Source organism: Notolabrus celidotus, chromosome 3, assembly GCF_009762535.1.
Source record: "Notolabrus celidotus isolate fNotCel1 chromosome 3, fNotCel1.pri, whole genome shotgun sequence".
NCBI lineage: Eukaryota > Metazoa > Chordata > Actinopteri > Labriformes > Labridae > Notolabrus > Notolabrus celidotus.
Window position 1 is genome coordinate 12,161,914 of NC_048274.1, and position 121,896 is coordinate 12,283,809.

A 121,896-nucleotide genomic window follows, 5' to 3' on the forward strand; every position below is an offset into this window, starting at 1 on the left:
AAATGCATCAGCCAGCATGATTTACTTTTACTTAAAGTTGGTTGTAAGGTTATTTCATTGATACATCCATCCGTACCTATGCTACTGGACATATCAAATAAGTTTCATGTTCTAATGTATCTCTATAAATTTGATAACTTCCCAGCACTTCTTCCCATTTTTCTGTTTCCATAATTGCCTGGAAGCACAGCAGTGACCTTTGAACTCGAGGTGTCCTCCCCTTCCTCACTTGGCTGTCTGACCTTTCAATGATGTGCACTACTCTGGAAAGTTAGCAACCATTTTCACATCTCGCTACTAACGTTAGACAAACAGACAGATGAATAAATAATCATAGCTGACCTCGCACAACCAGGGACAGCGGTCTAACACCTCCAGTGACAAGGGTTCACTGAAATGCCACTCTCCTGCCATTACAGAAGAAAGAAAAAAGAGAAAGAAAAACAACAGGAAGAAGGGATGAGAACCCACAAGAGGTGGACAGTGACAAATGGTGTGGAAAAAACAACACAGGCAGCCATCTGAAGGGAAGACAAGAGTAATACTCACAAATAATTAACTGGGTAAATATTGGAGAGCAGACTGACTAATTACTTCACACGTCTCACTGCGCTCTCATTATTGTAGCTGTTGCAGTTAACCCTTTCCCACAAGGCGTGGCTGTGCAATGAGCTCCACTCTTTACAGGAGTGTGGATGAATCACTTACTCCTTCGTATTTTAATTTATTAATGCAGTTGGAAAACGGGGAAAAACACACGAGAGAGACATTACTTGGGTTATTTAAGCAGAAACCAGTTAAGAGGACCGTGAAAGGGAATCTTTCAGTTTATCTTTAAACCTCTTACAATGCCATAACCATATAAAATGATGTCTAAGTGTGCTTGCTGGGGTGTAAGGGAAACAAATTTACAAAAAATCTGAACCTTTCTTTTTAACAGAGACGCACTCTGTTCATTTAGAAAGACTGCTTTTTGGAAGAAACCAATTAAACCATAAAAAATGTATCTAAAGGTCAACTTTCAATTCTTTGGAAACCTTTTAAAGGTGCAGTGTGTGATAATTAGCAACATTTAGCAGAACACACTTGACTTAATATTGATAAGCATGTTTAAATTAGTGTATAATCACCTCAGTGCAAAAATCATTAAGCTTTTTTAACTTTAGAATGAGCCTTTACATCCACTACCATTTCTACCATAAATCAGAATGAACAAACTACTAACATACATGTTTTGTTTTTAATGAGCGGCCATGGGAAATGCACCTGTCAGAAGATGAAGAAGGATAGAGGTGCTGTTGTGCAAAAAAAACAATGTGTACTGATAGAAGTTTTGATGGTTAAAACATGACAAATGAAGGATAACACATATCATGCATTACTTCCTGCATCACTTCCTGTCCTTTCAGGCCATTGTTGCTTCACTGACCAAAGAGGTGAGCATATCAGTCCAGAATCTGACCACCAGATACCACAACATATTACCATTTCTATACACTGTACCTTTAATGATTCTTCTGTTGAGTATGGATTTTGCTTTGTTCTCAGAGACACGCTATATAATTCCCCATATACAGCCCCACTGTCCCAATTCTGTCATTATCTTGAAAACCTCCACCGAAAACAGAGCTGACTAGTCACATACCGCAACATATAAATGTTGCCAACTTATTGGTGATAGTTTGGTCTCAAGCTCTTGGCCAAGGTCCTGATGTTGAGACTGGCCTGTGAGGTTGTTCTGATGACGCCTGAAGTGTAAAGCTGTAGTGTTTAATAACCTGCAATCTTCTGCTTCTTAAAATGTAGAGCTCAAAACACATCAACGCACTTCTTCCCAGATGCACCAGTAGGGTGGCTCTGTTGGGTTTTGTTTGCTACTGTTCTTCATTTTTTATTAACTAAGTGTACTCGTGAAAAAGGAATGAAACTGACTCCATTTAGCTGCAGTGTGTGTAAGATCATTCAGGGAATCAAAACAGTCGTAGTTAAATAACTTATATAAACGAGGAGAAAAGAAACAAGTCATTCTGGTTCAACAGAAGAAGGGACAATCCTCACTATTAGACAACATTGTCCCTGTACTGTCAAGTTTCATCTTTAGAAACTGTAGCCCCTCCCTTTTCTGAGGCCTGAGTGAAACTTGACCGACCAGGTTTCTTTGTATCCTAGTTTTGGAATTTAGTGTGTTGGTTTCAGGTACTCTAACAACATCTTTTCAGTATCATCAAAAAACAGTCTTCTATATCTAGATATGAAAGAAAAGGGAAACTGAGGTTATGTCGCTCCCAAATGGACCCAATGGGATAGGGAAGTCTGTAATCACCTCCTGCTGGACCCAAAGGCAAACTACTACCAATGTTTTCTGTGCTTTAAGAGATCCAGCTTTCCATTAGCTTTTACAACTCAATGTAGTCTCTCATTCAGCATTTCTTTCATTGAAATTTGGAAAAAAATTGGACATGACATTTACTGTCTATATTCTACCAGCTATCATCCAAAACCCAGTTATTGAGAGACACTAGAACTGTCTTAACAGCATCACAACAGTCCTCTCTCTCCTGCTGTAAGCACACTCATGTCTGATAAAGTAGCAACATCATGTCTTGCTCATGGACTCATCTCTTCTGGTATACTAAAATGTGAATTTGAAAAGATTTCCTTGATAATGCATCATTTGAGCCTCATGACATGCCACTGAGAACTTTATGTTTGATTTTGTTGCAGTATTTACAAAGGTTAATACAATTTTCTGAAGCTTTCAAACTTCTGGTTCTGGTTTCATTGGCTTCTCATCAATGGGGAATTCAAAATGTAGATAATTACAGTTTGAATATCTTTTCCACTTTTCAAATATTCTCACATTTTTTGTAAAAAGTAGCAGCTCCGGCAGAGCAGTCAGGCCAGAGATGATCTCAGTGACTCCTGACCTGTTCAAGAACATGTCAATTTCAAGGACAATAGGTCAGACAGTGATAAAAGTAAACTACTGTATCTGAACAGCCAGCTAATCACAAGTTAGCACATCAAACAAGGGCTCTAAAGCAATGTTTACTCTTTTCACTTCTTCTTCACTTCTTCACTTACCCCAGATACGAGTCAACCCTGGCTGTTTTTGGTCCAGGTACTCATTTAACGGTAGAAATGCTGTTTTACTGATAAGATATTTGACATAAAAGCCAATCAAAAAAAGGGAAAACAGTAAGAGTTCGGAATGATAGAGCACTTCTGACCAATGACAGTTTAGAGCCCTTTAACATGCCCCAAGCATGTGAACCTATTTGGATGCTCAACCGGGTAAAGTGTGCAGAATGAGATGAAGTTAACCCATAACTAAATTAAATAATTCAGTTTAAAACAACATGAACGAACAGATAAAAACACTACAGATAGATTAGATTGCAGATGTATTTTGAGGAAAATGTTCTCCTGTAAACTGCGCACTTTGGACACATATGGTAAATCTGCAAACCGATGGCAGCTGCTTTGAAAGTGTCTCGATATTAAGCTCATGTTGCTTTAAGATTGCGGTGATGGGTGTTGCCATGTGGATTTGCTGTTTGTACTTGATCTTCCATGTGAGTTGTAACCAACAGTCCTCAGGTAAACTGGTGAATCTGCTCACACAAGGACGTTTCTCCAATAATGTGCGAGGCGGTGGTTAATGACAGCAGCTGTGAGGCAGGCATGCACCACTTCCAAGCTGATTTAAGTTTAACGAGCCACTCCAGAGTGCTATTGATTCAAATCTATATTTGACAGGATACACTGTGAGCATATATTAAAAGGATAAGAACACCTCTTGGACACTCAGAGAGCTTTGCCAAATGGAAGAGAAAGCATTAGGCAAATAGTGTGTCTTTTGTCGAGTGATCAGAGCTATGTTAGTGTGGAACAGGCGCCATCGTATTCCTCGTTTTTGACATTTTCTTCAGCAAGATGATAAAGTAAACACATTTAATCAGCATTATAATTCCCCTCTCTCTCACCTGCTGGCAGCATGTGTTGAAAGGATTAAAAATCAGTTTTGATTTTAATTATACCTGCTATTACAGAGAGTGATGAGATTTATAATTACTACATTACAGCCTGCATGTTTCTTTTTCACTGGCTTACAGAGGCAGGTCTCAGGGATAACAATCATTCTGCAAAACGCAGAAACATAGAAAAAACGTAATGTATCACCTTGATGTTTTATTTAGACATTACTGTGTGAGACTGGCAAAGGCAAACATCAAAACTTATCAAATAACGTTGAAATTGTTGGTTCCAATAGCACTGCAAACCCTATCTTACCCAAGGAGGAAGCTGCTGTGTTCAAAAGTGAAGCTAATGCAGAAGTTCAAGAAAGCTGCAGTTCCTCAAGTGTCCACTTGAGGCTGGCTTCAAAAGTCAGGGAATCAACGATAAAACCCAAATTCAAAAGATGATCATTACCGCAGAATTAAGCATGTTTACAGCAAGGTACAAAAGCAGGTTTGCTCTCTATACCTCATGTCTTTATCCGTAACAACACAGGGGGTGACATTTTTTCACAACACATCCTTGTAATTTTCTTAAGGCCAGCAGTTGGACATAATTGGGGACGTGGCTGATTTGGCTGGCAGGTAGGCATAGTGTAGATGTTTACCAGGCAGCAAGGTTCTAGCCTTAACTCCATTTTATTTTGTGGTTTCTAGGTTAGCCTGAAATCTATCCCATCAATCCCCAGACGTATGGAGATGGTGTCACGATTCAGCCAAAGGCAAAAAGTGCAGGACCCAAAATGCAGATTCAAAACTTAAAGGATTTGATTAACAAAACTTACTATTGAACAAAAAAACTGGAAACACTTGGAACATACGGGTGAGGTAGACAATGATCTGACACAGAAGGGAGGAAACACAGAGGCTGTTTTTGAAACGGCCTGCTACATACTACCTACTAATGTAGTAGGCAGTACTACATTAGTAGGCTTTTGAATTTAGTATGTAGTATGACTGTTCTGTTCGATCTGTGTTGCAGTAGGCTGGGCCAAACGTCACTGAATTTCCGGTTTCGGAAAGCGGACGTAAACAACGGCCAAGTTGATAGAGAAACTACTTCTTTAGCATCACTAATGATTTAAAAAGTTAGGAAGTGGTTTATATGGAATGCAATAATTTTCACAGCACCTAAAAACTTAGTTCTCCCCGTCAAAAAAAGAAGAGACAAGAAAAAGCAGAATGAGCGCTGTGCATTGTGGGAAACAGTACGCGAGGGAGACTGGTCCAATGCATACTGAGAAATTTTCCTGAATCAGTACGACATCCAGGGAGTTTTGGCTTACTGTAGATTTTGCTCTTGTTCACATACTACATACTGAATTTTGGCCAAATCAGTACGTGCTGCTAGTATAGTAGGCGGTTTCGAAAACAGACAGAGACTATAGACATACTGGGTAATGAGTTACAGGACACAGGTGAGACCGATGGGGTGAGGACGATCAACAAGGAGGGAAAAACACAAGAAGTAAAACTAGACTTAACATACTGGGAGACTATTTCTACAAAATAAAAACAGGAAACACGATAGACAAGAAACACACACAAGGATCAGTAGGAAACACACACACAAGACAAAGATCACATATAAACAATACAGAATATAAAAGAAACACAAGGACCATCTATAGAATAAAACCAGCAATCAGACAGAATACAGCAAAGAAATACAAAACAAAAGTAACTCATGACAGATGGATCATCATGATGCATATCAACAAAACTTTAGATAATTTCTCAGTTTTAGTCCTTGATTCTTCCAGTAGTAGCCTGTTTGCATGCACATATGTGCATACAGAATGTGGATTACAAATATAAACAGTAAAACAGTATTTTTGTCTGAAAAAAAATCAATCATGTTTGACCTCTGGTTCGTACTGTGTGCCCTTATCCCCTAATGAAAGTGGTATATGAGAGACAGCTCCATCAAATTAAGCTATCTGTTTATTTATTTCGTTTTCTGCTTTACAGTTGACAAGGAATGCTTTAGTGTAATTAGTAGTCACCAGGAGTAGCACTAATTCTAAGTAGCACTTAGAGAAATTACATATATTGGTCAATAATGTGTAGACCAAAACATGTGCTGCATTATAACCCGAGTCAAAGAAGAGAAACTCTCCCCCTGCTGCATTGCTGTATGACAAGAGCCCCCTGATCCCCATGACTGAGCAGGGCAGCAGAGGGTTTGAGAGCAGAGCAGAGCAGAGGGAAGCATGGTAATTTTCTGTTTGTATACTCTCTTTTATGATCTTAAAACCTGTTTTTTTTCTTCACGGTAAGCTGTGTGAAATGAAATTAAAAATGCCTGCTTGATTATATGCATTTTGCTGGCATTCTCTGAAGTGACGATAACAAATGTTTTCCAAATTCCACGATGAGTTGGAATCTGTTTTCCCCACCAACCCAACTGACAGCTTCCTAATGCTGCCACATTAAAGTGGTTTTCCAGCGCGTGTGATGCAGCTTTAACTAGCTCCCGGGGGCATTGTTAGTTATCATTGCCTACTGCTGGAGTGAGCCCCGGTGAAAGCAATTTTAGCTTTCCTCCCAATCAGTGGTGCAACATGAGAGATGGCCAACGAGAACAAACGGCCCGGCTCACCACTTCCCGCCGCTGATCTTATCTGAAATGCTGCTCCTGTCCCGAAAGGGCCTCCTAACGCAACAGCACACCCCCTCCCCTAAAAAGACATGAGATGGTTGGCCCCAGGCCCTCCCAATTCATGCAGATATCCGTAAATTAGACTCATAGAGACAGTCCAAAACGTCCTCTGAGGGTATTAGACATGAGCACTTATGCCACCGAACATGTGAGGGGCTTTCCGGGAGTGCAGAGGGTATGATCAAAATACATGAAAACGCCATCATGAAGTCCCACCACAGCCAAGGGTTTACATGTTTCTATTTGGGCCTGTTGTGCCTGCTCTGCTACGGCATCAATACCTACAGGCAAGGTAAATTCAAATAAAAAATAATGATTTTTCACCTGCTGCCTGTGATGTATTTATTTCTTGCGATGGGAGAAAATATATTTCAGAAGGACAGCGCTGCTCTTTGCATGATCGAAGTGATTTAAAAAGCACAAATAATGTTTCGAGAGCTGATGTGTTGTGAAGATGCCTCTGCAGATGGATGGCCCTGCTGGTTACTCATAATCATTATCTTCATGGCAATTGACTCTGCTAATTCTAACGCTAATGTACCAAAACATCTGAAGAAGAAAGCAAAGTTTTAGAACTATCCATGTCCATACCGTCCGTGTTTGAGTGTTCTTGTGTGCTTTTGGACGTGAGTGAGTGGGTGAGAGCCGCGTCATTGTCAAAACAACCAATTTCTCTGCTTCTCTGAACTGAATCCAAATGTGAAGGAATCAATTAATCTTACTGCGGACAGTCCTTTATGTGTTCTATCCAGCAGCAGGCAGGCAGGCAGCAAATGGACAATCGCCAATGTCCTTCACACCACTAGAGCGAACACACATATAAATAAATAATATCAAGGCCCATACCTTTGTTTTTCAACCTTTTACCATGGATTGTAATTAACCACATCACGAGGGTTTGAATGGACTGGTGACAACTGTCTCTGGGTTAGTTGATGTGAAGTGCTTATTTAGACATGTCTGTACACAGTTATGTACTGTACCTCCTTTATGCAAGACAATATATAGTTGAAAAAATTATAATACATTTTTCTCCTTGTGTATCTTCTCTATAATATTGCTTAAAATGAACCGGTGACCTCTGTGACGAGGACTGTAGCCTCTGTATGTGGGGTGCTTAGACCGCTAGGCCACCAGCGCCCCAAAATGTGTTATTTTTGCAAGGATTCATCAACCCTGACAAAATTTGTTCACAAATAGTTGGTCAAGTCATCACATGTGTAATTCATACTGTACTCTAAGAGGACTTAAGTTTGTTTTCTGGACTTGAATCGTTGAGGAGTGAGACATCTTGTATCCAAATTATCTCTGCTCAGAGTTGCACGTGTGAAACAGTGGCTGGGGAGTGACAGGTAAACAAAACAAAGCAAAATAGATTGCCTAGGAGTGAGACATCTCACATCCTCACTATCTCTGCTCTGAGGGTTGCATGTTAAACAAGGATTGGGGAGCGACAGGTAAACAAATCAAAGCAACATGGCGGTGGCCGATGAAACACTATCGCATCCTGAAACTTCTTAAGGCCAAGATAATTTCTCTCTCCACCCTGCAGAAAAAAGGATCGACAGGAAAACTTGTAAAGAGACCTTCTGTATCACGGGGGCACGTTTATGATGTTTCATTGTTTGAGAAGAAGGCATGTTGGACGTCTGTCTTAAAAAAGGAACTGTGACATTCATCTAAACAGTCCAAAGTTATGACCTTTACATTTTCAGTCCCTCACCTTTAAACCTTCCCTGTAACACTCAATCTTTTCTCTCTTTCTTATCTCTCTTTCCTTCTCCTCCTCCCCCTAAACAGTAGAGCTATCTTTTCACAAGTTTCTATGGAGTCATCCCTATGTTCCCACATTTCTAGGACATTTTCAAAATTAGGTCTTATGTTCCTACATTTCCCTTCAATGTAAGCCCTATCCTCCTACAAGATTTTTTGAAGCACTTTATAGTAAATGAATGAATGAATGAATGAATGAGTCATTTTATTTAGATCAGCAGCAGCTGAAATCGACACAATCACAATCATTACAAGACAAAATAAATTAGGCTGATCGAAAAGGGCTTCAGCTGAAGCAGAGCTTATAGATGCCGAACCCTTGTTTTAATTTCCTTAAGACAGACAAACAAAACCAGATAAGTACAAATATGCATACGGTATATACTGTATGTGGGAACATAGGCACGCTCCCGTTTCTATAACCAGCTAAACATGAAAACTAATCATTAGTCTTACATTAACAAGAGTTATGTTTAAAGCCAAAATATGGCTTGCATCGAGATCGAGATTTTGAGCAGCATTCTTTGAGTTTAAGGAAGTAATGTTCAATTTTAAAAATGATTGAAAGCTATTAAGTAATTGTGCAATTCAATATCTGATTAGTCGATTGATCAATGACTCGTCGACTATCAAAATACTTGGTGGTTGCAGTCAGAATGCTCAAATATTGAACATTATAATAAAACATATATGAGAGGGGAGAATGTGGAAAGAAACTTCAAAGAGGGAAGTAGAGAGGCTGCACTGTGAATGACATACAGGACTATAAATAGTTTCAAGATGGAAGCTATATTTTCTCATTAAATAGATGGGAAAAGTTAATATAAGAGAGAGAAAGAATCAGTCTTGAGTAAGATAAGATCCTATTGGCTCCTCCTTCATGCTGTTCAATCTTTCACGTTTGGTTGGTCCCCAGCAGCAGTGAACACACGCAAGATTTTAAAGATAGTTATAAAATTTGAACCAAAAAAAGGGAAAATAACTTTCTTAAACTAGGTTTTAAGTCACTGCAGTAGAATTTTGAAAACACTATCAAGTGCACATAACCTAATGACTGTAGGGTTGTAAGGGTAAGTGTGCAAACATGTAGCCTGTGCATGTTTACTACAGTAGAAACAGAACTAGTTTGGTGCCTTCATGGTGAATAAAGCTCTCATTACTTCTCCTTCAGTAACCGTAGCTGAAACAGGCCTCACAGGTCTTCTTCTTCTCTCCTTTATTCCTCCTCTTCCTCCATCCAGAGTGGGTGATTTGGCTAATATCAGATGTCAGATGGGCCAGGTGAAGGAAAAAGAGAGTGGTCTTAGAGACAGGCTGAGTTATGTGGCTGTCTGAGGTCTTATTACCAGAGCACTGCCTACAGGCAGCTTACCCATTAGGGAATACATCGAGCATCGCTCATACATTAACTCAATTTAAACAGATGATCAATACTGGATATTTGGTGAGTTCTCCCAAACAGGAATCACTCCACTACACTTCCCATGTGATACATCCTGTTCCCTCTCCCATGGCAATGATTTTCATGTCTTTTGTTTAGGTCAGTGGTGTCCTCTGTGTTTTTATTTTAACACTTTTATGTGTTATTTGGAACGAAACAGCTGGAGACACTCTCATAGCTGTCAATTTCATTAGGCTTGAGTATAAATTGCTGATTTTATGCAACAGAAAATAATCATTTCTTGGCACAGCGGGTCACAATTGGGTTTGTGGAGGTTGATGATTAAGATAAAACCTCATTGTGTTGCATTGAGGTAAGTGACCTGCCGCTCTGTTCAGATAAGACTCCAATTAATTCGGGCTGAATTGCAGTAATGTAAAATAAAGATAATTACTAAATCACCAGGCTACATTGCTTTGATAGATTTTTGTTACTCAATGTTATTGCTGCAAGGAATAAGAAATTAAATGGATTATATCACAGCATTTTCAGATGGATTACAACTGCTTTTAAATAACGGCAAGAGCAATTTCATCAGTGCTGCAATTCGAGAAGCCACTGACAGGCACTGCATGATTCAAATTGAACTTGCTCTCATCATTTTAATAAAGCGCTTCAGTCTTCACCCCCAGCAGGCACACACACACAAATGCATGCACACAGAAACACATTCATAGACTATACAAATTGCGCAGAACATACTGTAGGCTCTGTTTAATCTGGAAAAATAGACACACAGTTATCAAAATCTACAAAGAGCTGCTTTTGATGTTAAAACTGTTAAATATTTGAATGATTCCATAAAACAGTGCACGAATAAGATACTCCATAAACAATCCAGCACTTTGTTTACATTTTTTGTGCTTCCAAAAAGTCTTACTTGAGACAACACAACATTTGGACAATTTGCCGAAATGCCTCCTCCATAAACATGGCCCTGTGAGGAAGGAGATGTCACAGGAATTGTGTTTTATTTGCTGTGTTTGAAGTTCAGGGTTTAAAAAACAGTAAATAGTGGACAAGTAATCAAAGGCATGTGATGAGAGATTTCACAGCTGGTTATCTCCAGGTCCTTGCTGCCATTTTCTGTGTGTGCCTGGAGATTGTGGAGAACTCGGCGTGCCAAGCGCCCAGGGCTGCTGCAGTGACTGCTCTGCTTTAAAACCACGCTGGCACAGAGCCCCCTATCGAAGCCAAGGCCTGACTCCGTAAGCATTCATTATGGCATCCATTAGAATAAACATCTCAACCTCCCCCAAGACCGGCTTCCTTGCTTTTAAGTGCTGTTTGACAAGGCTGCATCCAGGCAGCAAAATGAGAACAGTGCCCGCATTTTATTGTATTTATTTATTCATTTCCGTATTTAGACTTTTTTCAGACAGAGTTCTCCTACTGTTTTAACACGAAGAGCTTTTAAACCCGTGTCTCTGAGGGTTTCTGTCTCTTTGGAAAGCTGACAGTAGTGCCAACAAAGGATGGAAGAGAGCCTAATTGCTAATCTATAATAGTACAAGATGAATTTGTGTCAGCACTTAACCAACTCATATAAAATATGTAAATAAGCATATTAAAGCCAGGTTTGTGTACGGCTTTGGAAATGTGTGAGCACAAAATTCAAGCAAACTCAGATTATAGTTCTTATGTGAGGACACAAGATTTAATAATGATGGACTACAGGATGCCATTTACTTATTGATGTGATCAATACATGCAGGCTGACGGTAAATATTCCTCAAACCTTCATGAAAGAGGCTGCCAGTTCAGAAAAATCATAAATAATGCAGAGATGGGGGATCCATCAATGTCTGGTATTTGATGCACTAAAGAGCAGAATGCTCAGAATGAGTCGTTCTGCTTAGATACAAGAGTCAGATGTAAATACACACAAAACTTTCTGCTCCAGGTCTGGATTATGTAACACAGCTCTCTTGTTTACCACATTGTTAAAGCCAGATGAACTTTGGATCTCCATTTTTCATCTGAAGTTTAAAAAATTTAAAAAAGCGAGCATCACAATAACAAAGGGCAGAGCTCAACGTGAGAAATTTGCTCTTTCCAGCTGCAGCAGCTCTTGTGCCAACAAAACCCTGTTTGGATAGAACAACAAAAAGACAACAAAAGAGAGCAGTGCAACAAAACACCAGGCATTATCATCACCATTATTGACAATAACAACAGCAGCTATAACAGCAACAACAGAGGGCATCCTGGGATATCAAGTCACATTTGTTTCCCCATTTGCTGTATGAAACGTACTGTCGTAATAAGGCTGCCTTTCTGCTTTCATTTGGAGTGCCGTGGCTGTCAGAGGGACCATGGACAGGAGGGTTTCATCAGCTCGCCAACTTCACTCTCAACCTAAGTAGGCCAGCTGGCTTGACACTTTTGCGTCGGAGTACCGAGGCTTACATAAATGAAATGCAGATGATTGGTAAAATGATACGATACACAAAAGCAAGTGTCATCAGGCTGTCATGTCTGCCATGTTCGCCCCCCCCCCCCCGTTGGTGTGTACTGGCATGCCTTGGGCCACGTCGACTTTTCTCCTCCACCCCCCTTTTTTTCCTTACACATGCGGTCCAGGGACACTGGCCGTCTCGCTGACTGACAGGCAGAGGGAGAGATGAGCCGGATTGGGCTTCATATACCCCTTAATGCAGACGGAGGAATAAAGAGAGACCAGCAGTCAACAACTCATTCCTAAAGCTCTGTAAAAGTGAAACAGAGGCAACAAAAATGACTGTAAAAATAACTCAGGTAGAGAGAGAGAGAGAGCGAGGATATATAACACTCTTTCCTCTCATTGGAGTGTTGGAGTCTCAGATAAGGTCACTTAGTTTACATTTTAAAGATCTGAAGCTTCAGCATCAGCAAATCATCAGTGTGCGTGTCTGAGGGGCCGGTTCCTGTCGGGAAGCTGATGCATTATGCTTTGCTCCACTTATAAATAAATGTCATTTTCCAATTTAGTAAACAACTCTGCAGCGCTGAAGGATAGTCGTCACATTAGATCAAAGCTCCATCTTCTGCCTGCTTTGGGTATTCTTTACAATGACACCACTTCATTTGAATACAAGCTGATTTCAGTCAGACTTGTGGCCTGCATCACAGTCACACATATGTGATGAAACTCTTACTGCTCATTGCTCTGACCCTAAATTTACCGATACTTTTTGTTTGTATAGACACATATTTAAATCCTCCTAAATCCTAAATTATTTTCAGATATTGATAAAGTAAAGCAACATCCAAACACCCACCTTTGACATCTTGTTATGTTCTCCCTTTCATTCCCTCTGCCTAACAATAGGGGGAGCAGTGAGGGGAAAAACAGACTGCTGGTGTTTCTTGGAAATTAAGCAAATTGGATCATTTGCTGCTTGGATGCAGTAGAATGATGTTCCTCCTCTTCAAATTTACAAGTAAAGTACCTAATAATGCAAAGCAATTAGGAAGGACTGCCACTACACAACAGGGACCAGAGTGATTGCTAATGTGGATTAGGCTGCATTATCCTGCCGGTGGAAGGAGCGGGGTCGACACTGAAAGGTGGTGTTATACGAGCACCAAGGACAATGCCTTAAATGCCACACTTCAGTAGTGAGAAAGGATTTGTCTCTAATTAATTTTCCAAAGATTTCTGTTGTCCATGTTTCTGAAGGCCAGCCTGGTGGGAAACTTCAGCGTGGAGTGCCCTCCAGTAGTTAAAGCCCTGAACAAATGTTCAGCATCATTAAAAATATCAAGTATCTCTTGCTTCCTCCTCTCTCCCACTACATTATCTGCAGTGGCTCTACTTTTTCTGTCATTGATAGAACACTTCACTGTTAAAAGTTTTAGAGCCACAGTAAAAAGACATTAACCATTTTATTGGCTGCACATGAGCAGGCAAACTCTTTAGTTTTAGAACTTTTAAAACAGGTTAATGCTTTGTTTCATTCCATTTTGATCATTTCTTTTTCAGCTTTTTAGAATGTGATAGTTAATAAACACATTTCTGATTTACTTGGCACAATGAGCACATCTAAAGAACATTTGAGAGATTATCTTAGGTGTCTTCTCTGTTTCCTAAATTCTGCAACACAAACGTGCCATTCTTTCATCAGAGAAATAACTGCAGGGCCGTTTATCTGAGCTCTGCCATCTGACGAAAGGGTTTAGTGGCGACGAGGGATGTGGTTCTGGATGACAGATTTTAATTACAGGAACACAGGCGAGTGACACTCGAATGACCAGTTGCAGCTTACCATCAGCCAATCACTGCTGATAACCAGATGATGAGCACACAGCGACCAATTAGCTGTGAAAGGGCAGCCGAGCCACATCAGCTTCGGTGCTGCTATGCTGCATGGTCTTCGTTTTAGGTGCAAAACTCTGATGACAGACTTCATAACTTGTGTCAGAGTGGCTAAAGTGTGGAAGTTAAAGTCTGAACAGAGGACAAAGAGTTTTAAAGGCCTCTGTAACGGGTCTGAAATATGTTCTGCAGCTATACAGACTCATGTTTTGATTTAAAGATGCAGTGTGAAGTAATAAGCAGTATTTACAAGAACAGACTCAGGAGAATTGAAATTAAAATTAGGAAGAATGTTTGAATTATTGTGTAATCACCTAAATATTGAAGTCATTTTGTTTCGATAGTTTCTACAGGAGCACAGAACGGACAAACTAGCAGCGTACATGTTTTTCTATTTAGTGACTGCCAAAATGCGACATCTGGAAGACAAAGAAAAAGAGAGTTGCTGATGTGCACAAAATCATTTGTATTCATGTATAATTTTGATAGTAAAAACTTCAGACTTACCATCCATCAAAGGAGCTTCTTGTCCTCCAAGGCCACCATCTTTTTACAAACAGGAGGGGTGAGCAGGGGAGCGTTTCAGTCTAGACACGTAGCTTTACGTTTTTTCTTTCTTATGATGTTGCTGTTAGATTCACCCTTTCCTTTATTATTATTTTTTATCATACAATTATTGTACTTGATAGTATTTTCTAAATCAATGATTGTCATTTCTTCTCACCTGATGAATCAGATTTTAAACAGGTTGGATTGACTAGCTGACAGTCCCTGGGGCATAAATTTGCTGTTTTGCCTTCACTGCATCTCACCAACATCATCACCTACTACTACGTGCAAAATTTAATCTAAACAGATTTTATTAGTATTTTTTTATTTCTAAACAAAATGATAATACTGATGACTAACAGTGATGGTCGTTCAAAAGTGATAATGAATGATCCAGATTAGTTCAAATTCCCCTGCAGATCTGCAGTTAATCAAATTAACAAAACTAATCGAGCACCAAACCAAAGGCTTCTTGGTCTCCCTATTGGCCCTTTTCCACCGGCCCGTCTTATGGTGCGCTCACACCAAACGCGAACGATCACGCTAGACGCGCGAATGATTTGTGTTTACTCGCGCGAATGACTCACTCAATCCGCGTGTAAAAATCGCGTGTAAACGAGTGCCAAGACGCGAATATACGTGAGAGGGAGGGGGGCTCCCACGCCACAGCTGTCTGTTGTCATCAAACAGAATACAGTGGAGGCTGGCTTGACTTTCGTTTCAGAAGTGGAGGCTGGCTTGACCGCAGTAACAAGGTTGAGCTCGCGGACATTGAATGGGGAAGCCGGTTATACTAAAGTAGGCAGAGATAACTTCCTACTACTACAACCGATAGCTGACAGACAAGGTTCTTCACAACTCACCACATAATCCTCCTCCCTCTCTGTCCTCACAGTGAGCTCCTGTTTATTCCTCATCCCATAAGAACAGGTAGAATCACAGAGTTTGGGGAAGCTGCACGGTGATAGAATCAAAGTGTCCCATGTATTCCAGATGAGGGAATCCCTGTTGGAATCTCGGCTGGTCCATACGTCACACGACACACGTCACCGGGGGATCTGCACGCTGATTGGCTATCGCGCCGCGATTCATTCGCTTGAGTTCAGATATTTCAACTCTCGCGAATCGTTCGCGCGAATGAATTCGCCCTGTACACGCGAATTGCGCCATTCGCATCGCTGAATACGCGCGATACGCGCCGCCATACCTCTACTCGCGCCTCTGCATTGATTGTACATGTACTTCATTCGCGCGAATGATTCTATTCGTGTTTGGTGTGAACGCACCATTAGCCCTACTTTACTCGACTTGACTCGACTCTACACGGTTTGTGTTGCATTTCCACGGGCGCGGTACCTTGTGTCAGATACCAGTTTTCATACCTGCTCTGCTCTGGTTCCAAGCGAGCTGAACCGATACTAAAAGGTGACGTTGACGGACTGCCGGCCACTGATTGGTCAGAGAATGTCGTCACCGAAGAGTCATGAGCGCGACGCCCAACACAGGAATCAAACCCGCCATTTTTTTAAAAACGACATCAGTACTGTACAATGTCTGTACGCAAAGTTTCTCTGTGGTCCGTTGACCAGGTCCAGACTTTTTTGGGTCTAGTGACCGACGAACCATTGCCTCCATGTCCTCCATTGTTTGTGATTGCTGTGTTTGTGTCGCGTTCAAAATGATGTGAACGCAGTTTCGCACAGCAGTTTTGTGCAGCTGTGTTATGACGACCCCGCCCACCGTGAGTCGGTACTCAGGCTGGTGGAAAAGGTACCCAAACCGAGTAGAGTTGAGTCGAGTAGGGCTGGAACTGTGTAGTGGAAAAGGGCCATATGAGTATGGGTTCCAAGTTTGGTGCAAGTTTAATCGTTGAAGATATAGTAACTGCTATTTCACAACTCTATGCAACACTATACATTAAATGAATCGAAATATTTCTTATGTTTAACCCTGCCATCGTAAATTTCCCTTTTTTAAAAAACTAATTTCACTTATAAATGCTCTGCTATGTTTTAAAATATCAGATCTTACTGTGACAAATGGACATTAAGCAGTAGTCTTTGGAGAAATTGTAATTCAAGGCAAACTTCCTCCTCAACCTCAACTCTGGACTTAGTCCACAAACAGCCACCTGTGCTAATTTGGATTAGTTTGATCGAGAGTGCTATAAAATCAAGGATGCATAAAGAACAGGCCATTACTGGGTGGGTAATGGTAGCAAATTAGAACTCAGAGAATGGCTATTTGATATTTATAATGTCTAAATAGTCCAATGTTATCCGAACAAAAGGTGAGAAAGACTGGTGATACTAAAAGGGCCGACAGTGACATTGCAAAATACTCAAAGCTCCATAAAACTGTCTTCTAATCCTTTCCTTAATCCTGGCAAATGACAGACCATGTTCTATCGCTAATATTTTCAAGATACAAGCTGTTTCCTAAGAACCAGCACATTGTCACGGCTTGTAATTGTTGTTGTGTTGAATGTTATGAACAGAGAGCTGTGAGCAAGAGAACAGTTTACAGCAAAGTACACAGCAACTTGAACAGCTGGCATCAGTGCTTGATCAGTCATGAGTGTAGCCGGTGAAGTGAGTGCAGTTAGTATCATTAACTGCGATCATATTTGTTGTAGATCAGTGGCTGCTGCAGCACTGGAGCCATGCAGGGCTGTGAGTGTGTGATGCTCAGACCAACAGCAGCACACAGCAGAGGCCTTTCCTGCTGTACACAGAGCATGGAGTCAAACCTGAGCAGCTGCATTCTGGTTATTCTGCAGTCGCAGCTTGCTGGTCTGTAGATACACAGGCATTTGGGCGAGTGGCTGGGAGTAGTGCAGTGTGAATGGTAACACCCCAGACAAATTACATGGCGAGAGAAGAGGGGCCCTCTCCCCTGCTGAGCCGTGGTGGCATCACAGGGGCGGAAAATGACAATTCCTTGAAAAGGTCATACAAGAAGCCTGCACTGTGATACGAGCTTACAGCCAATCTGACAATCTTAATTCAAATCATGACATTCCCCCCCAAAAAAGTAGAACGTTTTCATCTCAGCATGTCAGATCAGCCGTCTGACCTTTTGCATGTAAGAACTTCACTGAGTTTTAACAAATGCTAATCAGAGCCCTTCATTAACGGCTCTGTCGCACATCCCATGAACACCGCCCCATTTGCAATTTATGCATTTCACACAAGATTCTAAAGAGTAATAGGATTTCTGCTATATTCTATTAATACGCCTATATTTTCTATGAATTGAGCCATCTTAAATGACATGATGGATTTCAATATGACTCTGTGGTCACGCTAAAGAGGGAGCAGCCTTTCGTCACATTCTGAGGCATTTAATATTGTGTGTTTTTAATAAGTATTCTCACATTACTCATGCCGGGAGGCCGTCTTTTTTTTTTTTTTCTGGTGATTTTCCCTTCATCTGTTTTTTCTCCTAAACTGTAAAAAAGTATTTGACAATGCATTTCATGCTTCAGCCAGCCCCGTACCCGCATGGCCAGCGTCACACCCCACCTAATACCACTGCAGATGAAATGTCAGGGAACATTCACCTGCAGAGTTACACACTGTACACATCTTTTCATATGCTGTTTTTTTTTTACACATGCAGGCCTATTTTTGCTTGCATTGCCCGTGATAATGTATCAGTGTTCACAAGCATGTATTTACGCCTTAAGTTCAAACCACTTAACGAGAGCACATCTATTTCTTGATGTTTTGAATTGGTTGTCGATTCTATTTTTTCAGCAGCACATGTAGAGGCGTTACTTTTGTGAGTAAAGTTTAAACTTTGACAACTTTCACTTCCCACCTTTCAAGTGCCTGCCATTCTTGGCCATTGTTGCTGTAAGTGACCACCTGTTAAGTGGTTTGGTCCTGTTGAAGGGATAAAACCACAGTATGTTGGACTAATGGCCCATGAAGTACTGTTCAGAGGTAGATTCACTGTGTGTGAAAGCTTCAGTCGTCCAAAATGTCAACAGACAGCTCCGTCAAATGTTTGTGAGACAGTGCAGAAAATTGTCGAATCATTTAGAAACTGTGGGTCATTGTTTTATTCTCATTTTTAATCTTATTTTTAAAAAGGATATTTGAGTCTGAATCAGCATCACTTGGAAGATGTAGCAGAAGAGAGTAGTTATTGGACACAAAATTAAAATTTGTACTGATAGAAATGGAGGATCATACTTATAATGCATCACAGGAGCTATTTGTCCTCCAAGGCCACCATTGCTTCACTGACAGGAGGGGTGAGCAAGGAAGCATGTGTGTCCAAAATAGTAGTCCTAGTTCTACGCACTGTACCTTTAACTTTAATGGTGCACTCTTGACTGAAGAACATCCTACTGAGTACTAACCAAGATGCAACCTCCGGTAACAAAATATGAAGCCCATGCGGAAGTGTCATAAACTGCAGTTCATCGAGAATCCGCTTGAGGCTGGCTGCAGAAACACCGGAAACCACATAGACATAATAATAATAATAATAATAATACATTTTATTTATAAAAGCGCTTTAAAAGATTCTCCAAGCGCTTTACAGGAAAATAAAATTATACAATAGAAAAGCAAAGGAAAACAGTGCAAAGAAAAGCAAGGCAGCAAAATAAAACAAAACAAGAAACAATAAAACAAAACAAACAAAAAAAAAAAGAATCACTCAATTATAGTTTAAAAGCCTTTGTAAATAGGTGTGTTTTGAGTCCGGATTTGAATTTGGTGAGTGAGGGAGAGAATCTGAGGTGTTGGGGGAGAGAGTTCCAGAGGGTGGGGGCAGCGACAGAGAAGGCCCTGTCCCCCCAGGTTCGGTGCTTGGGTTTGGTGAGAGGGGTGAGGAGGTTGGCATTGGTGGAGCGGAGGTTGCGGGAGGGATTATATGGCTGCAGAAGGTCGGTGAGGTAGGAGGGAGCTAGATTGTGGAGGGCTTTGTAGGTGATGAGTAGGATCTTGTACTGTATTCTTGAGGGGATGGGAAGCCAATGGAGGTTCTGGAGGACTGGGGTGATGTGGTCTCTGGAGCGGGAGTGAGTGAGGAGGCGTGCAGCAGAGTTTTGTATGTATTGTAATTTGTTGAGGAGGGTTTTGGGTGTACCGTAGAGGATGCTATTGCAATAATCGAGTCTTGAGGTGATGAAGGCGTGGATGAGAGTTTTAGCTGCAGTGAAGGAAAGGGAGGGGCGGAGACGGGCGATGTTTTTGAGGTGGAAGAAAGCGTTTTTTGAAATATTGTTAATGTGTTGTTGAAAGTTGAGTGACTGATCAAAAATGATACCAAGGTTACGGATGTGGGTGGATGCTGAAACAGTGGATTTATCAATGGTGAGTGAGAAGTCAGGGCAGGTGGAAGTGAGGGATTTTGGGCCTATGATAAGAATTTCGGATTTATTACAATTGAGTTTGAGAAAGTTTGTTTGCATCCAGGAGTTTATTTCAGTGAGGCAGTTTGTGAGGGTGGTGTGGGAAGCAGCGGTGATGGATGTGGTTGAAATGTAAAGCTGGATGTCGTCGGCATAACAGTGGAAATGGAGGCCATGGTGGCGTATGATGTGACCAAGGGGGAGCATGTCGATGATGAAGAGGAGGGGACCAAGCACCGAACCCTGGGGGACACCATGAGAGAGGGGGGCTGTGCGTGACTTGAGGTTGTTGATGCTGATAAACTGGTGGCGGTCAGAGAGGTAGGATTTGAACCAGGAGAGGGCGGTGCCAGTGATACCGAGGGAAGATTGAAGGCGGGTGAGGAAGAAGACCATCTTTGCAGCGTTAATAAACATGTTTACAGCCTGGTTCAAAAAACGGCTTGGCTCTATCGGCACATCCTGTATGGGGGGTGAATTTTTTTCTAACGTGACGGTTCAGAAGACATTAAGATTATGGGTGACGTCATGGATACTATGTCCATTACTTATACAGTCTATGGTACTAACCTAACATTTACTGTTTTGCTCACCAGCCAATGTGGCAAGTGGTTTTCCAAAGTTACTAGCCACTCAGCATTTTCACTTGATATAATACTATTAATGCTGTTAATAATATTTTGTTCGCCCTCCTAACTTTTTTAAGTATCGGTTCAAAAATTACTTTTTTGACGTTTATTCTTGCATTTAAGAGTCAGATCTTTTGACAATATTCATCAATCAATTTTATTAAGACGCCCAATAACGCGACTTGTATTTGGATATATTTCACAATGAAGTTGTTACAACTGGTGATACACGTGTAGACAAGGCTTTTTAGTGACGTAGTGTTTGCTTCGATCCAAAACTAAGATTATGCAGAATCAAATCAGCAGAAACTGGATCAGCATCACTTTTAAAACAGCAGTATGAGAAGGTTCAACTCTAACATGAGATGTAGCACCTACAGTATATCATGAACAGGAGGGATGGACTGGTTGACCTCTCTCTCTCTCTCTCTCTCTCTCTCTCTCTCTCTCTCTCTCTCTCTCTCTCTCTCTCTCTCTCTCTCTCTCTCTCTCTCTCTCTCTGAACACCTGTGATGAGAGATCGTCTGGTTAGTTGATCAATCATATTCAACTCAATTTTTAAGTTTAAAATACTGCCAAACTGTCAAGCTACAAGAAGCCATCTGTCATCTGTGCTTGCTTACACCCAGGTTGTTAAGCATTATAGCATTACGATAGTAGTAATTAACCAGAGCTAGCACCAGCTAGTGGCAGGTGGGTGTACTACAGCTTAAGCCTGGTTTATACTTCTGCGGCAAATCAATGCAATAGCCTACGCCGTAGGTCTGCATAGCCCTTTTTCTTATACAGAAGTCAACGCAGACCTAAGGCATAGGTTATGGCTTTGATTCGCCACAGAAGTATAAACCAGGCTGTGATTGGTCCGCTAGACGGCATTGTATTTCCTGCATTTACAACACATCTGGAATCACTGCACATGGGCGTATATAGTCCACACATTTAATCTCCTCCGATGTCTCCTCTCTATTCTTCCCTGTAGACATTGCTGTATGATAAACAGAGACATGTATCACTTCTGAATTAACATAATACGTTCAGAATTGCTGTGAAAAACCAAACATAACGGGACTGGAAACAGGCGACTCGACTATCAGAGAGACCATACCGCCCTCAAGCGTTTCGGCAGAGTATTGTGCTCACGACTGTATCAGCGACTGCGGCGTAGGGTCAACGCAGAAGTGTAAACCATGCTTTGGACACAACATACGACCAAGTTTGCAGACCTACAATAAGAAAAACATGTATAGTTGTTTAACCAGCCTGTAATCCTGATGTCGACCAGCAAGGATGAGGACATTAAATCATTGAGTCGACTAAACCTGTACATCCTTAGCCTTAAGCATGTAGAACAGTGTTTAAGAGGTTGTGGAGACTGGGGTAACTTAAGGTTATACTTCTGAATATTTCATAAGACGCCATATTTCTGAGCCACATGGAAATAAGATGCCAATTAAGCGTCATTTTATCTACCTGAGTTTAATCACCCAATAACCATGCATGGAATAATACTGTTAGCTGACATAAAAGTTAACTTGTCCATATTCTAGATCTACAAACATGCGGAATCAAAATATTCCCTGAAACAGCTACAGTCCATCAAACAATGTGCTCTGATCTGTGTTGTATTGAAATGATCCCGAGCTCTCGATGAAATCCAAACATGGTGGAGCCAAACCAAGGAGGCTACCGTGTGGACCAGAGGAAAGATAGGGCAGCAAAGCTCTCCTCACAGCTGGGTGCTCAGATTAATAGGCAAGATAGACGTAGTGTATGTGTTTACCCATCACTCTGATTGTGTCTGTCTGGGATAAAGGCTTTGTTTGAACAGGTCAGGATTGTAGATGACTATATGGAGAGCATTATAAATGAAGATATACGGAAAGGCCTTGGTAGCAGAATATTGATGTACACTCCATCACATTTGCCCTGCCTGCATTTGAATATTTAAATGTACTTACAGTATCATACACTGCTCCCCATTCTCCTCTCAAACACCATCCCACCACTTCAGAGAAAAAAAGACCTTTAATATATGAAATGCTGCTGCTGCTGTGTCAGTCGGAGAGAGTTCAGGTTTTACAAGAAGCAGCACTTCAGGATGTGACCCGATGCCATGCATATCTTCTGTCTCATAGTAACATTTCCCTCGCCGGGGTTAATGAGCTTGACTCTGGGGTGCCCTCGCCCTGCTCAACAGACACAGTTACCTTGCACGCCTCCCTCTTTTCTCCCTGCATGCCGTCAACCTGAAGCCTAACATCGCCACGGCTGAAAACAGCAATTTCACTTAGCACATGCAGCCAGGGGAAAGTTATCGAGCAGCAGAGTGGTCACCTGTGCCTTTCAAGGCTGTTCAGCAAGGTCAGACGCTCGGTGATGAGCTGCATCTACTTGCTTTGTCAGTCGGAGTCTCTAAGGACTTAATTGTCCCCTCGCTGTCTCATTCACGGTCTTTGACAAACCCATCCACGAGTTTACAGCTTACACAAGGTGCTTGATAATCGTTAGGAAGCATTCTTTTACACTGTGCTTTTATGTTTTCACCCATCTTTCACAAATCTAACCCCAATAGAGTTGGGACAATATTTGAGATGTTGATAAAACAAAGAATTGATAGTTTTTAAATCATTTGAAATATGAAAAGTGAAAATAGTCCAAATGTTGAAATAGAAATATGTTATTGTGTTAAAAAAAAGAGATTCTCATCTTAAATTTGATGTCAGTATCACGTTTCCAAACAGTTGCGACAGAGGTATGTTAACCATTGTGTTGCGTCATTGTGTAGCTCTTCTTTTAACAACACTGCAAACATTTGGGAATTCTTTCCTAATAAAGGATTTTAGCTGCTCAACAGTTCAAGGTCTCTTTTTTCGTATTATTTTGTGTAATGATGCCCCAAATGTTCTCAATAGGTGATAAGCAAGCAACAACCTCCGCACGCGAGAAGAAAAGCTAATGGGGAAGTGTAAGAATCTAAGTTCCTTGAGTGTCCACTGGAGGCTGGCTGCAGAAACACCAGAAACCATATGCACACCCATTCAAAAAAGCTGATCTTTACAGCATAAATAAACATGTTTACAGCCTGGTACAAAAAAATGATTTTAGTTTGAATAGCTAATTTCTCCATCGGTACACACTGTATGGGGGGGAATTTTTTCATAACTCAGCAGCTTCCAAGATATTAAGATTAGGAGTTTAGCATAATGAGAGGCACCGCTGACTTGATTAACAGGCGGGAACACAGTAGCTGTTAACAAAGAGGCACAAAGCCTGCCTCTTTACCTCACACTAGCTCGACAGACGTTAGGTTGAGTTCAGCATTTCAAATATGGCACTAGCTGACTATAGGCTTCAAAACAGCACTTCAGAGACAGATGGATGACGATGCTACGTCCATTTATTATACAGTCTTTGAACTGCAGGCAGGACAGTTTAGCACCTGGACTCTACTACAGAGCCATGCTGTTGTAATCATGCGGCAACCTCCGGTCTAAAAATATGAGTCCAATGTGGAAGTGCTAAAAACTGCAGTTCATCGAGGATCTGCTTGAGGCTGGCTCCGGAAGTACCGAAAACCACATACACACACATTCAAAATAAACGATATTTACAGCAGAAATAAACATGTTTACAGCCTGGTACAAAAGACGAGTGTAGTCTGGATAGCTCATTTCTCGATTGGCACACACTGTGGGCGGTGAATTTTTTCTAACGCAGCAATTTCGAAGATATTGAGATTACGAATCTTCCAATGAGAGGCACAGCTGACTTGATTGACAAGCGGGATCACTGTAGCTGTTGGCTAGGAGGCTCAAAGCCCGCCTCTTTATGTCACAATCGGCCGACGATTGGCTTCAAAACAGCGCTTTGGAAAGAGATGGGTGACGTCACGGATACTATGTCCATATTTTATACAGTCTATGGTTGTAATGCATGCAAAATGTAGTTTCTTATTGTCAAGCTGTATTAAGCTAGGTCTTCCCTGTTGCTCACAGAATAGTGAACCTTTTCCCATATTTACTTCTGTGAGACTTCTCTGGAGGGCCCTTTTTTATACTCAGTCATGTTGTTAACCTGTTGCAAATGAACCTAATCAGTTGAGAGATGATCCTGCGGGTGTTTTTTAGCACTACGTAGCTTAAATTTTCAGCGTTTTGTTGTCACTGTTTGATATGTTGTATTTGCACATTTTTTGATTACAATTATTCTTTAAATGATTTGCAAACCGTCAAATCCTGTTTTTATCAACATATCACACACTTCTGGAATTGGGGTTGTATTAAACGTTGAGCAAACACAAGCCGATTGAAAGGACCTATCTTTAAATCTGCGGCTTCATGCATTTTTAATTGAACATGATTGTAGCATTAACAGCGGAATATTCAGCCGGCCTTTTCTCACATTCATCTCAGCCTTAAGTGCGAGTGCCTTAAATTAAAAGGCCATAGAAATCAATACAAGTGGCATCCATGAGAGAGCGCATATCTTCGACAGTCTGTCTCCTAATGCATCACTCACCACATGCTCTGCTCTTGTGTCTAAAAGCACTTAATGTGCAATAAGAGGCCGCCCACCTCAGATGTTGCCAAATACCAGGGATGGCCTGTCTCGGAGAGCTTAAAAGTTTGCTCTAATGCTACATTAATGGCTTATCTGGCCCCGCCTCTTTGTGGGAGTGAAACTTATCATGCTGAGCAGCACTGTCAGATGTTTAAAGGAAGCTGGTGTGCAACAAATTCAAATCTAAGCTGCAGCTTTCACTTGATGTAACAAATAACAGTTTGAGTTTGGGTAACTGTGGTCATGTTAATTCAACATTGTTTATTCCGCATGTTATTTTGATGGTGATGGAGTGCTTTGGGGATTTAAGAATATATTTTTCACAATATCTGATGATTTTCATTCAGAGGGAGCAGAGGGAATAATGGTAGACTCTGAATTTTAGCCTCCTGACATGGACAAAGATGGAGGTCTGAGCTGCCCACACAAAACAATTTGACACAGATTTCTTCTGAGCAGGAGGAAGACTGTTTTCTTCATTTTTAAGGTGGAGATCCTCTCTTTGAATGTATCCTTCCTCTCCCCTTTATCCTGCACATAAACTTGAACACACAGATTTGTAAGAGCAAAACAGTGAATCTGCAGCGCCGGCGAGCGAGGCAGCCGAGGACTGCATGAAAAGAACTCATTAAAACTGTGACTCACACACGGAGATGCTCCGGCTTGCACTGGGTTGAGATGATTTGTGAGTAAATCCAAGACTGTTGTCCAACAACATATTTCTAATTGCCTCTGCACATGCACACACACACACATGATCTACACACACACACATACACACACACACAGAAATGCACAATCTATGACACATAAGATCCTCCCTCATACAGTGAGAGTCAAAACTGAAAAATAGATGAGATCTTTGTCACTCAAATGGCTGTAGGTTTCTTAAGTGCTGTCAGAGTACGGATGAGGCCAGCATGCATTATGGAGGACCGAGCCTGGCTCAGCGCCTCGCCTCTCTGCCTGCTTCCATGGCACAAAACTGTCCAATAGAGTTGAAGACATGGTAATTTCTGTGGCAACCTAAGGTTCTATAATAATATCTAAAGTTGGAAGCTAATTAATCTCAGAGGTATATCACAGGCTTACGGCCTCTCTGCACTGTCTGGGGTTGCTAATTCCTTCCATCTGGGGTGCTGGGAAGCATTTATTGGAGTTTACCATATTAGCCGCAGACACAGGATCTTTAAAGGGAACCGCTTGTTCTCTTCAGATTGGAGATCTGTCCTCTTTGCAGAGGCAGAGTAGAGGATAGGCTTGTTAAGCTCTATTGTATGCTTATGTGACTGGTTTGACTGGAGGGCTGTAAATGGAGAGTGTTGCAGAAGAGGAAGCTGATGTGTAAAGCAGGACATGTGTGGTATTCATTTAAATCCATGTAGAGAACACGCCTTTCCAATTACACTTAAAGTGGACTTTTCTTCCAGAACATGCACTTACAGAAGAAGCTTATGGTCCATCTTTGCAGATATGCATCTATGTAGGTTAGCTCAAAGCTACTGTATCAAACATTTTGAAATTAGACTTATCTGGAAGTATTGTTGAAGCTGTTAAGATGGCAGAGATCTCTGACTTCTCATTACTGCAACAATGCAGCGTGGTTCGTGGAGGCTAAATTTGAACACAATGACAGATGAACAATGATATTCGTCCCTTTAAAGCAGATATATTTAACAGTAATATTAAGTCTTGCAGCTTTCGGTTGGATCTAGACCTGTCCTGATAAGACCAAGGTCATCTGTTAGGAAGGAGTGTCTGCATAGGAAATGAGAGTGAGCTCCCAGCAGACTCAGCAGGACGGCTGGAGAGATGAGTTAATAGTCACCGCTCTGGTTTTTAAAGTCTGTCTGCAGTCCTAGTTGAGGTCCTCATTTTCAAAAGAATGAGACACTTGGAGAGAGACACGCACAAGCAGGAGGATGGGTAGAAAGACACAGAATTGAAAGTGAAAGAGAGACATAACAGAGAACAAAAGGGAGCGTTCACGTGGAAATATTATCCATCCCTCTACCCCAAATCATTTTCAGACTCATGTCCCCTCTGTAAAGCACAAGTCTCAGTCTTTAGTAAGACACCAGACTGGATCCAGACTCCACCACATTAGTTAAGTGAATTTCCCCATGTGCCATTTCAGGGTGTGCACCAGACGCCGTCTCACCTGCACTTTGTGTCACTCACAGCTGGCACTGACGAATTATTAAGGTGGATTTGACATGAAATGTTGGACGTAGTCACCCCTCTACCTTTTCTCCACCCATTAGTCTCCGAGCGAGGTACTTGACGGAGAGCGCCTTCAGCTAGCATCAACTCAGGCAGCAGCAGCAGCAGCAGCAGCACAGCTCCTCTCCTCCCCCGCAGATGCACCTTGGGCCTGCAGTGGTCTCCTCCTCCTCTTCTTTGTTCGCTGCATCTGTTCAGCGTGAGATGACAGCAATGATTAGCCTCACTCAGAGTCTTAATAAGATGACTGCAGTAACAGAGAGGCAACACAGAGTCACAAACACAGCAGTTATAATCACTACATCCTAGACTGTGCTGCCCTTAACCGGCACTAAACACGACTCTGCCCTAACCCTAATGAGGGCTGCAAAATGTCCCTCTCTATCGGCGATTTCCCAGTCTTAGTATCACTGAGTTTTCTTCCCTGAGTCCACCCTGCACACTGAGAGCTACTTATTTCATTTTAATGACTGTAAGCTTCTCTTAATATCAGCCTCTGGATTACAAGTAGACATTGGGGTAGTTTTTTCTCACTTTGAGTCACACTCTTTCGAAGGTTTCTCCATCAGATTTCTGCAACTTTCTTTAATAAGTGTTCAGCTGAATTGCAGACAGTTTCAAAGTATGTTATCAAGCTTAAGCAATGCCAACAGGGTCGTTTTCAGCAATAAGGTGGTGTTTACTGTGAATAGGAAGATGGAATGATGGTGTTTCCTGTCAAAGTAAAGCAAGTCTGCTCAAGATATCCATAGACTGTTTTATGATAGCAGCTGTTAGCTTGTAAATTATACCCCACAACATATTCCCTTTCTTTTTTTCATTTGTTTTGTGCAATTTTAATGTTTTCTGACACAAAAAAGCAACAAAACAAGTAGCTGTATACATTTAGTTGTAATAGCGAGGCTTTCTTGCACCTCACAGTTTGGATGATTTATTAAATTCTGAAGAAATTTGTAGTTTTCCAAAAGTGTAGCATGCACACTTTGGAGCAGCAGAGTAGAAATAAACACTCGGTACTTGTTTTTGTTGTTGTTTCAGGTCAGCTGTGTATGTAGCTATGAGTGGGTGTGCAGCCTGAGCTCTCTGTAGGGCTGCGTTCCTGCGGGGTGAACCTCTCCCACTCGTCTCCACCGTCTCCCCCACTGCCTCCTGGCGGATGCTCCTCACTCTGATATGTGTGTCCCAGCCCACCTGTTCAGGCCTCATTACTGTCAGGCCTGTGTTAATAAATATCCAGGTGTAGAGCGCTCCTCGGTGCCTGTACTTCATCACCGAGGAGCTCAGTCTGCTGGGCGCCCCCTCCTCTCCTGCAGCAGGGCTGACAGGAACCATGATTACACTGTAAGCACTGTAGTTATTCACCTTCTGCCCAAACTCCGACACTGCACTCCATCTTACACAGCAGCACACACACATACACTGCTCATGCACATGTACACACAAACATGCAGGAACACACACGCAGTGACAAACAAATACTTACAGATATTTGCTCTTTCATTCCCATTATTTTTCCCTTCAGTGCAGCTCTATGTGTGCAGGCTACACGGTCTGTACTTTGCCATTTGCACTGTAGCAACATCCCTGCAGCAATGTGTAGTGAAGGCTCCCTCCTTAAATCATTACTGTGAGTCCAACACCCAGCAATCAATCGTGCATATTATTAAAAACATGTTTAGAAATATAGTCAAAACTCGTTGTGTATTTTATGAACAGCTGTCTGCAGTGGCGCTGTTTTTCATCTTTGAAAACGCACGGACCAAAAGGGTCATAAAAATGTGACTTTCATGCTCTCTGAAAAACTTCTCATCTCATTTGAATGTTCAGATTTAATTATGACCTTTTTGTTTTCTCTTTGCACTCACTTGTTTTTCACATTTGATTACGATTAATTTTCTCTGACTCATAAAACAATCTTCCAGAACAAAAGTATGTCTCCAAAACTAATTAATTTATTCAAAAATGTTATGAAAATACGTGTCAGGGTTCTGAACTAGATGAAATCAAGGAATGTTTCTGGTGTAAGTTGTTCTTACCTTAAACAAAACACAAACACTTGGAGACCTCTGTACTGGCATGCACCTCAGCACCAAAGTTATACTCATCCAAATTGCAGTCATGCAAACAAACCACTTGTTACCCTCAGAATGGACCCTTGTACTACACTGCACAAAATAAAACTGAAGTCTTTCCAGCAACCAGAGTATCCATAGTCAGTGTTACACCGTAGAACCTCTGATGTAGAAAACAGCAGTGGCAGTCTGTGTTCTGCACTTCACAAAAAGTTCTCATTGATACCCTCTCTCAAATTCACCTGGGAAATTATCTTTTTTTGCATACCTGGTCTGTTCATAGTTATCCTCTGCTGATATTTCCACACTACTCGAGTTCTCTTCCAAGAAAATGTGAAGAACTGAATTTCACAGCCCAGAATTTTATTTCGTTTTTCGTTTTTGGAGCTCAGCATTCGCTCTGTTGTGTTGAGGGTGTTTTGGATGAACAAAGACTGGATGTGAGACTTCATGCTAACATGCTTAAAACAGGTGCTTAATTCACTCACAACAGCAAGAATAATAAGCCCCTTTGTACAATCACTTTAGTTGACCTAAGCTTTTTCTAGATCCTTTGTACTTCAGAATGCAGGGTTCTAATGTCAACTTTAGACTCTTGGATTCATAATTTTGGAGGCACTCTTTGACTCAGTAAGGAGAGCAGGTGCCATGTACAGAGGGTACAGTCTTACTCTAATCATTGGCAGGCTTGATCCGGGCCTCAGTCTTGTGCGTGTCATCCCCACTCTCTCCTCCCTTTTGTTTTCTGTGTCTTCAGCTTTACTTATCGATTAAACAATTTTTATTTTGATCATGCCAGCTGTATTTGGTTAAGTATCTCTAGGATAGTGCTACTATATATAACCATAACAACGTGTTGTACTGTTCAGTACAACACTCTTTTCACCATGAAATTATAATCTGCATGTTTTATTTTCCATTAACCATTAGTTAACAGACAGCGTAAGAGAGTTGCTTTATTTTGCTGGTGAATTTGAAATTTAAAAAACAAAACAATATACTTTTAAATATGTTTTGGGAACACACGGTTCCCAGGATTTGACACCCTTTCCTATTGAGGAGCTTGTAGTAAACCTACAGGGAGTTTTTCATCAGGTCATTTTGACTTTGTGGAAGTCTCTTCTCTCTAGTTTCTTTTCCTTGAAAATATCCTTGCAGCCCGTCATGGAACTTGTGTATATTTTTGTGCAGTCCTTTTCCTCTTTGCATGTATGAGGTCAGTGTGAATGGTCTGAGCGGGTTAACCAGGCTTGTGTGAGGGCTCTCGTCTCTGCAGCTCCCAGCCGCCGGGGCGGCGACGGCGACGGTGGTCAGGGGGAATGACAGGGAGGACACAACCACTTGACTCTGGAGAAGCAATCAGACACTAAGGGGTTTAATGCACTGCCTTGGGTCTGAGCCACAGCAATTGGGTTTGATAGCCGTGTCATTATGAGAGGAGGGCGTCTGGAGGTCTTCAGCGGCCAGGGATTAGAGGAGAAGAGGGACGAAGGAGGAGAGAAGAGGAGAGCTGCCAGTGGGAATCTCCACAACCGCTGCTTTGGATGAAGGCCTTTCTCACCTCCTTGACTCCCTCTGTCATCATCATCATCATCACATGCCCACCGCTCTCACTAATTTCCTTTTACAAAAGTGACAAAAGAGCGAGCCTTGAAAGGACAGTACTGGAGGTCACTCCCACACTTTTTTCCGAGCATGTTTTACACCAGACGTTTTAATTTGCTGCCATGCGGACAATTATAGTTTATTTTTTCTTCAACAGCTAATTAAGAGGAAACAGTATCAGTGGCAGTGTTTAAACCTTTGTCTCTTTGGTTTCATGCACCTCCTCCTCCTTTTGCACTCTGTAATCAGTGTAAGAGGAGACAACAACACAAATCAAACCAAAACAACAATTAAAGAGCATTCTGCATAAAAGTCTGACTCTACTATAATTTTTACTGGATTGCCTTTTTTTTACAAGATCAGATCATTCCTCAGCCACAAGATGTAACTCATCCAAGATGTACTCAACTCCCAGAAACATGAAGTTAGTGCTGTAGAGTTCAAGCTCATGGTTCAGTCTGTGTTCATGTGTCAATGAGAGAGATAGATGTGGGGAGCAGGTGTGAAGGAAATCAACCTGTGATGGATGTGATGGCAGATGCTAGGGTAAGAGTTGTCATCAGCGTTGCTGGAGCCTCATGGAAGAGAGCCAGGTACACGGCTTTGATTGGGCCTTCTGTGGCTCTGCTGTTTGCCGCAGCGCAGCTTTGATTAGCACCTCCATGAAAATGTATGCCCTATGCTCAAAGAAAACTGGGGGAGTAACTACCTGTCAGGAAATTCACAAACAAGGCTACTTAGAGCTCAGGGAACTGTATATTTTAAAGTCTAATATTCCTCGCCATTTCCTTTCATTTCATTGTAGGGGTCTTGCCAAATCCCTGTTGGTACCCCACCCCGCCGCACCCTCAGAAAAGGTCCCCAGATAAGGAGGAGGTGCACTGCTAACCCCCCATCCAAAAAGAAAGGTGAGGGAGACACAACAAAGGCTCTGTGCCAGATGCTGTGAATACCAAAAAATCATCTGACACAAAATATATAAATTAATCAGAGTGCAGGTAAATAAATAAATAATGTATATGAGGAGCTAATTAAATGTGTTTATTCCTGTTATCATATGCTGCCCTCATTTCCACCACTTGAAGTCATGAATCATTAAGTGGCTGCTAAATTGGTCTCTGGGGCCGTCCTAGTGGCAGGGGGCGGCCAGATCCTGTCTGGCAGAAGGCAGGTGTACGGCGGACGGACGGATGGCCTGTGCTCCCGTAGTCCTCGGACAGAGGCGGCTGACAGAGGGGAAGCAGGCGTCACGCTGGGAGGTGAGTGGCCGGAGGAGAGCCTGTAGCAGAGCGGCTGACAGGACCGCCCGTCAGCGGGGCCAGCGCTGCTTTGATTAATGAGGGCATTTGAAAGACAATTAGTGGGAGCAGATTTGCCTTCAACTACCTTATCAATCAGAACTCTTTTAATTCAATGTGTAGCACCCTCTGCACCAGAATGAGTGTGAGCGCATTGTGCATCAGGGCAGGAGCAGCCTGCCTGTCAACAGGAGGGGGGCGAGGAGGGCCAGTCTATAAAGTACAAACCCCATTACTCCCAAGACCTCTGAGACTTAAGATGCAGAGTGGTTGTTGTTGAACTTGTAGAAGAACAATCTTATGCATATAAAGGTGAAACATCACCTCGTTATTAAAACAAATATTCCATTTATTTGTCCAGCATTTAGCAACTCTGTTCTTACAATTTTTACCCTAAAAGACTTAAAATTATCCTGATCCTGATTATTTTTTTTTTTACAGTCCAAAAGCATGTTTATTGATTCTGGTTCCTCATTGTAGTGAATCAAGGGGCTGAAAAGTGAAGCCATTGCAATATAGCAGAAAACTGCAGTTCGTCAATTGTCCACATGAGGCTGATCTCGGTAGCTAATTTCTTTATTGGTAAAAAAATGTAGGGGGTTGAATATATTCTTAGAACTCATCTGTTTTTATTGTTTTAAGGCTAAGAGGCATAACTAGGCATAATTTGGGGCATTGCTGATTTGACTGACAGGTTGTGGCTGTTTGCTGGGAGGCTTCGGGCCTACCAGAAAAGTCAGAAGTTAGTTGGAGGCAGCATTTCCATATCAGCAGGTGCCTGGGCAACTGTTGTGTTTAGTCTTTATTGTGCTTCCACTGATACTAATAGATGACGTCTAATTTTTTATATGAATAGTCTATGGCATTAAGTTGAGCGTTAATGGTCATCTCTCTACTGTACTTGTGCCAGCCCATATGTGACTGGAGACTATTCCAGGTTGTACCCCATCATGTCCAACATGAGGTGTGATTGGCTTGTTTCTTGCACCCTTTTACAGATAAGCAGTTTTGCTAATGGTTGGACAAATGCAAGTATGATATCAAACTTTTCCCCGAGAAAGGTCTTACAGTCCCAAATACTGAAAATACTGTTCTGCCCTTACACAACTGAGACAAGTTTCAATGAGTCGATACAAATGAAAAATGTCACTTGCAATAAAGTTCAAAACTTTTAATGTCAGAAATTTACAGTAGCTTATTGAAACCAAGCGGCAACCTCTGATCTAAAAATATGAGTCCAATGTGGAAGTGCTAAAAGCTGCAGTTCATCGAGAATCCGCTTGAGGCTGGCTCCGGAAGTATCAGAAACCACATACACATGAATGGGAAAAAGCCAATCTTTACAGCAGAAAGAAAACATGTTTACAACCTGGTACAAAAGATGAGTGTAGTCTGGATAGCTCATTTCTCGATCAGCTCTCACTGTGAGGGGGGGCGATTTTTTTTCTAACACCGCAATTTCGCAGATATTGAGATTGCGAGTCTTCCAATGAGAGGCACAGCTGACTGCAGGAACACTGTAGCTGTTGGCTAGGAGGCTCAAACTCCGCCTCTTTACGTCACACTGGCTTGACAGAAGCAATATGGCTGCCGCCGATGATTGGTCTCAAAATAGCTCTTCAGAAACAGATGGGTGACGTCACGGATACTACATCCATATTTTATACAGTTGATGATTGAAACCAACGCATTTTAGTCCTAGGCTTTCGTCAGTGTTTTCGAAAGCGCTTATATTACCCACTTTGTGTCAGCATCGATTGTTTTGTTTGTTTGTTTGTTGTTTTTTTTTATTACTTTATCCATGGAAAACAATTTCAACTTTCCAGATCACTGTACTTTCAAGTACATTGCATTTTTTTCCATATTGTTACATACATTAAAAGAAAAATTACAATAAAAGAAAATAACCCAAACTCAAAACAACCCAAAAAATAATAACAATAATAACACAGTACAAGAAAAAGGGAACAAAAAGCACAAAAAAAGAAAAAGAAAGAAAGAGCATCGATTTGTTTTTGAGTATTTTTGAGCGTGCACACCAATTCTATTTCTTACAAGACGAGTTGGACATGATTCAGGAAAAAATTATAGTTTGGCTTGAAATAATTACGTAAAGACCTTTGTTATCATGTAACAATGAAACCACTTTGGGTTAGCGCAGTGAAAAACTACAACCATAGTAAAGGAAACTGATAATGACTCTCATTAGTAGTTTACTTATTCATCCACCATAACTTCCTGTTTCTGCAGACTTAGAGGTTTAAACGTTTAGAACTTAACATTATTTAAATGGTAACTTACATACAAGTATGCTACCTACAGGCAGAATAAATGCAAAAAAGTATAAGATTTAATTAACCAGATTAAAAACATCATTTATGATTATACAGTTGTGCTCATGAGTTTACATACCCTGGCAGAATTTGTGATTTATTTTGGCCATTTTTCAGAGAATATGAATGGTAAGAGAAAAACTTTTTTTTCACTCATGGTTAGTGGTTGGTTGAAGCAAAATTTGTATCAAACAACTGTGTTTACTCTTTTTATATCATAAAGACAACAGAAACTACCCAAGAAACCATGAATTCTGCCAGGGTATGTAAACTTATGAGCACTGTATTAAGATATATAGTCAATAAACAAACATAAAGAAAAAGAAAAAAAAACAAAGCAACAAAAGGTGATTGTGTGTCAGACTTCTCTGTTGCTACCAATGAACAGAGAGTCAGAGTCATAACTCCTCAACCTTTGGAAGGCTTTGTTGTTAGCATGTCATTTAGGTGTTTCATAGTCATCTCTGAACATGGACAAAGAAGGACAATTTAGTTGAGCTGCACCAACATATAGATCAGACCACAGCGGTCAAAAGGTGAAAAGCTAGGGGAGTACAGTTTGCACAAACACACACTTTAATCAGTACCTCTGCCTCAATGGTCGAGCTTTTCCCCACTGTTGTGTTACAATTTTAATTTGTAGAGGTTTTCCAAGATGACCAACATATTGATCTGTAGCCATAATAGGTACAGACAATCTCAAACTAAACCTCCTATCCAGTTTAACTAAAAAAACAAAGCCTTCAAAGCACATTTTACACTTTCCTGGCTGCAAAGGTCAATATTTGGGAGATATTTCTCCAAGTTTGTGACAGCTCAGAAGAGTTTCCACAAATATATATATATATATAAAGATTTCACTTCAGTGCGTTCTATACAGCTAAGGCTTTTTGCACAATTGCACTTGTCAATCATTTGAACTGAAATTATCTGAACCACTGGAGAAATGATGTAGATCTGCCAGTGTGCTTAAGAGGCTGAGAGATGTGTTTTCATATAGCTGGAAACAAGCGAGTGAGGAAGTGTCTCTATTGATCCTACTGCCTGTAAATAAAACAGGGCCAATGAGCAAAAAGAAACAAACAACTCTGGCAGAGAGAACATGGGGAGAAAAAAAAATCAATAGGTTCCCTCACTGGTGGGTCTTCTCTGGTCAGACTATTCTCTGCGGGTTAGGCTGTGTGCAGGCTGTAAGCAAGGGAGCACACAGTCAACATGCTCTTGATTTCCAAATTTCTGTTATAATGGGGCTCTGCAGAGAAAGGCAGCTCATGTGACCCACTCAGCTCCCTGAGAAAAGGAAGTACAAACAGATAACAGTGTTCTGAAAAAGACAAGGGCTGGTTATAATAGAGACTCAAATGATTCCTGGGTCATGTTTTAAAGTGCCTCTTAACCAATTTTCCATGTCAGAGTCAAGTTATGAGAAGTGCAACCCATCCAAAGAGTTTTAGCTTCTTTAGCTTTGGAGGAGTTTTGTCAAGTTTGAGGAGTGTAATGTTCTTTTCAAAGGGTTAAAAATAAATCAAGGACCATTTGCTGCCATTGGCGGTATTTAAAGATGGACGACACAACTCCACCTCTACCCTTTGTCCGAAACTGTCCCTGGGACAAGAGCTGACATGAAGCATTGAGGATGTCTTTGTAGCACAGTAGGAATCAGGTAGTGGACTAGGGAACTTGACAATCTGCCCCTTCTGCTTACAAAGATCCCTCAGGTCCTCACAGCGTACACCATAACTGAGTTTGTTTGAATCAGACATTCATGGTTATTGAGGGTTCAATTACTCTTTTGTTTAAGGATGAGTATCAAAAAACAGACTTTTTTGTGTTTTATTTGTGATTTTTCAGGACCAAGTAGGTAGCTTTCAGTAGGTAGAAACAAATAACACTAAGAGTTCGTATGCTACAGTCAGAGATTCCAAGGTTATTTAACTATGTGGGGAGTGTACTGAAAAATGTATACATCCCTATAAAAGCTATCATGTACAGTCCTAGACTACAAACATTTAATTGCAATCTCCTTTTAATTGAGAAATCTCTAGTTCCATATTTCCTATTCCGCTATTGTGTGAGCTTCGAACGTTGGGTTAGATACTCTGAAAAGTCTGTTTAAAGCTGGGGTTGGTATTCAGATTTAGATACACTTTTTGTTATACTGGTTAAAATGATCTTAATGTCCCGATGACAATCAATACATAATGTGTTCTTAAAAAAGAGTGAAAAAAAGCCGCTATCTACAGCCGGAGTAAACCTGGGAAAGAACCAACCAATCCCTGCCATCAGGAGCCAAATTATGAAACCAATCAAATCCCATCCTGCCATTCTGTTTAACTTTCACTATTATGTTTTGGTGCTTTCTTACCGCTGAGTGAGGCATGAGTTGACGTAGTGCAAAACACAAACGATGTGCTGAGGACCGGTTTTGAATCAGTCACCATCATATGGTCACGAATCAGCAGCGCTCGTGCATTTGAGCAGGGGCGTCGTTTTGGAGGAGCTCTGAGGGAAGGGGGGGAAGGGGTTAGACGGAGTCCTGAGGAAATGCTACATTCAAATTCATGCTAGTTTTCCGTGACTACCAACCCTAGCTTTAATTCAGGTGTTAAAGAAGTAAACAGAATCATTAGGTTTGTGTTTTACATCAAACCACTCAGTTTATTTCACCATGTAAAACCAACAGATTGATTCGTGCTAGAATGTGTGCGTCATGCCTGGATAAAGGGTTTTGTTATCAGAGAAGCAGCTGTAAAAAAGATTTGAATCGTTTTCCATCTTATCATGTCATGTCTTTACTTTTTGCACCAAATGATGGAGAGAAGTATTGAAAAGAGTATCAATAAGAATCAGTAGCGACAAATAGTACTGGTGTCGATACATTGCCAACAATGCCCATCCCTATCATCCTTTTATACATGTCAAATATTATGTATCTCTTCACAAAAGGTAATGATGAACATATTTTTAAATATGAAATGATATCGATTGTAATGCTTCATAAAGCCTTTCATGTATTAATAGTGAGTTTAGAAATCAGTACAAAATACAGAAAAAAGACCCTGAATCTCTAACATTGAGGACAAAGAGTAGCCTATGTGTGGGCAGTGACATCATCCTGAGCACACTATATTTAACTATCTTGTTTCTAATGGTCCTCATGATGTATTTGACTCCAGTGTGGTTAAGACCAGGCCAGTGGTGGACATCGGGCTCCGCCTGCCTCTTTTCCTTGTTCCAGCTTAGCGGGCAATAAGGAATGCTGCCTGCCGCCTTCTATTTCCCATTAGCTGTTTTATTTCACGGGAAATTTGCTTCCTGCTTGCTGTAATTGGTATCCAGGCACCTCCTGATGTGGGCATTAGGTTTTTTAATACAATCTTTTATGCAGGTGAGAATGCGCATATATTACCCTTTCAGTGGCACATTATTTGATTCTCATTCACAACTATTTACCCATACACTGTGTGAAACAACATTTAAGATTGTGGCTAATGATATTAGCTAAATACAGGAGGGTATATCTTTGCTTTGACACCCTCACTGCACAAGGAGGATAATAACGTCATCTTTAGACTTTGAAATTGGGTGCTGATTTTTTTTTAAATGTCTCAGTAGTGGAGCCAAATCCTCAAAGCAAGATGGTTTGTGTATTTCCCAAGAGGCAGTGTTGTTTTAATATCAGTATAAAGAGTCTTATAATGAAAGGCAGCATATGAAGTTAAGTAAACCAATAAGGAATGATATTTTCCTTGGCTGTTCCACTCTTTAGAGATGCAACCCTTAGCTGTGATTTGCTATCAACAGCTGCTCTGTTGGGGTTTTTTCCATTAAAAAAGTTCATGACTATTATTATTATTACAAAATAATTCAATAACAGAATGTGATAGTTGATACAATGATGCCTTAATAGTAGTGAGAGGAGACTTTATTTATGGGACCACAAATGGTAAATCACTGCTATCAACATGTGTGTGTGCACACTACTCCTATTAAGTAAGTGTCCCGGCCGCTCCCCGCCCAAAAAGATTTTGCCCCCCCCCCCCTCTAAAGACACAGTTTGTGTAAACAATCAAAAGGATCCACAACAACAACAGGACCACACACAGCATCCTCTTTACGACTATCTGTCCATGTAGCAAGCACAAAAAGAGTTAGTCTTACCTCCTGGTAATTAACACCACCTTTGGCCTTTTAATTCATAGCATTTCTAAGGATTTGGTTACTGCAAATTGGTAGTCAATGGTGCGTTTGGAATTCAAGACACATGCGGGATTGAATGGAGAAATTTGCAGCAAGTATTTCTTCAGCTAAGGCCAGAACTGGGGGCCATAATGATATTCATTTTCAAACAGGAGAACATTCTAATGGGCAATTAAGATGATCAAGCCTGCCAAGATCCACGTGAAGAACGGAGAGCTGGTGCCAGTGATTACGTGTCCTCCGCCCCTGCCTGCTTCCTGCGCTGGCCCGGGCTTTGTCTTATGTGTGTGCATAAGTAGCAGGGAGGGAAAGAGGGAAAAGGCTCCAAAAGCACAATGTAATTGAACTTTCCACATTATTTCTCACTAATATGTGCTGCCACTTGGTCTCATTAGTGGAATGATGTGCTCTGCCATTCTGAAATGAACTCTTTGCCCGAGTAATTAAGGCTCCTAAAGTTTCTAGTCCTTTGTTTAAAGAATTCGTCCTTGTGCTCTCCATGCCCCATCAGCTGCCTAATTAGCAGGACCTTTGTGTGATTAAAAATTCTCACAGAGATTCCGTTGGATATTTTCCTCTGTTAATGAGTGTTTGTGGACAGCTGGGAACGGGCGCGGGCTCCCTCCTCGGAAGACCTCCTGTGCATTGGGCAGACCTCTGTCAGGGCCCGAGAGTGAGAGCTGTCATTTCTGTAATGGGGATGGAAATTGGTCAAAACCCACCAAGGCCCCCGCAGGAATGGAAATGCCTTGAAATATAAATGAGGATGAATATTCATATTTTTCCACTTCGATAAAAAAGTGCTGAGTATTAATATACATGTCTGTCAGTTCAAGCAGGAACTCTATGTGCTTTGGCTGCCCATTAACGCAGCCCTTGGCTTCATTTGCTATTATCCTCAGGTTCTTTTCCTCCCTGAAGTTGGGGTCACCCTCTCCACTGAGAATTACACATTGGAGGCTTCCCTTTTGTTACTATTCTCCCACTTAGTTAGCGTCTCAGAGAGAGAGAGAAAGAGAAGGCCCTGAAACAGCCAGAAAGACGTTTAATGAAGCCCACTCGGAAGTAAGGTAAGCAGGGGTCAAATCCAAATGAAAGGAACAAGCCTGCTACGTGTGCAGTTGGAGGACAGCAGAAATCCAGAGGGAGAGAATGAAGGGAGGGGGGGACTTTTGGGGAGAAGAAGGAGGAGTAGTCCACACTGGTTAAAGCTGCTGGGACAGATGCCCCTTCAGCCTCTCAGCCAGCTTCCACTCTGTCTTCATTTGTGTATGGAAAAAAAGTCCATGCACATGTTCGTATAATTTCACATAGCTGTATTTTGGTGATGAGCTGAGACTTCTTCATGAGGAGGGAGGATGTGTTCAGTGTCTGCCGCTTTAACAAACCTGCGATGAGACGAGACAGCGCCCTCAAAGCGGATGTCTGAGTGTCGCTTTGCTGAGGATGGAGGGACAAGAAAGAAACAGTTGAACAAAGTGATGGAGAAATTGATAGATTTATTAAAACAGCAATATGAACACACAGAAAGGCTTAATGGGCTGATTAATATTTCTAATTTTAATACCTGGATCTCCAGAGAGAAAGGCTGCTATGATCTGACAGCTTCATCTCAGAGGAACTTGCAGCTTAGGGGCGTATTTAGCTCTTAAGATTGAATCTTTTTAAATTCTTGGAGAACAAAGGGAACAGAAATTATTATTAGCTTGCCAATGTGATTTTTCAGAGTTTCTATGGATGTGTTGAAGATAAAATCCAAAGTGGAGGTCGACAAGATAAGATTGATTATCAAATAATGAATTATTAATTGATGATTTCCTATTCGCTGGGCTCACAGGATGCATTTGTAGATGCTTCACCCGGTGTCCCTGCATCTTATTATTTGTAGTTAGGTTTTTTAGTTCACAAAAGTCTCATGAAAGCGTCTTTAACTCACTCCTCAGCATTAATAGACATTCAGGTGTTTTTTAAGAGTGAACCTTGAAACCTCCTCCATCAATCTACAGTTAAAAGTTGGATCCTATTTGAATTGAGTGAAATTTCCTGGATGCATGTGGCTCTGGGTAATTTGTTTGTTTTTAATTAAAATCTAATGTAGCTTTCTCAGGGCCTGGCGACTCCACAGCTCTGCCCAGTGACTGGGGGATATTTAATAAGCTGCGGTGCTGAAAGTTGTTTCATTAGGTGTGAAAAGGGCTGATAACTCAATAGCCAACAGCCAAACATCCTCTCTGTGTCGGTTTCCTGCCTCTTTAATCTGTTTTTCATTCTGCCTGGCATGCTGGAGCAGTACAGGGGACTTCACAAAAAGGAAAAGACATTCATCACCATCGGGCCTCCAACAGACCGGGGTGATGGAGCGAGCCAGTTTGGCTGAGGAAGGAGACGATCAGACTGCAGAGCACGACTGCCACAGCACCTCGAGTGAACTCCGAATAATACTTGTGTTTGTGTAAATGTTAAACATAAAGCTGTAGGAGAGCAATCAGTATTGTGACGATTGTCAGTCAATGACAAAGATTCTTAACAGCCTTCAACATCATCATCATCATCATAGGTAGCTTCTAACCAAATTTAGTACAGAATGTGTAGATCTCAAGAAAAAAGAACAAGACTAAGGTCCCATTTCTGGTGCTAAATCGGTTTTGTAAGAAAAAAAAGTTGGTGTCACAAGTTCTGCAGCTGATGACAATGCACTGGAATGATTTTAAAGCTCCTGTGAGGAACTTTCAGCTTGCATTGATTCTGCTGCCCCCTGTGGACAAAACAGTACCTCTTATTTCTTTACTGATTTAATCCCATATTGTCCACAATGTAAGTAAGTAAGTAAGATTTATTTATAGAGCACCTCTCAAAAAGAGAGAGAATAAACTCCATGCCTATTTTAATGGTCACAATGACTGTTTCGGAAGTGTGTAGTTAGTAACTTTGACTGACACCTACCCCCCGACCAGTGCTTCAGACATTACAAATAACTAAATACAAGTAATCGTTTTCTATGTGGTCAGTGGCCTTTCTTTTTGTAGGTTATGAAGGCACGTTTGTTTTAGTTTTAGTAGTTTCGTAACCAGTGAAAAACTCCACAGGAGCTTTAATTTAAGATGTTCAGCCAGACCTAAAATGACAATCAACATTCCCAACAACCCTTGTCTCTTTAATTTCAGGTTCATTGTTTTTCTTTGCTACAGTCTTCCATTTCGAGTTCCATTTTTGGCTCAGACTTTTTCTCATAAGTTGCTTTTCAAGTTTTGCAGGTATGGATACTTAACAACTCAAGAGGCTAAATTCAAACCAATCCGCATCGGAATGGGTTCTGAACTCTGCTGAACCAAAAACCTGAGCACGTCACTTTTTGCATCCCTAGTTGTTCCGCTGTGTCAAGCTACTCAGAGAAGATTAACCCTCTAGGAAGTTAGTCTCAGGAACAGTAGCTTATAGAGAGACTTATCAACTTTCAAAATAAAACAACAATGCTGCATCGACATTCAACAATGTTCCTTATAACACCAAACCACCCCTGAACACCAAACCACCCCAACATTTGCTCTATGACTAAGTTTAAAGTTTCCTGAGAAAGTGTTTGTATCCATTTATTGACTTTTGTTGTGTGGAGTAAGTGTTCGAGTCTCCTTATCATAAGACTTGTATTCTTTCTTCAAAAGTTGAGAAACCACCCTTAAATCCCTAAGAGTCCGGACCAGACTCAAGACAGGTTCTCAGTCATCCAGGTCATGGTAATTCAAAGCTTGATCCGTAAGGCAACTGGACTTGGTAGAAATTCTTGAAGATGTTTCACCTCTCATCTCAAAGGCTTCTCCAGTTCTGACCAGACTGGGGAAGAGCTAGAAAATACTGAACAAGCCTTTCTAAGGAGAGGTGAAACTTCTTCAAGAATTTTTACCAAGTCTAGTTGCCTTACGGAATAAGCTTTGAATTTGTTTACATTGTGCACACAAACTTCCTGGTTAAGTGCATTTCTTTGCTCCGTAGTTTGTCCATTATTCAGACTTTTATTTATGTATTTATTTATTTTGTTGAGCTTTTATACCTTAGTTTTGGAAGGCAGGGCTGTGGATGGAGTAGGACAGTGGAAAGAGAGAGTGGGGGGTGACATCCTGCAAAGGACTGCATATTGAAAATGAATCCAGGCCACCTGCTTTGAGGACTTTAGCCTCTGAACATGGGGCACGCAATTTAACCGCTACGCCAATCTGGCACACCAATCAGACATTTGTTTGTCCACTTAAGTCCAAGTATGTCAAATCCAAGTGCAACAAGCAGCATTAGAAACATCTGCTGTGTAACAGTTTGATTGTTTTTGACTCATCTGCACACAAACAGCTGTGTTATTACTATGATCTTTTCTGCCTGTAGTTTGTCCCTTCAGAGTGTTGGCAAATGATAGAGACATTCTTAAAAACCCAGAAAGAGCAGACCTCTAATGAACTGTGCTGTCTGTTTCAAACACAGCAGTATACACAGTCATATCACTCCCTGTCTGCAGAGTTGCTCGGCTCTGTTGAGGCAGTAATGTTCTGGGCATATCATTAAAGTAAAAAAACCCACCACAGAGTTATTTTCTTCTACCTGAGAAATGTGACAGGCCAAGTATCTCTCTGCCTCTTTTTTCCCCATACTGAATAGATAGCACAGGCCCTAATTTGCTGCCAGAGATGTGTGGCATAGTCGAGTGTTCCCCCTCCCTCCCTCCTCTCTCTCTCCCTCCTTCAGGGAGGATTTTTTGAAGCTCTTACAGTAATAAGGCGACAAGTGTGCCTTCATGTGTTGAACTACATCAAGCCCACTAATCCTTGTAGATTGAAGCCGCCCACTGATTTAGATTGTCATTATGTGTTTCATAAACGTTCCACTCTGAGGTTTTATATTCAAAAAGAGTGGAGAGGTGGAGGTGGAATAGATGGTGTAAATGGGCCTTTCATTACCGTTCATCCCTCTGCATTCACAGTTTAAACAGGGCGACGTAGGTGTGCTCGCTCAACGGCTCTGTTCCACCTGAGATGAAAGGCTATTTACATCCAGCGATGATGATGATGATGATGGTGATGATGATGGTGATGATGGCTGTGGGAGCCGGCGTCGTTTCCAGGCGACCGGGTTTCCCCCCCGCTCGCCGTCATTTGACAGGCTTTAAAGAGCACACTGTTAGCGCTCTGCAGACATTGTGACCATCACGCCTAATTGACCGGAGGGGCTGTGCCTTAAGTGAAACACAAGTATAACAACTGCAGAAAATGAACCTCTTCCTCCGCACGAACGAGACAGTGCAGACAAATCACAGGTCACCACTTTAAACGTGTGAAGCCGTATAATTGTCCCATTTGAGCTACACTGAGCCTGATCTTTAAATGTGTAAACTATAAGAAACTAGTCCATAAGAATGACTAAAGCCTGGAGGAAGGGTTTTATTCTTATTTCATGCAGGGTTGATAAGTCGATCGCTGATAAGTGTTATTCATTTCAATGAGTAACTCAATTAAAAAGGACTTTTATCTAATTTGATAGTTAGACATAATTTAAGAGTTTAGACTGAAAACTCGGCTTTAATAGTGTGGTTAAATTTAATTTTCCACTTTTTTTCTGGAGTATTGGATTAACAGAGTTGGAACTTTGTCTTTTAATTGCACAACTCTATTGGGCTATTTAATTAGCTGCTTTTGCTGCAAAGACATTTGCACAAAGCAAAAAATCCCATATCCCAGAAAAATAAATGAATAATTAAAATAAATGTATGCTTAAAGGCAATTAGAGCAGCAACCACTTGAGCTGCTACATCGGTACCACTTGTTCCTGAAAGTGTAAGCAAATGTAAATGTGCACACAGTTACCAACTCAAGGTCCTGCAGGTGGAGGAAAAAACTGCTCCACTGCAAACTCCAAGTATGAAAATGGAGTAAGTGAAACAGGCTCCTCCATTTTTCATGAATAAGGTCACTTATCTGTGAATGTAATGTCACCAAGTTCTCTTCATCAATTCAATAACAGTGCAAAAGTGGAAAAAAAATAGTTGGGTCATTTCTTTGTAATACACCCCTGGGCTTTTTATTATGACTTCATTTCCCGTTGTAATATTGGAACGTCTCTATAATTGTAAAAGTGTAATAGACTCTAATATAATTTCATTTTGAACCCTGAATGGTCCATGCCATCTCTGCTCAATTTGAGTAGAATAATGATTTTTAATGTCCACACATGGCTTCCTGTGACCTTATTCAATCTCGGGGCTTATCAGGAAATATATTGATTCAATTACATCGCTGATGACAAGCGAACAGAGGAGAGGAGGGAAAAAAGGTCAGCATATATTTGAAAATGTAAATCTTAACAATGTCTTTTGGGTTTGCTGAAAAAAAAAGCCATTATCAAATGCCATTTGGCTGCAGTGGCATGTAGCCCTCTGCCTTTTTCTCCCACACCAATGGGAATAGTTGGAATATTTCGGATATCCGTAGTGGATTTTCCCTTTGTCAGCGTGTGAGTTATATTCAGAGCATGTGCCTCTATTTGCCATGATTGTGTGGAATGTAATGGCTCACATTATTTCTTTAGCATTACATGTCCAGGACTGGCCTTTTCTGAGACTTCCTAATAACCTTGAGGTAATGATTTTTCTCGTGCTTTTATATGTACAGACTGTTCTTTTGCTGCATAAGCTGCTCTATAAGTAAATTAGCCTGTCTGTGCTCAAACATTGAACAAAGCTCTCAAATTCATTCCCTCTCAAATTACATGCACACCACACCGGGCTCCACTAATTATTTGTTTGGTCATTAAAAACTCATTAAATTTAAATTGTTCATTTGCATACCACTGTGTGTTGCATCATAAATTATTAATTGAAGATAAATAAATGAATTCAATTAGAATTATAAGTAATGAAACATATGCAGCAACAGAGATCTGGTGCTTGTCTTTCTTTTGACATTGAAGCTCTGTGCCTGAGAAATAACTGTGCTACAACAGCGTGCATAAAGACCCCGCGCACAGGAAGGCATTCTCGTTAAATGAGTGTACAAAATGTGAATTCCAGAGAGCAGATTTGAAGTGCAGCTGATGAGTGCAGATCACAGCTGCACGGCCAAGATGAACATGCTGCTAAATTCTTTCTACAGACAAAAAGTGGGAAATATTTTCCTCTCTTCTGTTTTACATTTCGCTGATTAGCTCGCTCCCCTCCCCTGCTGTCACTGTTTGGCTTTGATGAATTTGAATAAATTGACTTTTTCTCTTGCTGACAAATATTTAAGCGCTGCAGCCAAAGAAAGGCAATTTTCCTTAACCCAACTCATTACGGCACATCTGTATGTGTTTTGTGGTCGGATCATCTTGTCTCAGGGCTGGAATAATATTCCATCTCATTGCAAACGATTACTCTGCAACCCAACTCTGGTGCTTTTACTTTGGCTGCGGCTGTTGCTTCACATGCCCACTATTTTCCAGTCCCGAGGATTGGTAAATGTTCGCCCTTTTTCAAATCACTTCATTAATTAAATGGGATTGGGGAAGGTTTTGAGCTAATGGATTAGACTGGAGCTGGCTGGTTCAGGCCTTTTACCAGAGGTCACATTTCATTTGCTGCCTATGTCAAGCGACCAGCAGCAGGGCCTCAGAGGCAATCTAATCAATGTCTGCGTGCCGTAGCCCTTGAATGAATCCATTAAAGTTATGTGGATGCATCCTGCACAGAGGAAAAAAAAGTCTCCTGATACCTCTGATAGAAATTAGCCGTTCTCCAATTAGGAGAGAGGCAGGGCTCATTCTGGACGCCAGCCAAAGCAGAATTAATAGGCCATCAGAGCCTCTTGTGTGTTAAATCCCATTTGTTCACCCATGCTTTATGAAAGCTCCTCCTCTGTTTCTGCGGGCCTGGCGTGAGACCCCCGAACACCCACCACAAAACTTCACTCATTAAATAAAGTTCTGGGAGGAGACGAGGCAGGGAGGGCTGGAGGAGCTGCAATTTAGGCCGGGGCTGTCGGAGCTGATGATTCGGAGGGAGTCGAGGTTGTGATTGCATTTGGGGTTTGGATGGGTTTAGTCTGCAGCCAGGAATGGAGCTAAGAGGACTTTAGCAGGACACTGGGGGGACAGTAGTCATGTGGGCCTCTTCAGCACCAACTTTATCTCAGCAGTGTCCACTAATCCCACAAATTGATCCTCAGTGTTTCTGTGTTTAAGTGGAGGAAAAGCTTGGGCCGAATCTCTTTGGAAAAGGATGTCTGAAATGCCTAAACCTATCAGAGGGAGAGGTCTCACCCCTGAAATTTTTCAAGCACTTTTTGGCTCACGATCATTATTTTCTGTATGCCTGAAAACATGCAGCATCATGAGATAATTACTGGACATAAACTTTACTTAAAGAGTAACAGCTTCTGGCATGCCTGACTCATGAAGTCAACACTGTTTTCAAGTTTTTTTTCTACCAAGAACAAACTGTGTACTTCTGTAAGAGCTTCTTCATCACTGAGCATCGATGTGTTTACCCTCTATCAGCTGGGTTGATCACTGATGGACCTTTTTATCTTATTATTTTCAAACCTGTGACGCAGACATACAGTATTTACTGCTTTAAAGAAGAGGCTGTAGACTGGTGTTAGCAGCATATCTTTGTCTGTAGCACTTGTGTGAATGGATTTAATGTAGTAAAACTGGCTGTTCACTGAAATACTCCTCAGATTAGCATTTGTCCAGTCCTAGCTTAGTGTCCGGCATGTCACGTCTTGGAAATCCTCAGCTTGCTGAAGGTGTGTGTTGTTTTTTTGTGTATGTGCCTGTCAAAAGAGAGGTACACTGTATTTTAAGACTTTGGAGGATGGTTTCTTTTTTCTAGCCTTTTCAAACCCCAAAGAATCACCAGTGTTTGTTTTGGTTCTATTATAAGCCTGTTTAAGCCTTATACATGACTAACACCTTGACTCTGTGGCAGTAGATACAAAGAGATTTTACATAAACGTTGGCAATGTTGGCCTTAACTGTCGTTACTAAATTTGGAGATGATTAGGTTTCAGTATACTAGAAATTAGAAGTCAAAGAGTTGCCAAAAAAAGAAACAAGTATGGAAGCCACACATTTTTCTTGGATACATGTAACACCTGAATCTTCCCTGCTGACAGCCTTGGTTGTTTCTGGGATATGCAGCTTATAACAATATATCATACATGGAATTTTCAAACACACACTATGTAACACTCCTTTGGAAGATTTAGGTTTTCAACAAATCCACCTGAAGCTCGAAAAAGAAAGCTCAAGGTAGAGTTTTCTACCAACTCTTGTAGCTAATGTTAGCTTAATTAGCTGTTTAGCAACAAATACAATCTACTAGTCACTGGTATAAATTGTTCACGTCCGGATACCCCTAAAATCCACAGGATGTGTTGCGTTGCGTTAGGTACGTTCCCATTCTAGTCAATGCTCTAGTGTCCACAGGGCCCGCTGCGGCACGTCTTAGCTCCGTCTCAGGAGCGTGACCCCGCGCTGCTCTGCTAGAGATACGCTTCAAATCTACTTTCGACGGAGCCCGCGTCCAGCTTGCATCAATCTGCACAGAAAAGAACGACCTGGACAGGAAGTCAGGCATGAGGATCGCATGCAACATCCGCCAATTCCAAAATAATAAAACTTTATAGGTATGCAGCATACTCAGTGATAATTAAAGCACAAAAGTAACAGGATACTATCCAAATGAGCAGAAATTCAACCACAGAAAGGCTCTGTGACCTGTTGTTTTTATGTAGTTCTCTCTATGCTGGACCCAGCTGATCCTGGCTGCTCTGAGCCTGCACTACGCTCCACAGGACGCGTAAGTTTAATAACAGGGTTACACATTAGTTTGTTTTTACTTCATCAACTAATTTTATCTTACCTAGAAAAAACAAAAATTTGGGGTATGATAAAAAGTCAATCTTTGAATTGGTTTTAGACAAGACTGTCCCTCTCATACTGCTTTAAAAACAACACAAAACAATTCATCCCCCACCCCAAAGAAGCGTTCTTATCACAAACTCTATTTTACAGCAAGACCAACTTTTTGAAAAAATGCCTGCAAAGTGTTAACATTGTAAATGAAAATCTTGACTGACAAGAACTGTGAGGGTTAAGGCTGAACATTAAATTGAAGAGTTAAGATTATTTTTGTACATACATATAAGATACTAGAGCACAGTCAATCCTTGTCAATAGTGTGAATGCATTGTGTTTTGGACTGAACGAAGCACTTCATATCAGAGTTGTATGTCTATTGTATATGTCTCAGTTTACTGATACAGACAGACAAAACATTACTAACCTTGAGGCACTGAGTGTTGTCACAAAACTACAAGCTGGTTCTACTTTCAAAATAAAAGCAGACACTGTGATAATGAGAGGAGCATGGCTTAAGCACCGTTGATACAAAGTAGAAATACATGATGAAATATAAACACTTTATGAGACTTCTATGTGTAAAATTGGGCAAATTTTATCAATATTAAAAAAGAGACTGAGCTTGGAGTGGCAGATTATCACAGCAGTTAAATTGTGCGCACCAGAGACTAGGGTCCTCGAGGCAGACAGCAATTCTAACCTGTGGCACCTAAATGCATGTCTCTCTCCAGTTTCCTGTTTTAGTTTCTTTAAATTTAAGTCGTTTAAGTCGCCCAAATAATAAACATTTTTAAAATAAATTAAGAAAGACTGAACTGTGGTCACATTTGTACAACAGATCTTCATGCATCAACACACAACTGAAACATTGCTTTATTTATACCGTGACTCTTCACAGAAATTGATTGGCAGTACATTTATTTTACACCATGAGGATACATTTTCCATCGATCTACAGACCACATGTGACCCGAGCTGTGGCGGATGATCCAAACAGGTCACAGATCAACTGTTATCTGTCACACTACAAGTTCATTGAACCTGGGAGGTTCAATGAACTAAACATTGAATTCATAATTGAAAAGAAGGCAGCAAACATGAACTTTTCCTTAAGGGATTTGCCAAATTTGACGCGTCTACAAGCAACAAAAGCAACATCTCACCTTGACAAAAGCAGTGATGACCTACAATGAACTGTTCGTCCCCCAAAATCAAGCAGCCAACCAAAATAACACAGAGATGTGCCGCTCAGAGGGGAGGCCTGAAACTGCTGCCGTACAGAGAAGTTTGTGTACTGAATCCACTGGAGGGCCATTACAGCTCAACCGTTCTTTTCACTGCACTGATAAACAACAATTCCCAGCGTACCCCAGTCCTCTATTGTCCAAATTTACATGAGGTTTGGGGGATTTAGCGCATGTGAGTTATGGAGGTCATAAAAAGTGTGTATTCACTCACACACACAGCACAAGGACAATGATGAGCATGACCTTCCCTAAAAAAAAAACACCCTGTGGAACATTTAAACACAAACTTTGAAAATGCTTCAAAGCACAAACACACCTGAATGTACACAAACTGTATTCATCTGTAGGAAAAAATGCACTTGTTTTTTTCAAATGCACAAGCAAATGCGTTTTCTCTATTCTGTTACAGACACACTATATGTAAATGAGATCTAAAATGGCTCTCATGCCTGCCCTCTTCCTCCGGTGCCAGAGTCACGCATCATTGTCAGCAGCCAGCAAAACAAGATGAAATAAAATTCTAAGCCGTCCTGGCAGTCAAGGACACCATTCCCTCACCGTAATAGCCTGTATCGCCTAGCCACTCCATGTGTAGCTTTTCTTCATTGCTCTGGGCTTTTATTCCTGGCAATAAGCTCTTTATCACTCCTCAACACAATTCATTTAAAACCACCGTCAAGAAGCAATCAAACCTTAAGTAAGAGGATTCAAAGTCAGTGTGTTATTGTTAAGCAAAGTAGCATTACTTCATTTCCATAATGCACCCGGACAGAGATGCCAAATAGGTAATAATAAAGAACAGTATGCATGAAATAAACAGTTAATATTTTTCCCATTTTTGCACTCTTGGATTTAAATGCAACACTTCATCTTTTCTCCCTTTGTTGTTTCCTCCTCTCTTTTGTGCATTTGCCTCTTTTCTGCTTCCCACAATGACATTATGTTTGGGTTAGTTGTCTTTCTGCCTTGGACACCTATGATTTAGCAATTCTTGACATATCCATTACACCTCACAGATTGGCTGTTCTCCTTTCGCTGTGGCTCGGAAACCTATAGAAATGACATGAACCCTTCCATTTTTTTTCTCTCAGATGTCCTCGATTCACTGGTGCCGCTTTAAGAAAGAAGTGGATTCTAATTTCAGGAGTGTTCCCTTACTATTAACTATAGCAACAGCTAGGGGAGACATCAATCTTGACAAGGTCTTTTTGAACTGCCTCTCAAAATGCAATACCATTGTGTATTTTTCCTCTGCCCTGCACAGCCATTCAGAGTGCTGCTTCCATGATTTACTATCTGCATTATTTTTGTCTCCATAACAGTGTTTAGAAAATGGTTCACCTGTCAGGATTATCTGTCTTTTATATGCTGATTGCTTAGGCTGAATAACCTTTCCTCTTCTCTTCTGTACTATCAATTTTATAACAGGTATAATAATAGATAGAATCGATGTCATGATCACCACAATCATCCTCGCCATGTTTATTGTTAACGCAACTTCAGCTTCCAGCGGCCCCTCAGCCCTCTTACATTGATGTTTACCTGCAGATTGATCTTTATCCTCGTGTTTTTGCAGTTCTATCGAATCTTTAGTCTCTTGACATTAATTGATCTTATGAAACAAGAAGTTCATCATGCATCAACTGCATCAACCTATGAATGGATTCTGAGAAACCGCAAGACCGAAAGGTTGCAAACGTCTCCATAGGGACAAGTTTAGCATCCATAATGCTCGGAGAAATAATTCCTGGGGTTAGAAATTGTGTTACTTTTGATATGAGCTGCATGCCTTTATTAATCCAATCTATTTTAATATCAAAGTCTTTAGCTTTGATCAGAAGAAATTCATTTCTTAGTCATTTAAATTAAAACCTAAGAAAGCATTCAAAACTGAGCACAATGAATTTAACATGGCTAATCACGGGATAATAGAGTCTGCAGGTAAACAAAATCAACTTGGTTTGCAGTGCTAGCACCACCAGCCTTCAGTCCTCCTTGCAGGTTAAAGTCCAAATGCCTGTGCTGGTTACACATTGCTTAAGTCAAGTGGTTATATGCCGGTTAAACCAGACACAGCCAACTGTATTTCTGTTGTTCTAATAGTGCCAAGATACGCCGCGCTGCAAGAAGTTAGCTGTCATCAGTGTTTGTTTACATCTCAGCAGTAGTTGTTAACCAGAGCTACAGCCCCAGCTGGTGGCAGGAAGCTCAGACACGATATTTGAATGGCTTCTCAGGCCTACGATAATAAAGATATTACCAAGCCGTAACCTCCGGTCTCAAAATATGAAGCCCATGCAGAAGTGTTATAAAATGCAATTTATCGAGAATCCACTTGAGGCTGGCTGCAGAAACACCGGAAACCACATAGACACCAATTCAAAGAAGACGATCTTTGCAGCATTAATAAACATGTTTACAGCCTGGTTAAAAAAACGTCTTGGCTCTACGTAGCTAATTTCTCTATCGACACACTGTACGGGGGATGAATTTTTTTCTAACTCGACGGTTCAGAAATACTACGTCCATTATTTATACAGTCCATGGATACTACTCATTTCTTTAAAGCTGCTGTTGGTAGGAATGGTGTAAAAGACTGTACTTTCTTTCTGCTGGGTTTGGAGAAAAGGTCATAACACCACTCAGTACTCATCTGTAAGTGAAGTAATTTGAGATTATGGCGAAATCTCTGTGTTTTCCAATGCCTTTGTATCAAGCAATGTTATCATTCCCCTCGTTCTCGTTATCACTGACCAATCAGAGCTACTCCCCAACCCTCTGTCCTGATTGGTCGAGTGGCGGCCCCACTATGTCGCCCTGATTGGTTCGAAAGCCACTACTTCCTCATAGAACGCGCAAAACAACCCTTGGTGGGCGGGGTTACAACAGCAGAGAGGGGAGGCATAGTGTTGACGTTCAAAATCTCTCTCAGAAATGATGTTTATATCATGACTACCAACAGCAGCTTTAACAGACTGGTAATCCTACTCTCTGTGAATTCACACATGCACAAAAGTCCAAAATACTCAGACAGGGCAGCATTTGTGAACCCAAAACTTACTATTTTCACCTCGACTTTATTCAGATTTTTTCTCGCAGACATCCCCACCCCCCCAAGGATAGTTTCTGTATAAAGTCAGGGTGGGTAGCTGTGAGAAGGCAGGGGGAAACTTTTGGGAAAAATCACCACCTGTGATTTGGCGGGGCTCGTGAGGTTTAAAAAGAGAGTCCTCTTCAAGTCCAGAACAGAAAAGCTCTCTGCACATCAATCCATTTATACCTACCGATATAAACACTGTGGCTTCAACAGCGTGCTTTTGATGTCACTTCCTTTTCCTTATGACTCACTCCTCACCACCACCCTCTTGTCTGGGAATACTTCACTCGCTACATGAGGCACAAGTATGAACAAGCAACCGTGGAACATTTCAGGGGCAGAGCTCTTGAAAACTTCATGTGGGAAAGAGGCTTCTATTTTATGAAACTAGATATGATGAGTTCTCACTCCACTGACAATTTACTGAAGGGTATTTAGATTCAAATCAGTATTAATAAACCAGCAAGTGGCTGTGTTTGTTAAACGTGGTTATAAGTGTGATGGTTTAATTCTGTGTCCACTCTCCCCTCCCTCCTGTGCTTTCTGTTTAATACACCAACTTCATCACCAGGGAGATTAAGGCTAATGCCTAAAGGAGCACAGCCCAAAATTGAAAAGAATTAACTGTAATTAGTACGCTAACAAATGGCTAATACCAAGGCAATTGTTACATTTTCATTAAATAACCTGTAATCTTACTCATGAGTGCCTCATTTTAAATTGTGGCAAAATGGAGTATATGTTATTTCAATATGAATGATTTTAATTAGGTAAAATCTATACATAAATTAAAAGCAGGGTAAAGAAACAACAGCATTTTTTCTGTCACAGTGTTGATGATCTAACCAGGGTATTTACATTTTGTGCAACATCCTTTCAAAAGTGACACACACTGCTAAAGACAGGTAGGCCTACATCAAGCACAGCACCATTACACCAACGGCACAGCCGCAGCGGGCAGCACGGCACATAAAAGAGCCCGCTAACTGTTCTTTCAGCCTGTAAACTCAGCTAATTAACAGTAGCTTCATGTTTTGTGTATGTTGCCAGCTCTGTGTGCTTCCTCAAGGCCACAGGATGTAAGCCCATGCAGCAACAATCTGCAAGCCAATTGTCATAGAAAGAGAAAGAGAGACAAGCAGTAGTGAGCAGGGATTTATTGGCTCTGATAGTTATTGGATGGAGCATTTCTTTTTCCATCTTTTCTCACCTCCTGCATGATGTTGCTTCTGCCATCACCGGTGTCTCCCCACACCAGCTGTAATGAAAACAATAATAATGATAAGAATAGCATCACTTCAATCTCACTTTCAGTGATTACATTGTTCCACCCGTTTCCGTTTCTGCTTAAATTATATTTAACTTCATCTGCTGTGGTCGGCAAACAGGATTACTGGTACTTATCTGAAATGAAAGTGCATTTTTAACGCAGTTTAATAACGTGAGTGGAAAATCCAGTCCATAGCAATAAAGCTGAAACTAATTCATTTCAATGGCTGTCGGCGCTGAGTGTTTCAATTCTTCCTCACATGCCCATTCCTGCTGTTAAAAACTGTACGAGGAAGGAGGCAGAAGGCCATTTGTGTAATCTCCGGCTGCCTGACGTGAGCGTGGTGATCACAGAAACACTGAAGAATCTTCATCCAGCTCTTAAGAGCCTCTTCAGAGAGCCACTTAAAAGCAACCCACATCATCAAACTCTGCAACTTTTCTTAAAAGTCTTGAGCTGAGAGGAGGGTGAAGGGGTGGACGGGTAAGATGGAGGAGGGAGAAAGTTCTGCGTGTCCTCGTGCATTTAAAGCGGTCAGCAGTTTGAACCTGTCCGTGCCTCCTGTTCCATTATGGAATAGTAACACAGGGGCCTGTTTGTTCGCCAAACACAATTAACAAGGTTTCTGCTGCACATCAATACCGCTATTTGCATAAGGTATTGATCTGAAGTCCTTATAATCACAAAATGTTAATTGCACCAATTAATTCTCAATCTGTTTGTGCCCTTGTCTGGCCGCCTTGAGCCCTGAAGGTCAGTGTGAAAATGAACTGCTCTTTGATTCTCCTCCAGGAAAAGATCTTTTCTCAAGACAACACAGTTTGCTACTCCGAAAATCAAAAGGCCTCCACCATCCTTTATCATTATTATCATTCCCTGTGAGTAGCAGCTAATGGGGTTGAAATCTTGTGATCTGATTTGTCCTTTTAAACAAGGTTTTTCTTGTCTCGTTCATTAACCAGGCCTGTCTCCTCTTCTCTGCAGAGGCTCGGCTATTTACACCTCAAAGACACAGTATCCCCTTTTATATTGACTAATAAGTCATTTTCAGAGACAATGTATTGCCCATTTGATTCATGGCCCTTACTCTGTGTTTCCCTCTGTCTCTGGTCCTGCTGCTACACCATGTTATTACATGCTGAAACATGACCTCCTGCTTTATTGTCTGTTTGAGATGATCAGAATAATAAGTCAGAGCTGTCGACTCTGCTGCTCCTCTGCCTGTGATGGGTACGTAGGTAGGCCTCCTTTCTTTGTTGCTGGCTATGCTCTTTTATTTATATGACACCACTTACACTGTTGTTGTCATACAGTACATACTATTATGCATTCATTTTGCATGTAACACGGTTAGGAATATAAAAAAAAGATTCTGCGGATATGTACAGCATACTGCCTCTATAAGTGCTAAAAAACATTATATTATATATTTGTGCATTGGCTGCTTTTCCTGTATTGATTGAAGTCTACGTTAATTGCTTTTCCCTCTCTCTTGATACGGTCAACAACAAGATTACAATTAAAGGTTTTTGCAGCGTGTTTCACTCAGCGATATCTGTACATAACAGAGCAGAAGGACCTCTCTTCCAGTCCCCGTCATCCATGCCTGAACACAGCCAAATGACAAATGAGCCGCCCCGTGTGAAAGATGAATTTCAATCCTCTACACCTGTGCCACCCCACCAAATGAAAGGACTGATTGCCTCCAATTGCATATTTAAAATACTTAATTCCTCCATTAAGAAACCTATTTACATGAATTAGGGACAATTAGCATTTTCAGACCCACTTCAACTTTGTTCGCCCCCATCCATTAACATTTGAAAGTGTCGGCTGCCAGAGACAAGAAAGCTCCTCCATCTGATTTGTGCTGACCCCTCTGACGGCTGCCTGCATGGACTTTTTTATCTGTAGCACCTCGCTAAAGGAAGGGGCCGGCTCGGGGTCTGCTGTAAGTCACCTCATTATGGCTAATCAACAAAAGCCGGTGAATGAAAGACAACAGAGTGGAGGGCAAAGGGATGTCTGATTTGGAGAGGCGAAGGCGCAGGTCTTAGACCTTACACACCTTTTACCTGAGGGATATTACGTTAATTGTATGTGGCAGCACTCACAGGTCACCACCCCTGACAGTATGTTGAATGCTGAACAGTCAAGGGAGAAAGACAAATTGTGGCCTCTAAATTGTTGGTAGTTAAATGGAAATAAGGAGGAAAAAAATTATTAAAGAGAAGAGTCAGGAGATACAGCTCTCACTTTGCTGAAGTAAGTAGACCTCGGGTTGAGAAATTAAACTGAAGCAGAAGAGCAAAAACTGCAGTTCCTTAACTGACCACTTGAGGCTATCTCCAAAAGAGGGCAAGTCTCCATTAGGCGTCATATTAAAATGCCTAACTTAAAGTAGAATTCAACGGTTACAACTGGAACATAAAACAAAAGGCTTTCGTCTCTTAAGCTGGTTATTTTATTGATGCAGACTTTTATAAGGCGTGAATCTTTATATGACTCACTAGTTTAGATTATTAAAGCTAGGCTTGGTAGCCACGGAAAATTAGCATGAATGTGAATGTAGCATTTCCTCAGGACTCAGTCTAACCCCTCCCCCCCTCCCTTCGGAGCTCCTCCAAAACGACGCCCCCGCTTATGTGCACGAGCGCCGCTGATTCGCGACCATATGATGGTGACTGATTCAAAACCGGTCCTCAGCACATCGTTTGTGATTTGCACTACGTCAACTCATGTCTCACTCAGCTGGAGAAAACATTATCATAGTGAAAATTAAAAACACAAACAAACATGAAATGTACGTGCAGGAGGCGGGCAGAACGGCAGGACAGGATTTGATTGGTTTCATAATTTGGCTCCTGATGGCAGGGATTGGTTGGTGTTATCCCAGGTTTACTCCGACTGTAGATAGCAGCTTTTTTTTTGCTCTTTTTTTAAGAACACATTATGTATTGATTGCCATCGGGACATAAAGATCATTTTAACCAGCATAACAAAAAGTGTATCTAAATCCGACTATCAACCCCAGCTTTAAGGCCTTCAATTTATATATTAGTAAGGGCATGGTTTTTATATTCTAGCTCCCTGCTGGACATCATCATAGCTAGTTCAGTCATATACTGTACAAATTTGAACATTTACCACCACATGACAAATCTCATAATGCTAGCTTGCTAATTCCCCAGCTAACACTGTTTGCTAATCCCTCAGTGCCACCCTCCAGAGAACCAATATGGCTGTGACAACAAGCTGAAACCATTGCTTTACAAAGGCAGTCAAACCAAAGGGTGACATCACGTTGGTTATGTCCATTATTTATAGTTTGTGCTCGCAGCTCAGTTGAATCTGGAACAATGGAAAGCCTCACTGATGACTCTTCACATGCAGACTTGAGTATTTTCATGGTCAGCAATAACAGTGTCTGACTAAAAGCACTTAGACATCCTTAATATGAGCTTTTTTTTTTTGATGGAGAAATATGTCATCTTCTGATGAAATTGACAGTTTCTCTCTCTCTCTCTTCCTCTCTCTCCCTCTTCCCCTCTCTCTCTGTGGGAAAAGCAGCCTCACATCATGTGAGTCATATGTAATGCTTTTTATTGCTGCAGTCACAGGCTGGAGAAGGATGGTGAGAGAGCTTGTTTTGATGATTATATTCACTCTTGAAAACATATTAATATCTCTTTGAGTTGCATAAATCCTCGTGTGTTGGTTTGTGTCAGAGAGAGAGAGAGAGAGAGGGAGGAGGAGACAGCGGCAGCCTGAATCTGTGTGTATCCATTTCTAATGGGTCAATGTTGGCATGTACAGTGTGATCCAAACTCAACACTAGGTAACATTTTGTGTAATTTAGTTGACTTACTTTACATTTCTGTTTCCACCGGGCATATGTCATGTATTTTGAATGGCATCATATGACACAGATGATTCTCAGAGACAATTTTAGTTAATTACATTTCATGCCAGTCCTTTTCAGTTCAGGTCAGGTAGTAAAGCATTTTCTTAAAGACTGAAAACTGCATTTAGAAAGTACACAGTTTGGAATCGATTGACTGAAAGTGAACAACATAATACACAACAAAGGTTTGGAGAAGTTTGAAGGGTCAAGATATATATTTTTCTGCTTCCCCCAAGTTGTTTGAAGCCTATGTTCAATTTTATTATTTATTATTATAATTTGCAGATGATGCTTCAAAGAAACATTAAAGCTCCTGTGAGGAGTTTTTGACTGGTTTTGAAATAGACTGAAATTAACAATGATGCATCTTTACAATATTTAAAAGCAAACAAGACCATGAGCGACAAGGTCAACATTTTCTATATAGTGAGGTTTAATGGCTGTAACCACTGTGAGGGGGTAGGTGTCAGACTAGATGATTTACAGCATAATGAGGGAACAGCCTTGTCATTTCTTTTTCTACAGCAAGTATTCACAATGAGTGATACATTGGATTTTTAAAAGACAGCAGGATGAGAGTTTTTTGTCAAATAAATACTACTTACTATCCTAGCATCACCAGACCCATCAGCAAGTTCACATTCATTTTCGCGAGGGTAGGTCTAGAGCTGCTGTCATTCAAAACGATTGCCTGCTGACTTTGGATACAGAAGCCAATCATATTCTTTTAGTTACAATGACGACATAGGAGCGCTGCATCAGCCTCTTCATAAACAACCAAGATGGCAGCTTCCACCACAGAGAGGTCTGTTGAATCCATGATTTGTTTGTTGGTTTATTGAATGATTTGATAGTTAATGTGTTTGCAAAATTTTGTAACAAAAATGTCAACAGTCATTTACAGGCATCCTGATGCTTGATCACTACCACTCCTTCTGCATGGTGCTGTCTCTGCGTTAAGTCACACAGTGTATTGCTCTGATTGGTTGTAGCTCTGTCTAATAGCCTCCAGGGGCACTTCTGCAAGCAGCTGTTGCAAATACCCCCTGGGAAAAGGAAATAAATTGAGCAGAACTTGATGAATGGGTCTGGTGATCCCATGCTAACTACTAACACATGTACAGTACAAAATCAGTAAAGATGTAAGAGGGACCACTTTGTCCAGAGGGGGCACTAAAATCAACACAAACAGAAAGTTCCTCACAGGAGCTTTAAATTCAAAGAATCATCCCAACAGAGGAAATTTGAAAAAGTATGCAACAGAAGTAAACTGTATGAGTCAAATGCTAACTATTTACTCCATGCTTTATATTATAACTGATATTAGACTCTTTGGAAAATGAAAGACGGTCGTTTTCTACTCATTATTTCATTTTAAAAAACAACATCGACAGCTACAGGGCTGTAAGTTGTTCCAGGTGTGTGGAGTGAAGAGACTCGGCTGGTTTTAAATGGCTTCCTCGGCGGCTCAGACATCGCTTTGTGCAATAAAAGGCAGACACTGACATGGTGGACCTTCAGGTTTGAGAAAGTTACTCAGAACTATCTGTGTGACTGAATGATACAGTTACATCAGATGATGAGGATGGAAGGATAATATCTTGTTATGCTACCACATTTAAATACCATACTAGCAGCCTTTTTTTTATTCCTTTTTCTCCTTTAAGCCTTGATGGAGGTTGGAGATGACAACCAACCAGCCTCTACATGTTGTCCACTGACTTTAACACGTTTTCAGTGTTGCTGTGGTTTCCTCTATAAAAGATTCTGGCTTCATTCCATTTCTTCCAGACAATTTACAATGCCGTATGAAGCATGTACATCAAGTACAGCATGTCAAACACATCAGGATACTTTAACCCATTCTGTTGCATGCAGGTTAATACAAAGAATGCAGAATCCCCTGCTTGTGTGTTTGTTTTGTCAAGTTGAAAAATCATGCATAAGGAAAGACATACGACAGAGCTCCCTGGGTTGATCTCTGCCCTCTCCACGATAACCATTTTTACAACAATGTGTTTGATTATGGCAGAAAAGAAGAGCTGGTCATTTTCTCAACGGTACATTTGCAGTTTGATCCCTGACTTCTACAGTCCACGTGTCAAAGTGTCAATGGGCAAGACACTGAACCTCAAATTGCTTCCAAAGGTGTAGTTATCAGCTCGTGGGTACGTGTGTATGCAAGATCAGTACTCACAGGCAGCCTGGCACTTTACATAGCAGCTTTGCCTTCAGTGAATGAATGTGTGCAGATGTGAAAGGGTGAATGCTGCTGTGTAATCTAGCGTAGAGCGCTTTAAGAGGTCGGAACACTACAAAAGCACTTCCATTAGCAATTATAACAATATTTTCACTTTGTGCTGTGGTTTGTTCAAATTGTGTGAGAAAGAGGGTCAAAGTTTAAGGCAAGGCATTGTGATGAAGAAGTATGCCCTATTTGGATGCATACTGCGTGCCAAGTCAACTATGTAAGGGCAGCTAAACTATGGTAGAGTACAGTAGGGATATGGAGCACAAGGCCTTTCCTTTTTTGGAGTTATAAGCCATATCCTGCTTCCAACATCCAACATGCAACAGTAACGTGATCTTTTAAGATCTTATGAGGAGTTTTCATTCAGTGTTAGAAGAGTGTTTTATTATTCTGTAGGATTAATTTCCAACCATTTGTGTAGATTAATTTGTTTGGATGATGTAGTGATGTTTTTTTCCCCTTCTTTGTTAGTTTCATACCTCCATCCCTTCTTTCAGGGTGGGAGGAGCTGTTTGTTACCTTTTTGATGCATCAGGACAACCAAATTTCCAACATGTGTTCCCCTTGTTTCTATTCAGCGAAAAAGCTCTTGTCTTGTATGTAAGGTTTAAAATGCAGCTATTATAGGACCATGCTCATAAAGACATTATTCTTCAGTACAGTGCTACTCATGGTCATAATCTCATCCAGTGTACCCTGAAGTAGTAGATTTCCACATTGGAAATATTTGCCAGAAAAGAAGCTTTAGATCAACGTAACTCGACAGCAGCAGAAGTTTCTGAGATACTACAAATACAGAGTAGGATTTGTGTCGAAAAAAAAAGAGTGAATGTGAAAATTATCCATCCCAATATGTCTACACACAATAATACACGGGTATATGATGGAAAAAAGTCATGTTTATGTGACAGTTAACACTCAGGGTGTGTAACAATGTGCGGATATTCACACTTCCACATCTATAGGAGGTCATACATATGTAGGAAAGTTATTAAGGGATGTAGGCTTGTGTGTAGATACCTGTCCACCTCCCTGATATATTCTCTTGATTTGCTGCTCTACACTATGTCAGCTCACATTTTCCAAACCCTGCCTCCCTTAGCTCTCCTTGCATGTGTCTGCACAACAATAATTCCTCCGTAATTCATTTAATATGACACACAGCAAATATACAACACAAATTTACCTGTCTAAATAAGCAAGTGTGATCCCTGTTTGTTTTTGCTCTTCTACACTTCTCTGTTCCTCGGATTTGGAGGTCCTCGAACCTGACAGGACATGTATATAACAAGACATTTTGTTGTTTCTGAGCAAAGCTGCCAATGCAAGACCACCTACCAATGTTAAATGTAACTCTAGATACACATTTTCCAACCATATACAGCTCACGCACTTAAACCTCCTCACCACTACATCATGTGTTCTTCATTCTGTTCTAACTGCCTATTTTTCTTGCTCATTTATTCACTCTACCAAAATCTGCTCTCAGTTTCTTCTTGGTGTCTCACTAGAAACAGAATAAATAGATTTTACATATGAGTACAAGATTTTAGGTGTTAGAAACATTCTGGTTTTTGTTTGTAGTCTGAGTAGTATCATCTGCAAACCGATCTGTCTGCATTGGCTTTCTACAGTAGAACAGTGCATCAACCATAATGCATCACAGACCCTTCAGCTATCATTTGACGTTGATTCAGCTTGGTATTAATTTCTATAAACAGACACTCACATATATAGAAAGTTCAGCTAACAATCCTGTTATAGATGTTTTCTCTCAATTCCTATTACTTCTAAAGCTGGGTTGTGAATATTGACAAGTGTATGAAACCATGGCCAGGAGTTTTGTGTTGTGTAAGCTGTAACAGGAAAGTCAGTTTGGAATTTGAGTTAAGGTTAAAATATGTTTATATTGTTTATATGGTAACTATTTACATACAAGTTCATTCAAGTTATTATTTGTGTATTTATGATGTTCTAATTATTTCTCCAGCATCTTGTAGTTGGGACCAAAACATGTTGAATGTACTTCTGTGGTTCTAATTACATTTACCTGGAGCTCGATCATCCTAGCCTCTCATTGGTTGGTTCCTATGACATGTGATTGAGTGAGAAGGAAGTGTTGAGGTTATGGCGATCCAGTGTGGCTAAAGTAAAGTGCTCTTGAGAAAGTTATCCGTCTCCATCCTGCTGATTATTATTATTAATAGAGTGACCCAACTACCACACATCAAACCCTCACGTTACAGTTGTTGTGAGGCGTGAGGGTGGGCAGACGGAGCAAGAGAACAGAGAACGAGCGAGAGTGAGCAGTGTATATGACTTCCAGTGTATAAATTAAAAAGTACAGTTTGTGGCTTGACAATAAAGCTGTGATTCCTCAAGACCCAAGCCGGACTCATGCTCGTGCTACTTACTACCTGCTGCAGACAAATTGAAGTTTACAGTATTAGGAGCAGACCAATAAGTCTCCCCTGTGCTTCCTGACTACGGTCTGGACGCTGAAGCAGGAAAGGTTAACACTGACTACACCCATGGTCTGTATAAAACATGGACGTAGTCTCAGAGGCATCACCCATTGGTTGCTAAAGAGGGGTTCTTGAAGCCAAATGATGGTGGTCACCAAATTAGATGCTGACTTATCCCAATGTTCCATTAATCTAGAGTGGAATGAAGAATTGAACTGAATTCTACCAGGTAATTTTATGTTGTTTGTTTTTTTGCTGTAAATATGGGCATTTTAACATGGGTGTTAATGAGGATTCCTTGACTTTCGGAGCAAGCCTCAAGTGGACACAGGAGGAACTGCAGTTTTTATCACTTCCAAATTTGCTTCATTTTTTCAACACCAGAGGTTGCTCGTCCAAAAAGGTTCATTAGTTTCTGACACCGTATATTATAGTAAGACAGTTCTTGTTACCAACCTCTATAAATCAGCTGACAGACATGTCACAACAACACCATGTGACTCCTCTGAAGAAGACGGCAGGAAAGTTTAGTCGAAACATGTCAAGGTAAAAGAAGGAAGAACACAGGTCTGGTAACAAGAACTGTCTTACTATAATAAAACCAGAGGTGCTGCTTGGCTCCGCCTGAATCCTCTCAAAAATCTCACACCTGATGTGCCAAGAGTTAGCATGACACATAAATAGAAACTCTTAAATTACATTTTAATAAAACAAAGCTCCCAAATATACCAAGCCCTTCATTTTTTAGATTTAGGTTACTTTTGCTGGTATTGTTAGACCACTGACATCAGATGGAGCGGCTGAGTGTTACTCCTCCAAAGCACTTGCAATCCTTCCAATATTTCAGGGCACACCAAAGGACAATCAAATGCCATGGTCTCTCTGGATTTAGCAGCCTTATTGTGCTCCTGACAATCTCCTCCTAACATATTTCAAAATAAAACTGGTAACTTCTATAGTTTCCAGACGTTATTGGCAGTGTTTTCTCTTTTTCTGACCAGCACATAGTGTGAAGAAGAGTATTTAGTTTTAGGATTGCTGTGCAGCTTTATCATTTAATACACTGCCCCTCTGAGATACTGTGCCATCATAAATAACTTAAGTGGTAGCAGTGTTAATGCACAGACATCTACATCTGACTGTAATAAACAATGCAGCCTGTTTGAATGCACTTATTGTCTGTATTACAAGGACACGTCCTGCGTACCGTCATTATTGTGCTATTGATTATACATAACTCACTTTGTCTGATTATGATTACAATTTATATTGACTTCCAGTGTGAGATGAATTCACTCTCCTGGTGTCAGTCTTGTTGACTCGTATGATCTATCATTCATCAATACCATTGATCCTCCCAAAGTTCATCCATCCATATGTGACTGGCACATCAGTATTTTACATAAAAAAGATTGAGGGGAGGCAATCTGCATGTCAGCAAAATGTCACCATAATTGAGCTCGGCTGATGTTATTGTCCCCTAACGAAGTTCTGACTGTTTTATAAACAGGGCTGGGACAAGAGGCATCAGTCACAAGGGAGACTGTTAACATTACCAAGGACAAGAAGAGCATCCTGCATTAAACAGGAGCAGCAGATGTGCCACATTCTCCCTCATATGGAATTTGAATTTGCTCTGATCCTCTGATCCATCCATCCATCCATCTATCTGTTCATGTGTTGACGCACACACACACACACTCCCTCATAATGACGGTAGATACATAGCAGAAGCTGTGTTTACAGTATACAGAACAAAAGAAGAACATGCAGCACTACAATAGCACACAAGAATGACAGTGCACTGAGGCTAATTGGAAAAGGCCTGTCACTGATTACAGACACACTCTGTTTTTTGTGTGTGCAGAAATGTGTTTGTGCGTGTGTTTGTGCGCCCCATGTGTGCTCTGCGTGGGTGCGAGCCTATTCAGTCCACACACACTGGTGTATCTCTGGCAATTGCTGTGCTGGTGGACACCGCTGTGACAGTGGGCTGCCCTCGGAGGTCTCTGGATATCCAGTGTAAATCCAGCCCAGTGGAGCTGTGAAAAAAGCTAATAATATGTTATTGCAGTCTGGGTCCCCCTGTCGCCTCTCCATCAGAGCACCACTGTCACCTTACACACGGACCGCAGTGTGATAATGGACAATAATGCGGAGTAGCTGAGAGTGAGAAGTCCAATCTGCCTCCTGAGTGGTAAAAGGGTTGGAGGAAAGAACAGGCCGTATGCTGTGTGAGAGCTCCTGACTCCGAGGCCGTATGTCAGCCCATCATGAACCTCAGGGCCTCTCTTTCAATAGATGAACAAACTTCTTATTGATTATTATCTTATTTCACAAATAGTAAAGTTTCAGTCCTTACAGGAGAAAGGAAGACTGAGTTTTCTCTGTGTAAAACTTGCTAATTACTTCTTTTCCCAATGAGACGAGAGGCTAATTTGCACGCACTCCTCTGCAGCTTTGTTTTTGTTATCACTGTTTCTTAAGCATCCAAATACTAAAACTCTCTCCTCAGACGACCATTGCCTAATTGTTTCATCATGATGTGTTTATTCATATTTAATGTAGAAACATTTTCTCCTGCAAAAACACAGTCATTAGCGTGAGCTTCACAAAGAAATAAATACGTAGATTTGTTGTGAGAGTGTTTAAATCTCTCAAAGAGAATCTAAAATCACATTATAAGCAGTGGCTTCAGGCGTGTTTGCGGTTAGCGGAGCACATCAGCACATGAGCTATTGTTGTGCCTTCTTTGTTTAGAACAAAGTTTTACAAAATAACCTTTAGAGGAGAAGTAAGAAGTCTGTTTTCAAACCTAAACATATTAAATATGCTTCCTTTGATCAGGAAAATGTTTCTGGTTTAGCTTACAGTGAAATGTTTCCCTATAGAGAAATGTTTTAACTCAACACAACACGAGCAGAAGCAAAACAGTACATTTCAAAAACAAAGCGGTTCAACTTTCAGCCAGACTGAGGCCTCTAGTGGCAGCTGAGGGCAACATCCTCCTCATTACACCTCAGCATGATGTAAAGACTTAACAAGGAACTTCAGATCTTTCAGCGAGGAGGAGTAACAAGAACACTGTGTGCTCATGGAAACAGTTACATGCTTATATTTACACATTTATGTACTTCATATATAATATCTATACTGAGGTTTTTAGACATGAAAAGTCACTTTTGTACACTGGATATTTTATTTCACATTGACAGCTTTTATTGTCCAAATTCTTAAGCTTCTGTACATTCTAGGAATTCAAGTTATTGTGCCTCGGTGTTTCTAACTTCAATGAAAGAGATCGTGGCTGCTTTAATAAGATTAATAAAACATTCATCCATTCATCCATCCCTCATGTTAAACCCACCATGCATACAGTGTACTATAAAGTCACCAGCGCGTGTCTTTCAGTGCAACATGTAGTTTCACGTCCATTCTTATTGCTGTTTTGATTTTCTGTGAGTTGAATGAAATAAAATAGTTTCCACTTGTCACACAGGCGTCATTCATCAGGCCGTAGTAAATAGAAGACTGTGCAGGAAGTCTTCTATTTGTAATTATTGTGATGTTGAGGGGGCACAGGGGGCATTTTATTTTCTGTCTGATGATTGAATTCCTGCCTCCCTCCTGTGCTGAGTTGTATTTTGGTGCGTGACCACGAGCTTTGTGGTTTTCCAACCCTCATGGGACCAATTCCCATTATTTACTTGACTGTGACCCCGTATCGTGACCCCCAAGTCTCTCATTCTCCAGGAGTCTACTTTTAAATTGCCCAACTAATGGCAACCTGCATTTTTACTCAGCTGTAATGAATGCTCCAATTACGCTGAAGGTGATGGAGGCGATTTTCCTATGATAGAAGGGGGTGATTGGATCTCCCACACTCCATTTCACTATCTCCCTGCTCTTCTGGCGTTCCCACAGACCTGTGGTCAGCATTAGCTGTTGGGAGGAAACTAAGCCTCCTCCACTTGTGGTAATGCACCCTCTCAGTGCACCAATGAGGTGACTCCAAAATTAAGTGCTCGAAATAAATGAATTCATTCTGGCAGAAATGTGTCAAATGACCTTTCCGCTGCTCATTACACATGGTGCACATTACACCAGAGAAATGCTCCTGTTGTCTGGGCTGCCTTTGTTTCCCCTTCCCCTCTCTCTCTTGTCAAAGGGGGAATGGTAATTAATTGAAATCATTTCCATGCGTAAGGTTTTGCGGATCTCTCCTCAAGGTGTGTCAATGGGTCGATAGATATTTGGAGTGTGTCGCAGAGTAAGGTGATAAGAACTTCAGTCATAGTGAGCAAAATGAGTGCCAAAGCTCCATAAAACCAATTCAAGGGCAGCAGAGGAGTTTGAGTAAAAGAAAGAGGGGGGCATTGTCCCCAGTGGACGATATTCTGACAGCAGCGACGGTGGTCACTTTCCACTGAAATTGAAATGTTTTGGATCACTCAAGGCTGGGCACATTTTTCATTTTCTTCTCTTTTTCTCCCCTCTGATTAAAAGGCTGTTTGTGAGAACTGAACAGTCTCCTTCCTTTGAGGTGGTATCCTCCTGCTTGGCTGAATGCAGGGCATTTTACCCAGCTCTGTGCACAAGAGAGGAGAGCTTATCCTAATGCAGAGGCTGCCTGCCTGCCTGTCTGCCTGCCAAGGAGAGATGTGGCTTTAAGAGGCCCATACATGGTGTTGATTAGTTTTACTGAGCGCGTATGCAGAGACCAATAAATTAAATATGAATAAATTAAAAATGTACTCTAGCAGAAAATTGCTTGGAAAACAACCACCTCCCCATTAAAATATGTATAGTAATGCCTTTTATGTGAAGTAACTTGGGATTAGATATCACTGTAAATTAACACACCATCCAACCGTAGTCGAGAACTTTTCACTTTTAACAAGGAGTTATAAAAGGGGTATTTACTCCAGTGTGTTCGGTAATTAATTTGATATTCAAATGAGCTTACAGTATGTATTATAATTGCAAATATCCCAAATAAGACTGGTTTTAAAAAGGGGGTAGTGTCAACAAAGATTGATGAGGCTTGCTTTGAAATTGCCATCTGTTTCAAATCTTTACCTCTCCCTCTCTCTCTCTCTCTTTTGGTTATAGAGGCATCATGGTTTCCCCCGCCATACACATCTGTTATTTAATTTTTTAAGGGGGGGCAACTACACATACACACGTGTGCATCTCCACACACAGACATCGAAGGGGATCAGGAACATCAGCATGTGTGATGAGCTCCAACAGATAACGTCTCCACAACATTTCCATGACATTGTTGCTGTGTTACCTCATTACCACAATGTCACAGCAGCAGTGTGAGGATGTTGTGTTTGGGGGTGAGAGGGGTGTGTACGGGGGTAGGGGGGGGGTCCAGCTGCAGGTATCGAGCTTCTGCAGATGAGCTGATTAATTAAAGGGGGCTCTATTATGGTTATTGAGATGCACCCCCCCTTCCACTTCCCTTCATGGTCTTTGCTGGATAAAGGTGATTGGAGATGGGCTGGAGGGTGAGGGTGGAGGGTGAGGAGGGGGGGGCATCCTTGCCTCTTTTGACATTACCCTGCGTGCACCCACTTCACACGCCCCCTGACTCTCGCCACAAGTGCCTCTCTGTACCCCACCTTGGCTTTGCAGGGGTGACACTCTCTTCAGGCTCCAAAATGGGGCTGTGGAGTTTTAATCCCTCCAGCCCGTCAACCCACCCACCCTTACTTCCATCTGTCAGGAGCACGGCTGGAGGAAAAAGGGGGAGGGAGGGTTTTTGGGAGGCAGGGGGCGCATCCCTTGTTCCATCCCGACGAATTTTCTAATTTCCTTTGCCTCCATGCTTTGTCCCAAATTCACGCCCCTAACCAACCCACCATACAGCCTCTCTCTCGCCCTGTCCCCCCCTCCCATCCCACCTCTTCTTTTTCTAGTTTTGGCAAAAAGAGGAAAAGTGAAACTGGGGGCTTCTGTTGGCTCTCATAAATACAGGCTGACAGTTTTTTAAACGGCAGATAAAACTACTGTCAGCATACATGACGACCACTATTCTTCCACATGCGTCTTTCTAGATGTGTTTCAGTCTCTTCAGATTTGTTCCACCTCGAGGCATGATGAACAAGCGCTCCTGTGATTTGCTGTAGGTCATATTCTGCTTGCATAAGTCAATTTGGAGATTTTTTCCCCTCCTTTTGTTTCCCTGTAATTAATCAAGACAATGAAGACCATATGCTGAAATCTCATCTCCTCTTCTGACAAGAACTACACACACAGGAGGTTGTATGAAGACTCACGCTGTGGTCATTTAAAGGGAAAATTAACACAAATACATGACTCATCATTTTTAACATCATCCACCAACAAAAGCCTGCTTCTGTGAATAAGACAGCACCCAAATAAAACCACAATTTAACAATTGACTTTGTTTTAATGGACCATCAAGACATACAACATATTAATTACTGACACATCACATGGACATCACAGTTTTAATGGGCAGTGACTCAAGCAATCAATTCTAATTACACATCATCATGCACCAAACTAGGTAGTAAGCTTCAGGGAAAGCACTCTCCTGTCAGATCATCTCCAGGAAAGAAACCCAGCAACTTACTACAGCTCCATCTGCTGTTTATAGCTGTCTGAGGAAAGCACAGGTATATATGGTGTGTCAATAACATTGCGGTATTTGGCACACAGCTTTAATCAAAGATAATTCACATCCGCTCCTTTTTATTAACAAATCATCAAAGAAAAGAGTGAAAAACATGTTTTACATTTCTACTCTGCATGTTAAAAACATCACCCAGCATTAAGGTATACAGAATTTAATTGAGGTTAACATACTGTGTGCACTCTTTTAAGACACTTACCCTCTCCCTGAAAAGTCGAAACACCTTCTAAATACATTTTGAACAAATGCACGCTACATTTACACTTACACACTAAAACAGAGCCTGTGCAGGAACACGAAGCCCCATTGTTGGCACTCATTCACTTCAAGATGCAAATGGGTGGATTTGAAATTCAGCCTCTGTGTGTTATGCTTGGCTACTTTAATGTTGTATCTATGCCGGGGATTATTCTCTCTACAGTGGAAAAACCTGTGCTTGAATGGCAGTGCCCTCAAAGTAGCTCCTGCTGCTTTCAATGGCCTCCAAACGAGATTAGACCCGTGGCTGCCCTCAGTCCCAATCCTCTGCATTCAGACGGAGCGTAACCAGCCTGTGTGACAGTTTCTCTGTTTTGACACTGAGTGGGAGCAGTCAGTGCATATAGGGCGTTTTAGAATTGAGAGGTCAGAGCGGGAGAAAGAAAACCCCTTTTGCTCACTTTGGTGGGGTGAAATGATATCCAGCTGATTCTCCTGTACTTTTCAAAAGAATTAGCCTCTATGAAAGGTAGAATCATGAAACATGCATACATATAAATTTAAGTGAAATAACACGCAAAATTGTTATGTATCAGTTTTGTGTTTAATCATATATGGCACATTCTCAGTCTCATGTAGCTTAATTTATAGCTCAATATATATAGCTTATTTTTTTTTAATTACTGATCTAAAGACTTCACATTGTAATTTCACATTAAGTTTATTTGGGAACAATTCATCCACTCCTTTTAAATATGTGTGTGAATATTAAAAATCTTCCCCCACCAAACTATAACATCCCTGTTTCCCTCTAAAAAATAAATAATACCAAAGTGATAAAATTATAGTCGTATTAATCTTTGTTTGCTGCTCAGTACAAAAAGTGTGAACTTATATCTTGGCTGCTTGACATTTCCAGACAGTTGGCTCTGTAACAGTAAGTGTGTTTCCTTTTTACACCATCTGCTGAGACACACCTCCGACCGAACGGGGGGCCTTCTCTTTGGCACGAGGGATAGCTGACTCTCAACTTCAGAGCTCTCTGATGACTTTTTTCTTACCTGCATATTATCCCCCATGTATTTGACACTACTAAACGCTCAGTCTCCCATCATCACAGTAAACACTGCACCATTCACAGTCATCAGATCATTCAGATGCTTAACAGCAGCATGAGATTAAATAGTGTATTTCACATATAGTCCACCTCTAGTTCAGCTTTTCTCTCTTGTACTCTCTCTCTGGTTTACAAGCGACGGTCCTACTTTTACTGCGGGGAGAAGATCTCTTGTCATCACAGGCTGCTTTCTGTCCTGTACTGATGTCCTTCTTGTCCTGAGCTCGTGGCTGCTGTGTGGAGGGTTTCACGCCGGCATGAGACTGCAGGGATAAGATTCATGTTCATCTTACATAACTGAATTAATCACGTTCATATAAAAAACAGCTGCATCGATACACCTCCGTTACCAGCCTCTGTAAGAGGTGAATCTGGCACCATCTAGTGGTGACTGGTAATATTAAGGCAGTATGTTGTCAATTTATATGAACAAAGGAAGTTTAATTAAAAAAACTGTTTAAATCCAATTGACATAAAGTTTTGATTTGCAGAGTGTCAAAATAAAAAGATGATTTAGAGGCAAAGTTTTCAACAAACCTGTGGGGGGGTCAGTTGAAGTTGTGCCAGTGTTTCAGAGCCATTTTTGTGCTTGTCCTGCCGGCTGCTGCCAACAATGTCTTTAGTCTGTATTCCAAAACACAAGAATGAACCAAAGAGTAAGATTAAAGATCGATGGATGGATTCTAATAGGTACAATAGATATGGAATGATCTACAGATTGGTGGAATAACTCATTTGAAGCTGACATGGCATATCTACAAGCCATAAATTGATAATCAAGATCACTTAAACACAGCTTTAGAAGTTCTTAAGGACTAAAATAACCAAGTTATGAAGTCTTCTTAATGTTAATGGAACTATTTTCTCCTTTTCTGATTTGTTAGATATGTTTACTTTGGTTTAACAACTTACGTCCATAAGATGATGACGAAACAGCCAAAAGCTTTATAAACCACAGAGTCAGGAACTGAATCTGATTATCAGAAAACACACATGCAGGTGAGATGAACAGTACCAGCTTGGTTGATGTGGACGGTGTACAGAACCTCTTCTCTCTGCTGGTCTTTGGGTTTGGTTTAGCTTGGCTCCTGCAGCTGCTGTCTGTTTTTGTTGAAGAGGCAGGAGCCTGGTCTGGTGTGTCCTCAGAAGAGGTGGGGGACAAGTCCTCAAGGGTCCCTGTTCCTATTGTGGATCATTTTAGAAAACTTCATTATGTAGTTATTTTTCTTTTTTTGCCAATACCCATCCCTCCACTCACTCTTTGTGCCATGATCTCTTCATTATCTCATAATCACATGCCTTATATTTGCAAAATGCAAACAGAATAGATTTTGACTGAATCTTTTGGGCTCCATGTCATCCTTCATTCCCACACTCAAAGTCATGGTCATACATTTTTAAGTGTACATGTTTCTAAAAACCATTACATCCCGACTTGGATTAAGTTATTTTAATGAAGGTAAATATTCATCATTGTCTTACTCTCCTGCTGTTCCCTGTGGTGACGCATCATCTCCAGCACATTGGGCGTTAGTGCAGACACATTAGTGTCACCCTATTGGACAAAGCACCACATTATAGCTCCTCATGTGACTCATCTGATAAAGTTTATGAATGCTCATTGAGCAATAGGTGCCTTACTGTTATCCAAGGGTTTTCTAGGAGCTGTGAAGCAGACATGCGATAGGAAGGATCCACCTTCAGAAGGAGAGTCAACAGATTTTTGGCTGTTGAGACAGATGTGAGTTCTTCAGTGACAATCTGAACAGTAAAACTACAAGTATGTAACATCCAGTACTGCCAAGAAGAAAAACAAAACAAAAAACATGAAAAGGACATATAACTGATGCCAATGTATAGATAGACAAATATATGCAAGATGTGAATCCTCTCCAAGAAACTCATAAAAAATGTCTACTTTTTTTGCTATCTATCAATTTTAGGGTATTTAAGTATACTTGTAGTCTTTGCAGGATTAGAAGTGTGTTAATAAGTGTCACCTGCATCACTGACTGTGGCCCAGATGGTTTGGGTAAACTGAACCTCCTTGTGCTTAATCTCCTTGTACAGGTCTGTCTTGGTCTTGCACACAAACGGAGGCTCTCCACACAGCCTACATGGGGAAACAAAGCACAGTCATATGAACTCACAGTATCTATTTAAGTATGTATTTGTATGAGTCGGTCCAGTATGCATGTGTGTCTACTTACAACATATACATAACGACTCCTATGCTCCACACGTCACACCAGCGGGTGTAACCACGACCGCTCATGATTTCAGGAGCTGAAATTCACACATGTACGTAAATATAAGCCTCTCTTTATCTGGTATGTGAACATTTTTGGACTTATAGCTTAAAGACACATATTCACAAAGACACACAGAAGTGAAGGAGCCACATGATGCATAGGGCAGTGATGCAAAGTCACAGTAGTGAGCAGTAATGAGCTGTAAAAAGTAGCAGTGCACCAATAAATATTACAGGTATGTAATAACATATCAGCATGCAATTGCTAAAGTAAGACTGTTACTGCTTAGTGGTTTTAACCAATGGACATTGAGTGTTTCTTCTTTAAAGTTTTATATTTGGAGACACTTTTGCCTTTAAAGGTTAAAGGTTAGAGCTCAGCTCCAATCTGCAAAGATGAAATGTTCAAACCAAGCCAGAAACCTTGGTGTAGTCATACACTCAGACCTTAATTTCAGCAGCCACATTAAGACAATTACAAAGTCAGCCTACTATCACCTTAAGAATATATCAAGGATTAAAGAATTTATGTCTCAGCAGGATGCCGAAAAACTCGCCATGCATTTACCTTCAGCAGACTAGACTACTGTAACGGTGTCTTTACAGGACTCCCTAAAAAGTCCATCAGACGGCTGCAGCTCATACAGAATGCTGCTGCTCGAGTCCTAACAAGGACCAAAAAAGTAGACCACATCACTCCAGTTCTTAGATCTCTACACTGGCTTCCTGTCTGTCAGAAAATACACTTTAAAATCCTGCTGATGGTTTATAAAGCACTGAATGGTTTAGGCCCAAAATACATTGCTGATCTGCTACTACTTTGTGAACCATCTGGACCTCTGAGGTCATCAGGTACTGGTCTGCTTTCAGTCCCTAGAATCAGAACGAAACATGGTGAAGCAGCGTTTAGTCATTATGCACCTAGTATCTGGAACACACTCCCTGAAAGCTGTAGGTCCGCTCCAACTCTCACCTATTTAAAATCAAAGACTAAGACTTTTTTATTTGACACTGCCTTCCTATCTTAGATTATTTTAGCTCGCTTTAAATGCAAAATTTAATGTAATTTTTAATATATTCTAATTTTCCTTTTCTTTTCTGTTTTATTATATTTGTCATTTTAATTGTGTTCTTTTATGCTTGTCTGAATGTTTCCAATGCTTTTAATGTTTTAATGTAAAGCACATGGAGTTGCCCTCGTGTATGTAATGTGCTATACAAATAAAGTTGCCTTGCCTTGCCTTTAATGGATAGGACAGCTTAAGTAAGACAATAAATGTGGGGAGCAGAGAGCAGGGGAAGACATGCAGCAAATGGTCCAGGCCAGGAGTCGAAACCTGCTACTGCTGCGACGAGGACTGTCACCTCTGTATAGGAGGCCCATGCTTAGACCTCTAGGCCAAATATTCACAAAGCAGGGTCTTCAGAAATATGAAACCTGAATTATTCTATTTTTAATTTTTTCTTCTGTTTATGCATCCTTGTATCGGCACACAAACTGTTAATCACTAAAGTAGCATGACACTCAAGGATGTTCTATCGTGACTCTCATGTCTGACCCCTTTACACAGACACAGTAATATTGAGTTCGTCAGTAAAGCAAAGGGACTTGATATTGAAAATGTTGCCCCATAGCACCACTGTTATTCTAAAAATTTACAGAGTTATTATAAAGCATCTACTTCAAGCATAAACACAATAAAACTGGAGCTCAAAATCTTTCTTCGTGGCATTTTGATTGTTTTTGGTTAATTTAAAGCCAAAGAGGATCTGTGGCAGACAGCAAGTCATGCTGCTACAGCACTCATTCAAACTCAAAGCTCCCTCTCTGTGATCGTCAGTGTGGCCTTCTAACATGCTGCAGGAGATACCGGTGTCTCACCCATAAAGATAAGAGTCCCACAGGCCTCCGTCATTATGTTCTCAATGCCTACACCACCCGTCTGCACCGATAATCCAAAGTCTGTCACCTAGGTAGAGAAGCGTTTAAGAAAAATGTGGAATTAATGAACATGATTTAAGATGTGCTAACACACCCATGTTAGATTCTTTGTTAACGGTGTTTGTAAGGAAAACAAGGCCAGGCTCGAGTACAACAATGATCCTTCATGATTTACATGAACGCTGCTAAGGCTATATTCCTAAAAACGTATCACATTATTACAAAACCCTGAAAAGAAGGCTAAATCCTGGAAAATAAACACCATTTATGTTGAGCCATGACAACATGTTCTAACAACACGTGCAGGATGTTAGTGTTTGTGTGTTCAAGTGTGAGACAAAGAGGAAAAAATGACGTTTATGGGGTGGTCTGACAAACAAGTCTAGACTTCTTTAAGCTTGCGCACCAGGTATCTGCTTTGGCTGCCTCTTGACAACTTACACCACATACTGTGCTCAGCTGGTTATTTCTTTAAAGATACAGTCGAGTCTCTCTTTGCAAATAGAAGATCAGGAGGCGTCAGTCGTAAAGCCTTAACTAAATAGTGGGAGAGGAAAAAGTAGACATGAGACAATTAAACTCCATCCAACAGAGAGTTGATAAGAATCTCACCTTAATATTAATCCTTCCCTTCTCATCCTCATCTGGAGCATTTTTCACGAGAATGTTCTCCAGTTTCAAGTCCCTGTGCACGATGTCTGTAAGACGTGAGAAACAATTTTTCAAACAATACATTTTGTTCAATATTAATTTTAGAGTATTGAGATTAATTGAATAGGTAAAACAGTGTTGCTTAAAGTGGTGAAATCACTGAGAATTATCACACAATGTTTGAGTCTTCTTGCCTCTGGCTTTATTTTTATGATTCATCCTCACCGCTCTCATCTTCCATGTGTGCAGCCCGATCATACAGCTCTTTGAGCGAAAATATCTGATATATTCACAGCACATAAACACTAAACTCCTCGCTGGTAATGATTTGAAGGAGCCAGACATTTGGTGATTCAAGATGGAAGAAACTCAAGGAAGAGGAAACTAAACTTCATTGAAACTAGTGTTGCTTTGTGTATATTCTAGGTGTTAATAGATCACTTTTTACCATTTTAACTTAACCGTCTTCTAATGTTCGTTTCTTAGGGACAGTAATAATGTTCCTGGGTCAATTTGACCCGGGCAATATTCAATTGTCCAACAGTATCAGAACCCTAAAAAATCCAAATACACATTTCTTTTGAATCTAATTTTTAACTCTATTACTAATCATTTAAATCAAGATTTAGTCCATTGGTGTTCTTTAATTCTCACAGATCAAGGTTCAATGAGGATAACTCACTTGTTTTTCATTAAAATTAATGTTACAACTGTTTTCAATATACATTGTAAAGCCCTAAATATAAATACAATAGTTTTACATGACATAGATTTTTGTTTATTTTATTTTAAATTTTGAATTATTTTTTTTATGAAGTGATGTTGAAAAATGAACACGACACTTCTTCTGTCACATGCTGCCCAGATTTTTATGCTGCATTTAGCTGGTTTGGAAGGTATATATTGCCTAAAATAGACTTTAAAAAGGGTCAATTTGACCCTCAACATAACAGGAGGGTTAATATTAATGTTGATGGTGCAGCTTTGTGTTGCTCTGATTTCCACAGCATGTTTGTTATATTGTGGGATGGGTGGCTGAGAGTGCCTCTACAAAAACATTGAACTGGAGCCCTCATTTCATAACATTTGAGATTAACATTTGCAGCTGGTAGCTTTATTTTTCGCTATCCACATAAGCACTGCTCTCATAACAAGTTGTTTTTTAGGGGTTGCAATGTGGCTGCCTGCTACTCATAAGTACTCAAAATCTATAGAGGGTAGGAATAATTTTTCCATTGGGAATAAAACACATACTTTAATCGGACAGTTCACAGAAATGGCCTGTAGAACATGACCACATTTAAAAAAATATTTTAACACAAAATATTGCAAAAAAAAGTGTCATCTTCATCTGCTGGATTCGTCTTTTTTCTGCGATATGCTTAGTGTTGGTGATCAGAGGAGAGTACAACGTGATATGTTAATGTCAGTCGGCAGAATGAATAATAAAACATGTATTTCATGCACCAACACAGCGATCTGTTTACCTTGTTTACAGCAGGCCAGGCTGAAGGGCCTCGTTAACAAAACTTGGTGGAGTGAGAGAAGGCAGGAGGAAAAATACAATTTGCCCTGGGCAGTCCCTTTCCCTGCACTGTTTGAAGCAGCCAATTATAAAACGCAACAGTGCTGATGGTGTGTGTGAAAGGAAAGTTAGACCAACTGGTGTGCACGAAACAAACACATGAAAATGCCCTTTTTTCCTTTTAAGATATTTTTTTAACCTGAAAGATTAAAAAGACAAATATAAATATTGAATAATTTTTTAACTGTTTGTGAGGAGCTTAACTCTTGATTCCATGGTCATAGCTGTGTTTCTTTATAATTATACATAATATTTAAAATGGAAATTGAATTAAATTTTAGTAGATAAATAATAAGGTAACTTTTTGGACACTGCAGTATCTCAGTGGGAAATCACTCCTTTGTTTTTGAAACATTTTGATCTTCAGTTTATTGGCTGCATGACATCTGAATGCAAAATGCACCACGTTTATCATGAGTATGTTTTTGTATGAAACCTCAAGACTAACAACTTTAAGTCCGAAACAACAGCTGAGTCTAACAAAGGACATAAAATGTTCATAGTCTGAGGACACAACAAATTTAGACTGAGGGATTACATGATGCATCATTCCATGAAACAGGTTCTGCCTACCTAGTTAGCATCATGAAAAACCAGCACACGGGGACTTTCCATGTGAAAACACACCTATTAATCATTATTGCTCCCTAGATGGTTGTAAATTACTCATTAACTACCAGTAATGATGCTTCATTGCGGGGCTATGTCCTAAATTACCTCTAACTGCAGAGTTCACCGCTGAAGAGGGGGGGTTGCATTTCAAAATAAAGCACATATATTTAATTAAAAAATGTATTTTGAGCTGATTTTATTTTCCTGTATGTTTTTCCCCCACGTTACCTCTCAATGGAAGTGTGTCATTCTTCTGCAATGACTAGATTGCAAATGGTCTCACATCAGTATAGAGGTGTCCTAAATCTAGACAGAGCCTGGACCAGTGTTGTTTTTGGCAGCTATCCTAGTTTTAGTCTTAGACTTTTGGACGAAAATGCTTATTAGTTTCAGTCACATTTTAGTCATTTCTTTATGTGATAGTTTTAGTCCAGTTTTAGTCGACACACTGAAAAAATTGCCCCTCCAAAAACAAGAAAAAATAACTTATTTGAAGGTACTTTTACCTTGAAATAAGAAAAAAAATCTGCCAATAGAACAAAGGAAAATGTGCTTGGTAAGATTTCTTAAAATAAGATGTAATATTTAGAAAATTGTGATCTTAAAATTAGGAGTGAAAACTTATTTTTTATCAATATTCTACCAGTATTTTATAGCTTAGTGTCTCAGAATAGGCCAGGAATGCTAACAATTATTATTTTTTCACTCAATAAAGATTTTTGCACTAATACATTTCATGTCAAATTCTTCATTTGAGATATATTCACCTTAATTTGAGTTGTATTATAGCAGAACTTCTCTAGGTTTAAGACCATCTTGTACTTCAAATAAGATTACAAAGTTTAATTTTAGCATTTTGAATAAGCATTTTGAGCATTCTCATAGTTAGCTGGATATACTAAAATTCACTCATGTTGTTTTTTAGGATAAGCCAGCTAAGCTCCAAAGTAGGTGTTTCATTGTGTGCATTTAGTTTGAGGATGTATATTTTTATCTGATTTAGAAGAAACAGTGCCTGAAAACTGTAACCCACCCTTAAAAAATCCCAACTTTTCTTTCTTTCTTTCTTTTATCAATGGAGCTGTTTTCTGAAAGATTCTCCAATAAAATGCATTGACTTAAATCAAGAAAGGGTTTGTCTTAAATCAAGATTATCCATCTTCTACAAATAAGATCTCAGCTTGAAAAATGTATGAAATTTAAAATAAACCTTGTTTCTTCTAAATTAAAACTCAAAACAAGATGATTTCAAGATTGTTTGACTTAACAAGATATTTAAGATGCATTGTCTTGAAACAAGTCCCTCTATCTTGCTCAAATGTTACTTGTTAAGTAAATTCATCTTAAATCAAGTGGGATAATACATTTTGACTAAAAATGAGACAATTTCATTTGGTAAGATTTTGAGTTTTTGCACTCCAAGTACACATGGTCCAAGCCCTGGACCATGTGTACTTGTACATGTACTGTACAAGTTGTAAAGCATTGCCTCTCCTCCTGTCATGTCCATCAAACACTAGAACTTCAGCTCGTCTCAAATGATTTTCAAACTATGAAATGTCAGACTGTGACAGACATTACCTCTTTTGTTAAGGTAGACAACAGCGTCAGCTAAGCTCAGGATGATATGCCTCGTCTCATCCTCTGTAAAGAACTTTTTCCGCTTCAACAGCTGCTTCAGATCCCCTCCAACACACAGCTCAGTAACCAAATAAGTCATCTGTAAGCAAGCACAGAAAATATGAATAATTATACAGTGAAGAGATTATTTCACATCAGATCCATTGTATCAATATCAGAATCAGTGAAACCCACTCTCTTTATTATCCTTTACTTGAGTTTGTTACTTAAAGTCCAACCATGCCCACCTTTGCCGTGATGTAGACCTCCTTGAGATGTATAATGTGAGCATGATTCACTTGTTTAAGGATGTTGATTTCATTCTCCAGCATCTCAACTTTGGAACTTCCTGGCTGAAGCGACAGAAAGTCAAAACGCAGCTTGATTTGGTCACAAAACATTTAACTCTATTATGAGTGCATCTTTTTTATCACATTTAAAACAGGCTCCCCAGAGGGATGCCAAATGTACTCACCACAGGTTTGGAAACCTCCTTAATAGCCCATTCTGTCCGTGTCTCAATGTGGATAGCTTCATAAACAACTCCAAAGCTACCTTGACCCAATTTCCTTCCAAATTTATATATTTCCTAGGGGGGAATAAGAGAGAAAACCTTGATACACTTGTCTTTGACACCTGCTTACTGTCAATGAGAGACAGCAGAGGATTTCCCTTGAGCCTGTGTTTAAGACTTCTGGATGTTTTTACCATTTTGAATGACAAAAACAGTACATCTTAATTTAAGCCTGAATCGAGAAGCACATCTTGATTGGAAGCTTGTTGAAAAAAAACAAAAGCCTTTCCAAGTCTGTGGAGCTGCATAATATAGTATTTCGAATCAAGTTACAAATGATTAAGTTGCTGCTGCAGTTCGTTCAATCTCAGGTCTAATTAAGTCGATCATTATCTGTGTGCATGCAAGGGTGAGCACTGGCTGCTGTGGATTTGGCAAAGGGAGCAGCCCAATTCCCCAGTGAATGGGGACTATACAGAAGCAAAGTGAAGTTTGATCCCCGTCTGGTGCAGATGGTTGTAACTATTATAGCACAAAGCAGGACTGTAGTGGAATCATGTGCAGAAGCTCTCCATACCCTGAGGTCAGCATCATCCTCCAAGCGTATTACAGGTACAGTCCTCTCCGGTGTGCTACCATTGGTCCGCAGGGACACCATGTTCATTCCTCGTTCGCTATCATCTCCCTGTGTCACCTAAAGAGGAAAGAAGAGAGGAAAATATCACACATCATGAGTCAAGATTTGCTTTCAACTTGTCAAATTCTTGTGGATAACTTAAAACAGCTTACCCCTGAATAAGCTATAATCACTGCTAGGTTTAAAAGCCTTTAGGAAATTAACACAGTTTTATAACTGCAGCTTTTTCTTGGACATTTAAGCTAGCACATAAATAAGTCAGGAAGTGGTGTACAGAATGACTGTATCATTTCTTCCACTAGCTTAACTTTTATTTTCTTTAATTACTGGTTTATGACCAAACTGCTGTCTCTATGTGAGCCCGTGTGAGCACCAAGCACAATTTACCCCTCTCGGAAAACAGTCTCTGAAGCCAAATTAAATGTAAAGCAGTTATCAAGTGATGACTGGGAGCGTTGAAGTGGATCCACCACATGCACAGCAATTAATTATTAACAAGGAAGCAGTGTCTTTAACCTCTTCACTCTGACGCATTATTTTAGCCCTGACAGGGCTCTCATAACAGGCCTGTCTCTCCCATTATCTCCCGTCTATTTTCCAATCAAAACGATTGTGACAGTGTCTGGAAATTCCAATCACCTCAATCACAGCTCGTTTGTGAAAGACAGAGGGATATGATGAGTGTATCACTGGGGACTTGAGGTAACTGGAGGAGAGGGGGGGTCCTGTGCACCTCAGGTGTCTGGTCCCTAACCCCAGACACTGAATGCAAAGGTAACAGGATACATTAGGGTCAGGTGAGGGTGAGGAGTCTGACCTTAAAAAGTCACTAATAGACAGGTCTGGATTTACTTTAACCCTGGAGGTGTCGTTTGTAATCTCTAGAGCCGAGTTTCTAGAATTTCAGACCAAATTGTGAGTAAGAATGTGTGACATTGAATACTGTTTCTGGCATCCTGTTACTGATTACGATACCTGGAGTGGAGTATTAGCCGATACTCAGGGCTCTTCTAATACCATATAGATACATAAGTGTATATTTTCTTAATTTTTTTTTCAAGCTGTACATTAGGGATGCATCCAAATGCATCCCTACTGTGCATTACTAACCCTGCGTAAATGTGATTGTTGTATGGTGTGGCTTAGTACACTAAAGGAATCTTAACCTCAAAACAAGCTGAGCTAATGCGAACAGGTTGACTTACAGCCCTGTGTCCTATGATTTAGAGTTTATCTGTTTTAATTATCTCAACTTCAAAGTTAAAAAATATACAGGCTTACAAGGCATGATGGGAAAGCACTGATAGATGACATTTGTTAGTTTTGACCATAGACTGTAAAAAATATGGACGTAGTATCCGTGACATCACCCATCTGTTCCTGAGCGCTGTTTTGAAGCCAATCGACGGCAGCAGCCATATTGGAAATGCAGAACTCAACCAGGCCAAGTGTGACGTAAAGGGGCGGAGTTTGAGCCTCCTAGCCAACATCTATGTGTTCCCGTCCAGGAGTCAAGTCAGTCATGTCCTTATTTGGGAAAAAACTCGGAATCTTAATATCTTCTGAATCGTCGCATTAGAAAAAAATTCACCCCCCGTACAGTGTGTGCCGATAGAGAAATTAGCTACAAAGGGCCAAGCCATTTTTTGAACCAGGCTGTGAACATGTTTATTAATGCTGCAAAGATCGTCTTTTTCCCATTCATGTCTATGTGGTTTCCGGTGTTTCTGCAGCCAGCCTCAAGCGGATTCTTGATGAATTGCAGTTTATAACACTTCCGCATGGCCTACATAGTTTGAGACTGGAGGTTGCCGCTTGGTTTTGACTCTCCTTCCACACTGTTGTTGTTTGATGGTCTACCTGATGGTTGCTTGTAGCAGCTATAACTGATTTTATTTCTGTCTAGGCTGACATTCAGAAGGAGAGGAAACATGTCCATTTGGGGAGGTGGGGTGGCCTAATAGATCGTGGAACTGGATCAGTGCATTTCCCTGCATACTGATATTGAATATCCAACACTGCAGTTTAGACATTATTAGAGGCATTGTCAATTCTGGTTCTGTTGTCAAAATGTTGAATTACCAAATAACCTTTGCATTTCAAACCACAACTTTTACATCGTGGCCTGCACTCAACCACAAACCCAAAGTGAGCATTCAGAGGGCTCGGGTGTAAAAATCAACCTAGATGTGATCAGACTTTGGCCCCAAATTAATCCAAAACTTTAAAGTCTTCTAAGACAAAAATGAAGTCCTACCTCTCCACTGTCAAGTAATAAAGAAATAACCTGAACAGGTAATGCTACAGACAAAAGCGACCAGTTCTCTGTCCTCACAAGAAAGAAAGACACTTCCACAAACTGCGTGCTGCCCCCTCGCTTAAAAAAAGCACTCAAGAATTGCCGTTTCAATAATACAGTGACAAGGACATGATGCTTACCTGACTTGCAAAGTCAAAACACAACCTTTTATTTTCCTTTTCATGACCAAATTGATGGAAATAAAAAAGAGGTTTGGAGACTCTCAGAAGTGCTGGGCCTGATTGTGCCTCTGTGCAAATAAAATGCTTTCTATTTAGGCTCAAATCTTCTGTCCTGTGCAATCAGAAACAAGAGCATGAAAAACATGTGGAAGTTCAAAACCTGTAAGTTTAGACTCTTTATTTCACCTCCTCACATGATGGATTCATAGTTTGTGTATCCCTTCATAGATGGAGGAAAATATGCCATCATTGACTTAGTGAAGTAATTGCTTAATAGTTGTAGACGGCATAAATTGACAATGTCAAAACGTAATGCTCTTTGTTCTCACACAGACTCATCAGTACACACCGCAGCCCCAAGGAGACACGGTCCACCTTTTACGTTGAGTCGGCCTCATCTCCAGTTTCAGCAGGAAGTAATTAGAGCTGACGGTTCATCACAAGTCAAGCCCATACATGCCTCATCTCTCCATCATTCTGTCAGACAGCAATTTCTATTTATTTACACTGCTGAGTGAATACATGAACACAGCGCCTAATGACCAGAGTGTGGGGGACTGAGCACACATGGGAACAAAGAGAGGATGGACATGCAAAGAATGACCCTGAGCCTGTGTGACTTTTGTCCTCTTAAACATTGTTGTATTTCATTAACTTGAGGTTATGCATGTATACCTTTTCTACCGCACAGTCAATAAGACTCCCACTAGCCCTTAGAGACTGACCTTCACAGCCTAACATATCTTACTCAGGGATATACGTCAAACAAGAGTCTAATTTTATTTATGTGCAAACTAATGTTTACGGCATCACCTCATATACAAGTTATAGTATAGAGCAGGCGTTCCCAAAGTGAGGGTCGGGATCCCTTGGGGGGTCGCGAAACAAAAATGGGGGGTCGTGAGATGTCTTCCAGGATGTTTATTTTTTTTAATTATCTAAAAATAGCACATTTTACCTATTATAGTGAAAAATACGGACAAAAATAGTAGCTAAACTTGAAATAAAACCTTGAAAATAGAAAATGTAATGAGTTTTCCACCTTTCTTTTTGTCAGATGACTCCTAAGTTTAAGGTTAGTGAACAGTTAATAATCAAAAGCATCAGTAGCAGTAAGTTAATTCATAACGGCACAGGAAACACAGACACATGCTCATATAGGTAGGCTAAATTTCTGCAGACCAGCTAAATGAAGCCACATTAAAACACTTTGATGGACAGTGAGGGTCGCAAGTCTTTGGCACCTATATTTTGGGGGTCAGCAGATGAAAAGTTTGGGAACCCCTGGTATAGAGCATAAACATTTTAAGTCTAACTTTTAACTGAGTCTTATTCTTATAACAGTTTTATTTCATCTCACTTTATCTATTTATTTTTTATTTAGTTTAAATTTTAGTCACTTTTTTAAGTATAGCACCTTAATTTCTTTTACTGGTTTAACATTTTAGTGTTTTATTATCTTATCAATTTATTTTATTTTGGTGAGTTTAATTTCCTTTGTTGAGTTTTACCATCTTATTTTACCTCCAGTGTTTCCTCGTTAATATATTTATTAATATATTTTTAATCTCTTCTATTTAAGTTGTTTTTATGTCGTTTTTGGACTTTTAGGTAAACATTTTTTCCCTCTGTGACAAATATTTTATGATGTACAGAGTAATGTTAAATATTGCTTCAGACATAAATACCATGTAGAGAAATGTATAGAATAACCTAATGTATTTTTCTTTTTCATGAACTAGGCCCATCTAAAAATCTCCCTCGATTTTAATGTGCACGAAATAAAGGATGTCATCAAATGCAAAAACCGCAACAAGAATGTGATATTGACATTATTCAAAGCTTGATCCGTAAGGCAACTGGACTTGGTTTGATTCTTGAAGACCTTTCACCTCCCTTTCAAAAGGCTTCTTCAGTTCTGAACATAGACTGGAGGAGCAGTGGAATGTCTTTAAGAATCAAACCAAGTCCAGTTGTCTTACAGATCAAGCTTTGAATTACCATGACCTGGATGACTGAGAACCTTCACAGACATATTAGCATTATGTATTAGCTATTAGTCGACCATTTATCTACATAAAACTACGGACATCCTGTTCTCCCCTGTAGTCCCTTAATGTCTCAGTCATGAGAAACTTCTCCCATAGGTCCTCTGCCTTGTAACTTATAAATACCACCCCTGCATCACCACACCATCCCCTTAATCATTCAATTTCCTTTGCCTCCCTTGGTCACGTCTGGGTTGCCCATTGATGTATAGGTGTATGATTGGTGTCTATGCACTTGCATGAGTGACCCTCAGTTAATTATTTAAGTTATATCTTTAAAAACAGCGAATTTTGTCATGTTCTTAGAAAAAACAGATGTGTGAAGATAACAACTTCAGGGTATTACAGATGTTCTTTCTTTTCTATTTAATGCAATTTTACAAAAACAATAACAAAGTATACTAGTTTGTGTTTTATTAATTCATAAAAATATTTTACAAATGAATCAAAGATGTAAATGTTATTTGAGGCACTAAAGTTCTTATAAGGTGTCAGTAGAACAAGTGCAGCATACCAAAAGTTACCATATGCTGCTGGATCCTCAGTGTAAAAGCAGTTACCACGTTTGAATCTCAACCAGACTATCAAGATATCACACATTTCAATCACTGTCGGGGGCCTTTTGAAGTTTGCTTTCCTTAATGGCATAACGAGTAGAATAAATTAAGCTTAAGCTGCTCTGTAATGACGTTGCCTCTAGCTGTAACAAGCAGCCGCTTAAATACAGCCCGAGAATCAAACAAAACAGAATCTTACTTACTGCAATTAAAATATAAAGTGCTATCCGTTTTGCTGGGGCCCAAATATCACATTTTCCTCGTGTGAAACTTAATCATTTATTGACAGCTTGGCTTTGATGACAAATGATAAACTTCACAGTCCTAATGAAGCGTGGAATTACATTACCTGATGAGGCAAGAAATTGCATGTTTAGAATGCAAATATAGAGCCCATCTACTTCACTACATTATGAGGTGAATCCTAATATTATGCAGGGAGATTATCAAAGCTGGTGGTCTAAATGTAATATACCAGAAGCAACATTGAGCCATTAAAGTATGTTAATAAAGTGCTGTGCAAATACAGCATACCTGACAGCTGACGTGCAACACCACTGACAACAAGGAGGCGCCTTATATTATATTTCTGTCTTTCCTACACTCAGAAAACATGGAATATATAAGTAGTGTCCCTGTAAACAAATCATTTAAAGCTTGCTTGCTTGCTTGCACTGAGAATTCCTTCTGTCTCCAGTGGTCATGTTTGATAAGTGTCTATTGGCAGGAAAACATGCTTTGCCAAAAGGAAGCAAAAGATCAAATTCTGCCATTTGCTCAGAGCACTCCACATGTTGCTGGGAGATAAGGGCCAACAAATTCAAATTTTCTCATTGGTTTAATCCTGGTTAAGGCTAATCTCTGCCCTTGCTGGGCTCAGCCTTGGGAAGCTGGGAGGACAGACATGTGAAAAAAAATGTAGGCCATAGCAGGAACAAGAACAAATCAAATTCATTTCAATGACAACCCAGAGAGCACCAAGCATATTCAATACAGAGATGTCAACATGAGTAATAATGTGTTGTCCATCGGCAGGGCTGATACAACAGAAGTAAAATGGTTTTAACATTTAGAAAAGTCTGAGCTTTATAATAAGAGGTTGATTATTATTTTTCTTATAGATGACTGCTCCAAATAAGCTAGCACAATTTAAGTTATTAACCTGACCTATATGAATGGCTGACGGCATTTTTATTCTCTCTACAGTTAAAGATATATTTGCATAAACGCATAAGTATGCACTACCAGTCAAAAGTTTGGAGACACCTTCTCATTCAAGGGTTTGTATTTATTTTAATTATTTGAAACACTGTAGATTAATACTGAAGACATCAAAACTATGAAAGAACACGTGTGGAACATGGACTGTATAAATAATGGACTTAGTATCTGTGACATCATCCATCTGTTCCTGAGCACTGTTTTGAAGCCAATCATCGGCGGGAGCCATATTGGAAATGCTGAACTCAACCAAGCATAGTGTGAGGAAAGGGGCGGGGTTTGAGCCTCCCAGCCAACAGCTATGTGTTCTCCCCTGTCAGTCAGTATCTTCTGAATCGTCGTGTTAGAAACAAATTTGTCCCCTGTGTGTGCCTATAGAGAAATTAGCTACGTAGACCGAATCCATTTTTTGATCCAGGCTGTGAACATGTTTATTTCTGCTGCAAATATCGTCTTTTTCCCAGTCATGTCTATGTGGTTTCCGGTGTTTCTGCAGCCAGCCTCAAGCGGATTCTCTATTAATTGCAGTTTATAACACTTCCGCATGGGCTTCATATTTTGAGACCGGAGGTTGGACTGTGCTTAATTTAGCCTTTGGTTTTATTGATACGCTACCAGTCAAAAGTTAGGAAACACCTTCTAATTCAACTGTTTGTATTTATTTTAGTTATGTGAAACACTGTAGATTAATACTTAAGACATCAAAACTATGAAAGAACATATATGGAATTATTTAATTAACAAAAAAGTGGTAAACAAACTAGAATATGTTTTATATTTTAGATTCTGTAAAGTAGACCCCTTTTTCCTACATGACAGCTTTGCACACTTTTGGTATTCTCTCAGTCTGCTTCATGAAGTGGTCTCCTGGAATGGTTTCTCATTAACATGAGCCTTGTCAAGAGTTTATTTGTAGAATGACTTGCCTTCTTAATGTGTTTGAGACCATCAGTTGTGTTGTTCAGAGGTAGGGTTAGTACACAATGGATAGCCCTATTTGACTACTGTTGTAATCCATATTATGGCAAAACCAGATTATTTCATTGTTTTGATGTACAATGTTGAAAATAATTAAAATAAATAAAAACCATTGAATGAGAAGGTGTGTCCAAACTGTTGACTGGTAATGTATTTCTTCTTCATTTGAAGAACCCAGCCTTCAATTTCACATGTTTTTAGTAAACACAACAGCAGGCTAACCCTGATAATAATCATAAATAAGCTAAGAGAGATGTTCCTTATTCCTTATATATAATCTTATTATGTAGAAACAACTGTCACGTTGCTGTTGACCATCTTGTAACAACACATCTCATTTAAATCACAGTTATATTGTTAAATCATAAGAGCCGCGCAGAAAGCTTTAAAGATATGCTATACTTTCAGGTAGCTAGCATTAAACATTGCTGGCGTCGTCATGGCAACGTTATACTAAGTTGTGCAACGTTTCACATAAAATCACTCAAACGGTTTAAAAAAAGAAGCGTTTAACACGATAAACATGTAAGTGTATTTTACAGTAGCTGTTAGAAAGTTAATAAAAGTTCCTTACCTCTCAGAAGAGATCATTTCCAGCGTGCAGGTTGCTCCTTTGGTAAAAAGTTTCTTGGTGTGTGACTACGGAAGGCGAAGAGGGTCAAATCAGCAATGAATGAACAGGGCTACTCCTTTTACACCCCTTATAGCGCCCCTAGTGGCTGTTACGGTTATTACATTGTGAAGTTGACCTTATTATAAGGCAAAGTATACTTATATTGAATTTCCAACTTGTCAAAAGCAAAGGCTCTCTTATCCAGGAGCAAAAGCAGAACTAGGTTCTCCCTGTGGTAACCTGATCTGCGTGGTCCAAAGTCTCCATCTAGTGGACAAAACCGGAACACTTGATCTGAGGGACTGGTATATGGATTCTTTCATTTATAATTCAATTACAACTCAATTAAGAGAAACCAAACCAAGGTTACATGTTTGGAAATGTATTTTAAAAATTGTATTTCAATTAAAAAAATTCTGAGAGCATTCACCGTACAGTGTTTTATATTTTTGTTCACTCCATCGGCAAATACTAACCAAATATAAATAAAATAGTATTTGAATTATTTGGAAACTAAGGAAAATTATAAATGAACAACTAATCATTGGCTTCGTCATGTGTTGAAACTTCAGTCGGGGCAAATTTCACCAAAACATTCTGTCAAAGCAGCCAGATATTAATAATAATAATAATAATAATACATTTTATTTATAAAAGCGCTTTAAAAGGTTCTCCAAGCGCTTTACATGAAAATACAATTATACAATAGGAAGCAAAAGGAGAACAGTGAAGAAAGCAAATAAAAGCAAGGCAGCAAAATAAAACAAAACAAGAAAAAAAATCAATCAATTATAGTTTAAAAGCCTTTGTAAATAGGTGTGTTTTGAGTCCGGATTTGAATTTGGTGAGTGAGGGAGAGAATCTGAGGTGTTGGGGGAGAGAGTTCCAGAGGGTGGGGGCAGCGACAGAGAAGGCCCTGTCCCCCCAGGTTCGGTGCTTGGGTTTGGTGAGAGGGGTGAGGAGGTTGGCGTTGGTGGAGCGGAGGTTGCGGGAGGGATTATATGGCTGCAGAAGGTCGGTGAGGTAGGAGGGAGCTAGGTTATGGAGGGCTTTATAGGTGATGAGTAGGATCTTGTACTGTATTCTGAAGGGGATGGGAAGCCAATGGAGGTTCTGGAGGACTGGGGTGATGTGGTCTCTGGAGCGGGTATGAGTGAGGAGGCGTGCAGCTGAGTTTTGTATGTATTGTAATTTGTTGAGGAGGGTGTTGGGTGTACCGTAGAGGATGCTATTGCAGTAATCGAGTCTTGAGGTGATGAAGGCGTGGATGAGAGTTTCAGCAGCTGTGAAGGAAAGGGAGGGGCGGAGACGGGCGATGTTTTTGAGGTGGAAGAAAGCAGTTTTTGAAATATTGTTAATGTGTTGTTGAAAGTTAAGTGACTGATCAAAAATGATACCAAGGTTACGGATGTGGGTGGATGCTGAAACAGTGGATTTATCAATAGTGAGTGAGAAGTCTGGGCAGGTGGAAGTGAGGGATTTTGGGCCTATGATGAGAATTTCGGATTTGTTACAATTGAGTTTGAGAAAGTTTGTTTGCATCCAGGAGTTTATTTCAGTGAGGCAGTTTGTGAGGGTGGTGTGGGAAGCAGCGGTGATGGATGTGGTTGAAATGTAAAGCTGGATGTCGTCGGCATAACAGTGGAAATGGAGGCCGTGGCGGCGTATGATGTGACCAAGAGGGAGCATGTAGATGATGAAGAGGAGGGGACCAAGCACTGAACCCTGGGGGACACCATGAGAGAGGGGGGCTGTGCGTGACTTGAGGATATTATTGCCTGCATAACTTTTTTTTTTGCATGATGGCATGATGTCTCTCTTTGAACACTGACAATCACATTCCACAAGGAGTTTCCAGAACATATAAATTCCTGCGCTTATTGTATACAAAGTTTGAATATATTTGTTTGCGGACTGATAAAATACACAGAAAATGGCCCAAAGAGGCAGAAAGTAAGTTATACAATGGAATCACAGAGACCTCATTATAGTAGATGTTGTAATTTTGTTGTCAATGCACAAAATAATAATTATAATAACAATAAAAAAATACTTATTACAATTGACATCCATGAAGACAAACATACAAACAAATAAAGAGAAAAAATAGGAAAATAAAAACAGATTTCCTTAGAAAATAAAGTATGTTTTGAATCAAATGTTTGCAAACTTGCATAAATACAATGCAGGAACTCAGCGCTGACTAACAGAGAGGCAGTGAACACAGCATGCTGCCAGTTAAGTCAATCTATGGAACAATGATTACTGTAATTACTGCGCTGCATAATTGCTCAGAGGAGCCAAAAAGCTAATTAATTTAGACCAGAAGTTAAAGGGTTTGAAATGTTATACTGCTCTCTAAACTGTAATTCTGTTACAGTCATCCAGCCTGTAAGATAAACATTGTTGAAATGTGATGGTAAAATATGCACACCACTGATTTCAAACCCACATGAAGCTGACTGATGAGGAGGTTCTGTTGAGGCACTTCAACCAAGAATAACTGAATTAGTCTGACACCAAGGAAAACTGAGTGAAAACCTTATGAGAGCAATATATGAGACATCTCTACATGATAGAATGACATTACTGGTTTAATGAATTGTGTTTAAATACTGGATCAAGATGCACTCCCTCCACTGAAACCTTTCATCAGGAGTCTTGCCAGAACAGTTGTGGATGATTTGACAGAAAAAAAGGGAAGTCAGATGTGGAGGTACATGCAGGTTTTTCATAGAACACTTAAACAATTCAAAATATAGATCAAATGTGACATTTGTCAGAGACTTCATTGAGATTTGTATATTTCCATGCTGCACAAATCTGCACAAACAAAACCTTTTTGCACATCTAGGAAATTACATGAATCACAGATTCCATAAATGTGGTGTGTTGCATGAACACATTGCCAGACTATGACCACTTCTCATTAAGTTTTATGTCTTACTGTACATCTAAAATATTTTTTTACTTTTCTTTTTCAACATTTCTTTTCAATGTTATCAACTTGAAATATGTTCTAAAAAAATCACTTCCATGTATTGGACAACAGTAAATACAGTGTCACATGTATGTTCAATTAAGTTGAGTTTATTGAGATTCATCCACACAATGTCACAATGATTTAGTTTAAGTTCTATATGATCCAGTTCAATACAAATTTACTTGTAAAGCACATTGAAAGACAGGTAATGTTGACCAAAGTGCTGTACAATCAAATATTAAAACCATTAAAAACACAATAAAGTAATAAGACCAAGCTAAAGACAATTAGAAAAGAAAATAGTAAAAAAAAAAAAAAAAGTGTGATCAATGAAAGATCAATTTGCACTCATGCAAATAAAACCTAGTTGGTGGATATTGTTCAGAAAAAGTAAATACTTGAATTTCCAAGCAATTTCAAAATGTATGTCTCTGTTGTGCATTATCAATTATTTCTAGAATAACACTGAGACACTGAAAAGTCCAAAACACATGATCTAGGAGACAAATGTAAGTCATGATGACCTTTTTCCCTTTCAATTTCATCTCTTCCCTCACATGTATAGATAGGAAGTGATATTGTATCAATGAAAAAAAAAATCACTAATGGCAATGACAATTTAATTAGCCATAGTCTTAACTGTAAAACTGGGTTTAAGGGACCTCTTTAGAAAAACAACATACTTCAGAGAGGATAGTCAGGATACTTCATACATGCACACACACACACACACACACCCACACACACACACAAAGACACTCCAAAATCAGATTTCACAGACTGCTGGTCAGCTCTCATTTCCTCTCAGAGCTTCCCTGTCTGACCTTTTTATTGTTCACCAAAGGTCACAGAGTGTCTCGTTATTATCTTATAATGTTTTACTTCACGTCTGCTAACGGAAAGGTCACAAAAGAAACAATGAGTGAAACACAGTGAGGTGCCGGCCCCTGATCAAGACACTTTCAGGTCATTGCTGTATGTTTGTGAAAAATTAAACAAAAGTATATCATGTTTGTAAAGATTTCCCCCCTTTGTTTTTACAGTACATCAGTTATGAACCTGTGTTAAACTGCTACAGGTACTACATTTTTATTGTTGTTTTTATAGTTTACAGTAACATCATTCCAACCAATAAAGTGTTCTCTGCTTTCTCCAGAAATCCATTTACCTGTCAAGGTAGATTCCCCTTTTTCGTGTTGCCAAATCTAAAACAGATTTCCATATACTGAGATCCAGGAAAATGAGTTTGGTGACTCAGGAAACATTTATTGACTATTATTTAAAATCAGCCTTAAATTTGTGACAAAAATACAATATTGGCTTCCTTGCATGAGCTATCATACACTATGTCCCCTGCAGCCCACAGCTAGACAGCCAACACAGACTCTGCCAAACTGCATTTAACAATTCTCATCCTCTCCAGAGAGTCTTACTTTGACTGCATCTTGGCAGCATCACATCCGTCTTTAATGGATCGTTGCCTTATTTTGTAGTCTGAGTTGTAAAGAGATATTTTTAAGTCACAAAATTCAAGTGTAAAAATATTTGAAACAGAGGCTTGAGATATGAAGAAGAGCTGGTGACTTCATAAACTTTTCATTATCAAGTTACATGTTGATTTTTGCCCTGAGTGAGGTCTTTCAGGAGGTTCTACCTCTCGGTCTGGTTGCTGCTCCATCAGTCAGTCCCGGCAGTTTCTCTGATAGATGATTTGAGTTACAGTCCAAGCTTTACCCACAGTGAAACAAACTTGGGGAAGAAATGTACATCTATGTCTTTCTCTCAACTCCCTGTGCCTCTGTGAAAATCATACATTTGACATAAAAGGAGGAAGTAGCATACAGAAACAAGAAGCTACATGTGATCCCTCTAGGTTAGTCTCTTCTATAGAACAGTTTAGAAATGCATAAATGTAATTTCCAGGAGACGGATGGATTCCTAAGTGACTTAATTTAATGCTGATGAGGTGTTCCCTGAGCTGTTAACTGCTGTATGCTTACAAAGGAAAGATGGTAGAAGGGCTTATGGGGAAAACTTGCTTTGTGTCTAAGTGCAAAGTGGCTTCAAAAGTTTTACTGTCTTTTGTTACTTGAAGTTGGAATTCTTGATCTGTGATAAGATTCTGCTCACTGGTGGGTTTCATAAAAAGTCACAAAGACTTAGAAGTGAAGACGCCTCAGCTGAAGCTTAGACCGTGCTTAATTTAGCCTGTGGTTTATTGATAGGTCTGTTTGTGGTAAATAGTTAAAGATGAGTCATTGTCCCACACCAACTGAATTAACTGATCTTAATCCTGCACGTCACCAAAAGCTTTCTTTTTCTACCAACATGATTTTTAACTTCACAGGTAAATAGGAGCTACTACGACACAAGGTTGTAGAGATATTATTGATTTATATTTTTTAGAACTTCATTAGAGATATGGTAAAATGTGGGCTGCAAAGGTAAATCTATATCCATTGTGTTTTAAATTGCTAAGTAATTGCAATGAGCATTTCATCCTTTGCAGCTCTGCACAGTAACAAGTTCCAGTGGAGCCTACTTGCTCAAAATCCCCCATCTAACAAAAACACTCAGATGAAATTAGGCATTTCATATTTGAGTCCCCATCATGATCACAGGGGTTAACTCAGAGACTCAGAGAAAACTTAAGACATTTTAGAAGTAATCTTTTAAAGGGACACAGGGAACATTTTTAAGCCTCTGAAATATAAAAAAAGTCATTCAAATTTAAACCTTGTTTGTGCAACTTATTTTGTAATGACTTTAGAGGATATTTTAGATGGAAAATTTCATATTCCATCCACAAAAAATGAAGGAAAGAAAGAAGAAATAAATATAAAGTGTATTTTTTAGTATTTCTTTTTTTAATTTACTGCACCTTTTTTAAGAAAGAAACCGTGAGTCCCAAAAATGTGTAATTTTTTCCAAAATGAATCCCAGAGTGATGGGTGCTAGCACTATATATTGGGTTCTGGTTGAATGCAATAGATTAACAATTAAAAAAAAAACTGTGTTGTTAGAAATGATCATGAATAGCAATATTAGAACAGTTTCTTCTTCTGTATCCTGTAAAATGCTAAAATGCAAGGATCTAGGGTAGCAAATAGAAAATAATGTAACAAGATTTTTTTTTTTCCAGAATGCATTTTATTGATATTCATACATGTGCATGTTTATCTTTGACTGTTACAGTAAAAAATGAGATAAAGAATGAGGCTGCTTGCCTAAAACAGTAACAATAACAGTAAATGTCATCTCTCTCTCATACGAGAGGAAGTATTGTTACATCTATTGATTTAGCAGGAAGTAACATTACATATACTGTATATTCACTACTCTTGACAATGATCAAGGAGTGCACAGACAATCATTTTGTGCAGTACTTACTCTAAATGTCAAGTAAACTCTACCTTAGGCTGCAGGAAGCAAGTCAAGAACATTAAAAAACAAGAAATGCTCTACAACAGCAGATATTATAAAATGACATATTTCAGTTTGGCTCTACATCTTATAATCATCATTACGATATCAGTAGCTTACACTCTTATCAAGCCTGAGATAGTGAGAAAACAGGAGAGTACAAAATTGAGCTCAAACTAAGGTGAGACAGAGAGCATACAGCAAGTAGACACAAACCTCAATGATCATTAAATGCAATATTTAGCTGTATCGTTTGATCTGAATATTAAATCCTTACCGAAAATTGAAAAACGTATAACCCTTTGAGCGCTCGCACTGGTTATACTTCCTTCTTTCATTCACATTCTGAATCATTCAGTCAACAAAGCAAAGATTATAAATCATCAGTTCTTTACCAAAAGAAGCTACTTGGACACATAATCACATCAATAATCAACCTTATGATAAACACCTGCAAACATTTCATAAGTAATATGACAAATATAGTAAAATAAATGTATAATATCATTTACAAACATGGTAAATACAGAATTTACCAATCTGAAAGTTCCAAAGTGCTGTAAATATATGAGCGCTACATTAATCACCTAAAGTAATCCACTTAATAAAGATGCTAAGTAAGATGGATGAACATACAATTTCAGCATTCTTTATGTACAGTATAGCATATAACAGCAGGTGTGTAACATAGCGAGTCCTGAATGAAAATACAGTGGGTCATTCCAAGTGCATGAGGAGTAAATAATCAGTGTTTGAATATGATGTGATGCAGCTTCCTGCAGAAGTCCCAACAAACTGCTGGTTTTGTTTCATGAAGAACGAATGTGACTGAGTTTTTTAATTATTCTTTTACACTCTTCATCCTATCAGTTGAAGTATGCAGGGATATTAATTGCTACAACATGTCAAATATTTGAACTACTGTGTCAATATGTTCAGCTGCCATCAGGTGGCAGCACTGTGACATTATTGCAAACCGCTAATTAGGCCTATTTTCAGATTACAGCATGGAAACACTGTTTCAGCCCCGCAGGCTGCTAAACAATAAACAGCATAATTACACACAAATACAGCATAATCGTGTTCACGGTTGAACTGGGTTCACCTCTGGTTAGAAGTTATTTCTCCTTGACTTGAGAGAGTGTCTCCTCTTCCTCTTCCTGTGGCACTGCTCCCTCCTCTCTGGCCAGGGGAAACCGCCATCAGCGGTCCTGTAGGCCTCATCGTACTCATCACTGTCAGAGTCCGCCTCTGCCCCGGGGAAAACACTGTCTGGGAAAACTTCTTGCAGCCTGGAGGTGAAGAATGACTCAAGGCTGCGGCCTGCTTGGGCCACCTCAGAGTCAGGCTGAGGTCAGAGAGAGAAAGGGTATTTTTATCAGATCGGTTTAGTAATTTTGTCCACATATGATTTTAAATACCATCAAATGTGTAAATAAATTAAACATGTTCAACTTACATAATTGAACTTTGCACAGTTGCGGAACATGAGATAAACATCAGTGACAAACTGGTCCGCTGAGTTATAATGTCGAGTGTTCCTCTTGTTGAGTTTGGCCCTGATCACAGACAGGTCCATGGGCCTCTTAATGATCTGGTAGTAATGACGAGCCTGCATGAACAGATATAATCAACCAGGATGTAAAGAAACATATTGAGATACAATCCTGCCTCTTAATTGCCTGTACTCATTCCAGAGTAATTTCCTTTTAACTCTCTCAGTATTTGTAATGCTCTACATAAATGTTCCACAGGTTTCTTTGTTTATTACTGTAATAATGGGGGCACATGGTTGTGGATCTAAATCACAGAATCCTACATTCCCCTAAAGTTAAAAATGCTCAGAAAATGATGGATCAGTGATGCACAGTTAAAACTTTACAGTCAGACTCAAGAGGGAGAAGATTAAGCATCAGTCTTAGAGATGCTCTGTAAGTAGCTCTGTCTTGTAATGTTCTTTGGTGCCTCATTTTTGTGCTTTATGAATACTCATTATAATGCAGGTGCATTCTAATAATAATAATAATAATAATAATAATAATAATAATAATAACTGATATTTATATAGCGCCTTTCAAGAAACCCAAGGTCGCTTCACAGGGTCAGGTAGGGGGTCTGGGGGGTAGGTGGGCATATCTAACAAGGAGAGGCCTTGAGGAAAAGGTGCGTTTTGACTGCTTTCTTAAAACTGTCCAGGGTTGGGGCGCTGCGGATGTTGGGAGGGAGAGAGTTCCACAAATTGGGGCTTGCCACACTGAATGCTCTGTCTCCAAAGGTCCGCAGCTTAGTCTGGGGGATGGAGAGGAGACCCAGGATGGAGTGTGTTGCTGGAGGAGGTCAGCCAGGTATTGGGGGCGAGGGCATGCAGGGATTTGTAGGTGAGGAGGAGGAGCTTATAAATCTAGCCATTAATTATAAGCTACATATACACCAAGAATTACTGCAACAACAGATGGCACATGCACTTTTACTGTATAGTATGTCTTCAATACTTTATCAATACTTCAATATTTAAACTATCAACATGACTATGTCATATTTTACTTAAAAGTAATGAAGTAAACTTGTTTGTCATACCTTAAGAAGAAAGAAATGATATTTATAGTGAGAATAACTGCATGTGAACAGTACTCAAAACTCTGAGTTGGCCTTCACTGAAACTAGACATCGAGAAATGTGAGATCACTCACCAGTGGACTGACGGGCTCGTGAAAGGGAGCACTGAGGATGTTACTGAGGATCAGAAGAGTCAGCCGCTCACATTTCTGCAAACATATTTAATGTGTATATTCATAGAAAATAGTCAAACCACATTCAAACAAAACATTCATCATTTGGAATGTGCAGTTTCTGAAATCACTTACTCTCTGATCACATTCAGGGAGTCCGAGTGCTGTTGAGTGTTCTCCAGATGTTCTTGCGTTCTCACAGTCGTACTCCACCTCCGGCTGCATGATGTCTCTGCACAGGCTGCACACCCAGTCACCTCTGAGCCAGACACAAGTCCCCATCAGGTTATGAACAACTACAGGGTAATGTTGAATGTGTAAAGTATAAGAAGCTTACGAGGGGAAGCTGAGCAGGGACGGGATGTGGCAGGACAGATGGAAGACTTTAGGACAGCGGTCGCAGCACAGCAGGTCTCCTCCAATCAGACACACGGCACAGAAGTCCTCACTCTCCATCGCTGCACTGTCCTGGTCCGGCTCGACGTCCTCTGCGCCTCTTTGAGCAGGAGGGTTTGCCATCAGAAGCGGCCTCTGTGTGGGACTGAAGTGTGAGTCCTCTTCCAGGTCAGAGCGGAGAGGCTGTGGGTCATCCGTTGTCAGTTCAGGGTCAGAGTCTAAGTCGAGCTCAGACTCCACAGAGCCCTGCGAGTCTGGAGGCTGATCAGAAGCTACTTCAGAGTCGGTCTCTGTCTGAAACTGGGGATCGCACTCAGGCTGGACGTCTGACTCTGTTCCACCATCGCCTGATTCTGTATCAGCATCCAGCTGTTGTCCATCCTCTGATCCTGGATCCACTTCATATTCCAAACTTGGCTCAGAATCTTCTGCAATATCTGCTTCACCACAGAGCCCAATCTCTCCTACAGCCGCAGACTTCTCTTCAGCTTCAGAAGAAGACTCTGCATTTGGGTCAGATTCTTGTGATGGATCTGAGTCTTGCTGCTGTTCTGGATCCTCCCAAGAAAACACTGCATCCTCTGAGACTGATCTGGGATCAGAGTCAGAGTCCAGATCCAGAGTGGTGTAACTCTGTGCCACATATTTTGGGTCAGTAGACGGCAGGGTGGTGGTTTTACGAGAGCTGATTCGCCCGTGGCTGTCAAACTCACTGGTGGTCTGATGTGCGCTCGACTAATTAGGATGAGAAAAGAGAGAATCAGCTATCAGTCCAAATCCACATCAAACAATGACAAACTGTAGACCATGTATAAAGTAAAGTTCACCATAATTTGCAAAAGAGACACTTTGGTTGATTGAACAAGTACTGAGGTTCAAAACTTTCCAAAAAGGGATCAAATGTTATTATTTTATAACAACTAAAATCTGAGTTTTGCACAGAACAAAATAGTTTGCTGTTTTAATTTTTTCAAATTAAAATATCCTGTCAGTTCTTTTACTTCTGTTGAAATATAAAAGGTATAAAACAAAGCTTAAAAGTCACACTATCATCTCAGAAAAGCTTCCACATAAAAACGAGTTTACTTCACCACTTATATATATTATTTGTATTATTTTTTAAGACATTTTCTTTCTTAGTGCACAGAAATATGACATACTTCCGGTGCTGCATCATGCCAGGTACTCTGCCGGGACAGAGTGTCGCTCTTTCCCATCCCGCTGGCAGGTAAAGGGTCACTCTGCCGTCGTCCATGTGGGGGGAGTTGAGACACAAGAATTTTGAGACGCTCCAGACAAACTACTGGGACCTTTGGCCTTCCTGAGTCCTTCTGAACGTCTCTGTTACTGTAAGGAGAACAAAGTATGGTAACTAACGTGTATCATATCAGATTTTGTGATATCTGCAGGGACACATTTTTGAATGGACAGCTTTTACACACCTGTTGTGGTTGTTTCTTGACACCCTGCACTTCTCCTTGGCCTCAAAATCAATCTCCTCATTTACATATGTGAAAAATTGTTCTAAAAAAGAGAAATAGGGAAGGCACGTGTTAATAAAGTTAAAAGAGGAGGTAGTAGCATGATGACAGAGTGTAATCCAGCACCTGGCTCAGTCTTGTAGGATAGTAGGGGAGACCGGTGGCGTCTATAGTGAGGCATCTCAGAGGAAGATTCTTTGACGACACAGAGCACCCCGTCTGAAGCCCTCCTCTGTTTGGGGTCCACGCTGGCATACTGCAAATAAACACATAAAAGAATATTTATCAAAATCATCATCGACCACAGAAACAGCATCAACGTCAATAATCATTCAGAATTCTTATTAACCTCAGTGTCATCATTCGCATCAATCCCTTTATCATCAAAAACATCACTAGCATTAATATCTGGAACTACTGAATTCAAAGCAGAGACTCAGAGTTGATTCATTTTTTTCCTTTTTCTGTTTGTTTAAAACTGTCTGCCTACATTACCCACCATGCAACTCAACACCTTTGGAGATCTGGTGAGATACAGGTGTATCCTGCTTGTAGCTGCTTGTTTAACTGCTAGCCTCAGAGTTTGCCTCGAGGCTGCAGAGGTCATGAAAGGTCAAATCTTCTGCAATCCTCCACATTTCTTCGTTCCCACTAATTTAAATCCCAAACTGCCATGATATAAGAGACATTATTTTATGATGCAATTCATTAAACTTCACACAGCCCCTTCTGGAGGAACAAAAGACAGCAATAATTCATGATGCAGTAGCACTCACACTGACCCTCATTTATCAATCTGGTGGAGAAACCAGCACAGATATGGGAGCAGGAATCAGCGTACAAGATGGTTCACATGTGATCTATGAAACTAGCATATCTGGGCCGATCACAGTGTACACATGATCAGGTGTTGATAAATGTGGCGATTGAAACAATCATCATTAAAATATTACGCCCCTGAATATTCACGGTTCAGCTGGCCTATACGCTGGACTATATGAAATAGGGGGACGCATTATGGCACAAAAGAGAAACTGATCTGAGAAAGGATCAACACCATAGCAGCAGAGGTAGAGACATAAATCTGTTTTGTTTGGCAGATTGAAAAGTGGCATTAAAGGGAGTCAAAAATACCCCGTCTGGAAGGGAATCACTGCAGAAGTCAACAGTGTGGATGTGGAAAACTGAGCTCCAGCAGAAGTTTAAACATTTACTTTATACATATCTTTAGACCTTAATTTTTTCAACTGTGTTACGTAACTTTTATATGCCTGAAATATATTTAATTCTTTACATTCAGGTTTTTAAAAAAATTCTCACCAAGATCACCATTAAAAAACTCCCAAACTGCAGACTTGATAACCTACATAATGTTTTGAATTAACTCCAACTGTGGTCATTTTGTCACACGTAATGTAACGTAGCCTAGAAATGCATCGCCTGTGTGTGGGATTTGAGCGTAACCTCCACTCACGTCTAGACTGATGAATGCCGATCTCTGCGTTGAAACCACCATTTGTGGTCATAAGCACATTTGGTAAAATGTCACCTGGATGTCACGCAACTTTCTTACAGCTCAACCAGGACAAAACAGACGTACTTGTTATCGGCTCAAAGGCTTAGAGAGAGAAACTGGCCTCCACACTAAATGTTCATGGACTTAACCCAAGCCAAGAAGCAAGAAACCTTGGTGTTTTATTTGACTCTGATTTTAATTTTAAACCACAATTTAATTTAATCACCAAAACAGCTTTTTATCACTTAAAGAACTTTTCTAGAGTGAGCCCGTTTCTCTCTCTGGGCAACACAGAGAGACTAATGAACGCTTTTATAACCAGCAGGCTAGACTACTGTAATGCTCTCCTTTCTGGTCTTCCAAAGAACACACTTAATACAAAATGCAGCAGCAAGAATTTTAACGAAGACCAGAAGGAGAGCACACATTACGCCTATTTTAAAATCTTTACACTGGCTGCCTGTTTCTTTTTATGTTGATTTTAAAATTATTTGACTAGTTTTTAAGGCACTGCATGGCCTCGCACCAGACTACATATCAGAGATGGTTTTAATGTTGCACCAGGAAGGCTTTTCAGATCTTCCGGCTCCTCTCTTTTAGCTGTTCCTCCCAGGAGAACATAAACTTTCAGTGACTCTGCTTTCAGCTATGACGCTCCGAGACGATGGAACAGCCTGCCGGAGGATCTGGGGGGAGCTGACAGAGATATTGAGAGTTTTAAACGTAAACTAAAACGTATTTATTCAGTCTAGCTTTTACGTAGGGATTTACAATTTTTTTGCTTACTTTTTACTTTTATATTGATTTAAATGTTGCTTGATTATTTTATTAATTTCAACTGTTTATCTTATTCTATTTTTATTTTATTTTTATTCATTCAATTATTTATTTGTATTTATCTACTCAGTTTTATTGATATTTTAAGCCTTAATTTTATTTTCAACTGTTATCCTTACCCTTTTGAAATGTATCTATTTTAACTATTTATATTCTTAATATTAATTGTAGGCTTTACCTTATTTTAATTACACATATTTTATTGTTGTTGGTGTGCATTAGCCTCTATTTGAAAATCCATCTTTGTTTTTTTAAATGTCTTGCCATAATTTTATTTCTGCTTCTTTCCTGTTTTCAATCGCTGTAAAGCACTTGCATTTGATTTGTATGAAAGGTGCTATATAAATAAAGCTTGATTGATTGATTGATTGAAATGACGATCATTGACCAGTATATCGGTTTCAAAACAAAAGCACCACTGCTTCCTTCTGACGTAAACAAGAAGACCCTTCATTTCTCTGCTCTTCTGCTATAGATCATTTTGGACCAATATATTGTAAATATTTCAATGCAATATACAAATATACAATACATATATTGTAAGTATGTAGTCAGCAGTTGAATAATTAAATAAAATAATTGTTTATTAGAGACTTAAATCAAACTGATTCAATCATTTTTCAGGGGACCTGCATCACACAGGAGAAAACTGCAACACAATAGTGTCACTGCTATTCAATCTGACAGCTGAGCTCCACTTCCCTTCATGTGTGATTACATTCAGATGCAGGGTTACCTTATTTGCAGCTTCTGCCTCTGGGCTGTGAGTGCTTCCTGTGGGCCTTTCAGAGTAAGGGCTGCCGGATGGGGCTGCCAGTTCTGCAGGGATGCTTTGGGAGCGTCTCTTTCTCCTCGTGCACACCAAACTAGGGCTGAGTCTGCTGTTCTGCATGTCAGATACACGCTCATGGGCTGTCACTGACACCTCCAGGGATGTGGATCTCTGCTAGGAACACACACACACACACACACACACATATACACAAGTAAGCATGGTTACAAGCTGCTGTTCATGTCGTTAACAACAGAAAGTGAGCTGTGTGCATGTGTGTGAACAAAAACATTATTCAGATCATTCAGTATTTATTCAAAATGATTCAGTCCTTGCAAGCAGGGAAGGGTCCACACAGCTGCATATGTCACTGTTATTGTGTAACTGATAAAAGGGTCAGTTACAACACTTATTACCATATGTAAATCCACTATCATGCATGTAGTGTGGTCCTTTGATTAAACCAGTGATTCTAAAGTGTGGGCGTTGATGTTTCTGCAGGTGGGCCAACGTGGAAAACACTGTTTCTCTGATCTCAGTTTTCAGTCGCAGCAGATGGTTCACCTATGAGTATGGCCTTCCAAGGTTTCTGACTATTGATAGGAAGCTTGTCCTTTATTTTATTTATTTAACCTTTATTTAACCAGATAAAAGACCCATTGAGATCGAGACCTCTTTCACAAGGGTGACCTGGCCAAGGGAGGCAGCAACATACGTCATAGTAAACAAAACAGACAGATAACAACGACAACAAACATTGAAATATAAAATACAAGCAATTTGATAAAATAAAGTGCAGAAGTTATTTTACAGTAACAATTTAAGAAAACAGGCACTGCTTGAAGGATTTCCGTTGTCCTTTTCTTAAGATAGAGCGGAAAGCTTCCAATGAAACAAATGCTGACAGTTTCAGTTCAGATTGGAGGGCATTCCAAGCAGAGGGGGCAGAGAAACTGAATGCTTTTTTCCCGTTTCAGTTCGAACACGAGGAGTAGAAAGATGCAAAATGTCATTTGATCGTAGGGCATAACGGCTTCCAGTTCTCTGGAGAAAAGTGCATAAATAAGTAGGAGCCAAGCCAAGAAGAGCCTTATAAACCAGAGTCATCCAGTGTGTATATCTCCTTACATTTAAGGAAGGCATGCCAGCTTTAGCATACAGTTCGCAGTGGTGGGTGAGGCGGCTACAACCAGTGATAAACCTCAGAGCACAGTGGTAGACCGGAACCAAGGTCTGAAGGCAGCTGGATGAAGCACACATATACACAACATCGCCATAATCAAGTACAGGCAAGAAAGTAGCTGACATCAGGAGCTTCCGAGCTCTAAGGGAGATACATGACTTGTTTCTGTAATAGATACCGAGCTTCACCCTTAATTTAGAGATCAGGTTTTTGACATGCACTTTGAATGAAAGGTCCCCATCAATAATTAGTCCCAGGTACTTGTAACTGGTGACCAGCTCTAAAGTTTTACCCTGGACAGTTCTAATTGAGGGGATATCCTCCGAGGGAAAAGATGCATTTGAAAAAAGAATTCGTTTGGATTTTTCCGCATTTAAAACCATTTTCAATGTTTCCAGTTGATTTTGCACTGCATCAAAGGCGGATTGCAAGAATTTAAAAGCCTGTGCAATCGAGTGTGAACAGCAGTAAATTACAGAGTCATCTGCATAAAGATGGTATGGGGCATTTGGCAAGTTTGCACACAGATCATTGATGTAGATTGAGAACAGAATGGGTCCTAAGACTGAACCTTGAGGTATGCCTTTTGTGACCTCAAGAGAGGCAGAACTAACTCCAGCCATCTGAACACATTGTGTCCTACTTACTAATAATCGGCAAACCAAGAGGCAGCCTGTTTGGAGATGCCATTCTTCAAGAGAACATCTAACAGGAGACTGTGATCTACAGTGTCAAATGCCTTGGATAGGTCAATGAACAGAGCAACACAAAACCTTTAGAGTCCAATGCCTCAAATACATCATTAAGAACTATCATGGCAGCAGTAGCAGTGCTATGCAGCTTTCTAAAACCTGACTGAAGGGGGTTTAAAGTGCTGTTTGATTCTAAAAATTCCTTCAGTTGATCACAAACCAATTTTTCAAATACTTTCGCCAGAATACATAATTTAGAGATAGGTCTGTAATTATTCACGATGGAGGGTTCGCCTCCTTTTAGCAGTGAGAGGACAAACACGGATTTCCAAACTTTAGGAAGTTTGTTTATCCTGAGGCTTAGATTAAAAATACAGGTTAGAGGCTCAGCAATGACATCAGCAGCCAGCTTTAGAAAGAATGGATCCAAACTATCAGGACCAGCGGATTTTTTGGAGTCCAACTTTTTTAGTGCACTACAGACCTCAGATATAGACACAGGTTCAAATTGAAAAGAACAGCCAACAGGAGGACGACTTACAATAGCAGGTCCATTATTTAAAGTAGTCTTTTTAAAATCACTATTTAAGGAATGAAACAAATGCCCTGCTGTGATAAAATGCCAATATTACTTACATTGGCAATTGCTTGCTCATAGTGGATTACTGTTGGGCCTGCCTAGATAACATAACACAGTGTACAGTCTGGACCTGCTCCTTTTGGGAAGTGTTTTGGTGCACTGTAACAAGAAACTGACTGATTCAATGATTGGTTGGTTGACTAATAGTTTAATAGTTGCACTTATTTTATGACCAATTGTAACATGTATCAGGGGCAGAACAAGCCTGACTGAGGTACTGAGTTATGCAGGGGTGGCATGGATTATGTGCTCACATTAACTTCTTACATTTAAGTATCTGAATAGTTTTATAGTCCTGGGTTCTTATGTTTTTTAACTTTTAAAAAAACCTAGAGTTGAGGCGCTGGTGGCCTAGCGGTCTAAACGCCCCGCATGAAGAGGCTACAGTCCTCGTTGCAGGGGTCGCCGGTTCGATTCCCAGCTAGTCAACCATTTCCTGCATATCTTTCCCTCTCTCTACTCCCCACATTTCCTGTCTCTCTTCAGCTGTCCTATAAAATAAAGGTAAAAAAGGCCAAAAATGTAACTTAAAAAAACCCCCAAAAACCTAGAATTGCAACATTGAAATCTCCTGAGCTTAAATAAATAAGTTGAATTTCCAAAATCTCAATTTCAAGTATTGACAAAAGGAAATGTTGAACATAAAAATGCAGAGGAAGCAACAAGAAGACTTCTGCAACACAGTCATAGTTTAGAATTTGGAGGCCAATCCGATTTCAAGGTGGGGCATGACACCCCTGGCCACCCCCTGGATGCACCCGGATGTGGAAATACATTGATTATTTATCTATACAGCACAGCTGTAGGCCCTCTTTCACAATTCTTTTTTTTTTTTCGTTTTCAAGATGAAAATATTGGGAGATACCTCTTTTGGTGTCATGTATAGATAAGACCTGTGTGAATGAAGGTCTTGGTGGGCCCTGGGATATTGTAAGTATGACATTAGGCTGCAGCATTTTTGAAGATAAGGACGACTGGATTAAACAATAACAGTGAATCAGTCTTTACCACTCCGTATCTTTCATATATGACAATTAAGCTAAAGCAAATGTCTAAAAAAGCTCCTTTGCACACCTCTGCTGTCTCTTCAGCTGATGTAAACAGAACGCCTTAAAAATAATTTAGCACCTTTCTTTAACACCTCTTTTTTTCCTTTCCTTTCCTTTTCCCCTTTTTTTTTGAGCACACTATCATCCATTTTCAGGCCACACAGCGTACATGCTCCTAAGTATCATGCGATTAAAACACTTACCTGATCCATACCCCTTGGGAGAGGTACATAGGATTCAGACTGAGGAAGAAAAATAGACTATAATCCTCCTCTGTGGAATGACGAGGAGGGGGTGTAGGAATTTATCTCAAAGTGTGAACCAGAACTGAAGTCAAACTGGCAGCTCCCTCTATTCCCTCAGTGACTCATTAATGACAGGTTAAGTACATAAACGACTGCACCCAAGTGGTTTTATGTCGTTTTCAGATGCTGTGACTTGAAAATGCAAATATAATACATCTTTGTGCTTGTAAGCGTGCGCGTTGAGACATTTCAGAGAGGTGATTATGTGGCTGCTCAAACCTCTGGCATCAAGTGTGATTATGAAGAACAGGACTCTCCTGGTTTTGGGATGCAGCTCAGAGCTTTAATTGTCAAAGCAGCTCTTTGTTTTCTCATCATCCTTTCTTCATAAAAGCTCAAGCAGATTTGTGTTGCACCATCTGTTTTCAGGCGAGCTGTCAACTGTGGGAAGTGATCACTCTGGCATTAAAGTAAAGTGCTCCTTTATTTTTAGTTTTTTGGAGATAATACATAAAACTGAGTGCTGCCTCAAATTTGACACTTTAGCATTTTAGATTAATACAGTTTAAATTAACTTTATGTTAACATTCCTGACTTTTGGACTGACTTGAATATCATCACATAAAGAGTAAACAATTTTTGTTTTCAGTTTTGTCGCTTTTGTTCTGTTCTTTGTGTTAGTCTGTGTTAGTGTTCTGAACACCTGTGCTTCAGAGGAAATAAAACTGATGCTGACCAATAACTTGTGGTTTCTGAGAGGCGAAAGAAAGCCCCGGGCGGTTAACCATGTCATGAGTTGCGAGTTGGGTTCAAAATAGTTTAATGTTATAGAAACTAGGCAGAACCACGTGTGAAATAAAAAACCGAAGACTGTGGCGCCCGGCTTTCACACCACACACAACTCGCTTTGATCTCACAGCAGCAAATACACAGACTTCTTAAATTCCCAGCCTCAACTTGCCATGTTGCTTTACAACAACTATCAGATGATAGAACTCATTGCAATATAAACAGAGGTGTTTTAGACTAGGTTTATGTAACGTAATATTTATCCTTCCGTTACAAGTGTCGTGTCAAACTTTTAGATGTGTTGATATTAAGACACTGTGAGGAGTTTTTAACTGATTGTGAAAAAGCATTGCTCTTATAATGATGCCTCTTCATGACTTACATTGTAAAATTAGATGTTCAGCAACAAGATTTGATATTTTGTCATACTGGATTTCAGTGCATGTGTTCAGGTTGAAAAAAGCTGAGTTGATGTTCAGCTCACACCTGAAAGTGTCTATGTTCAGGACTTTAGGGGGTCACCAAGATCAACACAAGAAAGTTCCTCACAGTGCCTTTAACTTTTATAGAATTAATGACCTAATAATTAGTTTATACATAATTTTTAATACTTTAGTGCTAATGCTAATTATCGTTTACATATTAGGGTTACTCGAGGTCAAATCAGCCTCAAGTATTTTGTTTAATTTGAAGCAGCTATAAGGTAGTCTGTGATTTTATTGAGTCCTTGGATAATAATGAGCACTGTGTGGCCCTTTTAATTGGCAGCCTCCACACTCCGACATCTCTCCTAAGTGCATGTTCATAGCATGTTTGTGCATGATTGTATGTATATCAAACTATGTGTGTATGGAGCATGATCCAAAAAAAAGGGAAAATTGAATTCCCCCATGGGGATTAATAAAGTACCTTCCCTTTTGACACTGTAGACTGTATATTTATGAAACAGAGACTACTCAGTATTTGACTATCGGAACAATCTGTCCATTGGTTTAATAAATGGTGTTCCCCTGGACCACTGTTATTTACAATTTAAATCAGTAGTATTGGTCATAAAGTTCCCTACACAAATTTTCAGTTATATGCAGATGATACAGTTATTTGCTGCTCCACTCCAACGGAGTATCAGGCTCACTCATAAGACGCTTTTGATACTCTACAAGACACCTTTCATGACTTAAAATGATCTTGAATCCTGACAAAACAAAGTTCATGATGTTTAAAAACTCAAAAACAATGCCAGTGAACCTGACATCTATTACTGTCTCAGGGTGATGTGATGTAATCCATGAAGCAATCTTTTTTAAGCTTCACATTTAACAACTTGTAAAGAAGTTGAAGTTAAAGTCATGCTTTCTTTTGCTGCAAAGAAAGGACTTGTTGCTGCTACTTTTATACCTAATTGATTATGGTGATTTTTTATATATACGCATGCAGCATCTCAATGCCTTCACTCTCTGGATACTGTTTACCACGAAGCTTTGAGGTTCACAACAAATCTTAAGTCACAAATTCATCTCAGCTCCCTGTATGCTCCAGTTGGCTGGCCTGCATTGTCTACCATAAACTAATTCACTCACATGTCCTTATTCATGAGGAGATTTTTAATTTGCTTCCCTCTTGTTTATGTCATTTTATCAATTTGAAAAATACTGGAAGCTATAGTCTTCGTTCTGTGACCCAGTCTAAGAACTTATTTTTGCTCTTTGTCCCCTGAGTGCGTCTTAAAGTGGGGGAAAAGGACTTTAAGGTACGTTGCAGTCTCCTTTGCTGCAGGAGAATTTGGGTCTGAGTGAGCTGTTGTCTCTTAATGTTTTTAAAAGTAGATTGAGGTCGTTGAAGGAAGATGCATCAACTTGTAGATGCTTTGACTTTCTCTAACTTTTTTTGGAACGTGCTGCAGCTAATCTTGGCCAGGACACTTTTGTATAAGAGAATTTTAATCTCAATGAGGTTTTGTCCTGGCTGAATAAAAAAAATAAAAGAGCTATTGAGTGGAGGCTTTGGTGAGATTAACTGTCGCTCAACAATTAGCTGTCAATTTATTTTTTCTGAATGTTTTCCACTTTCATTTATGGGTTCTTAATTACATTGATTCAAAGCCAAGTGAGTTTTGCTGTTATTTATGTGCGAATCTACTGATGCCAAAGCTTTCGAACACATAATCAGAGGGATTGTTAACTTCTCTCACCCTGGCATCTCTGTTGTCTCTGAGCGTCAGTGCTGGTCTGTTCCTCTGCGATTCTTTCCTCAGCTCTGGATGAACATGAAGCTGCTGTTGGACGGGACTCTGCTCCCTCCTGTCCTCCTGCAGCTCTTCATCCAGCAGCTCTCTGCTTTCAACACCAGCCGTTCCTCCAACATCCTCCTCCACTCTGCATCTCTCCTCCCAGCTCTCTTCAGTCATCACATCTCTGTCTGCAGCTGCGTGGCTGGGATCCTGCTGCTGAGTCGTGCTAGTCGACAGCCTTCTCTGACACTGGCCCGGCCTGCTGTGGTCTGCACTTTGCAGATTCTGGCTGTCCTGAAGGACTTCTCTCTGGTGTTGGTGATAAAGGTAAGACTTTGACTGGGACTGAGACAGAGAGGCTTGTGGCTGGGATGCAGATCCTCGATTGCAGTTGAGCTGGATGTTTCCAATGATTGGGACAGGTGATGAGGGAGGAGGACACTGCGTGGAGCTGTCTGGTTCCCAGCACCTCTGAAGCTGCTGGCTCTGGTGCAGGGAGGAGATAAGGGCAGGTTGAACACAGCTGGAGTTATACAGAGTGGCTTCCAGCTGGCTTTTGTCCAGACTGGATAAGTCTGGCTGTGAGGGGATGCCGTGAAGACAACACATCTGGGGCTCACAACAGGCCTGGTACCCACAGCCCGGCTCTCGTCCTCTGTGACACACAGACGGCAGAGTCATGCAGGTGAGGGGCTGAGGCCTGAGGATACTGGAGCAGGTCAGGCCCTGAGGATAAGTGCAGTTTCCCCCTTCAACATTTAGCTGACCTGTGGAGCAATGGAGACATTTTGTCAGAATGAGATTGTGGCTCCTTTTGCAGAGGATAGATAAATCAATAAATGAATACAGGTGGAAACAGATTAGCTTGATCCCCATGATAAAAATATACAATCAAAAAGTAAATAACTTTTGTCAGGACTAAGAATCTAAGAACTAAGAACAGAGAACAAAAAGTTGAATAACTATCTTGGATCATTTATATAAATTTTACCTAAAGAAGATATCTGTTTGGTCCAGTAACTTGCATCCCAGTTGAATTTGATCTTGACAGGACTCCAGGGTTCTGAGTGGAGGGATGGCTCAACCAGTTGCTGCATCTGGAGTGAAATCTGAAAGAAGAGATTAGTCAAGACATAGTTTGAAAACAATGTCAACAACAGAAACAGCATTACAAAAAAGCAGTGCACAGTAAAAGATGCTGGAAGAACAATGACAAGACAAATCCTTAAAATAGCCAAATTGCTTGAAACCATGTTTCAGTGACATCTATATCCCATACTGGTCTACACTAGAAGATATGAACCAACACAGATGTCATTTAGCTGTTTTGAATATAGAGACGGGAATAGCCTTGAATGCAACAGACAGAGAATGTTAACCAAAAAGACACATCTTGGTTTGTCTGACTTTTATATTCCTGATGACATGTTTGGGATTCAGGGATGATGTTTGTCAACTGAGCTGTATGTGACTCTGTATAAAAGCTGAGATCATCCATTTTTACATTTTTGGACAACATCAGGCATAAAACTATCCTTTCCCTTTGGAAGAAAGAGTGTGGGAGGTGCAGGTCTTTCGGTCTTTTCAGCCGTCTAAGTAGTTGGCATTGCAGGTGTGAAATATCTCCAAACAGCCGACACTTAAGCACCCTCCGTTTCTCATCAAGAAAAATGGCTGCACAGTTTAACTCAGCCCGTTGTCACGATTCCTAATTCAGCTGTCAGTTTGGACTAATCAGTATCCAATAGGTGAATCCCTGGCTGAAAGAGTGTGGAGTGATTTAGTCTAACGCTTCCATAAATTTACAGTGATTAGAGGAGATTTATAAAATTGATGTAGACATTAAAGCTAAGGGGCACCAGTTTGGCTAAGCAGTTAAAGTGTGCACCAGTTGCTTCAGTCCTTGCATGCAATCCCTGCTCTCTACTACCAACATTTCTTGTCTCTCTTCAACTATCCCATCCAATAAATTCCCCAAAATAACATCAAAAACAAATTGAGGCTGAGATATCTTTACTTTAAAGGGATCAGGTTCCAGAAACACACAACTTATCTTTTGTTAAAACCCCTCTTTTCTCTAATAGATGCCTACATCTTGTGTATTTGCGTGTGTTTTTGTGTGTGTGTTACAATGAAACGTACCAGAGCTCTGCTGAAGAGCACCGGGCCTCTGCAGTCATGGGTCTTGGCCCAGGTGATGAACTTCTGAACATGGTCCAGCTGGCCACACGTCTCTATTGCCCCCTGCAGCTGGTCCTCCAAACGCTGCTGGAAGTCTTCTGAGATTTTCTGTAAAGAAGCAGTTTACAACATGTAAGTAAGAGTTCACAGAGAGTCATGTCTGGTCTGTGGGTTAAATCAATGGCTCCTTTTTTTTTGACAGATCTGGTCCCATAGATTTTAGCTTAAGCAGCTCTGACAGATTATTATGGGTTCTCGTTTGCCTGCTTTCAAAACTGATTATATCACGGCGGTTACGGAATCTTTGCATGTAGATTCACAGCTGGCTGAATGATAAGAAGAGGAGAAAAAGAGAGAAAGTAATTACCTCCAGTTGCTCTATTAATAGGGTAGCTCGTTTGTTAAGCTCGTTCATCATAATCATCTTTGCCATTTTAATCTGGTTCTCTGCCTTCCTGTGTGCAATCTTTACTCCATGAAGTCTACCGAGACAGAGAGGAGAAAATAAATGCATCAGTCCAGGCAGAAAAATCCCAAATGTAGAAGAAGAAAGCAGACATTAATTTATGCATTAGCCTGCTATATTTCATTTTGTTGAATTATTAACCAGAGAAGTTGCACAGACTTCAGAGTGTGGTTTTGTGTCTTTGTGAGTCCAAACCAACCTGTCCTCTATCTGTTTGGCATTGTTCTCCACTGCAGACCTCTTCTCCTCTACCTGCACCATCAGGCTCTCAAACAGCCACTGCTGGTCCTGGAGGGCCTTCCCGATTTGCACCACCCTGAACAACAGAAGAGATCAGAACAACCACCAGACAGTAAGTTGACTAATTTATTCTCTGGGCAGAAAGAGCACCAGAATTAAATTTGTTTTCCCCAGGGACGAGGCATTATGCAGGTGACCTTAGAGGCAGCTACTGTGCTGAAACATCACACAAAACAAAAGGGTATGAATACTTAATAGGTATTAGGCGGGCCAAGGATACTGTATGCAAATACACATGATAAAAGTGACAAGGCAGTTAAAGAGAGTCGTTGCTCAGAGGAAGTTTTTAACCTGCGGTTAGCCCTCCTCTGCAGTGTCCTTGTGCTGTGTGTCTGAGGACTGACCTGTGGGTTTTGTGGGAGGACAGGTGACAGCTGCTACAGCACAGAAGGTCACATGACTCACAAAACAGCTCCAAGGGCTCCTGTCTGTGAGAGTGGCACATGAGGAGGGGACAAGGATACGACCCTGGGCCTGAAAGACAGACGGAGGGAGGTGAGAGGGGAGAGAGCGTGGAGCATCAGCAAAAATTTGCAAAAGCAGTTCACATTCATGGTACGAGGAGGGCCACAGGGATGAACATGTAGTGTAGAAAGTTTGAAGAGAACAAGCACTGACGCTCACTTTTGGGGACTCTTAAGAACTCTTAAGAAGAGCCAATAATTTGAATACAATAAGTGGGTTAGACACTTGAGAGGCATTCAACATCACACATATTTATTTTAACAATCTTTTTTGCCCAACGTCAGCTAGGATAGGCTCCAGCCCCCGCAACCCCGAACAGGATAAGCGCTCAAGATGATGGATGGATGAATCTTTTTGTGCATCCATCCATCTAAACTTGCATCATTTCAAAAGTTGTGTATAGTTTGAGTGTGATACAAATGAAGGTACTTTGGTGTAATATTTCACTTGGTCACTGAAGTGCTGATTCTGGCACTTCAATTTTGTGCAAAAATAAGTGTCTTCAATTTCTCGCTTAGTCTTTTATACACACTGTGTGGAAAACTACATGGTAGTGAGCTGTGGAGGTGCAAATGGTTACATTTAGACAACGCCAAACTAGCTATTTCCATGTGTTCAGGCTTAATGCTATCTAAGCTAACTGGCTCCTAACTTCTTTCAAGTTAACTTTATGGACATGAGAGAAGTATCAACTTCTAAGCCTTGAAGAATGAACATATCTCCTGAGAATGAAAAAATATGACTTTAACACCCACTACATTGGTAGTCATTTGCAGAGACTGCAAAAAAGGAGAATTTTCAATTACTATACCAATGCATTATATTTTTGGCACAGTGTTACAGACTTGATTCTATTGTGAGACTGCCAAGAGTGCAAGGACATTAAATCTTCAAGTTTTCTCTTTTGTGTTTTTCTGCAAATTGCACCAGGTTGTCAAACCTTTTTACAGTAAAAGCATGCTGTGAAACTTTTAAATAGTGCTAAAGTAAACTGTGGTGAGTAACACTGGTATGCATGATTAATACAGGTCTGTCTCTGCACAGAGTGATAGTACAAATGTGTGAGAATCGATCCCTAAGCTGAGGTTGCAATGAGAGTTGAAGTGTGCTGAGTGACAAAAGATATAAGCGAACAGTTTTTTCAGTCCTGTCCAAACCCTCTTTGATACACACTCAAAAATATCCTTCACACATTTCTAAATAGGTCACAGAAGAAACAGTTGGCCCACTATACGTCTATCTAACAATAGCAGGATAAGGCTAATGAACGCAGCCCTGCTGCTCTCTGCTGGCCGGCTTACCTCAGCCAACCTCCTCCTGCCTGCAGATCATCACAGATCTTTGTGGTGGAACGCTGAGCATCACCCTGTGTGCATTTACTGACCACATCCTGTCTGTCAGCGCACTCACACATTTTCTCACAAGTGTTCAAGCCAAACAGAAACACTCCCCTCATCACAACCAAGGTGTTCAGGACCAACGAGCTTGTTATGATTTGACAACTTGTGCAATGCACACCTGCAAAGGCAGCTGGCAACAAAGCTGCAAGGCTTACTTCAGGCTCTTTAAATAGAAACGCGCTAATATTAGCAAAAATGATATCATAGGAGCACTTTAGAATCTGGGACACGTGTTAATGAGAGGTGTAATAAAACACAGGGATCTCCAGGAACTATTATCAGCCATTGCCCCTGACATGAATTATTCATTGCCATGGTTCCTACTGAGGCATGATTAACAAGCAAACAGTGCAGCAGAGGGAAAACACAGAAATCAAAACAGGATTTGAGGTAACACAGAAAGAGAAACTATGAGGCCCTATTGATTATCTGTTGCAGTACATCTGAACTGGAGGCAACTAAGTCTTGAAATGTCAGAAACTTACCTTGTCCAGTGGGAGGCAGGGAGCTGGACCCTCTCTGGTGCAGGTCAGGACACTGGGGGGCAGTGGGCCTCTGTTGTTGGTGCATGTCTGTGTACTGGGAGGTGGAGGAAGCTCTCTGATGCTGGTGCACATCTGTGCACTGGTAACACAACCACTTGTTGCAGAGTGTACACAGGCTTTGTGCTAGTGTTGGCTCAGAGCACTCTGAGCAGCTCTAAAAGAGACACAAGAAGAAAAGTGTTCTTATATGTATCCGGTGAACGCTCTCATTTTCACATGCACACAGAAACGTGTAATAAACGGAGCACATGTCTGACATTAGTGTTGCTTCTTCTCTCTGGGCTCAACCACAGAGTTGTAAATTGCTCTCATGACACCTCACCTGTTACAGGGTGAATATTTATTACATACTGACTTCATTTTCTCACTGTTTTAATATTTTAAAGATACAAAAGTTAAATATGAAAGATATAAAAATCTGTTCAAAAACAATTTGGGCAACTTTGTAACAAATGCATTAAAGCTTCTTGTGTTTTTTCTTTGTTTCAAGTACGAGCAGTCAGTTTAGAACAAGCAATACGATGGGATTTACAGCTTTTTTCATCTAACTAATACATCGTTAATCCTTGAGAGGATATTTGTCCTCTGCATTTCACTCTTCCTGCCAATTTAGGAGCAGTGATAAGCGCCTCGGGACCAAATCCAGTTTTCAAACCCTCTTACTTGCCCAAAGGCGATGCCAGGGCTATTCCTAATATCCAACATGTATTTTTCGGATGAGAGAAAAGCAACACAAACATAAGAAGCATGCCAACTCGGCACGGAAAGGCCCCATGTGCCCTGAAGGAGTTCAATCACGGAATCAACAGTGCAAACTCAGAAACTGCTGCACAAAAACAAACAACCTCTCATTACTTTGTGTGTCAAAGCTGAAGAAATTGTTAACGATAAAGAAAAACAATGCTGAAAACAAACACCTTACCTTCTCCATTTTGGTACTTTGAGAGCGGAGCTGTTGTCTTCTCAGCAGGATGAGGAAAGGAGAGGAGAGCAGCCTGACGCCTCAGCAGCAGAAACACTGAGGTTTCTACCTGAGGCAGGAAGCAGTGCGCACCGAGAGGTGGCCCCAGAGGAGACGGCTTACATGACAGCCTCACTGTTCTCTCTCCTCCCCCAGTTCATCCATGTGTAGGACCCCAGCCTCACTGCAGCAGAGGAGAGGAGTGTCACATTCAAATTTCATCCCCTGCTTGCTGGTGCAGCCACCAAAAAGGAGAGAAAATCTAATCCTTTTTCTTAAATAAGCCTGTGCATAATAATTGGGAATTAGGGAGATAAGACAATTATTTCTTTGTAGGGCAAAATATCCCCGCAAGCTCTTTCCAAAATGGAGGAAGGAAGACCAAGTGACCTACAATGAGTAAGGAGAGAGAAACTGTTCTGTAAGCAACTTTTGGTTCTTTGGAGCAGGCACAGTTTGAGGCAGAAGGAGGTGATATCAGACTCAGGTAAAGCCGGGGTATGTCAGGCTGGGATAGGTAGGCCGGCTGTGGCCTTCTTCCCTTTGTCAGCACAGGGAGGGGACAGGTCCCAGAGGAGCTACACGCTAACGTAGCTCACCAAAACCGGGTCAGGCTCTGATAAGCTCCAGATGGGACTAGGATACACTCATGCAATTCCCTCTAACACTGTGAAATCAATTAAGATTTTAGCTCCACATGTCAAAGATAATGAACACAGAAAGAGGGGAGTAAAGGAGCAAACTGTAGATGAAGATGAAGAAAACTCAAACACAAAGGAGACATAACTCAGAACAGAATATCTGCATATGAAACAGTTGTGTAACAGTGAGAAAGTCGGAAAAAATGCACAACTGGAAAGAAAATGTTGTTATAGGCAGGAAAAACTTAAAGGCCAGACTCACAATCATAAACAGACCAACATCAACAACTTATGGTCACATCTGGAGCTGTGAGCAAGTCTGCCTAACAACAACCCCTGCAGCCTGACCTACAAATCTGACAACTTTCTCATCCTTGGGTGCTTCAGTGGGGAGCTCAGAGCAATCCCATTCCCCATTGTGCGCTAAAAGACCCAATTTGAAACACAATTAGTCAGTCAGAGAACACCCTGCCTCTTGGTTCACTCAGCTCTGTAGCATTGTCAAACTGTGCACATGCCATCTCTGCACCCTCACAGCATTATTCCCTCAAACTGCTGCCTCCCACCAGCTTCCCTGCCCCACTAAGTGAAGCTGGCACTACACACACATGCTATCTCAAGAGATGTCACCATAATAGAAACCTGTGCAGTAATCTCTCCCTTGAAAGCACCCCCTACGTAACATCTATTAACTCTGAAGAGATGGGATCACATACATAAGCAGGATTCTCTACCACCCCTAAATCATTATACCATCTAACTATTTCTATACTCAACTTAGTGAATAACTTACTCTCAGTTCTTTATACAGAACAATACTGTTAAGATATTTGTTTCAATCTGTTTATCTGCTGATCATGTCGTGGTTGAGCTGCTGCTGTATCTGACAAGATCTCACCATTCGTCTCCTGTGAAACGGTTTCAGGCAAGCAGCAGCAGTTTTACTTTCTGTTTGCTGTGATGCCTCACTCTTTTATCTTATTTTAAAACTGCCCTAACATGCGATGCTCCGTTAAGTTGTTGTTGTAGCCTGTTTATTAAAAGCCTATCACACATGTGCCAAAGATACACTCGCTGCATGATCCTTGACAAATAGCACACAGTGAGTTTATCAGTTTGTCCACTACTCTGATAAGGTGATCTGCAGCAGCAAGATCCAATGTGTGAACTTTAAATCCAAAACATATTACATGAAAGAAGTAAAAATCATCTTATTAAGAGAGTTTCGAGTTATTTCTCTGTTAATCCCCACTTTTAAAATGACTTATGGTCATTTTAAAGATATATATGGGCTTTTTTCACCTTTATTGGCTAGGACAGCTGAAGAGAGACAGGAAATGTGGGGAGTAGAGAGTGAGGGAAGACATGCAGTAAATGGCGCCCCATTTATGGTCATTTTAGTCAATATCTATAACTTTTTTATTGTGGTGATTACTGAAGCTTGAAGTTAGTAGTTGCATTTAATTTAAACGAATGCATGCAAAGGATCCTCAGATCTCTTGTTGATTAAAAAAAATCTAATTTGTGCACTAAAACATTAGCTTAATCAAAACTTTTTCTGGAACGACAGATCGAAATGATCAGCATTCAGCATTATCTTTAGTAATGAAGTTCCACAGGGCTCGCAATTCGGGCCGCTTCAATTTCCTTCAATTCTTCGCCCTAGAAAACCATTATAAATAGTATTTTAATTATAAATTAATAATAATTAATAGTAATTACATTGTATTATATAATTATCATGAACTATTTAATATAATCAATTAATACTTATAATAATAATAACAATAATAAAGATAGAACAAACTATTATTAACCATTATGAGGAAACACTTCATAAATTCTCATTGTTACGCAGATGACACCCAATGATACTAAGCAATCAGTTAGCTAAACTTGTAGCATGCCTAAGAGGGTATTAAGACTGACAATGTTCTGCCACTTAACTCGGACAAAAGCTTTAGCCATTGTATGTAGCCCTTGATACCTATACACACGCTCTAATGATGCAGCTGCCTCGCTTCGGTCTCCCACACTAAGGTTCCTCCTGGAGTGATCTTTATCAGAATGACTCCAACAGGAAACTTATTTCAAAGACCACTTTCTTTTCCCTTACTTGACATTACGCTGTACGTTTTGACATGGCCTAGAGAAATGTATCATACAATACGATCATAAAACTGTACAATTCTAGGTAGTATTTTAAATCTCTTGTACCTCACTAGTGACTCTCTAATGGTCAGGCACCATCATATCTAAAGAGCTTAGTGCTCCATGCACTCAATAGATCACACGTCCAAAATGCAGGCCTGTTTGTACCTAAAGTTTTCAATAGTAGTATGGGAGGTGGCGCCTCAATTATCAGGACCCCTTCTTTTTCTTTTTGATAAAACTCTAGCTGGCTCTGGCTCTGGCTTTGGGACAGCACACTGTTACGCTGCTGTAGGCTTAGCCAGGGGGGGGCTTGGTTCTCAGAGTTTTTGTCTACTTCTCTTTCTCACCATCTGTGTGCATTCATGTTCTATTAATCTACTTCTTCCGATCTGTTTGATACCCCAGCTACAATACAATACATTTACTTGTATTTTACTTCTACATTACAAAGAAGCTGATCCAGACCTCCTGTTAAGGATTATTAATAACCTTGACTGCGGTGATTCAAATACAATAGAGATCTGCTAATATCTGGGGATATCTATGTCAAGGCAATTTATTTTTTAAGCACTCAATCACATTCTATGACCTCCATAAAACATATTTGAATAAGGAAAAACCCTCCACTAAAGCGGGGGTTCCCAATCTTTTCATCCCGCAACCCCCAAATTACAAGTGCCAAAGACTTGCGACACCCACTGTCTCTCATAGTGTTTTAATGTGGCTTCATTTAGCTGGTCTGCAGAAAATTAACCTACCTATAAGAGCATGTCATATAGGTATCTTTTTGCCAGATGACTGTCAAGTCTGGCAAAAAGAATGGCAGAAAATCACATTTTCTCATCATCTCATCCCGAACTCATCATCTCATCCCGAATTCATCATCTCATCCTGAACTCATCATCTCATCCAAAGCTCATCATCTCATCCCGAACTCATCATCTCATCCAAAACTCATCATCTCATCCCGAACTCATCATCTCATCCCAAACTCATCATCTCATCCAGAACTCATCATCTCATCCCGATTTCATCAGCTCATCCCGTACTGGCTCTCTTGACTGCTGCTGGCATTAAAATGCATAATATATAATATTATATAATTATCTTGCTATATTATATCATGTTATATTACATTATTATTGTCAACTACAACTCACGATCATACTACATACCCATATTATTTTTATTTATTTATTGCTTAATCTGTCACTACCAACTATAATCACACCATGTCAACCTGTCACTACTGAAATTTTTTAATACTGCCTGTAATTACTGCTGTTTAATCTAAATTCCATTTGTAACATTGTATATATCTAAATTGTATTTTTATCTTTATTTTATTTTATTTTATTTTATTTTACTTATTGTAATTTCTTCTTGATTGTAGTTATGTCTGGGTTGCTGTAACAACTGAATTTCCCCCCCGGGGATCAATAAAGTAATATCTTATCTTATCTTATCTTATCTTATCTTATCTTATTTTCTATTTTCAAGGTTGTATTTCAAGGTTAGCTTCTATTTTTTCGATATTTTTGACTATAATGGGTTAAATGCATTATTTTAGATAACTTTAAAAAAACAACATTCTAGAAGACAACTCACGACCCCCCCATTTGTGTCTTGTGACCCCCCAGGGGGTCCCAACCCCCACTTTGGGAACCCCTGCTCTAAAGGACCAAACTTGATTTTCTTTGTCATATGCTTTATACTTTATTCCCTCTAATAGATTTATTGAGGTTTCGCTTTTTGTTGTTGTTTTGAGCTGCTACAGTCGTAATTATTGCATGTAGTTTGTGTTACACAGTTACTGCGTTTTTCTTAGCATTACTGATTTCAAGATAATAAAAAAAAGGAACCAGAAATAGCTTGATGCCCTGAAAGATATCACACTGAAGTCACAGGAAACTCCCATTAAGTATGACTAAACCTCCAGTTTTGTGTTTTTGTTACTCACTGTGAAAAGCTGTGGGACTTTGGGATTTCCAATGGTTCTCCTTATGGCATCTTACACGTTTGGCTACCTGTTCCATCTGTTCATGAATGTGTCAGCCTGACAGCACTTTATTAACGTGCCTCCGCTTAATAACAGCGAGCATGTCAGTCAAACTGCAGAGCGCCTGCCCCCGCATCCTCCTCAGCCTGCCTCTGCATTAGCAGCCTCACCTCCAGCGCATCACTGAGCGTGATATTATTTTTTACAAAGTGCGCATGAGATTACGCCCCTACCCTGGCATCATGGTGCAATCCACAACACAACAAGAGGACAGCCTGCACATTAAGTCAGCACATGGGGTAGTTTTCTGAGCATAGCGTCTCGAAACTGTCTGTGTACAGATTAATTCGGCTGGTTAAGTGCGCAGCTCATGCAAAGCATCCTGTCAGGTAAACATGAGCGTGAGTGAGGATGTCAGAGTGCTGTTTTCAGTCCAGTGGAAACGAGGCTGTCAGACGTGCGAATAAACTTCTGTCGCTCTGTCAATCACGTCAACTGTGCTTCTTCAGTGTGTGTGTGTGTGTGTGTGTGTGTGTCCAAAGCGAGTGTGTCTGTCTTTACCTTGACCCGTGCATCTCCGAGTGTCGATCCCCCCATCGGATGTCGCTCTTCAGACCGGCCAAAATTTTGGAGGCACCAAGTCTCGCAGTTAATCGTGAGATTTTATATTCGTCCTCATGCAATACTTCTGACGTTTCTCAAAGCTTCAGTGACACTCAGAGGAAAGAGTGAGACACTATTGGAAAGTTGAGAATAATGGCGTAATGATTACATTGCTGCCACGTGATGGTAGAGGCATTTAATCATCCATATTTAATAAAATATCACAATCAAAGTGAACACATCTTTTTAGATTTAAAAACAATGCTTTGTTTCTGTTTGATTTTGTAATGTTATTTGATCCTCTCTTACTAACCAGATGTAAACAAACTGAAACTGAGTCAGGCAAAATAAACCTATAAATATATATTGATTTTTTGAATGC

At 40.3% G+C, this 121,896-nt stretch overlaps 2 protein-coding genes and 1 long non-coding RNA gene across 7 annotated transcripts in view; 1 reads left to right on the top strand and 2 right to left on the bottom strand.

Moving 5' to 3' along the window:
- Positions 1-33,637, top strand: part of LOC117810429 — a 200,547-nt gene extending 166,910 nt beyond the window's left edge. The window contains exons 3-4 of one of the 2 annotated variants that reach the window (XR_004630780.1): positions 32,004-32,106; positions 32,284-33,637. This is a non-coding gene — a long non-coding RNA (uncharacterized LOC117810429). The remainder of the gene's footprint in view (positions 1-32,003; positions 32,107-32,283) is intronic. The other variant, XR_004630781.1, reaches the window with a different exon arrangement.
- A 35,906-nt stretch (positions 33,638-69,543) lies between these two features.
- Positions 69,544-89,064, bottom strand: stk33 (serine/threonine kinase 33). 2 transcript variants are annotated; one of them, XM_034680264.1, is made up of 15 exons: positions 88,796-89,057; positions 80,877-80,993; positions 80,261-80,374; positions 80,034-80,138; positions 79,747-79,885; positions 75,930-76,015; positions 75,258-75,345; positions 73,335-73,410; positions 73,125-73,237; positions 72,766-72,851; positions 72,607-72,679; positions 72,140-72,306; positions 71,662-71,748; positions 71,215-71,387; positions 69,544-69,777 (listed from the first exon to the last, which is right to left on the bottom strand). In XM_034680264.1, exons 2-14 carry the CDS (start codon positions 80,961-80,963, stop codon positions 71,217-71,219), a joined length of 1,392 nt encoding a protein of 463 aa, XP_034536155.1. In that variant the 5' UTR covers positions 80,964-80,993; positions 88,796-89,057; the 3' UTR covers positions 69,544-69,777; positions 71,215-71,216. The 2 variants fall into 2 exon arrangements, with proteins under 2 accessions (XP_034536155.1, XP_034536156.1); XM_034680265.1 differs by lacking the exons at positions 69,544-69,777; positions 71,215-71,387 and having other exon boundaries at positions 72,037-72,306; positions 88,796-89,064.
- Positions 89,065-94,955: 5,891 nt separating this feature from the next.
- trim66 (tripartite motif containing 66) lies at positions 94,956-121,622 on the bottom strand. Of its 3 annotated transcripts, none has more exons than XM_034680245.1 (18): positions 121,473-121,622; positions 116,079-116,301; positions 115,097-115,310; positions 113,091-113,220; positions 112,646-112,762; positions 112,348-112,462; positions 111,942-112,088; positions 110,791-110,908; positions 109,761-110,566; positions 102,936-103,142; positions 99,973-100,102; positions 99,808-99,889; positions 99,526-99,712; positions 98,307-99,100; positions 98,105-98,228; positions 97,931-98,005; positions 96,700-96,852; positions 94,956-96,588 (listed from the first exon to the last, which is right to left on the bottom strand). In XM_034680245.1, exons 2-18 carry the CDS (start codon positions 116,085-116,087, stop codon positions 96,352-96,354), a joined length of 3,645 nt encoding a protein of 1,214 aa, XP_034536136.1. In that variant the 5' UTR covers positions 116,088-116,301; positions 121,473-121,622; the 3' UTR covers positions 94,956-96,351. The 3 variants fall into 3 exon arrangements, with proteins under 3 accessions (XP_034536136.1, XP_034536135.1, XP_034536134.1); XM_034680244.1 differs by lacking the exon at positions 121,473-121,622 and adding an exon at positions 120,873-121,460; XM_034680243.1 differs by lacking the exon at positions 121,473-121,622 and having other exon boundaries at positions 102,936-103,145; positions 116,079-116,197.
- Between the last annotated feature and the right edge of the window lie 274 nt (positions 121,623-121,896).

Excerpts from the sequence above, each read along its gene's own strand:
- stk33 (XM_034680264.1), bottom strand. The coding sequence starts at position 80,963 with ATGAACATGGTGTCCCTGCGGACCAATGGTAGCACACCGGAGAGGACT. Across the intron at positions 72,680-72,765 it reads TAGAAAACCCTTGGATAACA|GGTGACACTAATGTGTCTGC; the intron begins GTAAGGCACCTA and ends TTTGTCCAATAG. Across the intron at positions 71,388-71,661 it reads TTCAACTGACCCCCCCACAG|TCTCATGCCGGCGTGAAACC; the intron begins GTTTGTTGAAAA and ends TTATCCCTGCAG.
- trim66 (XM_034680243.1), bottom strand. Across the intron at positions 113,221-115,096 it reads CCTGCCTCCCACTGGACAAG|GCCCAGGGTCGTATCCTTGT; the intron begins GTAAGTTTCTGA and ends TCTGTCTTTCAG. Across the intron at positions 110,567-110,790 it reads CAAACAGATATCTTCTTTAG|GTCAGCTAAATGTTGAAGGG; the intron begins GTAAAATTTATA and ends ATTGCTCCACAG.